The 112500-nt window shown below is 58.1% G+C and overlaps 1 protein-coding gene and 1 long non-coding RNA gene across 3 annotated transcripts in view; one reads left to right on the top strand and one right to left on the bottom strand.

Annotated features, from left to right (window-relative positions):
* Positions 1–7407, top strand: part of LOC307094567 — a 20180-nt gene extending 12773 nt beyond the window's left edge. Inside the window, exons 2-3 of the long non-coding RNA XR_013813098.1 lie at positions 5279–5417; positions 7221–7407. This is a non-coding gene — a long non-coding RNA (uncharacterized lncRNA). The remainder of the gene's footprint in view (positions 1–5278; positions 5418–7220) is intronic.
* Positions 7408–20397: 12990 nt separating this feature from the next.
* NR5A2 (nuclear receptor subfamily 5 group A member 2) lies at positions 20398–77194 on the bottom strand. 2 transcript variants are annotated; one of them, XM_079763583.1, is made up of 7 exons: positions 77077–77194; positions 73393–73511; positions 71606–71747; positions 67537–68210; positions 41924–42043; positions 37384–37531; positions 20398–20660 (listed from the first exon to the last, which is right to left on the bottom strand). In XM_079763583.1, the coding sequence occupies exons 1-7, from the start codon at positions 77156–77158 to the stop codon at positions 20413–20415; spliced, it is 1533 nt and encodes a 510-aa protein (XP_079619709.1). In that variant the 5' UTR covers positions 77159–77194; the 3' UTR covers positions 20398–20412. The 2 variants fall into 2 exon arrangements, with proteins under 2 accessions (XP_079619709.1, XP_079619710.1); XM_079763584.1 differs by lacking the exon at positions 77077–77194 and adding an exon at positions 74482–74597.
* Positions 77195–112500: the final 35306 nt, after the last annotated feature.

The raw sequence follows: 112500 nt of genomic DNA, 5'->3' as shown, positions 1-112500 counted from the left end.
AGGATGCAGGCGGCCGGGCCGGGCCGGCGCTGGCAGAAAGTTCCAGCACACACCGGAACGTTCCCGAGGTCCCCAGGGTGGGCCTGGGCACTTCGCTAGGAGGTAACACAGATCCACTGTCCCCCCCGCGGCTGGCAGCCGGGAGCCCAACACAATGGGGCGTCCGGATGGTCCAAACAGAGCGGTGGGCGTTCGCGGCTGTTCCCGTGTTTACGCCGACTTCCAGGATCTCACGGCGAAGTGTACACGGTGTCACCGCGGCTCTGTCCCGGCCAAAGACCTGCCTTTTTAAAAAAACACTTTATTGATTTCAGAGAGGGAGAGAGAGAGAGAGAGAGAGAGAGAGGGAGAATCATCGATGATGAGAGAGAATCATGGATCGGCTGCCTCCTGCACGCCCCCTACTGGAGATCGAGCCCACAACCCGGGCCTGTGCCCTGACCGGGAATCGAACCCTGACCTCCTGGTTCCTAGGTCGACGCTCAACCACGGAGCCACGCCGGCCGGGCAGGACCGGCCTCCGATAAGCTGCGGCCTCGCTCCCCGCCCCTCAGGACGGTGACCAGCTCGCCGCGCCCCTGTAAACCTTCTACGGGACTTGCCCCCAATCCCGTTTTGTTGGTTGTGCATTGCAGCCGGGGGCCCAGACCCCACACACCCGACACAGAGCCTCCTCTCTGGAGGGAGGCAGTCATGGATTTGGGGGCCGGGAGGGGGTGTTACGTGCCTCCTGGACAGGCACGCCCGCCTCCCCCAGCGCCCCCTGCTCCTCGCCGGGGACGCCGAGGCACCGACTGGCGACGTCTCTTCCTCCCAGAGGCTGTGGCGTCGGCCCCATCGTGTCGGGGATCCACACCCGCGCGTGATAAGCCCGCGGTTTCTGTCTCCTTCCTCTGACCTCGGCGGGCGGCTCCCGGTCGTGTTCCCGCCAACGAGGACGCGCTGCGAGGGACGAGCGCTCATTCCCCCTCCACGCAGACCCGTGAGCGGCCATGAACACAAAACAAGAAACGTATTTCTATGGCCCCGGCCGGTGTGGCTCAGTGGGTAGAGCACTGGCCTGGGGATTGAAGGGTCCCGGGTTCGATTCTGGTCAAGGGCTCATGGGCCCGGGTTACAGACTCGATCCCCACTAGAGGGCGTGCGGGAGGCAGCCGATCCGTGATGCTCCCTCCTCTTGGCTGTTTCTCTCTCTCTCTCTCTCTCTCTCTCCCTTCCTCTCTGAAATCAAGAAAAATGTATTAAAAGTATATTGCCCCCCAAAGTTCATGGAGGGCAGATACCTGTGTGTTCACAGCGGTCCGTCCGCCGCGGTGCCCGGCGGGCAGCGTGAGCGCCTCTCTGTGGGTCGGGCCGTTTGATCGGCCGCTGGGACGCGTGGCTTTGCTCCCAGGTGCCCCGGGGTGATCGGCTGGGATTTTGAAAAACCGGGGGGCGGAGGGGGGGGAGAGTGCGGATGTGAAAACAGAATCAGCAGCAAAACGGGGGCGTCAGCGCCCGCCCAGGGTCCTGCCGTGCCCACTGTCGAGGGGTCGTCCCGCCCGCCCGCCTGTCTGTCCATCTGTCCGTCCACAGGCCCGCGGCTGCCTTCCTGTTTATGCCTCTGCCGAGCCCCGCTTCCTGGAGCCCGCCTTCGGCCGCAGGTTTTCTGCAGCCCCGGGGGCGCCGTCCTCGCGGGCCTCCCTGCTCCTCGCTGCAGTAAGCCGCTGGAATCCCGCGCAGGGCGGAACCCTGTCATTAGCCGGGACGGTGATGCCAACACCGAGTCCCGTCACCCGGTGTCCGGTAGGTGACCTTTGTCAAACACACCTGGGCCTCCGGGGGTCACCCTGCGCCTCACCGCCCCCAGCACCTGCCCAGCTGTTTGGAGACGCGGCAGGGCCTCCCGGGCGGGGAAGGAGCTCACCGTGGAGACGCCTCTGGACCTGCCCGCCCGACGCCGGCGTCACCCTCGGGGGTCCGCGCCTCGCTGCCCCTTTGCCACCCAGACTCTCCCTCCTCCATCCCTTCTCCCCCCCCCCCCCCACCTCCACTCGTCCGAGATGACGGGAGAGACACAGGTTCACACTCAAATGTGCACGCCGCTCCGTTGCTTAAGAGTCAGCCTTCCCCAGGCCTGTTTGAATTTTATTTTTTATTATTATGTTATATATATATTTTTATTGATTTTTTTACAGAGAGGAAGGGAGAGGGAGAGAGGAGTTAGAAACATCGATGAGAGAGGAACATCGATCAGCTGCCTCCTGCACACCCCCCACCGGGGATGTGCCCGCAGCCAAGGTACATGCCCTTGACCGGAATCGAACCCGGGACCCTTGAGTCTGCAGGCCGACCGACGCTCTATTCACTGAGCCAAACCGGTCAGGGCCTATTTGAATTTTATAATAAAGTTAGAATCCGCCCGGCCGGCGTGGCTCAGGGGTGGAGCGTCGACCTAGGAACCAGGAGGTCAGGGTTCAATTCCCGGTCAGGGCACAGGCCCGGGTTGCGGGCTCCACCCCCAGTGGGGGGCGTTGCAGGAGGCAGCCGGTCCATGGCTCTCTCTCATCATGGATGTTTCTCTCTCTCTCTCACCCTCTCCCTTCGTCTTTCTCTAAAGATCAATAAAAGTATATTTAATAAAATAAAACAAGAACATTCCGAGCCGAGGAAATACAGTTCTGCGAGCCGGGCTTCCGTGACCTGGGGAGGGGCGGCGTTTATTTCTGGGGCCCCTGGGGGCCTGTGAAATGCGAAATCGTTTCTCCAAAGGCAGGTCTCCGAGGGGCCCTGTCTGTGTGCGACGGCGTGGCCTCGTGCTTTTTGGAACGATTCAACCTTAGCCCTCGCCGGTCTGGCTCAGGGGCTAGAGCGTCGGCCTGCGGACTGACAGGTCCCAAGTCGGATTCTGGTCAAATTCAAATTCAGACTCTGCTGTGGGGAAGTCCTCGCTGGAGGTGTCTGTCTCAGCCCCCAACCTCGGTTGACTTTCTCTCTCTCTCTTCTTTCTTTCTTTCTTTCTTTCTTTCTTTCTTTCTTTCTTTCTTTCTTTCTTTCTTTCTTTCTTTCTTTCTTTTAAAATAAATATATTTTTATTGATTTCAGAGAGGAAGGAAGAGGGAGAGAGAGAAACATCCATGACGAGAGAATCATGGATCGGCTGCCTCCTGCACGCCCCCTAGTGGGGATGGAGTCCAGTACCTGGGCCTGTGCCCTTGACCCGGAATTGACCCCGTGACCTCCTGGTTCATAGGTCGATGTGCACCCCCTGAGCCACGCCGGCCGGGCTCCAACATCCTTATGGTACCAAGGTGTCCCCGTTACCAACAGCCCTGAATTTACATTCAGAATACCGCACACGGCTGCCTCCCTAGGCCCCCCCGCTTCCCCCCATTTTTTAAAATTTCCTTAGAAAAAAATGTTCATGAACAGCCTCAGTCCTGTGTTTACGGCGCGTGGAAGAGAGAGCAGCGAGCATTGGGCACCCGGGCAGGCACCGGGCCATCCGCGTGTTTGTACACACCGCGTGTGAAACCGGGCCGGCCCTCTGGTGGCCACGGAAGGACTGGACGCTCTGTCCCGGCGGGCCGGGCGCGGGCGCTCGCGGGGTTTGACTTTCCCCGCTGCCGCCAAGACGCTGTTGGCTCTCGTCCTGGGGAAATCTTCGCTTCCAATAACTCCCGCCTGGACCCCAGAGCTCATGGCTTCCTGAGGGCTGTCCTTTGCTTCGTTCAATGGCTGGTTCTAAGCACGGTTACGAGAGTTATTTGGTTCGCCGCTCACAGTGTGGACAGATTATAAAAATTATATATTTTTTATTGATCTCAGAGAGGACTGGTGTGGGAGCCCCTTCGACGTCCCGTGCGGTTCAGGGTTCCGGTGCAGGGTTCGGGGTCTGGAGAAGGCCGCACACCAGTGAAAAAGAGACTTTAGAAAAGATTTAATTTGGGAAATGGGGGCCCGGCGGTAGGTAGTCCAGCTCCAGTGGGAGGACGACTCCTCGCTCTGGCTTTTCCATCCCTTTGATTAAGATTGAAATGATAGGACACACCCTTATCCCCCGGGCAGGAAGCGCCAATCAAAGCCAGTCCGTGAGTTTAGGACTAACAGGTGGGGGCGTCTTCAACTACCAATACCTAGTGATTATTAGCTCTGACCCGTTAGAGCAATTAAGGTTGACCAGCCCTCCGGATTCCCTGCCCACAGCTCTCTATTATTCAAACAATGACCGGCTTCCGGCAGACTGGAGAGAGAGAGAGAGAGAGAGGGAGAGAGAGAGAGAAACATCCATGAGGAGAGAGAACCATGGACCGGCTGCCTCCTGCACGCCCCCCACTGGGGATGGAGCCCACAACCCGGGCCTGTGCCCTGACCGGGAATCGAACCCTGACCTCCTGGCTCCTAGGTGGACGCTCAACCAACCACTGAGCCACACCAGCTGGGCCAGATTTTTTTTTTTTTTTAGTAATTTTTAATTATGTTCGAGGCTGTAAGTAATCATTAGTATTCACAGGTCAAATCTTAAGAGCGGTCAGTGGTCGGCAAACCGCGGCTCTTGAGCCACACGCGGCTCTTTGGCCCCTGGAGTGTGGCTCTTCCACAAAATACCACGGCCTGGGCGAGTCTATGTTGAAGAAGTGGCGTTAGAAGAAGTTTACGTTTAAAAAATGTGGCTCTCCAAAGAAATGTCAGTCGCTGTGCTGTTGATATTTGGCTCTGCGGACCAATGAGTTTGCCGACCTCGGCCCTAATCTACCTGACACTGCTCACCCTCTGACAGCCCCGAGTGTGATACCGCTGTTCAGTCCTCAAATGTTTGTTTAGACCTACTGTGTGCCACTCTCTGAGCGGGGCGGGGGGGGGGGGGCAGTGGAATACGTCACAGGCCAGGGAGCAGGCATTCACATTTAGGTGAAAAGCAAGGGCTGCTTTTTTTTTTTTTTAAAAAATGTTTTTATTAATTTTTTTAGGAAGGGAGAGATCAGGGTTCGATTCCCAGTCAGGGCACACGCCCGGGTTGCGGGCTCGATCCCCCGTGGGGGCGTGCAGGAGGCAGGTGATCCATGATTCTCTCTCATCATTGACGTTTCTCTCTCCCTCTCCCTTTCTCCCTCTCTCTCAAATCAATAAACACATATTCTTTTTTTTTCTAAATATTTTTTATTGATTTTTTTATAGGGAGGAAGGGAGAGGGATAGTTAGAAACATCGATCAGCTGCCTCCTGCACGCCCCCTACTGGGGATGTGCCCGCAACCAAGGTACGTGCCCTTGACCGGAATCGAACCCGGGACCCTTCAGTCTGCAGGCCGACGCTCTATCCACTGAGCCACACCGGTCAGGGCTGGACGTACACTTCCTTGCTCGACGGTGCCGTCACGACCGAAGCTACCCGGCTGCCAGCAATGTGACATCATGGAGCGTCGCCCACAAACTCACGGTATCTCTGACCCCCGTGTCCCCGCCCCCCCCAGGCGTGGATAGACGTGTCCGTGTTCAATCCACGGGCGTTCACATGCCTTGGGACTTTTCTCAGTTGCCACGTGAACTTGCTACAGGACATGGCTCCATGCCTGGTTGGTGACACTGGGAATCTAGTTAGATGGAAGGCAGCGGAGATGGGGGGGGGCGGGGGGGGTAGGGGGGTAGGAACGAGGCCGACACCTCCTCGGAGCACCGCGTGGTAATTGAGGGTGCCGGTAAATTACTAGGAAGCCGAGCAACCGCTAGTTAATGGACAGGGACTAATTATAGCTGAGCGTGGTGGGTCCCATCCTGCGGATATACAATGTAATTCCTCCCGGAGAAGCAATAACATGTTGTTAACACCCTCCCGTGCTCGCTCAGAGACCCACCATTCAAAGGGATTTCTTACCGAGGGGGCGCGGCGAGAGCCGGCGTGGAGCCAGCTGAGCTTTGGACTTTGCTCTGGTCTTTTGGCTGCTTTTTTTTTTTTTTTTTCTGTTCGTGGAGCCACATGGCTAACAGTTCCAAGTCCCAGTTCTCTACTGGGTGACATTTGCATTTTGTAACAGCCACCTTCATTTACTAAGGACAGTGATAATTACAAAAACCAACAATTACTGAACCTTTATTTTTTTAAAATATACTTTTTATTGGTTTCAGAGAGGACTGGAGAGCTAGAGCGAGAGCGAGAGCGAGAGCGAGAGAGAGAGAGAGAGAGAGAGAGAGAGAGAAACATCAGTGATGAGAGAGGATCATGAATCAGCTGCCTCCTGCACGCCCCACACTGGGAATCAAGCCTGCAGCCCGGGCCTGTGCCCTGACCAGGAATCGAACCCTGAGCTCCTGGTTTATAGGTCGATGCTCAACCCCTGAGCCACACCAGTTGGGCCAGATTTGTTTTTTTTTAAAAAAAGTAATTTTTAAATATGTTCAAGGCTGTAAGTCAAACATTTTTATTGTTTTCAAAGAGGAAGGGAGAGAGAGAGAGAGAGAGAGAGAGAGAGAGAGAGGGAGAGAGAGGTCAATGCTGAGAGAGAATCACGGACCGGCTGCCTCCTGCAGGCCCCACACTGGGGATGGAGCCCACAACCCGGGCGTGCGCCCTGACCGGGAATCGAACCCGTGACCTCCTGGTTCGTAAGTCAACGCTCAACCACCGAGTCACGCCGGCCGACCGGGCCACAGGTCCAGCTTTGAAACCGAGGTGGCTTGGGCGTGTAACATTGTATTCGCTTCAGGTATACAATGTATCGATTCAATGTATGTATACAATGTATCGATTCGATGTATGTATAAAATTTATCGATTCGATGTATGTATACAATGTATCGATTCGATATGCTTCAGGTATACAATGTATCGATCCGATGTATGCATACAATGTATCGATTCGATGCATGTATACAATGTATCGATTCGATGCATGTATACAATGTATCGATTCGATGTATGTATGCAATGTATCGATTCGATGTATGTATACAATGTGTCGATTCGATGTATGTATACAATGTGTCGATTCGATGTATGTATAAAATTTATCGATTCGATGTATGTATACAATGTATCAATTCGATATGCTTCAGGTATACAATGTATCGATCCGATGTATGCATACAATGTATCGATTCGATGCATGTATACAATGTATCGATTCAATGCATGTATACAATGTATCGATTCGATGTATGTATGCAATGTATCGATTCGATGTATGTATACAATGTGTCGATTCGATGTATGTATACGTACCCTGTGGAATCACCTTCGTGAACAGGCTGGTCACCTGCACTCAGGCACAGATGCGTCTCTGAAACTCAGAAACAACATGGCCTGGAGGCCACGTGGCACAGACAGAACGCAGCCTGAAGCGGCTCCGGGCTCAGCGTCTCAGCGTCTGAACGTCTTCCTCTGGGGCGGGGCGTGGCGGGGGGGCTCCTGTGTCCAAATGACCGTTTTCCAATTCCCAGTTCCCGCCCGGACGGAGCCCCGGGGTCAGTAAGGAGCGCTGCCTTCCGCGTCTGGTTTGCTCTCTCTCTCTCTCTTTTTTTTTTTTAAAAAACCACCTATTTCCATGGATTTCAGAGAGGAAGGGAGCGGGAGGGAGACAGGACCTCGGGGATGGGAGAGAACGCTGTGCTGGGCCCTGGCGTGGCTTCATTTGCCGCAACCGATCCCGGCGCTTTCATCAGCAGCTTATCTCGGTCTCCGAGGCGCGAGCAGCCTCCGGAAGGAAGGTGGGGCGGGGGTGGGGGTGGGTGGGGGGTTGGGGTGCGTGTGTGTGTGTGTGTGTGTGGGTATGGGGTGTGTGTGGGGTGTGGGGTATGGGGTGTGTCTGTGTGTGTATGGTGTGTGTGGTGTATTGTATGTGTGTGTGATGTGTGTGATGTGTGTGTGTGTGTGTATGGTGTATGTGTGGTGTGTGTGGTGTATTGTATGTGTGTGTGGTGTATGTGTGGTGTGTGTGGTGTATTGTATGTGTGTGTGGTGTATGTGTGGTGTGTGTGGTGTATTGTATGTGTGTGTGGTGTATGTGTGGTGTGTGTGGTGTATTGTATGTGTGTGTGTGATGTGTGTGATGTGTGTGTGCATGTGTGTGTGCACGCAGCCCGTTCCCAAGGGCAGGAACCTGTTAGACGGTGGGATTCTCCACGAGGGTCTGGACTAGAGGTTGTTATTGATTCAGTTATTGTTGCCATCGGTGCAATCATGCCATCCTCTCTCTCTCTTTCTTTCTCTCTCTCTCCCTCTCTTTTTGCTTTTTGTTTGGCCGATTCTCATTGTGCTTCAAATAGAGGCGTTGAGAGTTCGATTTAAATCCCTCTGATGTATTGGAGAACCTTCATCTTGCGCACACACATGCACATATATGCACACACGCACACACACATGTGCACACACTCATATGACCACATGGCAGAGCTGCAGGAGGCCCAGGTGTCAGGCACATGAAGCCGGCGCACCCGGGCGTCTCCTGAGGGCTTTTCTCCCCGATCCCGGCGGGCTCCCGGGAATTTGTCTGGAAAACGCCGGAACCCCCGCCGGGAGGCGGCTCTGTAAGGGCGCCGCGGCCTCCCCCGACCCGGGAAACTCACAGGGTCCTGGCTCAGCCGAGGCCGCGCCTCCTGCGATTTGGTGAGTCCCCTGGGGGCGCACCTCGGGGAGGGGGCACCCGGGAACCTCCTCGCTGTTTCTGGGACCCGCGGCCCCGCCTTCCCCGCAGACACACGCTTCCTGTGGGGACTCACCGTCGTACGGGCCCGGGTGCGTCTCACACACACAGAACGGCCCTTGATCCTGGGGCTGTGGCTGCGTTTCGGGGCAATCCGTCACGGAGCCCTGGCACCCCGACGATGGATGGGGCCGCCGATCCCCTCCGGCCGCGGCCCTGGTGATGTATGGCCGTCCCCCGTCGTCACGGCGCCGGCCGCCTCGTGATGGATTCCCCCCACACTGCCGATCGGGGGGACCCACACACAGGGACCTGTGTGTCCGCGCCGGGGCATGGCACGTGGTCTCGGCCCCCGAACACAGCTGAGCTTCTCCGAGGCGGGAACCCACAGAAGCGATCCTGTGTGCGTGGGGGGGGGGGTCCCCCAGCACCAGGCCGTTCCCCCACTGCAGGGACCCCCTGGGGCGAGGAGAAGACGAGACGCATTTGGCCGGCCCCCGAGTTCGGGGTTCACCGGGAACGGATGGCCCCACGGTGGCCCGGCCCCGTCCCTGGGCTGCGTGTTGGGGACGCCGCGGTCACCCGGGTTGGGAACCATCTCTGTTCTCGTGGAGCGAGACGTGTACGCTATCCCCCAAATGAAGGGCCGGAAGTGGGGGAGGCGGACTGAGGGGGGCTCGGCCGGCAGGCCCAGCCCACGCAGGGCTACAGGCTCTGCCCACTCGGCCGTCACGCCAAGCACAGAGGATAGTTTTCTGTTGATTTTCAGAGAGGGTGGGAGGGCCCGAGCCAGTGTGGCTCAGTGGGTAGAGCGCCAGCTCGTAGACTGAAGGGTCCCAGGTTCGATTCCGGCCAAGGGCACGTGCCTCGGTTGTAGGCTCGATCCCTGGCCCTGGTCTGGGGGCGGGGGGGGGGGGCGCGGGGCGGGCAGGAGGCAACCAATCGATGTGTCTCTCTCGCATTGATGTCTCTCTCTCTCTCTCTAGAAAATCAATGGAAGAAATCATCCAGGAGGATGAGAGAGAGGGGGAGGGAGGGGGAGAGACAGAGAGAAACCTCGATGTGAGGGAGACACATGGATCGGGGCCTCCCCCACGGGCCCCTCTGGGGATGGAGCCTGCACTGGAGTCGAACCCGGGACCCCTCAGTCCGTGGCTGACACTCTGTCCACGGGTCGGGCCCCGCGGCGTTTTTCTTTCGAGGTTCCGGTTCCCTCACCGGGCACCTGCCTCTCCGCTGAGTGAGACCAGAAGGCCCGATTCTGACACACGTCTGCGCCCCGAGTCCCCAGGGGCGCCCGGGCCCTGACAGGCAGACGCGGCCGGGAGCCGCTCCACGCCGCAGCCGCCGCGGGTCACAGCCGGCCTGTCACTCCGCGGGTGACGTGACGGGGCGTGTTCGGAGCTGACAGCTGCCTCTCGGCCGCTGCCGATGACCCCGGCCCGCCGCCCGCCGGGCGCCTCGCTGGGGCTGTCAGTCTCCGTGGCAGGCCGGGCCGGGCCGGGCTCTGTGGTGGGTGTGGCCGGGGACGGGGGCCTCTCCGCCCGCCTGGACTCTCCCCAGATGCGCGAGGGGCTGGAGGAGCCGGGCAGGCAGTGAGGGGGGGGGGGGCCCAGCTCCTGGCCACCAAGCCGGCCCGCGGTGTGGCCCCTGTCGGGAGAGAAGGGCGGGCATCTTCCCGGGGCCGGCCGTGTTCCCTTCCGCCGGCGTCTGGAAGGAGCGGTCACCTCCTCATCCCCTCCCCCCGAGTCCGGAGCCCGAAAGGGACCCGAATGACAGCGTTCGGGACGTCGCTCTCTACAGATGCTTCCCAACTTACAATGGTTCTATTTAGGGTTTTTTGGGACTCTATGAGCATCTGTATACAAATATCTATGTATTTATGTAAACACTTATGTATCTATGTATCCACCTATGTATCTACCTGTGTATCCATCTATGTATCCACCTATGTGTTCATCTATGAATCATCTATGTATCCATGTATCCATCCATGTATCTATGTATCTATGTATCCATTGATGTATCTATGTATCCATCTATGTATCATCTATGTATCCATCGATGTATCTATATATCCATCTATGTATCTATGTATCTATCTATGTACCCATCTATGTATCTATCTATGTATCTATATATCCATCTATGTATCTATGTATCCATCTATGTATCTATCTATGTAGCCATCTATGTATCCATCTATGTATCTATCTATATAGCCATCTATGTATCTATGTATCCATCTATGTATCTATGGATCCATCCATCACCTTTCTCTTTTTAAAATATGTTTTTATTGATTTCAGAGAGGAAGGGAGAGAGAAAGAGAAACATCAATGATGAGAATCATCCATCGGCTGTCTCCTGCACGCCCCCTACTGGGGATGGAGCCTGCAACCCGGGCATGTGTCCTGACTGGGAGTCGAACCGTGACCTCTTGGTTCATGGGGTCAATGCTCAGTCACGGAGCCACACCAGCCGGGCTCATCTTTCCTTTTTTTTAAATTTATTTTTTCACAAGTGGTATCGTATTTGCATATTGCTCTGGGTGCTGATCGATCACTTTGGAGTTTTTCTCACTAAAGGAATACGACTTCTTCATCCTTTTCACTTAGAGACGTATGGGTCCTCTTGTCTTTAACTCTGTGTTTAAAAAAAAAAAAGAAAGCCGTGATACCCTATCAGCTATAAAATTACCAATATAGTCCCTGCCCAGGTGGCTCCGTGGGTGAGAGCATCGTCCTGGTACGCCACAGTTGTGGGTTCGATCCCTGGTCAGGGTGCATACAAGAAGCAACCAACGAATGCATGAATGAGTGGAACAACAAAGCGATGTTTCTCCTCTTTCTCAAATCGGTCAATAAAAATTTTTTAAAATTATTGATATAATTTTCTGATTGATGAAAAAGACACAAGGCTTTGAAGAAAACGATTGAACAAAACAAGAATCAATGGCAATTTCATGTTTAAGCTACACGCTTTCACGTCATCCACATTAGGGAGCAAAAAACAATAATAATAAAGGAAGCTTCAAATATAGAAGAGAGAGATGGGGGGGGGGGCGTGTGTTTTAAATACCGTAATTAATAGAAAAGCCTGCCGTCCGCGGCCTCAAATTGCTCCTTTTTCAGCCAAATGTTCAGTTCAGCTGGGGACCCGGGGGCGGGCCCGGAGCCGCTGGTTTTGTTTTCCGAGAGTCGTTTTATTTTATTTTATTTTATTTCCCCTCCCTTTCGATTCCAGGCTTTGTTTCGGGGACGCTGAACACTGTGTCCTGATACTTGGAAGTTCGTGACTGCTGAGTGGGCGGAGGGAAGTGGAGCCGATCGGGGGAAATCCTCCCGTTTTACAGCCTTTTGTGTCCAAGTTCGGTGCTAAGGAACCGTGTCTCCGTCAGCGGATTGTACCTTTGGTTTCTGCGAAACGCCACTTGGAAGGAGCTGGTTTGATTAAATGCTAATAGAAATGCTCTTGCTTTCAGAAGTTGACTTTTTTTTTTTTGTGTGTGAAAAATAATGGCAAATTGGGACCTCTTATTTTACTTTAAAAAATAAATATTTTTATTGATTTCAGAGAGGAAGGGAGAGGGAGAGATAGAAACATCCGTGATGAGAGAGCATCATGGACCGGCTGCCTCCTGCACGCCCCACACGGGGGATTAAGCCTGCAACCCGGGCCTGTGCCCTTGACCGGGAATCGAACCCTGACCTCCTGGTTCAGAGGTCGATGCTCAACCCCTGAGCCACGCCGGCCGGGCTGATGCACATTTCTTGTCTCTGGGCCTCAGTTTCCTTCTCTGTAAAATGGGTAGAGACTAGCCCGGCTGGTGAGGCTCAGTAGTTGAGCGTTGACCTGTGAACCAGGAGGTCACTGGTTCAATTCCCAGTCAGGGCACATGGCCTGGTTGTGGGCTCGATCCCCAGGATGTGTGTGTGTGTGTGTGTGTGTGCAGGAGGCAGCCAATCAATGATTCTCATCACTGATTTCTCTCTCTCTCTCTTTCTCTCTCTCTCTCTCTCTCTCTCTCTCTCTCTCTCTTTCTTTCTCCCTTCCTCTAAAATAAAAATAAAAATAAAATGGTAGAGAATAGCTCTTCTCTGGCTCATTGCAGTGTCCTGGGCAGCAGGTCCAACGAACGGATACAATGTATCAGACGAACGGACACAATGTATCAGATGAACGGGATACAATGTATCAGACGAACGGACACAACGTATCAGAAGAACGGATACAACGCATCAGACGAACGGATCGGACGAAACGGATACAATGTATCAGATGAACAGACACAATGTATCAGATGAATGACACAATGTGTCAGACGGACGGATACAATGTATCAGACGAACGGATACAATGTATCAGACGAACGGATACAATGTATCGGATGAACTGATACAATGTATCCATCGGGAGGTTAAGAAACGGGCAAGTGTGGGCTCTGCTCCTGTAGCCGCTTTGCTGCTCCTCCTCCTCCTCCTCCTCCTCCTCCCCCTCCTCCTCCCCCTCCTCCTCCCCAAATCTCAGTGCCGTTGGGAAGAGGAAGGCGGCCCCGGCGCCGGGGAAGCGGCACGCTCGGGGCAGCGGGTCTTCCTGGTTCCAACGTGCTTGTGGCCCCCGCGCTCAGGTCTGATTACTCCATCAGCGAGACGCCTACATCGACTTCCCGCGTCCGACTCTCGCCTGGCGGAGGAGAGCCAGGGGGGCCAGGCCTCTTGTCTGACGGACGCCCTCCCTCCGCCCCCCGCCCGGCCTGTGGTCCCCAGGCCGCTCCGGCTTCCCAGGCGGATCCCACGGCCTCGGGGCGAGGACGCCTTGCTGGTGCATTTTCCTTCCCTCCTTTCTCTCCTCCGCGTGTGCGGTCGGAGGGCTCAGGCTCGCCTCCCACGGAAGGTCTGAGGGACGCCATGGACAGCACAGGGGGGGCAGGGTTTCCTCGGAGCAGCGGGACCCGAGTCGGCGGTGGTCTGCGGCTGATGCTCTCGTGCTCCGTGGGGACACGGGCGCGCACACCTGTGGCCTCGCCGCGGGCAAGGCAGGCAAGGGCATCGTCCCCGGCGCCCTGAGCGCCCTGGTCCGCCTGCAGGTGGGGACCCCCCGGGGCAGAGGCCTTTGGGAACGGCGCCCTCACAGTTCCGCTGTGCAGCCCGCGGACGGGGTCGGGGTACACACACTCACCTCCTCAGAGGGGAGGCCTTATTCCCAGCACCGGGGAGACGGCCGTCTTGCGGACCGCGGGCGCGTTCATTTATTCCACGTCGTCTACCGGGCAAGCATCCGCGCTCTGGAGCTCAGAGCAGCTGGCCGGGCGGACGGTGCAGGGCTCAGGCCCCGAATCAGCGAGAGGGCACCCCGTCCCTCCGTCCTTCCCCTCACCCCGCGGCCCCGGGCAGGCGTGAGCTCCACCACAGCCCAGCCGGACCCACACCCCCGCCCCCCCCTCACCTCGGTGCCCGCTGCGCCCACCTCCCGCCCACCCTCCCCGCAGGCACTCGATTCCAGTCACCCCGAACCGTCGGCCGTTACGGGGGATTTATGGGCGATCGGGGCTGTCGGTGCCCCTGACGGCTCTCCGCTGGGACGGCTCTCCCTCCGTGACCTCCTCCTTGAGTGGATTTTAAGAGGGACCTCCCATGTCACCCAGCACGCCCCCCCCCCGCCCCCCGGGTCCCCAAAGAGCCAGTATGAGCCGTTGTATCAGATGTAGATGATACATTGTATTCTTCAGTGTAAATGGCTCCTTAACCGTGCAGACTAGAGTGTCAGTGAAAGCTTTTTTTTTTTTCCTGCAAAAAGCTTCATTGTTTCATTCGGTCCAATGCATTTGCAAGGGATTCAGGGCAGTTAAAAGAGTGCCTAGTGGCCCTAGCCGGTGTGGCTCAGTGGATAGAGCGTCAGCCTGCGGGCTGAAAGGTCCCGGGTTCGATTCCGGTCAAGGGCACGTGCCTGGGTTTCGGGCTTGATTCCCCAGTAGGGGGCGTGCAGGAGGCAGCCGATCCATGATTCTCTCTCCTCATTGATGTTTCTGTCTCTCCCTGTCCCTTCCTCTCTGAAATCTATAAAACTATGATTTTTTTAAAATTTATTTTTTATTGATTTCAGAGAGGAAGGGAGAGGGGGAGAGAGATGGAAAATCAATGACAAGAGAGAATCATGGATTGGCTGCCTCCTGCACGCCCCCCACTGGGGAGGATCGATCCCGCAACCCGGGCCTGTGCCCTTGGCTGGAATCGAACCCGGGACCCTTCAGTCCACAGACGGACTCTCTATCCACTGAGCCACACCGGCGACGGCTGTTTTTTTTTTTTTTTTTTTTTTTTAAAGATTGGCTAGTAGTTTTGGGGAGAGGCTCGGGTAAACGCCAGACACCAGGGGGTGCAGAAGGGCCCCCCAAAGACCTCTGGGCCCCACAGGCTCCTGGTTGTGCTTGAGGGGGCGCCTTGGAGGAGATACTGGCCCAGCCCAGCCTGGGGGCCGCCTGGGGGGAGGGGAGGCAGGTGTGGCCCATCTTCCTCATGAGTCTCACCGGCAGGAAGCCACGGGGGTGAGGGTCTGCGTGGGCAGAACCTGGGCCTGCAGCGACCAAGGGCCTGGGTCAGGCTCCTCGCCAAGGCCAAGGCCAAGGCCAAGGCCAAGGCCAAGGCCAGGGCCAGGGCCAGGTCCGGGGCTGCTTCCGTGGCCCTGAGTTTTGCCCACTCACCCCGGCAGGCCTCGGCACGTCCTGGGAGAGCCGGCCGCCACCGCGCTGGCTTCGCATCTCTCAGACGCCGGGCCCTCACGCTGCTTCTCCGCCAGCTCGCGGGAGAGGTGGCCCCCGCCCTCCCGAGCCACACGGTCAAGGTCGGAACAGAAGCCCAGCGAGAGGTAGGCGGGGGGCCGGGGCCGCCACCTCGGCGGTGGGGTGATTCTGACGGACTTGGGAGTCGTGGCTGTTCGGCAGAACGGAAGCCGGCGTGTTGGGGGGTCTAGGAGGGGGGTGTGAAGGTGGAGATGGAAGAGACGCGGGGGCGGGGGGGGGGCGGAGGCTGGGGCAGGGGCGTCCCTGGGTCTGTCCTGTCCAAACGCTGTTGGAGCAGGAGACTCCCCGGACCGCCCAGGGCCGTGGTCGGCAAACGGCGGCTCGCGAGCCACGTGCGGCTCTTGGGCCCCTGGAGTGTGGCTCTCCCACAAAACACCACGGCCTGGGCGAGTCTATGTGGAAGACGTGGCGTTAGAAGAAGTTTAAGTTTAAAAAATGTGGCTCTCCAAAGAAATGTCAATCGTTGTGCTGTTGATGTTTGGCTCTGCGGACGAATGAGTTTGCCGACCACTGGCCTAGGGCCCTGCCCTAAACACTTAAAAAATTTTTTTTACAAACGAGGTAGCAACTGTAGAACATTCTTTCAGAAAAAGGGTTACCATCGGAGTCACGGAGTTTATTCCAAAAGGAACGGAATTGTGTGGCTCTCTGTGATCCCCGGCGGGGCTTTGCCAACCCGGGGGCGTGTGATCCCCTGGGGATCTGGTGAAAACGCTCGTCCTGCCCGGCCGGCGTGGCTCAGGGGATAGAGCGGCGGCCCGAGGAATGAAGGGTCCCGGGTTCGATTCCGGTCAAGGGCACGTACCTGGGTTGTGGGCTGGATCCCCGGCTCCACTAGGGGTGCACGCGCGAGGCCACCAGTCGATGTGTCTCTCTCACGTCGATGTTTCTCTCTCTCTCTTCCCCTCCCTCCCACTCTCTCTCTCTCAAAAAAAAAAATAAAATAAAAAGGGCGCCTGGCCGGTGTGGCTCAGTGGTTGAGCATCAGCCCATGAATCAGGAGGTCAGGGTTCGATTCCCGGTCAGGGCACAGGCCCTGGTTTGGGGCTCGATCCCCAGTAGGGGGCGTGCAGGAGGCGGCCGATCCACGATTCTCTCATCGTGGATGTTTCTCTCTCTATCTCCCTTCCTCTCTGAAATCCATAAAAATATATTTTAAAAAAAAGTCCGTGGGGAAAATCCCTCCGGTGAGGGTTAACCACCACCACCACCAAGCGGGCTTTCGGTTGGCCTATCTCCCCGCAATGATGCTGGATTGTGTGCACACACGGACCCACACGCGTGTCCCAGGTCCGCGCGGGGCCCTCCCCGGACCCTCGCGGCTGCCGGAGGCGCTGCTGAGCGGCGGGCTGTATCGGCCGCTTCCTGCCGCCGGGAAAACAGGACGCGGGCACCCCCGCGGGCCGTAAATCAGGGCTGGTGGAAAGCCCCTGATTCCGACACCCCCCCCCCCCCCCCCCCCCCGCCATCAGAGCGGTCCCCGCGCCGCGAGAGAAAGGCAGGAAGTTCCGAGGTTGCTTCCTTCGGGAGCTGAAACCGTGTGTGCACAGATAAACCCGCCATCACCCCCCACCCCCAACACACCCACACCCATCCCCAGGCCTTATTTGGCCACAGTTTTGCACAGAATGAGGGGGTACGGTGCCGCTTAGGGGGGGTGGGGAGGACCCTTCTGATGGTGCCTGGTCTCACAGACCTTTTCTGTTTTCTGGGTAACATCGCCCCCCTCCCCCCGCCCCTTTTTAAAAATCCTTCCAGGCCTGCTGCCCAGGCCTTGTCGTCTGTGTCTCCCCTTCCCTGTGCGCCTGCCCCCCGGGGGGCCGCTGTTCAGCCTTCGAGGCCTTCGTAAGCAGCACCCCCATCTGTGTATTAATTTCTGTTTTGGGAGAGTTTTATTTTTAGAGGCGATTCCCTGTAAACTTCAGAAGAGGATCGCTAGCTCACCATCTAAATTGGCTAACGCCCACCCAGGCGGCCGGCGTGGATCCGTGGTGGAGCGTCGACCTGTGAACCAGGAGGTCAGGGTTCGATTCCCGGTCAGGGCACATGCCCGGGTTGCAGGCTCCATCCCCAGTGTGGGGCGTGCAGGAGGCAGCCGGTCCATGATTCTCTCTCATCATGGATGTTTCTCTCTCTCTCCCCCTTCCTCTCTAAAATCAATAAAAACATACTCTAAGGAAAAAAAAAAACACAACACATGTATCTTTTTTGCAATGTTCAAGACCCTCCAAATAACAACCCCCCCCCATCTCCTAACCTCCCCCATTGGTCTCCCGGTTCTGAGATGGAAACTTCATTCACTGTGGACACCACGCCTCTGCACGGGGCTTCTCGCCGACTTGGTTTTTATTTTTTTAAATTGACTTCAGGGCCCTCACCGGTGTGGCTCAGTGGATAGAGCGTCGTCGGCCTGCGGACTGAAGGGTCCCGGGTTCGATTCCGGTCAAGGGCATGTACCTTGGCTGCGGGCACATCCCCAGTAGGGGGCGTGCAGGAGGCAGCTGATCGATGTTTCTCTCTCATCGATGTTTCTAACTCTCTCTCCCTCTCCCTTCCTCCCTGTAAAAAATCAATAAGTATATATATATTTTTAAAAATTGACTTCAGGAAGGGAGAGGGAGAGAGGGAAACATCCACGATGAGAGAGAATCACGGATCGGCTGCCTCCTGCACGCCCCCCACTGGGGATGGAGCCCACAACCCGGGCCTGTGCCCTGACCAGGAATCGAACCGGGACCCTTCAGGGCGCAGGCCGACGCTCTACCCACTGAGCTACCCACCTTGGGTTTGACCCGAGAGCCGTGCTGCCTCCAGCGAAGCTCACGCTCCGGATGGGGGCTCGGGCCGGCTCCTGTCAGGGCCGAGACCCTGCTCGGAGCCGCGGGCACCCCTTCACGTGGCCGAGCACGCGAGGGACTCGGGACAGTGATAAGGGAACCCGCTTCGCGCCCACGCACGCCGCCACGCGTGTCCCCGGTCTGCGGCCCGCCACGGCGGGAGGGCACACGCAGGCGGGGACCCCCGCCCTGTCCCGCCCGCCCGCAAACGCAGGGGAGGCCCGGGCCGCGGCGCGTGCCAGGCCGTCGCCGCGGAAAGAAACGGACAGAAACCGCGGTGGAGATTCGCAGACGTTTAATCAGGGGAATGGTTCTCAGTTCGTCACGACCCTTCTCTGTCCCTGACGTCCGTGCCACTGACGTGAAGACATGCGAGGACAGGTACATGGGCTGTAGCGTGTGCACAGAGGGGGAACGGAGGGGCAATAAATTAGCATCATCATCATCGTCGACCGTCGAGACACCAGGATATACAATATAAATAAGCCTTTTCCAAAGCCAGACACATTCATGGGGGCGGGCGGGGTGGGGAGAAGGAAGGACTAGGAGATACTTTCATTTTTATTATTATTTTCTCTTTACACTTTCTACACGTGATTGTGCCGCCGATCTTCTCAAAAAAAAATAAAAAAATAAAATGAAAACACGTTCCCGCGAGGCCCCCGTTCTCTGATTTTAGCGTCTCACGACACGAGGTGATGAATATTGACCGATCGAGGGAAGTACTGCCCGCCCCGCCCCCGCCCCCAACACAGGACCTGAAGAATGTAAACACTGTACGTTCCGGGACGTGCACGTGGTCACACTTTATTCTCACGGGGACCCGCAGCCGCACGGCTAACCTCTCAGCGTCGGGAGATAAGGCAAGGCGTTCAGACGGACCCGTGGCATTGCGTGTGGGGAACACGGATGGCGAGGTCGGGGCGCGCTCGCCCGGCACGTCTCCGGTCCCCCCCCCGCCCCGCCCCCCGCCAATATCGGTTCTGCAAACTTTGGTCTGTGACTCCGAGGGTCAGCAACCCCCCCCTCTTCCTCTCCTTTTCGGGGAGATCGAAATCCCTCCAACAGCGTTCCAGCCACAGGTAAAAAAAAAAAATAAAAAATCCCGTCTCCGTTCGGGGCTCGGTCCCTTTGTCGGCTCGTCCTGCCTCCCCCGCGTGCCCAGCTGTCCACGCTCCCGTCCGTCTGACATGCCGGCAACGAGGAGGCACCCCACCCCGGGCGGGACGGGCGGCGAGTTTAATTTCCGGGTGGACCGCGAGCGTGGACGCGCCGACAGACGGAGGTAGGCGGACGACGAGCCTTTGGGCCAGAATTTTTTTTTTTTTTTACACGAAACCCGACGGCTGCCGAAGCCGCGTCGCAGTAACAGTAGCCGCCGCGTTGAAACGTTGTAGCCACTCCCCGCCCTGGTCCCTCACGCGCCCACCGGGGCAGGAGAGAGACACGGAGGCCGCCTGCTTTTTCTTCCTTCTCTCCTTGGTTGGGAACGTGGTGAGCACAGGACCGAACACGCCAGAACACGGGGGACACGGCAAGCCGGCACGTGCGTAGCCGGTTCTCACGGGCCGTGGGCAGGTCTCAGACAGGGACGTCCGGAATGAGCGCTGCCAGGGTTTGGGGCAGCGGCCGGCGGGTGTGGCCGAGTCCTTGGCACAGATTCCTCCATGGATGGACGGACGGGCGGGCGGACGGACGGACGGACCGCAGGACAGGAGGTGCTGGGTCCCGGCCGGGAAGAGGGGGGGACCGTCCCAGGTGCGGCCGGTAGGTTTTGGGGAGTCGGCTCAGGTGCGCTGGGCCGGGCGGGCGGTCCCTCCATCGCGTCATCGCGGCGATCCGTGTGACTGTCCAAGCATCGTTCGGCCCGCGCTCGCTCTGCCGCGGGGCCGGCGTCCGTCGGGGAGTCCCCGCCGCGGCCGCGGAACTCCGGGTTCACAGTTTACAACGCGGGGACCCGGACCCAGCACCCAGCCTGGGACCAGGATGCCTTCGAGATGCGGTCGCCCCCGGCCCAGGCGTTCTCTGTGGCTCGGGGCAGCTCCGAGCGTCTCTCTCTCTCTCTCTCCCTGCGTTCTCGTCCGCCCTCCCCGCCCCACGCCCGTCTCGCTCTGTCGGGAAGCGGGGCCCCCGGGCCGCCCCCCCCCCCCGCCGCGGCTCAGGCCCGCTTGGCGTGCAGCATCTCGATGAGCAGGTTGTTGTAGGGCACGTCGCCGCCCAGGTGCTTGTAGTACAGGTACTCCTCGGCCTGCAGGCTGAGCGCCCGCAGCTCCGGCAGCCGCAGCAGCAGCTGGCCGAACTTGTCCGCCTGCTGCGGGTAGTTGCACACCGTGTAGTCCAGCAGCGCGGCGTGCACCTGCTCCTGCACGCCTTCCACCAGCTGCAGGTTCTCCAGGCTTTTGACGTCTGGAGGCGGAGGGGGGGGGAGGGAGAGAGAGAGACAGAGAACACGGTCAGAGGCGATTCCTTTCTGGTTGTGGGGTGTTCATCCTCCCCCGGGATCATTTTCTTTTCATTTTTTAAAAAAAATATATTGTATTGATTTTTTACAGAGAGGAAGGGAGAGGGACAGAGAGTTAGAAACATCGATGAGAGAGAGACATCGATCAGCTGCCTCCTGCACACCCCCCACTGGGGATGTGCCCGCAGCCAAGGTACATGCCCCTGACCGGAATCGAACCTGGGACCCTTCAGTCCGCAGGCCGATGCTCTATCCACTGAGCAAAACCGGTGAGGGCTTCTTTTCATTTTTGTAGAGAGTGGAAGGGAGGGAGGGAGAGAAGGAGAAAGAGAGAGGATTTAAAAAAAAAAAATAAGAATAACCCTTGCCCAGAATCGAACCTGGGACCCTTCGGTCCGCAGGCCGACGCTCTATCCACTGAGCCAAACTGGTCAGGGCAAGAGAGAGGAATATTGATGAGATGGAAAGACATGGATTGGCTGCCTCCTGCACGCGCCCTGACCGGCGTGGGGGATCCAACCTGCAACCTGGTACGTACCCTCGACTGGGACTCGAACCCGTGACCCTTCGGTGCATGGGCCAATGCTCTAACCACTGAGCACACCAGCCAGGGCTCAATGGTGTTTCATTTCTGTGGTTATTTATTTATCTATTTATTTTTTGTGTGTTAATCCTCACCCAAGGATTTTTTTTTTTCATTTTTATAGAGAGTGGAAGTGAGGGAGGGACAGAGGGTGTGGGAGGGAGAGAGAGAGAGAGAAACATGGATTGGTTGCCTCCCTCACCCGCCCTGACTGGGGCGGGAGGATCCAACCTGCAACCCAGGTACGGGCCCTTGACTGGGACTCGGACCCGTGACCCTTCGGTGCACAGGCCAGCGCTCTAACCACTGAGCTCACCGGCCGGGGCTCAGTGCGGGGCCGTGTCTCCCTCCTCACGGTGAGCCCCCGCTCTCCGCGGCCGCCGCGTCCCCAACGCCCTGCGCACCCAGCCTGCCGGGCAGGCGATGGGCGAAGGGCCGGGAAGCCTGTCTGGTGGAAATCCTGCCCCCGCGGCCGATCCGTCAGACGGCGCCGGCCCCCGAGCAAGGTCACCTCCGTCCCCGTCTGACACCAGGACGGGCTGGGGGTTCCGCAAGGCGAGGGAGGGGTCGTCACAAATGAGTCCCCGGGGGGAGCCCGCCGCGAACCCCGCGTCCCGCCCGCGCCCGCGCCCGCGCCGCGGTGTTAATTCCCGGACCCGCGGTGATCGGCGGCCCGGGCTGATGTGGTTCATTCTAATCAGAAGCGACAGGGCCCTGTTCCTGGCTGACATTCCCTAAGTGGCTCTGAAGGCCCGCCCGCCCGCCGCCCGCGCTAATGGGCCATCAGGCACACTCCAGCGGCCGAGGAGCCCGCCGGCCGGGGACGCCGCAGACCCGGGGCTCCGTGGCTAACGATCGCCATCAGCCAGAGGCCGGCCGGGGCTTTGCCGGGTCCCAGCCAGGCTGGCCGGGGCCCTTCTGCCCGACGGGGGGGGGGGGGTCTGAGGTCCAAGGCGGGGCTTGGCGGTTCGTCCTGGGTCGCTCCGGGGGAGACGGGACGCTGGCCGCCTGCTCGGCCTCGCTCCTGGGGACCCTCCTGGTCTCTTTCTTTCTTTCTTGTTTGTGATGAATGATTTTAAATCTTCATTGTTGAAAAGCGTGACCTAGACCCTCCGTTTGCCCCCATTGACCTCTCCCAGCCTGTTCCCGCCCCCCTCACCCCCCAGACCATGGGGCTCAAGCCCATAACCCGAGCCCATAACCCGGGCACGTGCCCTTGGCCGGAATCGAACCTGGGACCCCTCAGTCCGCAGGCTGATGCTCTATCCACTGAGCCACACCGGTCAGGGCACGTCCAGATCTTTTAAAGGGCCAGATGAGATTTTATCCCCCCCCCCCCCGCCCCTTTCCCCCTCACCCCTCACCTCCGCACGGGTAGAAAATTAACAAAGATAACCATCTTCTCGGCAGAAGCCGGGCACCCCACGGGGGCCGCCCCCCCCACATATGTATCACCCCCCATTGTCTGTGTCCACGGGTGATACATATGTGCACACAAGTTCATTGGCTGATCTCTGCCCCCCTCCTCCCTCCCTCCCTCCCTCCCTCCCTCCCTCCCTCCCTCCCTCCCCTGCCTCCCTCTGACCTGCCAGTCTGTCCATGCGCCCCTGTCTCTCATCCCGCTGTTTTAAGTCAGGGGTGCGGAACCTTTGTGTCTTTCCGCCGGGCCCATTGGGGTCTCGGTAACATCATTCGCCGGCCACCCCCCATCCCCCACGTAAACAGGGGCCTGTCCCGTGTGGTCAGACATTTCCTGAACTCGCCCCGATGCCGCGGCAGGGCCAGGCCAGGTGATTGCGTGGGCCTCACACGGCCCGCGGGCCAGAGGTTCCCCACCCCCACCCCCCCAGGCACCTGCTGCCCGAGGGCGTCTTTATAAAGATCGATCGATCGACAGGGAGACCGAGGCGAAAAAAAGACAGACTGGCCCTCGCCGGTGTGGCTCCGTGGACAGAGCGCCGGCCTGCGGGCAGAGGGGTCCTGGGTTCGGTTCCCGTCAAGGGCACCTGCCCGGGTTGTGGGCACATCCCCAGGAGGAGGCGTGTTCCTCCTGAAATGCAGGTGAAGCTCGAACGTGGTGACACGCCTTACACACGCACACGCCAACAAGCCCGCCGCTGCCCGTGCCGGCTGCGGCCTCACCCAGGGCCCCCGCGCCCTCCCGCCGCCTTCCCACTCTGATGCCGGGCCAACCTCCGCCGCGGCCCCCCAAGGAGCCGTCGCTCACCTCCTCCCCGGATGCACTCGGGGACTAATTACCAACGCTTCCCCGGAAGCCGCCTGGCGCTGAGCTCGCAGGGGGTGCGCCGGGGGCGGAGGGTGGCTCCCCGCCCTCCTCGCAAAGCACCCCTCCGGTCCCCTCGCATACATTACACCCCGCTCTGCGGGCGAGGGGCGCCGGGCTGGGTCTGAGGACGCGGGCAGACGCTGGTCTCCGCCGCCCTGGCACCCGCCACGTGGCACGGCCCGCCAACCCTCCCGGGCAGCACGCTTTTCGGGGGCGGGGGCGGACCCGTGGGGTGCCCTGCTTCTGCCGAGAAGATGGTTATCTTTGTTAATTTTCTGCATGTGCGGGGGTGAGAGGGCTGGGGGTGGGGAATAAAATCTCATCTGGCCCTTTAAAAGATCTGAATGTGCCCTAGCCAGTGTGGCTCAGTGGATAGAGCGTCGGCCTGCGGACTGAAGGGTCCCAGGTTCGATTCCGGCCCAGGGCACATGCCCGGGTTGTGGGCTCGGTCCCCAGTAGGGGGAATGCAGGAGGCAGCCGATCCGTGATTCTCTCTCATCATGGATGTTTCTCTCTCTCCCTCTCCCTTCCTCTTTAAAAAATCAGTAAAATATATTTTAAAAAAAGATGCTATGGGGATTGTATAAAAAGAGAATAAAAGGATAACTCTAAAAAAAATAAAATAAATAAAAGATCTGAACGTGCCCTGGCTGGTGTGGCCCAGTGGATAGAGCCAGTCCTGCAGACAGAAGGGTTCCGGGTTCGATTCCCAGTCCAGGGCCCATGCCCGGGTTGTGGGCTCGATCCCCAGTAGGAGGCGTGCAGGAGGCAGCTGATGCGATTCTCTCTCATCATGGATGTTTCTATCTCCCTCTCCCTCCCTCTCTGAGATCAATACAAACATATTAAAAAATAAAAAGTAAAAGACCCGAACGCGGGGAACCCCTCTCCTGGAGGCCTCTGGAGGGGCGGCCACCCGCGTGTGGGCACAGCGTGTCCTGAGGAAGCGCTGGGCTGTGATCAGCCGGAAACGGAGGCAGGAAATGAACGTTCGGTGAGGAATCCGTCTTCACGGTCATTTTGAAAGGGCTCCATTGAGACCGTTGGTGAACGTAACTCCGCGCAACGCGAGGTTTTCAAATGCGTCGCCGTTAAGTCCTTCGCGCGCGTGGACCTGCTTACTAACCCGAGAGCCGTGTTTAGCAACGGGGACGTACCCTTCGGTGGCCTCACAGGCACGTTGCCAACCAGGAAACAGCGCAGGCCGGGAGCTGTGTGGGAGCGTGTGCATGGAGCACGTGTGTTACTTGTGGACACGGAAACAATGAAGATCAGAAATGCGTGTCAGGGCGCTTCGTAAGCGTGGGCCTGTTACTGCTGTGCACGCAAATAACACGTACGCTCTAGGTCCACCTTTTCCACACAGCTCCTGCCAAAGTTACCTTTTCATGATTTCATGTCTTCACGTGGAGATAACAACTATACCAACCCACTCATTCACTCACGCATGCACACATCCCATCCATTCATTCGCTCATCCATTCATGCGTTTGTACATTCACTCACACATTCATGCGTTCATTTCATTCGCGCATTCATTCATTCATGCGTTCATTCACTCACACATTCATTCATTCACTCACTCATCCATTCATGTGTTCATTCATTCATACTCATTCGTTCATTCATTCACTCATTCATGCATTCATTCACTCACACATTCATGTGTTCATTCATTCATGCACTCATTCGTTCATTCATTCGTCCATTCATGCGCTCATTCACTCATCCATTCATGTGTTCTTTCATTCACTCATCCATTCATGCACTCACGCATCCATTCATGAATTCATTCCTTCACTCACTCACCCATTCATGTGTTCACTTCACTCATTCATCACTCATTCACTCACGCATTCATTCAAACAGTCCTGGGCCGGGCCCTGGCCGGGTGTTGAAGGTACAAGAGCAGAAGGAGGGGCACCGTCCAGCGGGTCCCGGTGGAGTCCAGGTTGGGTTTAAGGAGCACACGGTGCATCCGAGCGATGCAAGGAAATGGCTGGGAACCCAGGTCCAGACAGCAGCAGCCGGCCCAGCCGGCGCGGCCGCTTAGTCCAGGGACTGGCCACACGCAGATGGTGGTGGGGGCTCCGTGGAGTGGCGGGAACCCCAGGGAGTGGCGGGACGGCGGGTCACGTGCGGGGAGAAGAGGAGGTACAGCTACCCAGCTCGGAGACGGGTCCGAGCCAGCTCCCGTGCGCTGGCGCTCGGCGGGCACGCGTGCTTTACCAACCTCTCCCCGCCAGAGGCCAGAGAAACCGCTGGAAACGCACGGAGAAGCAAAGGCAGAAAGAAGGTTTCGGGCTGGGGAGGGGGGGAGAGCCCTCTGAGCCAGAAAACAGACAGCAAAGGGGCACGGTCCCCCCTAAACGTCCGATGACGCAGCGGGTGGAGAAGGCCTCACGCACAGTGTCCGAGGCAGGCGGCATTCGCGTGCCCGGGAGACGCCGAATCGCAGCCGCCCGGCCGGCTGGACGTGGGGTCCCAGCCCCGATTTTACGATAAAAACCACCCGTCCCCAGAACACAGACATCCCCCCCCCCCCAGCCGGCACAAGGCGGCCTCCCTCGGAGGACAGGGTGCCTGCCGTCCGGTGGTCACATCCGACACGGTGCCGAGTCCTGCGTTCGCATCGACCGCCACGTGGACCCGCGCGTGGTTTCTGCCACGTTTGCTTCATCCGCGCTGAGGTCAGTGCCCGAGCGGCGTTAGCATATGAAAGAGAATTAAACAGGCAGGTCCAAGTGGGGATACATTAAGCCAAATTTTCAGCCCGGTTGCCGGCCGGCCGGCGCTGGATGCCTGCGTTGCCTCGGGACACATCCGGCTGCCCCGCCGATCGAAAGGAGAAAACCGCCTCAGGTGTGATGAAATTTACAGGAGGCCGCCGCGCTCTTGTTAAAAATATTGGCTCAAAGGCATTCTTAGCGTCTTTGGCAGGAGCCTGCATTTGCATTTAATTATTGGGTCTTCCAACTTGGATGAACCTGGATCAGATGTTAGTCCGGCCAATTATAATATTGCTTTGTATGTATGTGTGTGAGAGTGTGAGTGTGTGTGTGTGTGTGTGTGTGTGTGAGTGTGTGAGTGTGTGTGAGTGAATGAGTGTGTGTGAGTGTGAGTGAGTGTGTGAGTGTGTGTGTGAGTGTGTATGAGTGTGTGTGAGCGTGTGAGTGAGTGTGTGTGAGTGAGTGTGTGTGTATGTGTGTGTGAGTGTGTGTATGAGTGTGTGTATGTGTGAGTGTGTGTAAGTGTGAGAGTGTGTGAGTGTGTGTGTGAGTGTGTGAGTGTGTGTGAGTGTGTGTGAGTGAGTGTGTGTATGAGTGTGAGTGAGTGTGAGCGTGTGTGTGTGAGTGTGTGTATGAGTGTGTATGTGTGTGTGTGAGTGTGTATGTGTGTGTGTGAGTGTGTGTGTATGTGTGATGTGAGTGTGTGTATGAGTGAGTGTGTGTGAGTGTGTGTGTGAGTGTGTGTGAGTGTGTGTGTATGTGTGATGTGAGTGTGTGTATGAGTGAGTGTGTGTGTGTGAGTGTGTGTGTATGAGTATGAGTGTGTGTAAGTGTGAGTGTGTGTGTGTATGTATGTGTGTGTGTGAGTGTGTGTGTGTGAGTGTGTGTGTATGTATGTGTGTGTATGAGTATGAGTGTGTGTGAGTGAGTGTGTGTGTATGTGTGTGTGTGGCGGAGCGCCCGGGACTGCGTGCATGACGCCACGGCACGGGCCTGCAACTTTCTTACCGACTTTTCCTAAGAACAAAGGTGACGTCTGAGAACATCGCGGTGCGTGTAGCAGACGAGGCACGAGATTCCCACGGCTGAGTGGAAGCAGGTCTCCGCGTTGTCGTGTTTGTCCGGAGACGGGCGCCCACACGGTCGATGCGGCCTCGTCCTTCCGCGTCTGGGAGAAATCCGTCCTTCCAGCTGCTCACGGTCGTCCGGGGCCTCCGCGCCCGGGGCAGCTGCCTGTCGGCTTCGCCCCCCACGGCCGGCCGGCTTCCTCTCGTCTTGCTTTGCTCCTGTAGGTCTCCGCGGTGGCGAGGGACGTGGGCTCGTGGGCAAGAGGGACAGGGAGGGGCGGACACGCTTTAGAAACCTCCTCGGCGTGGAATCGTTGAGAACAGACCGGGGCGGAGCCTGCAGCCGAGGTACATGCCCTTGACCGGGAATCCATCCGTGACCTCCTGGTTCATAGGTCGACGTGCAACCACGGAGCCCGGCCGGCCGGGCTCCCGGCCCCTTTTCATTGAACCTCATTGCGCCCACCACACGCCTTCAGACAAAGCGCTGGGTTGAGGTCACCGAAAGGGCATTGAAGCCGCGTGGATGCGGCTTCGGGTTGTCCCGGCGGGCGGGCTGGTTCCGAGTGAGCGAGGTGTATCGTACGTTGCATGTTCCGTTCCCACTAACACGTAACATCACAGCCAGTAAGATTCTTACAACTTGTTGCCACACGTTGCCACTGTCTCTTACACACTAGCTTCCACGGAGCCAAGGTGCGTCTTCAGTTTGTGGAGTTAGAATAAAACGGCCCTTTCAGAGCTACCTAGGGCCCGGCCAGTGTGGCTCAATGGTTGAGCGTTGACCTAGGAACCAGGAGGTCAGGGTTCGATTCCCGGTCAGGGCACAGGCCCGGGTCACGGGCTCCATCCCCAGTGGGGGGCGTGCAGGAGGCAGCCGATCCGTGATTCTGTCTCATCACGGATGTTTCTCTCTCCCTCCCTCTCCCTTCTTCTCTCTCCAAAAATCAATATATATATAGATATGTAAAGATTACAAATCACGTATTTTTTAGGAAAGAGTTACATTTACCTGTACTTCGTATTCCACCGTTTCCCTTAGCTCATTACGATTCTGCTCAGTAAGACCAGAGGTGGAAATACAGGGGGAACCACCGAGCTGACTAATGCTGGTTCCGAGCCGTTTGGATCGTGAAGAGAAAAAGGTTTTTGGAGTCAGAAACGCGGGGAGAGGAAACCGATTCCCCGACAGGATCATTACAGACAGCCCTGACCGGCCTTTGCATAACTGAGATTAATAATTCATCCCACGGCCCAGGGATATGCTTTTTTATGCGAAAGACAGAAAATCCATAGTCCCAGTTTGTTGTGTGTGTGTGTGTGTTTAACCCCGTGGCAGAGACAAATCACAGGACAGTTTTGTGGACAAGAGCTTGGCTGCCGTTCGCAAAGGGAACTGTCCCTTTATGTACATCGAGTGGCCAGAGGATGATGGTCTCTGAAAGCATCATCATCTGGCCACTCAGTGTCTATCCTATAGAATAAAAGGCTAATATGCAAATGGTCCCCTCGACCAGGAGTTCGACCAGCAGGCAGGCCGGCCAACCGCCCATGTCCCCTCCCCCTAGCCAGGCTGGCTGGACCCCACCCATGCACGAACTCATGCACCGGGCCTCTAATACACACACACACACACACACACACACACACACACACACACACTGAGTGGCCAGATTATTATGCGTTCAGAGATCACAATAACCTGGCCACTCCGTGTATACTGCTCAGCGTGTCCTCATGGATGCCGCTGAGCCAGGGATCACCTTACGTCGAGCCATATCTGCTTCACAAAATGTGACGCTTTATTCTGAGCCCCGTGCGGGACGGGGCCTGAGGTTGGGGGACCCCGTGCCGTCCACACCCATGTGGCAGACTGCACCGTAGCCAACGCCCGGTTATCCGGGGACGTGGGGGTCCGAGCGTGCGCACCACTGGGGAGGGGGAGCAGGCGATTTTAAACCTGTGGGCCCAGCGTGGCCTGTCGACGCGGACGCTGGTCTCACTCCCAATTCATACATTTTTATGGATTTTGGAGAGGAAGGGAGAGGGAGAGAGAGAGAGATAGAAACATCAATGATGAGAGAGAACCATGGATCAGATGCCGCCTGCACGCCCCCCTACCCGGGCACGGGCCCTGACCGGGGATCGAACCGTGACCTCCTGGTTCATAGGTCAGGGCTCAACCACTGAGCCACACCGGCCGGGCTGTGTTGGATTTTCTACGATCTCTCTCTCTCTCGAGTGTGACTCGACACGGTTAGCACTAGAATAAAGGAATCGAGAAAAGAGCAAGCGAGTGCAAAGGGTTAAAGCACACGGAACCCCTCCCACAGGTGTGTGTGCCTGACCGGCGGCCCCCCTGGCGGGGAGCCAGGCGGCTCCGGTGGCAAATTCGCTGTCATCCTGGATTTCCCCGTTCACGGGACCGTGCGGGGCTCAGGGGGGCGGCGTGGAAAGCCCCTCCCGGGTGTAATATCCTGCTCCGGGCTGGGCGGCGGGGACACGGGGACATTCGGATCCAACGCGCTCTCGGCGGCCGGGCCAGGGGGCACCGCGTGCTGGGGGGGGGAGGGTTCCCTCTCTCGCGGGAAGGCTTCTTTTTAACCAGCGCGGGGACGTGGGTGGGAAGGCTGCACACTGGCTGCCAGATGACAGATTGATTAAAAAGAGCAGAGCGGGGCGAGGGAAGAGATCAACCAAAGGACTCGTGTGCATGTATATAAGCACACCCAATGGATACAAGACTCTGGGGGGCGGGGGTGAGGGCACGTGCCGGGGGTAGGGGAGGCCGGGGGAAGGTCAATGGGGAAAAGAAGGAGACGTATCTACTACTATGTGTAATATTTTAAACAATAAAATTAAAAAAAAAGAAAAAGGGCAGAGCGTGACCTGGCGGGCAGGGGCGGTGTAGGTCACAGAGGTCCTGTTACCTGCCTGGCCCCAAACCACCCCAATGCCATCCCGTGACCCTCAGACCTCCACTTCTAGCGGGACACCCCCCTCTGAGGGAGGTTAAAAAGGTAAAAAAAAAAAAATAATAAAAAGCCCCGGCCGCTGTGGCTCAGTGGATAGAGCGTCGGCCTGCAGACGGAAGGGTCCCGGGTTCGATTCCGGTCAAGGGCACGTACCTCGGTTGCAGGCTCCTCCCCGGCCCGGGCCCGGGTCGGGGCGCGTGCAGGAGGCGACCCACGGATGTGTCTCTCTCACATCGATGTTTCTCTCTGTCTCTCCCTGTCTCTTGCACGCTCTCTAAAACTCAATGGAAAAATATCCTCGGGGGAGGATTGAAACAAACTAAACTAAGCTAAATAAATAAATCAAACAAAAAATAAAAAAGAAAATAAATACTGTGCGTAAATAATCAGCAGAATGGCAACCAGGAATCTAGCACAAAAATAAAAAATCAGTGGAAGTTAAGATCACAATTAGCGTTTGGATTACATGAATTATTATTATTTTTAAATATATTTTTGTTGACTTCAGAGAGGAAGGGAGAGGGAGAGAGAGATAAGAGACATCAGTGACGAGAGAGAATCATGGATCGGTTGCCTCCTGCACGCCCCCATGCCACCTACTGGGGATCGAGCCCGTAACCCGGGCATGGGCCTTGACTGGGAATCGAACCTGGGATCCTTCCGTCCGCAGGCCGGCGCTCTATCCACGGAGCCACGCCGGCGAGGGCTGCAGGAATTATTCTCACAGCTGTCCTTGATCTTGGCAAGCACACCGGAGCCTGTTGCTCCTGCCGGCTTCTCTCGCGTTCCCCACGTGGGGGAACGCATTTCCACGCAAGCCTGCCCTCCATGGAGCAGCCGGGGCTGAATGGCACCTCGTTTTGCCGTCAGAATGTCAAAGGGAAATTAAAAAAAAAAATCCCCTTTAAAATTTCTGGTTGCACAGAAACGTGGAAGAACACACACACACACACACACACACACACCCATAAGTTGGGGAAAACAGAAGATAGAATATTTGAAAAATTCATCATTGAAAACAAAACCCTCCCTCTGCAGGCAAATCGAACCCCTCGCTCGGACTCATCGGTATTTTTGTTGTTGTTGTTACTCCTCACCTGAGGATGTGTTTCCCCTTGATTTTTAGAGAGTGGAAGGGACGAGGAGAAGCCGAGAGAGAGAGAGAGAGAGAGAGAGAGAGAGAGAGATTGATGGGCTGCCTCCCTCACGGGCTCCCACCGAAGTACGTGCCCTGACCAGGAATCGAACCCGGGACCCTTCAGTCCGAGGGCCGAGGCGCTAACCACTGAGCGACCCGGCCAGGGCCCCCTCAGCATTTCTAAACGGTGTTTGGGGAGGTGGATCTGCTGCAGGTCTTTGTGGGTTTGCTGTTGGTTGACTGTCGCTCCAAAAACAGTTAATTTTGCTCGTTCCTTAAGGCTCTCCTGCGAATGCCGACGAGTTAGCCCGGGGTCGGGGTTCCACGTCTCGCCTCGCGCGTCGTCTCGGGGCGATTCGCGTCGCCGGGGCTTGGAGTTGGATCCTAATGGCGCGACGGGACAGTCCTTCACGCAGGTCATGCCTGTGGGCGAGGGGCGCGCGCTCGGACAGGGACTTGGACTTCGCGCCTCCGCACGTCCAGGCGCCGAACCCCAAGGCTGAGACGTTGGCCCCCGGAGACCCTTCTCGGGGTTCCGGGGGGCCTTTGCCCACGGCTCTGGCACCGTTCGCTTCAGGGGAGGATTCCTGAGCATCGTCACCCCGAGGAATAGGAACCGGGCACCTCGCCCCCTGCCCGGGGGGGGGGGGGGGGACCTTGAGGGCACAGTGCCGCCCGGCCCAGGCTGCACGCCCCCGGCTCTCCCTTCCTCCGTTCCCAATAACGCCGCGTGTGCTACGTCCCCCGCAGCTGATGGGTTTGACGCCACCGTTTCTGGTCTGGTCCCGTGCGCGTGGGCTCCCCACCGGGCGGGCGGGCGAGCGCTCTTCTAAAGAAAGCGCGCTATTGATTTTCCTGTAGCTGCTTGTAACCATTAGAGTTGCTACATCAATGGACAAGGAAAGCACCATGTTTCACGGGAGGCAGAAAATCAGAGGGCTCCTGACGCCGGCGGTAAATCACGGCGCCCTCGGAGGAACAGGGGGGGGTGGCCCCGCTCCCTCCAACCCCCCGGCTTCCCTTCCAGACGGTCCTGGGCCTCGCCCGCTGCGCCCTAACGGAACGGGCCAGGGACACGAGAAAATGTGTCATTTCTCTGAAGTGGGGGTGTCGGGGTGTGGGGGGGACCTCGCAGCCCTGTGGTTTGCCATCAGCAGTTCCCGCCCCCCTCCTCTTTTTTCTTTTCCTTTTTTAAAAAAGTATTATTTTGTATTGATTTCAGAGAGGAAGGGAGAGGGGGAGAGAGAGATAGAAACATCCACGATGAGAGAGAAGCATGGATCGGCTGCCTCCTGCACCCCCCTCATCCCCCCCCCCCCACACACACACTGGGGATCGAGCCCACAACCCGGGCATGTGCCCTTGACCGGGAATCGAACCCAGGACCCTTCAGGCCTGAGCCAAACCAGCGAGGGCTCATCATTGATGTTTCCATCTCTCTCTGCCTCTCCCTTCCTCTCTGGGATCAATAGAAATATACTTTTTTAAAAAAAGGAGAATGTTGCCTTCGCATTGTTGATCATAACCGGTCAATGGCGGGGCCCGTGAAATAACCAAATACGATGGGGTCAGCGGCCACGGACACCCGGCCGCTGGCCCCGGAGCCCGCGGGGTGCGTGGAGACGCCGTGCAGCCTTGTTTCGGGGAGATAAGGACCTGCGTTCGCAGCGACCCCGAGGGAAGGGGAAGTGCCTTGAAGTTATAATTAGAGGCCGCACTGTTACAGTGTGCGTGCCCCGCCCGGGGGGGGGGGGGGGGCGGGCTGGACGGGAGCCAGCGGTGTGGTTATCCCATTTGTCCGATGGCTCCCGGGGGCCAGCACGGGCAACAATACCCTTTGGTAAGAAAGAAAGGTGTTTTCTTTTTTCTTAAAAGAGGCCGCGAATCGCTTGAACTCTATCCTGACTTGGGAGTATCGGGGTTACACTGGCGACGTTACGATGAAACTTTGTGTATCTGGGTGTCCGGAAAAGCCGTTAAAAAACTCACAGGAATTCGTCGGGTAAACTCCGTTTCCTGCTCTCGCGGCTCGACTCCGTCCAGTCCCCGTGGTTTCTAGCCATGTGGGGAGGGGAGAATCTGCTAATATTATTATTATATACGGGGTGTCCCCCCGCCCCCCCCAAAATGTGTACACACGGTAATAGCAGATACAGAGAGGAAGGGAGGAGAGAGAGAGAGAGACACACACACAGAGAGAGAGAGAAACATCCAGGATGAGAGAGAATCACGGATCGGCTGCCTCCTGCACGCCCCACACTGGGGATGGAGCCCACCACCCGGGCCTGTGCCCCGACCGGGAATCGAACCCTGACCTCCTGGTTCATCCGTTGAGGCTCAACCCCTGAGCCACGCGGGCCGGGTGGGTTACAGCAGTTTTAAAGGCCTGCAATGTGATGCTGATGGGAAAAAACCTGGGTCTTTCCAGAAAGTCTCCCACCCACGGGAGTGACACGCACAGAATGACTGTGTTCTCTTAGGACCAATAAGCGGAGAGAAAGGCCTACCTCAGAGAGGCTACGGGCGCTGAGCGCGCTGCCCGAGACCGCGCGGACGGCACGCACGCAGGACGCCGTCCCCCGCCCCCCCCCCTTCCCGCCCCAGACGAGGCCGAGCCGGCCGATGGGAGGTCAGCTTGTCACTCAGGTCACCCCGACCTGCACGGCCGGCACAGAGCTCGCCGTGCCCCCGGGGATGCCGGCGAGCCCAGGGGGGTCTCACTGTGAACGTAACGCAGCCGGCGGCTTCCCTCTGGGGGGACCCCAAACGCCTCAGCTCGGACCCCGACTCTGCAGCCCCGCGGACACCCCCCCTCGCGGTGAGCCCCGGAGTCCTCGTGCAGACACGGCAGGGGGCTGGGCTTGGCTGTTTTCAAGCCTGGGATTCGCTGTTTCCAGGGCTGAGGCCAGAGTGTCTGGGGAACCCCAGGGACGCTCAGGGGTTGGGGGGCTGGGGACAGGGCCCCCCACGGAGGCTCCCACAGGTGACTCCACGCCCAGCTCCCCAACTCCTGTCCCCTCCTTCCCCCCCCCGCCCAAATGCAGTCTTTAGCGAAACGACAGCGTGGATAGCAACGTCTAACCAACAACAACGGCTGTTTCTTAGGCAGGAGCTGGGAAGCGAGACCCGGCGCCGAGTCTCAGCCGGCGGCGAACGGAGGGCCGCGCCCGCTCCCGCGGCCGTAAAACACGTATTGATTGAGTCCGGGCTCGGACCCCGCGTGAGTGATCGCTGGTCCTCGCTAAACTGCTTCGCTCGCGGAAAGCAGCCGCCGAGAAAAACCCCGCACAACACCCATTACCGCGTTTAATTAAGACGGGCATCAGCTTTATGTGCCGGCCCCCACGGCCGCGCTCCCCGCCCCGCACACATCGAGCGGCCGCCGCGTGGCCCGCATGCTAATCGGCTCCCGCCCGGGCCTCGCCGCCCTTGGAGGGGAGGCGCCTGCCGGCCGCGCGTCCGTCCGTCCGCCCGTCCGTCAGCGGGCGCCCTGTGAGGGCGGGCGAGCTCTCTGACCATGTCCGGCGAGGGGCTTCCCTAAGGTAGAACGTCACGCGTGTGGAGGTGAAGACAGAGGCGGGAGGCGAATTGTAAGAACAGGGGTGTGGGGGGGGTCCCTGTTGCTTGTGTGACTTCATGGGGGGCTGGGGACCAACACGCCTGGGGATAGGGGCGGGTGGACACCTGCCCCAGGAGACTTCACGGGCTAGTGGTGTCTGTGCGTGTGCGTGTGCACGTGCATGTGGTGTACGCGTGTGCATGTGATGTGTGTATGTGCATGTGATGTGTGTATGTTGTGATGTGTGTGCGTGTGTGTGCATGTGGTGTGATGTGTGTGCATATGCATGTGATGTGTGTGTGCATGTGGTGTGCATGTGATGTATGTTGTGATGTGTGTCCGTGTGTGTGCATGTGCATGTGCATGTGATGTGTGTGTATGTGTGAGCCCACAACCCGGGCATGTGCCCTTGATTAGAATCGAACCCGGGACCCTTCAGTCTGCAGGCCGAAGCTCTATCCACTGAGCCACACCAGCCAGGGCTCTCCCTACTTCTCCCAACGTCACGCCGTGAGCCAACCCGTCCTTCTCGCCACCCGAGCGAGTGAGCTCTACCCCCCAGATGCCCGAAGGCCCCTCGCCCACCCATCCCCGCGTTTTGCGTCTCGTCACCCGTCCGACGCCCGAGTCCCCAGCCCGGGAGGGGACAGCCAGCGGTCTCCTTCGCTCGCTACGGTCCCCGCGCCTGCCTGCGGCTGTTCCGGGGTGAGAGGCGGAGGCGTGCGTGGCTGGGACGTTCCTGTGGATGGTGGTGGGTCGGCCCGACGGCACCGGGGACCGGGCCCCGGCTCGGCCCGGCCGTGGGCCGAGGCCTCTCTGGAATCCCGCCGTCGCCTCTCGTTTTCGGCAACGTTCCTCTCCGCGATCCTGACCCCATTTTTCCGCAGGAGGAAAAAAAAGCCACACACACACACACACGCACACACACGCTGTCTCCCCGGGACACGCCGCCTCCACGTGAAAAGGGCACCCTGCCTCTATTACTGCAGACGCCCCCTTGATGAGCAACAGTTGTGCGGGGACGTCAAGAGGAATTTCCACACCCAGGTTGCGCTGTGTTATTTCATTTCTTAGGAACCGGGCGGGCGGCTCGCGTGGAGCGGAGACCAAAGGCAAAACACATGTGGGTCCCTCCGATTCCTGCACTTTCCCCGCTCCCTCCTCGTTGGAGGGACGTGGCCTCGCCCCGCCGCCTGCCAATACGCAATCCGGGGACGTGGCGAGAAGTTTATTTAAGTTTGTTTTATGGGGCCGACCCATCGCAGAAATCAAGGGCGGGACGGGCAGGAGGAAAAAAATCCGCTTTGAAGTCGATAGAAATCCATCTCCTTAATCCCCTTTTTATTGCAAACCCTGCGGACTGTGCTCGGCGGGCTCTCGGGGAACCTTGGTTTCGCTCATCTGTCTTGTTCGTTATCCTTCTTCTCCCGCTGAGCTCCCCGGACGCGGCATCTCTCCCCCTGACAACCAGCATCCTCTCCCCGCGCGCGGGGCGCGGCCTGGGTCCCGGCGCCTCCTGGTGAGCCCCCGGGGAGACGGAAGGCACACCTTGCTGGGCCCTGGGCTCCGTCCCCAGGAGGGGGCGTGCGGGAGGCCGCCGATCCACGATTCCCTCGCATCATGGATGTTTCTTTTCTTTTTAAAAAAATATTTATTGGTTGTTTTTTTTTTTACAGGGAGGAAGGGAGAGGGATAGAGAGTTAGAAACATCAATGAGAGAGACATCGACCAGCTGCCTCCTGCACGCCCCCTACTGGGGATGTGCCCGCAACCAAGGTACATGCCCTTGACCGGCATCGAACCCGGGACCCTTCAGTCCGCAGGCCGACGCTCTATCCACTGAGCCAAACTGGTTAGGACCATTGATGTTTCTATCTCTCTCTCCCTCTCCCTTCCTCTCTGAAATCAATACAAATATATATATATATACATATATATATATATTTTAAAGAGAAACAGGTTCTTAATTATTGCGATTCATATTTTGCAAGAATAAACACAGCCCAGGTAGCAAGCGGAAACCAAAGACTCGCAGAGACCATCCCGGGCGGAAAGACGGCTCCACGCTGATACCCTCCCCAGCCAGCCTACATGATCTCCGTGAAACGTCACGTCACGCTACCGCCTCGTCATGGGCGCGAAGGAAGAAGATTCAGGATTTCAGACTGACGACGGCTCTCCCGCACCCAACCCGTCCCAGAGAGGGCTGCACGCCAGACCTCGGCGAACGGAAACCACGCGTGGACCGGAGGCCCCCCCCCCCCCCCGCCCCGGAGCCGGGCCCCGCGCGGTGGGCCTGGGCGGAGCGCCGGAGGGGAGCGAGTCCTTACCTAAACTGAAGAGCACCAGGAACTTCAGGCACACGAACTCCCGCTGGTCCAGCTGCAGGGCGCGCAGCTTGGCCACGAGGTTCTGGGCGTGGCTCAGGAGGCTGCTCAGCGTGGCTCCCGCCTGCGCTGCGATGATGGAGTAATCCACCTGCAACACGGAGAGGCCCGGGCACCCGTCACGACACGCGGCCACGTGCCCGCCGCCCGAGACCGCCACGCCGGGTTTGTAACAGCGGCGACTGGCCCACGGCGGCGGCGGCCGGAGACACACGCCTGCCGTTACTGCAAAACGGACCGTGAGGATTCTGATAGATCGAGGCATGTCTGTGGCTTTGTAGGGAACAGGTTTTGAGTGAATTTTTACTGCACCCTTTGTACACCGAGTGGCCAGATGATGATGATCTCTGAACGCATAATAATCTGGCCACTCAGTGTGTGTGTGTATGTGTGATATATATATTAGAGGCCCGGTGCATGAATTCGTGCATGGGTGGGGTCCGGCCAGCCTGGCCAGGGGGAGGGGACATGGGCGGTTGGCCGGCCTGCCTGCTGGTCGAACTCCTGGTCGAGGGGACCATTTGCATATTAGCCTTTTATTCTATAGGATAGACACTGAGTGAGCAGATTATTATGCGTTCATAGATCATCATCATCTGGCCACTCCGTGTATATAAGGTGTCCCCAAAAATGTAGACACACTTTAACAGCTGATAACACACTTAATTTTGGAAATGAACTGCATGTTAATCAACACTGATTTTATAATCATTCAGTGTGTGTGTGTGTGTATATGTATGTGTATACACACACACACACACACACACACACACACACACACACACACATATATACACCTTTTTTCTATTGTGAAATTGCATTGTCACCTAAGATTAAGATTTAAAAAAAAATACATTTTTTTTTATTGATTTCAGAGAGAGAGAGATAGAAACATCCATGATGAGAATCACTGGTCGGCTGCCTCCTGCACACCCCCCACACTGGGGATGGAGCCCACAAGCCAGGCACGTGCCCTGGACTAGAATCGAACCCGGGACCCTTCTGTCCGCAGGCCGACGCTCTAACCACTGAGTCAAACCAGCTAGGGCTCTGATCTTATTGACAAGAATAATAATTTCTCAGTTGAGGAAACAAAACAGAAAAAGGCCAATTTCCTTTTCCATAAAAAACAAATAAAATAAAATAAATGGTGCGGCGAAGCCCCGATCTTAGATTTTTCACGGGGACGTGGGAAGTTCCCGTATACTAATGAGACGTCGGGTGGCTGAGGGGACCCACTGCGGCCCGATGGGGCGGCCCGGCGGGGTCTTGGCGCCCGTCCTGTTTGACGGGCGGCTCTAGGCACACGGGTTCCCGCAGGTGCGTTAATATTGCAGCAGCAGCGGCCGTGCCTGGGAGGCCGCGGGCCCCGCCCGTCGCCGGGCTGCGTGCATGAAATTTTTATGTTTATCGACATTTCATTACCATAATTGACTGCACTGGCTTCTTCGGGAGAGCGGCACGGGGCTGCCTCCCGGGCAGGAGCACGGGTCCCCGGAGTGGAATTTGCAATTAAAAACGAGGCAGAATGGATTTCGTTTTTCATTGTGTGAATGTGATGAGTCGAGGTTTCAGCTTCCGCTGGAGAACGCCCGGCGTCCGGGCACCTCCTTCGAGAGCGAGAAAAAGGGCGCGTCCGTGGGACCACGACCCGCCCCGCCCCCCCAAAGGTGTCAATCAGTTTGTGGGGAGTCGACTGCACGTGAAAAAGCCCCGGGGAGCGGGGAGCGTGTCCCCCAGGACGGCTGTGCTGCCCGCGTGGCCACGTGCTGGCCTCTGTCCCCTACGTCTGAGCATCAGGGGTCCTACAAGCGGCTTTGGTTTCTGCCTCCGATGAACCAACCATGACACGGGCAACCTGGGCCGGGGGCAGACACACACCGTGGGCCTGTCCAGCTCACGGCCGGGCCGCGTGGCTCCGTGGCTGAGCGTCGACCTGTGAACCAGGAGGTCAGGGTTCGACTCCCGGTCAGGGCACGTGCCCGGGTTGTGGGCTCCATCCCCAGTGTGGGGCGTGCAGGAGGCAGCCGATCCGTGATTCTCTCTCATCAGTGATGTTTCTATCTCTCTCTCCCTCTCCCTTCCTCTCTTTAAAGATCAACGTAAAAAAGAATATGTTTAAGATAGGGCTCACTCCATTCTGACCTGTGTGTAGTTCTAACAGGTGTGCAGTGAGTTCCAAAATGAGAATGTCACCCCGGCTGGTTTGGCTCAGTGGATAGAGCGTCGGCCTGCGGACTGAAGGGTCCCAGGTTCGATTCCGGTCAAGGGCACACGCCCGGGTTGCAGGTTTGATTCCCAGTGTGGGGTGTGCAGGAGGCAGCCGATCCATGATTCTATCTCATCATGGATGTTTCGGTCTCTCTCTCCCTCTCCCTTCCTCTTTGAAATCAATAATTTAAAAAATATACACGGAGTGGCCAGATGATGATGATCTCTGAGCGCATAATAATCTGCCCACTCAGTGTCTATCCTATAGAATAAAAGGCTAATATGCAAATTGTCCCCTCGACCAGGAGTTCGACCAGCAGGCAGGCCGGCCAACCGCCCATGTCCCCTCCCCCTGGCCAGGCTGGCCGGACCCCACCCATGCACGAATTCATGCACCGGGCCTCTAATATATATACACTGAGTGGGCAGGTTATTATGCGCTCAGAGATCATCATACTCTGGCCACTCAGTGTATTTTTTTTTTTAAGAAGTGGGGGGAAGAAAGAGCTAGAAGAATCCGGCTGGGGGTCAGGTGCGGGGCAGCGACCCGACCCCCCTCCCACAGGGGGCCCCCTCCTCCCGCTGGTGATGCCAAAACCCCGGGCAGCCGGGCCCGATACCATCGCCCAGAGCTACCATCTGCCCCTCGATCCCTCCGTGCGACGAGCAGTACCTTCCTCTCTCTTTAACGGGTAATTGCGTCTGCCCGGCCAGCACTTAAGGGGAAATGAAATGTGAGGGAAGGGCCGTTTCTAAGGGGCCTGGGCGCGCTCGGAGGAGGCCTGGCACAAGCCGCTTCATCTCCGAGCCTCCGAGGAAATGAAATCACATTAATTTGTGGGCCGAGCCTTGTTCTTCTAATGCAGCTGCCGTCTGGGCCGGGAGGCAGGGAGGGAGGCAGGGAGGGAGGCAGGGAGGGAGGCAGGGATGGGAGGGAGGGACGGGAGGGAGGGAGGGACGGGAGGGACGGGAGGGACGGGAGGGACGGGAGGCCCAGCCAGGGACCAGACTCTGGAAATGGGTCCATTCGCTCCCAAGGCGGGGGTGGTCCCGGGGTGAACACGCTAAAGGAAAAATGTGAGCGCCCCGAAAGTCAGACCCACGGAGACGTGGTTTTCTCAGGAGAGGGAGGCCTGGCACGCAGGGATCAGGGGAGCTGCTCGACATGGATCCAATTTGCAAAAACTCGGAAAGGGTGCCGGCTCTCGCTCGATGGGGGGAAATGCGGTTTATGTAATGACACAGGCAGGGGGTGTGTGGGGGTGGGGGGTGGGGGGAGGAAGGGCGGGGTGGAGGCGGCCTCTCACTGCAGATCTGTGCTGCTGCGGTGGCTCCCCATCAACACTGATGCCCTGGCCGGTGTGGCTCAGTGGATGGAGCGTCGGCCTGAGGACTAAAAAGGTTCCGGGTTCGATTCCGGTCAAGGGCATGGACCTGGGTTGCAAGGTCAAGTCCCAGGCCCTGGTTTGGGGCACACGCAGGAGGCAGCCAGTCGATGTGTCTCTCTCACATCGATGTTTCTCTCTCCGTGTCTCTCCCCCACTCTCTCCCGCTCTCTCTAAAAATCAATGGAAAAAAATATCCTCGGGTGAGGATTAGCAAAAACAAACAAACAAACACCACCGATGGCCGGACGCTGAGGGTCGTGGGTGCCTGGCGCGGCCTGGCTGACGCCGAGCTGCCGGCGGCCTGGGGTGATGGCCGAGTAGGAACAGCGCCGTCCACTCACCAGAACACGGAGTCCCACGTCTTTATTTATTTTTATTTATTTTTAAATATATTTTTTATTGATTTCTGAGAGGCAGGGAGAGAGAGGTAGAAACATCCACGATGAGAGAGAACCATGGATCGGCTGCCCCCTGCACGCCCCCCTTCTGGGGATGGAGCCCGCAACCCCGGCATGTGCCCTGACCGGGAATCGAACCCTGACCTCCCGGTTCCTAGGTCGACGCTCCGCCCCGGAGCCACGCCGGCCGGGCTGATGGCAAATTCTGCCTCCATGGCTGTGGGGACCCCTCGGAGCCCAGCAGACCGGCCTGGGCCGGGCGTGTGCGACTCTGCCCGCTCGGACGGACAGGTCCCCGGTAGCCATCCCGCGGGGACACGGTGCTCCTGGGAGATTTCCTCCCTCCCCCGCCGCCGTCTCGCCCTCTGCAAGCACAAGAGGGCTCCTGGCCCCGAGACAGCCCTGCCGTTCGGAACGTGCTTCGTACACAGACGCTGGCTGTCCCCGCTCCCCCGCTCCCCCCTCCCCCCCCGCCCCCGCGCTCACCTGTTGCCCGGTAACCAGGGCGATGCAGCCGTCCTTCCCGTGCACCACCTGCCGGAAGAGGTGGTCCAGGATGAGCAGCTCGCTCCAGCAATTCTGCAGCAGCTTCATCTGGTCGTCCACCTGCGGAGACAGGACGCAGCCCCGTGAGTCCCCGCGTGCCGGCGCCCGCATCGTCGCCACAAAAAAAATTTTTTTGTTCCCCTCTAAATGACTGATTTCAGAGAGGGAGCGAGGCCCTTCGCCGTCGGTCTGGCTCAGCGGCGAGAGCCTCGGACCGCGGAGGGAAGGGTCCCCCGGGTTCGACTCGGGTCAAGGGCGTGCACCTCGGTTGCAGGATTGATCCCCTGGGCCTGGCCGGGGCTCAGGGGGGGGGGGCAACTACTCGGTGTGTCTCTCTCACCTCGATGTTTCTCTCTCTCTCCCCCTCTCCCTTCCACTCTGTCTTAAAAAAAAAAATCAATGGAAAAATATCCTTGTGTGAGACCGGTGTGGCTCGCTGGATAGCGCGTCGGCCTGTGGACAGAAGGGTCCCGGGTTCGATTCCAGACAAGGGCACGTGCCCGGGTTGTGGGCTCGGTCCAACGGCAGGAATCAAAGCTGGGACCTCCCGGTTCGGGCTGGTTCGGGCTGGCTTTGCGTCCTTTTTGCACGTGAGAGCGCTCACTACCGGCAGGCGGTCTGGGCCCACGGCCGCCAGCGCGGGGTGCGCGCTCCCGAGAGGCAATCTTCTCACCCGGACACAGGCTCCTGCGTCCACAGAGACGCCCTCGAGCTCCGGGCTTACGACCATGAGCTGCTGGGAGGAGGCCCTCCGTTAGCCCCGTCTCCCCGGCGCCGATCGAGCTCGGAGCGTTGGCCCGTGGGGGCGCCGGGCGCCTGGGCCTGTGCTCCGTGGACCCCGTCGGAATGACCCCAAATAGCTCGCGCGTCTTATGCATCTAGACGCCAACTCATCGAACTGAGCCAGAGCGAGCTGTCTGCCTGGCCGGTTTATAGGAAAGACGGTTAACGTGACGGACCAGCGACGAGGGCGATGGGGACGCCGCCATGGTTTGCCGTCGCTTTAAAAATATGTTTCCGGGTGTTGGTGCTGTTGGTGATTTAGGGGGGCACGCGGGAAGGGGGGTGCCCATGGGGAGGAACTGCTTCGTCTCCCCAAACCTCTCCCCACAACTAGCCATCCCGCCGCCTGCAGCCCCGTGCTATCAGCCGCGGTAAAAGCGAGGGCTTGTCTCAGCAGCCGCATTGTCCCGGGGAAACCATTTATCCCGACGGGGTGGGCGGCGGACGCACCGGCACGGAACACAGCCCGGCCCTGTGTGTGGGGCGCAGCCCGCCAGCCGGGGGCTCATCATTAGGAACGGTGCCTTCTCGGCAGGACGGGGGACGGCAAGGCGGAGACGAATGTGTGGGTCTGTCTGGAGCCCACAGTCGCCCCCTCCCTGTCCCTTTCCACCATCCAGCCGCCGATCTGGGGTCCAGCCGCCGATCTGGGGTTTGCTCGTGCTGGGGGCATTGAAAGTGGCCATGGAGCCCGGCCGGCGTGGCTCCGCGGTTGAGCGCCGACCTGTGAACCAGGAGGTCAGGGTTCGATTCACGGTCAGGGCACAGGCCCGGGTTGCAGGCTCCATCCCCAGTGTAGGGCGTGCAGGAGGCAGCCGAACCGTGATTCTCTCTCATCATTGCTGTTTCTATCTCTCCCTCTCCCTTCCTCTCTGAAATCAATAAAAATACATATTTTTAAAAAAAATCAGTGGCTTTGAGGTTGGTGGTGGAATATTTCCGGCAGGGTGGGAAAAACGTAGGTGAACAGCCGTTCGCATGGGAAATAATACAATAACGAATAAATAATACGACAGGAATACTCACAACTGTAACCCCCACCCCCCATTCTATTAGCTAAATCAGGGCCGCTCACGTATTTACATGTTTAATGACGGGAAACGTGGAGGAAACGTCCGATGGGAATCGCTGTGAGGACCCTTCGCATGACAAATGAGAGCACGCGTCACCTCAGCGGGGGCAGCCTCGGCATGAACGCGTGGGGACGGAACCCGCCGCGCGAAGAGTTTCAGAAATGCGGTAAACCGCGCTGCCGCCAACCCCTTCTCACTCCGCCCGACCCTCCCCGCAGGCAAACCCGGGAACGTCGCTAACGTGGCCACGAAAACACCACTCGATGCTGTCGATGGCCTGATACCGAGGGACGACTAGAAACCTGAGTTCTAAAAAAAAAAACCAAAAGGTGGTAGAAAATGGTGACTTTCCCCCCTTTAAATGAAAAAAACAAACAAACAAAATCAATGTTATTCTTTAAAAAAAAAAAAACCCACAGAATTTCCCAATCCCAAACCTTCCCGACGGAAAAGCTCAGAGGCACAGGTACGGTCTGAGCTTCATTTCTTGGGTCAGAGCGGCCCTCCTCATTTCAGGAAGAAAAAACAAAAACAGAATGCGGTTCAGGTGGCCCGCATACCTTTTAACGCCGGACGAGTAAATAGAAAGGCTTTGTAGACGCACAGCCTGTTTGGGGGGCTCCTGTCCGAAGGCTGACAATGAATTACGGAAGCTTCGCCCACAGGAACCCATCCCTCAGATCGGCACCGGGTGCCGCCGGACGCACCAGCGTGGGAATGCTCTCTCCCCCGAGGCAACGCGCTCCCATCACGCGTCTGGGAGATTCTAACGTGAAACCAGCTGATCTTAACACGTTATTAAAACTCCCTCCAAAGAGTGAGTGGACTTTACTGTGTGTGCTAGACACAAAATAGACCTGTGTGGGTTTTTTGTTTGTTTGTTTTTTTCAGTTGAATTTCTATTTTCGTAGGTCATGGCTATTTTTTATTTTATTATTATTTTTAAATTATATATATATATATATATATATATATATATATATATGTATTGATTTCAGAGAGGAAGAGATAGAAACATCAATGGTGAGAGAGAATCATGGATCGGCTGCCTCCTGCACGCACCCCCCTCCCCCCCCGCCCCGCAATGGGGATGGAGCCCACAACCTGGGCATGTGCCCTTGACCGGAATCAAACCTGGGACCCTTCAGTCCGCAGGCCGACGCTCTATCCGCTGAGCCACACCGGCTAGGGTGTCATTGGCTATTTTTTTACAATGACGAATGGGAAACAATCACTAACTGATACCAAGTATCCTGGTGCGAAACATCTCAGAAGGACAAGAGAAAAAAAAAACTGTCTTGTTCTCGGGGGGCGGAGGGCGGGGGGCGGGGGGGGGGCTTGTCTGCAAACATAAACACGGTCGTGACGTCTCGAACGGCAACACGTCCGTCCTTTACAAAGTGCGTCTCTCGCACACACGCTGGCTTTCCGCCGTGTCCCCGTAGCCAGAGGTTTTCCAAGACCAAGGATGACAAATGTCCTCCCCCCACACACTGGCTCGGGGGGAGCAGGGGGGGGGGAGCCGTCGCCTGCCACCCGCCTGCTGTTCCTCCCCCCAGGGCGACCGCGCGGGCTCTCTCTGGCATTCAGGCCGAGAAAGAAAGCTCCGTCCACCAGAAATAAATGCCACCCGCCTCCTGCTGCGAACCGGGGGGCCACTCCCCCGGCCACCCCCCCTCCCCTCACCCCCACCCCCGTGACCTCCAGCTCGTCAAGATTTAATTAAGGGCATCATTAAGTCGGCGGCACGGAACGCTAATGAGTGTGTTTTCTTCAACGCGGGTAATTACACGCTCACACACAGAGCGCGGCCGGGACCTCCACGGGCCCGCGAGACGGCGCGGTCCAGGATGACAGCACGGGGAGCGGGCCCGCCGGACGGAGGCCCGGCAGGAAGCACAGCCGGCCCGGGCGGAATGAGCTCAGGCCTCGCGCTTTAGGGGGGGGGGGGGCCTCACGCTGGCAGCATTTGTTATTCTGATTTTGCAACAATAAGCGGACCCGGCGGGATGGGGACCCTGTGGCCGCGGCTCGGAGACCCTGATGGCGCCCCCGGGGCTTTGAAGCGTCCCTGCCTCGAGCAGCCAGCCTTCTGTCCGGCTGCAAAGGAGCCGTCCCGGGGCCTGGACAGATGTGCAGGCCGGGGTCCTCTGAGCTCACAATGGGCTTCCCCGCTGCCTCGGACGGGAGCCGGCTGGGCGAGGCCGTGTCACAGGCCCCCGCGCCCCGGGGGGGTCGGGACGCCTGGCGTGTGACGTGGGTACCGTCTGCAACAGGAGAGCGAGGCGTCGGGGTCCCGAGCAGCAGAAGGACGCAGACAACCACAGGGGTTCGTTCCGTGCTCGGGGACACAGCTGTGGGGGTGGGGCCCACCCTGTGCTGGGCGGGGGGCTCTGGTCCCCACCCCCCCCCGTCGGGGAGCTGGATGGGTGGGCAGCCTTTGTATCATCCATCTGTCCTCTTCACACGCGGGAAAACGGATGCGTCGCTGCCGTCCCCTCAACGCGCCGAACGCTGAGCGAGCCTGAGGCTTTAAGAGAGGCGTGAGCCTGGCCGGTGTGGCTCAGTGGTGAGCGTCGACCAACCTCTGAACCAGGAGGTCACGGGTCAATTCCCGGTCAAGGGCACAGGCCTGGGTTGCGGGCTCGATCCCCAGTGCGGGGGGAGTGCAGGAGGCGGCCGATCCGTGATGCTCTCTCATCGTGGATGTTTCTCTCTCTCTCCCTCTTCAATGCAAATATATATTTTTTAAAGTTTAAGACAAACAAAAATTCGGTGCCTGTTTGGTGGTCACGCAGGGTCAGGTTGGACCTCTTGGGAACGCCAGCGAAGAGCCGGGGACGTGTGTCCGTGGGAAGCAGCCGCTGCGGACCGCGCCCCCGGAATGAAAGTGCCCGCGGACGGAACGCTGATGTTCCACGCGGTGGCCCGGGCGGCCGCCAGAGCCCAGGGCGTCGGGACGCGGGGGAACCGGAGAGAAACGCCGCCTTTTCTTCCGACGGGGCGTGGAGAGACCGTCTTCTCCCTCACGGTCTTGCCGTCACGTTTCAAAGTCAGCACCGCCTCTCAGACGAGTCAGGGTTCCAGAGCCGCCCGCCCCACGCTAACGTCGGGCACTTCGAGGGCCATCCGGGCCCTCCCGGGGTGGGAGCGGGTTCGAGCAGCTCCGTGGGCCTCGCAGGCGGGGCCCGGGGACCCCGCGGCCTCGGTGGCACGCGGCGCGGTGGAGGCCGCACGGGGCTCATTCAAGCGGCCGACGCCGTGCGTCCAGCGGCCGTCGGATTCGCTTGTGACATCGGAGCCGCCGGGCGTCGCTTGCTGGTGGCCTCGCCCAGGGATGCCTGAAAATCCATCTTCGGTTTTTCTGCAAAAGCATCTTTTCCCAACGGTCTCTCCTCTCGCCTCACCCCTCTCCGTCCCAGCCCACCTCAGCCATTCGAGAAACACGCGGGGGAGCGTGAAGGGGGCCGTCAACCCCACCCGGCCGCGCCTCCTCCCACGCCAGCAACGTGCGCGCGTGTGTTTAGTAGTTTAAACTACATTTTTATTGATCTCAGAGAGGGAGGGAGAGGGAGAGAGAGAGAGAGAGAGAGAGAGAGGAACATCCATGATGGGAGAGAATCATGGACCGGCTGCCTCCTGCATGCCCCCCACTGGGGATCGAGCCCACAACCCGGGCCTGTGCCCTGAGTGGGAACTGAACCCTGACCTCCTGGTTCCTAGGTCGACGCTCAACCGCTGAGCCACACCGGCCGCGTAAGCAGTGTTTGAAAACCAAGGCCACGCTGCGCCCTGAGCCCCCCCTCACCACCCCTGTCACCCCCTCTCTGGGGTGAGACCGTCCTTCCCTAGCTCTGTGGGAATGAAGGGAAGTGCCTCTCACGCCCCTTGGCGCCGGGTTCAAGAGGAACGGCTGAAATAGCAGCGGGCCGCCCTGGCCGGTGTAGCTCAGTGGGTAGCGCGTCGGCCTGCGGACCAAACTGTCCCGGGTTCGATCCCGGTCAAGGGCACGCCCCTCGGGGGATGGCTCCTCCCCGGCCCGGGCCCTGGACGAGTCTCGGGCAGCAGGCGACCCATCGACGTGCTTCTCTCCCATCGATACTTCTCTCGGTCTCCCCCTCTCTCTAAAGATCACTGGGAAAATATCCCCGGGGGAGGATAAAAATAATAATAATAATCAAACAGCCGCCGCCCGAACCCCACCCACCCACCTCCCCACAGGCAGCCGGGCCTGTCCATTCCTCGCGGCCGGCCGGCCGGCGGGAAAAGCCCGGAGCTCAGCACAATTTTTATGTCCGGGAGCCGGGCCCGCGGCGCCGCCGCCCGCCAGAAGCCATTGTGGACGGAGGAGGGTCATCGATCAGCGGGCGGACGCGGGAGCCGGGGAGCGCCGCTCCTCAAATGAAATAATATATCTTTGAAAGCCAATGCCCGTTTCGGGGCCGCGGCCCATACATCACGCCCGCGCGGCTGGCGGAATGGCTGCAGGGCCATTAACCTTCCACCTGTTCGCCTCGTCCTTCAGGAGGGGACCCTGCCCTTGGCGCCCGGCCCCGTCCCCTGTTCATCTCCCGCCGTGCCGAGATGTAAAGCAGGCGGCCCCGGACATAACTCAGAGGCAATGGACCGGGGGCCGCTGTCAGATGCCTGCCCCCCGGCACGGTGACTTATGCCGGCCGTCTGTCACCGGCAGCCAGGTGACCTCTGTGACATAACGGAGAAAAATGCCGCCGGGGAGCCGGGGCGGGTTCGGGGGGCTGCGGGCAGGGCGGGGGGTCGGGCCCCCCTGGATGGACAGCGCCGGGGACCAGGCCGGGCCGGGGCTTCCTCGCGGAAATGCCCTCTGACCAGCTCCGAGGGCCGCCCCGGGGCTCGGGGTCCGCGGGCTGCCCCCCCGAGGGGCTGGCTCCTCGGTGCTGCCGCATCCGGGCTGGGGATGCCGGGATCGGCGACCCCGTCGGGTCTAACCCCGGGACGGAGGCAGGGGCAGGATGGGAACAACGCGAAAGGGAGCCCGGGACGTGCCGGTCCGAGGGCCGAGGCGTGACAGTGAGGAGGGGGAAGAGGACGCTGTACGCCACGTGTTTATCCACGTGCCGGGGGGTGGGGGGTGGGGGGGGAGCGGGTGGTTGGGGTTTTCGGAGACTTGACCCTATTCAGGAAGACGCATCGCCGTGGCGAGTTACGTGTTATGTGCAAAAAAAAAAAAAAACAACCCACAAAAAAGTGCCCTCACCGTGTGGCTCAGTGGATAGAGCGTCGGCCTGCGGACTGAAGGGTCCCGGGTTCGATTCCGGTCAAGGGCATGTACCTTGGTTGCAGGCACATCCCCAGTGGGGGGCGTGCAGGAGGCAGCTGATTGATGTTTCTCTCTCATCCATATTTCTTTTTTTTTTTTTTTAAATATATTTTATTGATTTTTTACAGAGAGGAAGAGAGAGGGATAGAGAGTTAGAAACATCGATGAGAGAGAATCATTGATTGGCTGCCTCCTGCACGCCCCCCACTGGGGATCGAGCCCACAACCCAGGCATGTGCCCTTGACCGGAATTGAACCTGGGACCCTTGAGTCCGCAGGCCGACGCTCTATCCATTGAGCCAAACCGGTTTCGGCTCATCCATATTTCTAACTCTCTCTCCCTCTCCCTTCCTCTCTGTAAAAAAACATCAATAAACATATTTTTTTAAAAAGCGACGGTCACGCAAAGGATCGAACTGAGGCTGTGCGTGTGGGAGGGCCAAGCCCAGGGCTTCCTTCCGGAGGAGGTCAGAGTTCAGGAGGACGGAGGCTTACCTATGCGTGCCTTCAACACCCCCCCCCCACACACACCCCAAACACACAGGTGTGTGTGTGGACAGACATGACCAGCTTGTGTGCCCTGGCATGGGGACCGGAGTGCGTGGCTGGTCTGTATGTGTAGGTGCCGGCTTTGCCCGGGCAGCCGGTGCCGTCCAGGATGCTGCGCTGGGTCCCGGGAAGCAGCAAGGAAGGCCGGGACCGTGGTCCTGGGCCCGTTCGCTCTCGGGTGAGGGGCGTTTAGTGTTGGGGTTCTCCCCGAATGAGACGCGGCCCCCGCCACCCGGTGTGGTTCACGGAGGGCCAGGTGCAAGCGCACCTGAGCTGACTCACCTCCTGTTCCCAAGCCGGGCGGGGGAGGGGGGGGAGGACACCAGGGGACCCCCTGTCTGGCCGGGACGCCGGCCTCCCTGTCCCCCGTTGTGTACACACAGTGTCTCTTCCGAGTGTGCACTGGTCTTTAGTTGGCCAACTCGTGTGTTTTCCTCCTCCCAGTAAAGTCTACTTTCTTTTCTTTTAAATATATATATTTGATTGATTCTTTACAGAGAGGAAGGGAGAGGGATAGAGAGTCAGAAACATCGATGAGAGAGAAACATCGATCAGCTGCCTCCTGCACACCTCCTACTGGGGATGTGCCCGCAACCAAGGTACGTGCCCTTGACCGGAATCGAACCCGGGACCCTTCCGTCCGCAGGCCGACGCCCTATCCACTGAGCCACACCGGTTAGGGCTAAAGTCTACTTTCTAACACGTGAAAATGTTAGGAAACTTGAAAAGATACCATGAGCCCGGCCAGCGTGGCTCCGTGGTTGAGCGTCGACCTAGGAACCAGGAGGTCAGGGTTCGATTCCTGGTCAGAGCACAGGCCCGGGTGGTGGGCTCCATCCCCAGTGTGGGGTGTGCAGGAGGCAGCCGATCCATGATTCTCTCTCATCGTGGGTGTTTCTCTCTCTCTCGCTCCCTCTCCCTTCCTCTCTGAAACCAATAAAATATATTAAAAAACAAACACCAAGTAACCTCAAAAAAACCCAAAACGCCCGCGTGTTTACAAGAACGTGTGTCCACGTGGTGGCCTCGGGCACCTGTGGTTATGAATCGACACTCTAACCGGTTCCCCTGGGGACCAACATGGGTTTTTATAAAAAGGGCGTGAGGGCGAGGGCCAGGGCGCCTGGAACCCGTGTCAGCTGTTCTTCCTGAAAAGACGGTGTCCACGTGGGCGTCCTGGGACGCGGCGGCGAGTGGGTGGCGCGGGCAGGTCTGCGTCCCTGGCCCGTGGCGAGCGCATCCCCGGCTCCCCCAGAAGGGAGTGTATCCTTGACCCCGGAGGACCCCGTGGCCTCGGACAGGAGGTGTCCGAGCGGCCGCCCCTTTGCCGGGGCCGGGAGAACGTCAAAGCCAGACCGCACCGCGCCGCCATTGGCTACCTCGCGGCTGACGACCTGGAACATCCTACTCATACGCCCCACAAGATAAAACAAGAAGACAGCCCTGGCCGGTGTGGCTCAGTGGATAGAGCATCGGCCTGCGGACTGAAGGGTCCCGGGTTCGATTCCGGTCAAGGGCATGTACCTTGGTTGCTGGCACATCCCCAGTGGGGGGTGTGCAGGAGGCAGCTGATGCATGTTTCTCTTTCATCACTGATGTTTCTAACTCTCTCTCCCTTCCTCTCTGTAAAACATCAATAAAATATATTTTAAAAAAAACACCAAAACCAAGAAGATGGCGGGGTCATTAACAGAACCGCCACGCGGGGCGCCTCCCGCATCGCCGTGGCTTCTCCGCTACAACGAAGACGCCTCGTGTGGTTCCCGTCGACCACGGACAAAGCTCCCTCCATTTAGGGCCCCGTCCCCCCCAAATGGAAAAGACGCTCCCCTCCAAGTAGTCATCCTCACGCCTGTGATGGAGAACAGATACAAGGTGGGCAGCCCGCAGCCAAAAAAACAACAAAAAACCCACAAGAAAAAGCAGCAGCGGCAGCAGCATTCCGGGGCATGAATCACCCGCATTCCTCTCCATCCGCAAACAATCTCGTCCGTCCGGGGAAGCGGCCACACGGGTATCGACAGTGACAACAAATGGCCTTGTCCGGGGACATCTGTTTCCGACGCCCTCCCTGATAGCGGCCCCGCGGCCGGCCGGCGCTCACGCCGCCCGCAGCCCCGCCGGCCGGCCGCCGGGAAGTCCGCGGGCCGGGGGTTTATTATGGGAACGCGGGGAAACCTCAGCACCCTGCTGGGAAGTCCGTCCCGGGTCTCGGGAGGTGTGGGGACCGGGGCTGGGTGAGCGCATGCAGCCACAGGGAAGGTTATTTCTGAAGAAAAGGCAGCGGCAAAAAAAAAAAAAAAAAAAAAAAAAAAAAAAATAAAGAAAGGAAAAAAAGAAAAAGAAAAAAAAAAGGTGTCCTGTCTACTCTGCCCCGGGGTGGAGGCCACGTGCCCACCCTCCGCGGAAAGCGACTCTGTGTTTTCAAGCTGGGATGGCGTGGAGTATTTGTTCCGACGGACAGGACCGCGTGCCCAAGGCATTCGAAACCCGGCGAGCGTTTCCATCCACGCGTGTTCCTTCCGAAATTCACCCTCCCGGCCGCCCCGGCCGCTCACAGCCTCCCGGCCTCCCCTCGGGTGAAGAGATGCTGGCCGAACAGCTGGTGACAGGGGACCGGGACCGGAACCGGGACCGGAGGGGAGGGGAGGGGAGGGGAGGTGACCCAGGACTCGGCCCCAGACTCTCACCTCGGCCCTTGACCCTGGGCTGTCAATCAGGAGATGTTCAAGGTCACGGGGCACCTTTCCTGAGTGGGTGCCTCCTCCCCACACGGGTGACATTGGGAGCGGGAGGCGCCCACCACGCGCATTCTAGGCCGATGCCCCAGCCCGTCACCGGCCCGCGCTCCGCGGATCTGCGTGTTGCTGACGCCAAGAGGCGTCTTCTCTTATTTTGTGGTTAAAAAGGCCGTCGCTGATACGAATGGAAACGCCGGGGGTGGGGGGGGTGATGTAGGTGGGAAAAAGCAAGACAGGCAGTGGATTACAGGGGTGTTGAGATTATGTATTTTCTTGTTTTAAAAAAATATATTTTGTTGATTTCAGAGAGGAGGGGAGAAGGAGAGAGAGAGAGAGAAACATCCACAATGAGAGAGAATCATGGATCGGCTGCCTCCCGCACGCCCCCTACTGGGGATCCAGCCTGCAACCCGGGCACGTGCCCCAACAGGGAATCAAACCCGGGACCTTTCAGTCCGCAAGTCGATGCTCTTTCCACTGAGCCACACGGGCCAGGGCTGTTTTGTTTTGTTAACCCCCACCCTCCCCAACCAGGCACGCACCCCAACCAGGGCCGGGGAGGAGCCTGCCACCGAGGTCCATGCCCTTGCCCGGAATCGAACCCGGGACCCTTTGGTCCGTTGGCTGACGCTTTATCCACTGAGCCAGACCGGCGAGGGCTGTAATTTTTAAAAAATGTTTCTAAAGGACACGGGGACCCGGCGTCTAACGTATTGTTTACCTTGTCTGACATTGCGCGCAGGAGACACTCGGAAATACCGTGAATAAATCACGGGATGAGATAATCACGGAGCTGTCTGCCCACACGGGGGAAAGGATAAAATTTCACCGGGGAGAGATCCTTTTAGTCCGCGTGCGGCCTGGGACGCGACCTCGTTTACCAGAATTCACAGGTGGTGGGTGAACGGACGTCCTTGATGTTTTCAAAAAGGCGGTCTTTCTACTCAACGTCACATCTCCCTAATTTCCTATCCTGAAAAATCACCCCCAAACGTGACTATTTTTTAAAAATAACGACTACCGTGACTACTCATGGGAAAATACACCGAGTGGCCAGATGAGGATGATCTCTGAACGCATCATCACCTGGCCACTCCGTGTCTATCCTATAGAATAAAAGGCTAATATGCAAATTGTCCCCTTGACCAGGAGTTCGACCAGCAGCAGGCAGGCCGGCCAACCGCCCCTGTCCCCTCCCCCTGGCCAGGCTGGCCGGACCCGACCCACCCATGCACGAATTCATGCACTTGGCCTCTAATCCAGGGGTCCTCAACCTTTTTAAACAGGGGGCCAGTTCACTGTCCCTCAGACCGATGGAGGGCCGGACTATAGTTTAAAAAAAAAACTATGAACAAATTCCTATGCACACTGCACATATCTCATTTTGAAGTAAAAAAACAAAACGGCAAAAACACCCGCATGTGGCCTGCGGGCCATAGTCTGAGGACGCCTGCTCTAATATGTGTGTGTGTGTGTGTGTGTGTGTGTGTGTGTGTATATGTATATATATGTACACACACACACACACACACACAGACACACACTGAATACACACACACACACACACACACTGAGTGGCCAGATTATTACGCGTTCAGAGATCACCATCATCTGGCCACTCGGTGTAGATCCGAGTAATTTGGGGGAGCTGTTATTTCCCCCCCTCCGTTAGATTCTGCTCTCGGCTGATTAAACCCACACCCAAACAGAAGCACTCGAGATCGCGCCTCTCTGACGTCATAACCACCGGCTTGCAACCCGTTCTCAAACGACCACCCTCTTCGTCGATATTAAAAAAAGAAAGAGCCGAAACCGGTGTGGCTCCGTGGATAGCGCGTCGGCCTGTGGACTGAAGGGTCCCGGGTTCGATACTGGTCAAGGGCATGTACCTTGGTTGCGGGCACATCCCCTGTGGGAGGTGTGCAGGAGGCAGCTGATCGATGTTTCTCTCTCATCGATGTTTCTAACTCTCTCTCCCTCTCCCTTCCTCTCTGTAAAAAATCAATAAAATGTATTTAAGAAAAAAAAGAAAGAAAGACACGAGCACCCGGGCCCTCGGGAATGGGGAGCCGTGTGGTGCGCCCGCCGCGGAGCCCTTTTTGCTGCAACAACGGGAGAGGCTAGAAGCGCGTCCCGTGTTCTGTAGCACGACGGCGCCGCCAGGGTCCCCCACGGGTGGACGCACACGTTGCGTGGCGATGACACCGGTGTGGACCAACACGCAGTTCCCCTTCAAGGTCAAGCGGCGCATCAGCTGCGCAGGTGTGTCTACATTTTTTTGGGGGGGGGGCTCCCTCCATGGCCCATCGGCGGCGCTGTCGCCTCCCCTTGACGAGGTCATCGGCGCCTCGCCGGGGCCTCCTGCGATGGGCGAGCACGGGCGTTGACTCCAGCCCTGGCCGGTGTGGCTCAGTGGGTAGAGCGCCGGCCTGGGGACGGAAGGGTCCGGAGTTCGATTCCCGGTCAAGGGCACCTGATGGGGTGGCGGGCTCCATCCCCAGGGTGGGGCGTGCAGGAGCCCGCCGACCCATCCTTCTCCCGCATCATGGATGTCTCTCTCTCTCCCTCTCTCTTCCTCTCTGAGATCAATACAAATATATTTAAAAACAAAAGGCTGGGTTGATCCAAAATGGCATGGTTTTCCCTGGTCCCCCCCCACCCTCCATGGACCGAGCAAGCAGCTCTGCGCTGGGTCCTTACGTGGGAGTCATCGCCCCGTCGCTGCGATGCATTCTTTGTAAATTGTAACAATGTGTTCCGTCCACCACAGGAATTTAGTGTTACTTTCTATCGCTTCTGCTTAGCAGTGTGCGGGGGGGGGGGGGGGGGGGGGGCAGGGGGGGTAATGGGGGCGCCCCGTTCCTGGCCCGCCGCATTCCTCCACCAGGAAAGCGGGTGCGGGGATCTCTCCGAAGCTCTGCCCCGCCTCCCAGAGCTCCCTGGCGGCCCAGGAGAAAAGGGAGCCCGGCCCGCGGTCCTGGCCGTGTCCCCGGCACCACACCCCCCTCACCACACCCCCTTCTGCCTCCGGCAGCCTCGGCGGATCCTCCCGCCCGTGCAACCTGCTCACCACCAAATAAGCCCACAGCAGGGCCGGCCATCAGCGCTGCCTGACGGGAGGAAGTGCAGATAAAATTCCTCCTCACACCTCCTGCCCCCGCCCGCCCGCCCGCCGCCCGCCCGGAGGCCGGAGGAAGCCTGGGCCGGCCAGCGAAACAAACACACCAGGAAAAGCATTTCCTCGGCAAAGACACGGCCCATGGAACTGTCCTCCCCGCGGCCCGTTAACCCCCGAGGCCCCGCGCGGGCAGGCCGGAGGCTTTTCCTAGGCAGCGGCCTGGGCGCTCGCCGCGGGGCCGGGGGGCGAAGCTTCCCCCCCCCTCTATTTCTGGATCCTTCTTTTGTTCCCGCGGGCTAATAATAGCGCCGGGCCTGGGGGGTTATTTATAGCGCCCCCCCCCGCCCCCCCAGGACTGGGCGAGCGAACGCGTTAGTCATTTATGGTTCCGGTGTTGTTTTTTTTCGGTCGCCTTACCTCTTTGGTGATGAGGAGCGTTCCCCTCAGAATGTATTTAGTAACAAATGACCCGTAAATAGCGTTTCTTTTAATACACGAAAAGCCTATATTTAGACCCCATCACATATCGGACTCCCATTTCCCGTGAACTAAAAACAGATTTCAATGGGGGGGGGATGGGGGGGTATATAACTACGTGTTGTTTTTTTTCTAAATTTTTAAAAATAATTTATTTTTTTATTTTTATTTTTTATTGATTTTTTTTTTTTTTTACAGAGAGGAAGGGAGAGGGATAGAGAGTTAGAAACATCGATGAGAAAGAAACATCCATCAGATGCCTCCTGCACACACCATCCTGGGGATGTGCCTGCAAGCAAGGTACATGCTCTTGACCAGAATCGAACCCGGGACCCTTCAGTCCACAGGCCGATGCTCTATCCACTGAGCCAAACGGGTCAGGGTTTTTTTTCCCCCTAAATTTTACATGAAACACTATTTGACCTGTGGCTGTTTTGATGAAGAGAACCTCACACTCTGGGGTGTGTAGGTCGTGGTGTTCTCAAACTGCGCAGATTTTTGTCTTTCGATCCGGAAGCCAAATCGCCAGGACACTAGCAGCCAATCCACGGGGAATGAATCAACAGACGCTCAGTGGAAAAGACACCAGCTGCTCTGTGATCTGGTTAGAAAATGGAACATTGAAAAACGACTCCTCCTCGCCCTGGCCGGTGTGGCTCAGTGGATAGAGCGTCGGCCTGCGGACGGAAGGGTCCCCGGTTCGATGCCGGTCAAGGGCACAGGCCCGGGTTGCGGGCTCCATCCCCAGCTGGGAGGCGTGCAGGAGGCAGCCCATCCATGCTTCTCTCTCATCATGGATGTTTCTGTCTTTCTTTCCCTCTCCCTTCCTCTCTGAAATCAATAAAAAAACAAAAACACAAAAAAACGACTCCTCCCCCCCCCCTCCAACCCCCGCCAAATTACTGGCTGGCACACACATGGACCCACCTGGGAATTCCCTTTGAAACCAGTGAGTTTCCTGATATCAGAGGCATCCAAAGTCCCAAAGACCAATTTGGCTACACGCACGTCTGCTATTCCTGGACCTCGGTTTCCCGGTCGGGAGGTGGGCCCCATCCCTCTCTGAGTATTTCCCCGGGAGGATAGTCCTACCCGACGCAAACCCACTTCTCCCCGTCGCTAGGTCTCACACACACACCTGTGCACCAGCATCCGACCCCCATGCTGCCCTTCATCACCCGCCCGAGACTGTTGTAACCACCGAGCCAATGTAGACGTATCCATCCCACCCCCACCCCAGCCGGTGAGGCTCAGCGATGGAGCATCAACCTATGAACCAGGAGGTCAGGGTTCGATTCCAGGTCAGGGCGCATGCCTGGGTAGTGGGCTCCATCCCCAGTGTGGGGCGTGCAGGAGGCAGCCGATCCATGATTCTCTCTCATCATGAATGTTTCTATCTCCCTCTTTCCCCTCTGAAGTCAATAAAAAACCATATATATATATATATATATATATATATATATATACATACACACACACACACTCACTGAGTGGCCAGATGATGATGATCTCTGATCGCATAATCATCTGGCCACTCAGTGTCTATCCTATAGAATAAAAGGCTAATATGCAAATTGTCCCCTCGACCAGGAGTTCGACCAGCAGGCAGGCCGGCCAACCGCCCATGTCCCCTCCCCCTGGCCAGGCTGGCCGGACCCCACCCATGCACGAATTCATGCACCAGGCCTCTAACATATATATATATATATAGATATAGATATAGATATAGATATAGATATAGATATAGATATAGATGTAGATATACTGAGTGGCCAGATTATTATACGTTCAGAGATCATCACTATCTGGCCACTCGGTGTATTCACAAAGTATCCATGTGTAGCCCTTTAGGACGAAGGGCTACATAGGAGCATTGCTGGGCCTGGGGACTGAGGTGCTGAGCGACGGCGCGGGGGGCCCTGGCTCCCGGCCCGACCGCCTGTCAGTCCTGCTCTTCCTCACCCGCCACCTCCGCCGGAACGGAGATAATTGGGTTTTATTCATCTAAACGTCTATGGAGATAAATCGCCGTTCATCAGAGCGTTCCATCTCAGACGCCCTCTTGTAATAGACGTGCGTCTGCCTCCTCGGCCCTGAAACCGATCAAACGGGGGGGGGGGGGGGGGAGTCGGGAAAAGTGGGAGCAATGATGGAAGCGTTACTCTCCGGCCCTCGGACCCGGGACGCTGCCACGGCTCCCGGGCCCCGCGCTTGCTCCGAGGCCGTGGGGCAACGTGTTCTGGGTCCCCTCGGTTTTTTGTTTTTGTTTTTGTTTTAAATATAGTTTCATTGATTTCAGAGAGGAAGGGAGAGGGAGAGAGAGCTTGAAACATCCATGATGAGAGAGAATCATGGACCGGCTGCCTCCTGCACGCCCCACACTGGGGATCGAGCCCACAACCCAAGCACGTGCCCTTGGCCAAAATCGAACCCGGGACCCTTCAGTCCGCGGGCCGACGCTCTATCCACTGAGCCACACCAGCCAGGGCTCCCCTCGGTTTTCCTGTCACACTGTCCGAGCCAGACACGCGCTCCTTTGCCTCAGAACCGATCGTAACATACACTACACCCGGGCTGCCGACTGCTCTCAGCTGTGGGCTGCCTGTTGGGATGTTGGGGTTCCCTCCCCCCCCCCCCCGCCCCGCCTCCTGCAGGGCCGTCGGGTAGGGCTCTGGGCCGTGGAAAAGCTGCAGCTGCAAACGCGGGGGGACGCGCTGGTTTCTGGGTGTTGCTTCCTCTCTGAGCAAATGGGCAAACGAAAGACCCCCGTCTTTGCACCCCCTCTGGCCCGGCGCGGCCTGCAGGGGAGGGGGTCCGATTCGAGGCCCAGGGGAATGGGGTCGGCTTCTGCCGTCAGGGCCCGCAGGGGGGCTTTGTCCAGGCCCGGGCCGAGGCGGCCGCCACCGCGGTGTCTGGGTGGGTTCTGTGCTGCTGCCGCGCCCGGAGCCCGGAGGCCGGCGCGGGGCCGTGGGCGGCGAGGCCCCCGGGGGGAGGGGGAGGTTTAAGCATCATCACAGATAAAACACTCATTATTAGCAGAATTATCGATCCGGGTCCGCAGGACAGCTCCGTGCTCATCTATGGTTTTGTAGATAAATCCCCGGATTTGTCCTCTAATCCGCACGCCGCCCCCAGCTCTGCGCCGCGGGGCGAGAGGCGCGGGAGAGACCGCAGCGCGGATTTCCTGCGTGACCCCCGGAGACGGAGTGGGGGGCGTTCTTAAAGGGGCAACGGGATGACGGAGGGGTCACGGGTGAAGGGGAGAGAAAGTGTTTAAAACAGGTGGCAATGTTTTAAACGTGTTTGTTTTGAGAGAGAGGAAGGGAGAGGGGGAGAGAAACATCCATGATGAGAGAGAATCATGGACCGGCTGCCTCCTGCACGCCCCACACTGGGGATGGAGCCCGCAACCCGGGCCTGTGCCCTTGACCGGGAATAGAACCCGGGACCCTTCAGTCCGCAGGCCAAGGCTCTATCCATTGAGCCACACTGGCTCGGGAGGGCTTGAATTTCTCCTGGCATAGGGCTGTTTAGCTGTGTTCTCTTTATACACACACACACACACACACACACACACACACACATATAATTGATTTCCGAGAGGAAGGGAGAGGGAGAGATAGAAACACCAATGATGAGAGAGAATCATGGATCGGCTGCCTCCTGCACGGCCCACACTGGGGATGGAGCCCACAACCCTGGGCATGTGCCCTTCACCGGGAATCGAACCCGGGACCCTTCGGTCCACAGGCCGACGCTCTAACCACTGAGCAACACTGGCCAGGGCAGGAAACCCTTTTTTAAAAAAAATGTATTTTTATTGATTTCAGAGAGGAAGGGAGAGGGAGCGAGAGAGAGAGAGAGAGAAACACCCATGATGAGAGAGAGTCATGGATCGGCTGCCTCTCTCACGCCCCCTACTGGGGAATTGAGCCCACAACCTGGGCATGTGCCCTTCACCGGGAATCGAACCCGGGACCCTTAGGTCCGCAGGCCGACGCTCTAACCACTGAGCAACACCGGCCAGGGCTGGCTGTGTTGTTGTGAATAAAACCAGGCGTCAGGATGAATCCGAGGTTCCCTCAGGGGGCATCCCAGGACGCCCGTCTGTCCAGGGGGCTCTGTGGGTCTTGCAGGCCTGACCCACGGAGATTCGGGGTCCCCTGCCCAACACAGGGCTCTCGGGGGCTCACGCCAAAACCCGCGTCCTGCCTGTCCCAGCTTTTTATGTCACCGCCATTTCTTTTTAAAGCAAATTCCGTTGGGTTTCTATGCACATCTATCCCGAGTGCGTCCACCCTGCCCCCTCCACGGCCACGCCCTGGTCGCAGCCACCGGGCTCTCTCTCCTGGCCGGGGTCCCCCCAACCAGGACCGGGATGACGGGGGGGTGGGGTGTATGGGTGTATTCCCGGCATCAGCGAGTCATCGACCAAACTGCAGTGCCCCCCCTCCCAGTGGGGGGCGTGCAGGAGGCAGCCGGTCAACGGTCCTCTCTCATCATGGAGGTTTCTCTCTCTCCCCCTCTCCCTTCCTCTCTGGAATCAATATAAACATATATATAAATATATTTTAAAAAGCAAGCCACTCCCCCCACAGGGAGGGCTGCTGTCTTCAGGGGACACCTCCTTGTGCCCAGCATCTCCCCTCGTTCATTTACTTGCCGGACAGATTGGAACTTTTTTCTCCCAAAGCGAGAGCAAGCACCGATTAAAACCTCTAATAATGTGTTCACTAGCTAATACACATGACGGGAGGGTGTGTGCGTGTGTGCGCGAGCGTGTGTGTGTGTGAGTGTGTGTGCGAGCATGTGTGTGTGTGAGTGTGTGTGCAAGCATGTGTGAGTGCGTGTGTGTGCGTTTCAGAGCCCACGTTCCCCCGCGAAAGATGGGTAATGAAAGAATAAACCGCGAGAGGCGTCTTTCACCAGCCGCGTCCGCTCTGCTGTGTCTGCTCGGATGCTGCGGGCGGGAATCTAAGGCCCTTCAGGTGACCCTGTGACCCCTGATCAGCACGTCGTCAAAGCAACACCCCAGCTGTCATCACCCCCGGGACAACGTCTGAGGGCTCCTGTCGCCAGCCCCAGGCAAGCACCCACCTACTCTGAGTCCTTGTCTTAGGACCGTGGTCGGCAAACTGCGGCTCGCGAGCCACAGGCGGCTCTTTGGCCCCTTGAGTGTGGCTCTTCCACAAAACACCACGGCCTGGGTGAGTCTATGTTGAAGAAGTGGCGTTAGAAGAAGTTTTAAAAAATGTGGCTCTCCAAAGAAATGTCCATCGTCGTGCTGTTGGTATTTGGCTCTGCGGACGAAGGAGTTTGCCGACCAGGGTCTTAGGAGGGCGAGTGTCTTGCTGATCAGGTGACAAGCGGTTTCCCATCCACCACAACGTCAGATGGAGAAGCGCAGCGGGAGCCCGGGATGTGTGGGGGGGTGGGGGAGCGTGTCTGAGGGGGCTGCAGGCAGGAGGCGGTGGTTAAAACGTTAAAACAAAACGGGGCCCGGCCGGCGTGGCTCAGGGGTGGAGCGTCGACCTGTGAACCAGGAGGTCATGGTTCGATTCCCGGTCAGGGCACGGGCCCCGGTTGCGGGCTCGATCCCCAGTGCGGGGCGTGCGGGAGGCAGCTGGTCGGAATTTCTCTCTTATCGTCTCTCCCTCTCCCTTCCTCTCTGCAATCAACAAAAATAGATTAAAAAATAAAAAATATGCTTAGAAAGGAGAACGAGAGTCTGTGCAGAGGGAGCCGGAGAGGCGGACGAGGCGGGGAACGGAGAAAGCGAAGAAAAGGAGACAGAGGGTCAGAGCGGCTCCCGGCCCGGGCGGCTGCAGAGCAGCTGCGGTTCCGAGAACACAGAGGAGGAGCCCAGGGAATTGGGTTTGGACCACCAGGTGGGGCAGACGGCCCGGCGGCCACAGAGCCCATGGGATGGGGGTGCTCGCTCGGATGCGGGTGGCGGCCTCGGCTGAGAGATGAGGGTCCTTATGGGGAGCGTGGCTGAGCCGCCCGGTGGTCACATCCTGCCAATGGAGGTGAGCCCCCCGAGACCCGTGAGATCGACTTCCCGAGAGGCAGGAGCGAGAGCCAGGCCCGCACCATCCCTCACTCCCCCCGGGACAGAAAAGCCGCTGGACAGGTCCCGGGTCGGAGGGCAAAGTCCTTCACCAACGTGTTCAGAGAGGGGGTCACCCATGAGTCATGTTTTGGGGTGTTTTATTTACCCATGACGTGACTTGGTCTGACAGGGGCAGACTTTCCACAGGATCTGGGGGCAATCTGCGGGCCCTGCTTGTTCTCAGCACCCAGGCAGCCCCGGCTTCGAGTGACAGCTGAGGGGCCCATTCTACTGCTGGGCAGCAGGAGACGGGGGCGGGGTCTGGGGAGACGGGGCCAGGGAGAGGGCGGGGCCCAGGGAGATGGGGCGGGGCCTGGGGAGATAGGGCAGGGAGAGGGCGGAGCCTGGGGAGAGGGGGCGGGGCCTGGGGAGACGGGGCAGGAAGAGGGCGGGGCCTGGGGAGAGGGGGCGGGGCCTGGGGTGAGGGGGCGGGGCCTGGGGAGACAGGGCGGGGCCTAGCCAGTGTTCCTCATTCTGTGCCCCTCCAATTACAGCCCATTTCTTTCCTTCTTTCTTTCTTTAAAACATATTTTATTGACTTTTCAGAGAGGAAGGGAGAGGGATAGAGAGTCAGAAACATCGATGAGAGAGAAACATCCATCAGCTGCCTCCTGCACACCCCCCACTGGGGATGTGCCCGCAACCAATGTACATGCCCTTGACCAGAATCGAACCCGGGACCCTTCAGTCCGCAGGCCGTCGCTCTATCCACTGAGCCACACCGGTCAGGGCTACAGCCCACTTCACAGACGGAGGCTGAGAGGCCCTGGGGCAGCCCCCCTTCACGTGGGGACTGAGCCGTTCTGTACGGTCCCCGCCGTGTCCTCCTCTGATTAAAACAGTCACTCACATTTCCTTGGGCCAATTTAACATAAACTGCTCTCACCCTTCCCGGGAGGCTCAGGGGTTGAGCGTCGACCTCTGAACCAGGAGGTCAGGGTTCGATTCCCGGTCCGGGCACAGGCCCGGGTTGCGGGCTCGATCCCCAATAGGGGGCGTGCAGGAGGCAGCCGATCGGTGATTCTCTCTCCTCATGGATGTTTCTCTCTCTCTCCCTCTCCCTCCCTCTCTGAAATCAATACACATATTTTTTTTTTAAAAAAAAAAAAACACAGTGGAACCTCGTTTCTCGAACAATTCGTTTCTTAGCCTGATGGACCCGTCACACACACGTCCCTCAGGTGACAAAGGAGAGAAGGCGCGAATCTGAGTCAGTTACCGCCGTTAAAGACGCAGTGATTGGGCTGTGAATATTTCCCTGTTGTTTTGTTTTATATTTTTTTGCGGCTGCTTATCATTATTGTAAAATTCTCATCTTTTTAACTGTCCATCGCCTTTCCGTCTGTTACGTTTCCGTCGGCATTTCGTCCCTTTGTTTCTAGCGTGTTTATGGGCAGATTAAACAGCAGGATAGGCAGGCACTGTGCAGAAGAAAGGTTATATCGGGGGGTCCTATGGGGGTCTGGCACGGAGCCATTCCATTGACATGATTTCTGATGGCGGGGGGGGGGGGGGAATGATTCGCTTTTCGAACAGCCTTCCAGGACGAATCAAGGCCGAGAAACGCGGTCCCACTGTGTAGGAAACTACTCGGAAAGCGTCTATAAAGGACCAGAAAAAAGGAGGTTTTCTTGCCCCCCCCCCCCCCCCCCGCACACACACATACACCCCCCTCCTGACGGAGAGACGGGGCTGGGAACCCGGCTGAATTCCTTGGGCACCATCTCCGCGTCTCAGACCCGCTTTCTACCGAAACGCGGGCCCGGCGTCTCAGACAGGATTAATCTCCTTGTGTTTGTTTTTATTCCTCCACGTATCAGCACCGTGCATCCAGGGGAAGTTCTCCTCGCCCGGTTCCCAGAATCCTCTGAGGACGCCCGGTCTCATTAGGAGATCAAATGGATGCGGCGGGTTCATTAGTTAGGGGGCGGGGGGCGGGGGGTGGGGGAGCTTGGAGGCCTGGCCAGGAGGAGGAGGAGGAGGAGGCCTCTTACAGGACCTGTCCTGGGGGGGGGGGGGGTGGGGCGGGGGGATGAGGGTCGTCAAATCAATTTAGTGGATCAGAACCAGACATGTTTTTAAAAAATGTGAAATAAATCGGACTCCAGCAGAATATAATAGAAAGTGTCCAAGTGCATAACATGTACCGGGAAACTGGTTCAGAGAGAGAGAGAGAGAGAGAGAGAGAGAGAGAGAGAGAGAGAGAGAGAGAGAGAGAGAGAGAGCCGTACTTGGTTCCCCAAGTTCTGCTGCAAAATCCTATTCCCACCGCAGGTCACAGTCAAAGGGACTGTAAAGGCCCGGCCGTGGAGAGGGACCCCAGCCGCGATCGCCCCGCGCTGCGTTCTGACAGCGTCTCTGCATAAACAAAAGGAAAAGGAATTCCTCTGCACGGGAAGGCCGCCCCCTCGCCCTATATTTAACTCTGAGTTATTCCGAATTCTCCATTTCCTCCCCCGAGACAGACTTCCACGGAGTCCCTTCTTTCAAGGTGAGCCAAAGGTGGACAAGGTCAAGGTCACCTTTCCTGCCCGGGGCGGGGGGGGGGGGCGGGCACCACCCGCCCCCACCCTGGAGAGGAGCCCCCAGGGGCTCGGCTTCTCCTCGGCCTTTTATTTATTTCTTATTTATTCTAATGTTATGTTTTTATCGAGGTCAGAGAGGAAGGGAGAGGGAGGGAGATAGAAACATCACCCGTGATGAGAGAGAATCATGGGTCGGCTGCCCCCTCCCCCCTGCACACCCCCGTACTGGGGATCGAGCTCGTGACCCGGGCGTGTGCCCTTGACCGGGAATCGAACCCGGGACCCTTCAGTCTGCAGGCCGGCGCTCTATCCACCGAGCCACACCAGCCAGGGCCACCCTCGCCTTTTCAAATCCCCACGGAAGACAGACCCAGGCCTCACACGAGGGCACCGAAGACGAATGGCACTTTAACATGTCCTTCCCCAGAGGCGTTTCTGTTTTAGCCAAAGATTAACCCGCAAGCCCCATAAAAGAGCCTCAGAGCATTCAGCGACGGGGAAGCCGAGGGAGCCATCTGCAGAGCAAGAGTGTTTTCCCAGCATTCCCGTGGCCCCCACCCGTGGCTCCGCGTACCTATCCTTTCTCACTTCCCCCCTTTTTTTTAAAACAGAAAATCAAGAGGCACCGTTTCTTTCCCCGTGGGCGTGTGAAATACAGTTTCAGCAACTTTATCTTTTTTTTTTTTTAATAGTAATTTATGAAACTGTCTCCTCAGAACAATCGGTGCGAGGAAATGCTTGTCTTACTCGGCTCTGTGCTCGATCGTACGCCCCCCGCCCTGCCTGGCGGCCGGAGGTGCTCAGCGAGCAGGAGCAGCGAGTGTTGGTGACATAGTTACCCCCCTCGAAGCACGGGCAACCTTGTTTCTCCGCGGCCAGCCGGGGACAGAGCCCGCGGGCACGGCTTTTCCTGCCGCCAGTGTGTTTTGGTGGCTCGGCTGAGGCGTGGCTCAGGGGCTGAGCGTCGACCTATGAACCGAGAGGTCAGGGTTTGATTCTGGGTCTACATCCCCGATTCTACAGACGGGGGGGGGGGGGGGGGGGAACCAGAATCTTCCAGAGAGACCGACGCCCCGCCCAGGCCCACAGGTATCCAGCCGAGGAGATGCCGTTGGAATCCAGGCCGGCGGGGCGCCGAGCTGGGCCTGCCCTCCGACCCCTCCCCTCGCCTTTCCTCGCATCTGAGCAGGTCATTCCCCCTTTTCACCATCAACGGCCTCACCTGTCCTCTGGAGGACACGGGCGTGTGCTGTGGGCAATGAAAAGGCCCCGTTGAGCTCCGATGGGCGGACACTCGGGTCGGGTCGCCGCCTCTGGCCTGAGGGTGCTAACCCATGCCCCCTGCCGCTCCACGTCCCCCCTCCAGCCGCTGCCTCCGAATTAGCAAGAGAGGCCGGGAGGGTCCAGAGACAACTCCTGTTTCTCTTCTTGTTTTGTTCTGTTAATCCTCCCCCGAGGATATGTCCCAGTGATTTTTAGAGGGCGTGGAAGGGAGGGGGAGAGACAGAGAGAGAGAAAGACTTCGATGTGAGAGAGTCGCATCCATGGGTTGCCTCCCGCACGCACCCCAACCAGGCCCAGGCATCGAGCCCGCAACCCAGGTACGTGCCCTTGACCGGGGAATCGAACCCGGGACCCTTCAGTCCGTGGGCCAACGCTCTACGCACTGAGCCGCACCGGCCAGGACCCTCAGGGCCCCTCGCCCTTCGACCCGGACCGTTTCCACAGTCGCCTCGTGGGCGTACAAATCGCCCCCGCTCCCAGCTGCGTCCCAGGTGCCCCCGCCCTCCGGCGCTCAGCAGGCGCGCCCCGCCCAGGCCGGGGAAAGGAAGGCAAGGAAGGCGTTGTTTGTGTAACAGACACACTCGGCCGTCACGGCCCCGGGACGCGCTTTTGTGTTTGAAAACCCGAGAAGGAAGCCGCGTGGGGCTGGGGGGCCGGGCGCGGGCTCCCCGGCGCCCACAGAGCCCTCCCCGGCGAGCCCGGGCTTCAGCCTCAGGAAATAGAATAATTACGTCGTTACACACGGATCCTTAGGCAAACAGGCCCGTGTTTACAGTGTAGCGATCCATTAGCCTCAGCCTCAGACAGAGCTCGTGAGGCCCGAAGCCCGAGCCAAGTAGACGGGCCCTCACGGCTGCCCGGCCCCTGACCCCCCAACCCAACCCCCCCAACCCCCCCAAACACAGCAACCCTCCCAGCGGGGTTTGCTCCTCGCCAGCCCCAAGTCAAGGTAAACAGGCAGTAAATACCGACGGGGTACTTCATTCTTTAGGGTCTCAACACAACGCAATGTTGGCTCCCCCCCCCGTCCCCCCAAACTCCACCCCCCCCCCGATTTGGAACGGGTCCTACTATAAGAAAGCACTCGACTTGTTAATTCTTCCTTAAAAAGCTGACCAGGCGCTGTTTGACGTCGACCAAACGCGTCCCCCCACAAACCACCTGAATGAGAGGGAATCCTGAGCAAAGACGAAACCCCGTCTCCCGTGCGTGGCCTCGAACGCCTTCCCGCCGACGAGGAGCCGCGGCGAAGACGAGCCCCATCAAGTCAGGTCGGCAAACTCATCAGCCCACAGAGCCGAATATCAACAGCACAACGACTGACATTTCTCTGGAGAGCCACATTTTTTAAAACTTCAACGTCTCCGAACGCCACTTCTTCCACACAGACTCGCCCAGGCCGTGGTGTTTTGTGGAAGAGCCACCCTCCAGGGGCCCAAGAGCCGCCTGTGGCTCGCGAGCCGCGGTTTGCCGACCCCGGGGCTGGGCCCCCGGATCCTCCCGCTCCCGCCCCACGCACCGCAGACGGGCGACCAGACGGACCAGACCAGGGCAGAACCACCACGCGTGCCGGGCGGGCGGCAGGGACGTACCTTGAGCTCCCGGAAGAACACGCTGCTCCGGGCCCACTCCACGATGGAGAAGAGCGTCTGGTCGGCCATCTTGCACATCAGCCCGAAGGTGCTCAGCCGCTCGTGCTTGCCGCGGCCGGCCTGCTCCTGCTGCAGGTAGGCCATGATCTTGGCCTGGACCTGGGGCTCGTCCGGCTCGCACTTGAGCAGTTCCAGGATCAGGTGCGGGATGCTGGCGGGCGAGCCGGCGGCCTGGTAGCCGTCCAGGTAGGGGTAGCCCAGGAGGGACTCGGGCGAGCTGGTGTAGGGGTCGGGGTACTCGGACTTGATGGCCCGGCTGGGGAAGGGGCCGAAGGGCGGGTAGCCTTGCAGGCCGCCGCCGCCGCTGCCGCCGCCGCCGCCGTGGGGGGGCATGGCCATGCTGACGGGGGAGGTGACGAAGGGGCTGCGGTCGTAGTCCGTGGGCGGCAGGGCGGCGTGGCTCAGGGGCAGCCCCTTGGAGGCCGAGTGGATGCTCTGGATGGCGGAGGAGAGGCCCAGCTCGGGGGGCATGGCCTGGATCACCTGCGACATGGCCTCCAGCTTCAGCCCGTTGGCGCGGATGAGGGCCTTCTTCTGCTGCTTCAGGGCGCGGTCCCGCTTGTACATGGGCCCGAACTTATTCCGCCCGCCTCGCATGCGGTCCGCCCTCACGGCTGAAGGAGAGGGAATCGGGGTGTAAGGACAGGGGTACGTGGTGGGGGCCCCTGGCTGGGGGAGCTGTTAGCCAGAGCGTCGCCCCAGCAGGCCACGGTCGTGAGCTCGTAACCTTGCGGGCTGCTGCCTGGAAGGGCAGATGCAAGAATCGACCACGGAGCCCTGGCCGGTGCTGCCCAGTGGGTAGCGCTCCGGCCTGCAGACTGAAGGGTCCCGGGTTCGATTCCGGTCAAGGGGCACGTGCCCGGAGTTGCAGGCTTGATCCCTGGTGTGGGGCCTGCAGGAGGCAGCCGATCAATGATTCTCGTTCATCATTGATGCTTCTCTCTCTCTCTCTCTCTCTCTCTCTCTCTCTCTTTCTCTCTCACCCCCTCCTCTCTGAAATCAATGAACATATATTTACAAAAGAGAAAGAATCCACCCGTCAATGCATAAATAAGTGCAACGACAAATCAATGTTTCTCTCTCTCCCTCTTCCTCTCTCTCTCTCTCTCTCTCTCTCTCTCTCTCTCTCTCTCTTTCTCTGTCTCTCGAAACCAATCCATAAATAAAAGAATTTTTAAAAAGATGTAAGTTATCAGCACTCCCCAGATTGACAGCTACCTAGAAATATGGACAGTGGACCGGAAGCCGTATGTGCGTGTCTGTTTTTACATTAGTCCTCAGCTATTCCCCAGAAAGCCCTGTCCTCATTCTTCATGAGTTGTTTCCTCCACGTGTGCTTTTCATAAAGAAAAAAAAAAAAAAGAAAAGAAAAAATCTCGCCCTTTGGTGGACGGGGGAGATTTCCTAATAACTGTGGCCACACCTCAGGACACTATCACTCAGCGTGCCTGCGGTTCTCCGGAGAGCATCGGCTTCTCTCATGCCGGATACACTGTTGCCCTCTTGACAGAAATCCAAGCTGCCGAGAGCAACGAAGTATCGCACGACCCCCTTTTCTAGAGTAAACTCTGACTGTTTGCGCTTAGAGAGCATCGTCCCCCTTCTAAGCCACGTTGGCCCAGTGGCTGCAAAAATGGATTGGGGACATCCTTTCCTTTAGGAAAAAAAAAAGATTTTCACCCGGACTCGACGAACGCACAGCAGATCCCCACGGGCCACCGTTTTTTTTTCGTTTTAGCAGAGCTGTGCGGCATTAAAGCCAATCCGTTTCAGACGCTGTCCAGACAGCCTCGCTCCCCTCCCCGCCCCGGTGCTGGGTGGGGGGGGTCTGGGGCCACGTCGCCGAATAAGGGGACAGTTCCCCCCCCAGGCCCGCAGTGGCCCGTGGCGATGAGGCAGGAGCCAGCCGGCCGCCCTGACAGCCTGGGACGTGCGGGCATGGCCGGGGGTCACGTGTTTTGAGCTTTTTATCTTAGGATTAGACCGGCATTAAAAATGTATGGCGAACGCGGGCCGTCCAGACCACAACACGGGATAATAGAGGCTTTCATGGGGATGAGGATGCGTTGAATATTCGGTCGTGTCGTCGCGCCGGTGGGAAAGTACGGTGGGCACCCAGTGACTTACGGGGGTGAAAGCTCACGCTCCCAGGGAAAGGAACACGACCTTTTTCTTTTGTTTAGAAAAACACATCGGCCCGGCCGGCGGCGTGGCTCAGGGGCTGAGCGTTGACCTCTGCACCAGGAGGTCACGGTTCGATTCCCGGTCAGGGCACACGCCTGGGGGGTGTGTGGCTTGATCCCCAGTAGGGGGCGTGCAGGAGGCCGCCGATGGATGGATGTTTCATTCTCACGTGGACGCTTCTCTCTCTCTCTCCCTCTCCTTCTCCAAATCTATAAAATCTATTTTTTAAAAATGTTTTTATTGATTGCAGAGAGAAAGGGAGAGGGGTAGAGAGACAGAAACATTCATGGTGAGAGAGAATCATGGATCGGCTGCCTCCTGCATGACCCCCGCACTGGGGGGTTGAGACTGCAACCCAGGTCTGTGCCCTTGGCCGGAATCGAACCCAGGACCCTTCAGTCCACAGGCCAACGCTCTGTCCACTGAGCCAAACCAGGTAGGGCAAAATCTATTTTTTAAAAAGCACACACACACAAAACAACCCACTAGTGCTTGGCACATGCCAGTGATCCGTACGGCTCACTACTCCTTTATCTGTCACGCCCTTCCTCTGTGGGAAGTCAGTAGGCGAGGGTCTGAGGACCGGCGACACGCCACCACATACGTGAACTGCACATCATGTGTAGCGGCCACATGTTCACTTTGCCCATGTGCACCGTCAGCCGGGCTCCGCTCTCTCGACGTAAAGTGTCATGAGGCCTTTAAGAAAGAAGGCTCGAGCCTCCTGTCTAGGAGTTCAGTGTTTTTCATGCTTCTTGCTTCTCAACTTTTTTTTTTTTTAAATTTCATTTTGCAGGCTCCGTCATTATCCTAAAAAGCGCTTTCCCACAATATCCAAAATGACACCTTGCCTGAGAAAGTCCTTTTGACAAGTAGAAGGGGTTAATCCCTGCTCGGGAATCACGTAATTGGTTGTTACACTTACGACAAGCACGCCTATTTAAAAAAAAAAAAATTCCCATTCTGGCCGGCGTGGCTCCGTGGTGGAGGGTTGACCTATGAACCAGGAGGTCGCGGTTCGATTCCCGGTCAGGGCACAGGCCCAGGTTGCGGGCTCGATTCCCAGTGGGGGGCGTGCAGGAGGCAGCCGATCGTGATTCTCTTGCATCATGGATGTTTCTCTCTCTCTCTTTTCCCCTCTCCCTTCCTCTCTGCAATCAATAAAAATATATTTAGAAAAAAAGATTCCAATCAAACTTTTACAAGGACATTCTGATTTGAAAACTTAAGAAAAGGAGTTTTTCCCACATTATTTTTATTTGCTCTCAGTTGAGTGGCTTGAGTCTTGCTTTCATCTACCCTGCTTTTATTTTTAGGGTCAAATGCAGCTACTCCCCAAACTAACAAAAACAAAATGGGGGGGCCCTGACCGGTGTGGCTCAGTGGATAGAGCGTCGGCCTGCGGACTGAAGGGTCCTGGGTTCGATTCCGGTCAAGGGCATGTACCTTGGCTGCGGGCACATCCCCAGTAGGGAGTGTGCAGGAGGCAGCTGATCGATGTTTCTCTCTCATCGATGTTTCTAGCTCTCTATCCCTCTCCCTTCCTCTCTGTAAAAAATAAATATGAATAAAAATAAAATGGGGGGGGGGGCGAGGCCCACAACTCTTGATATTAACTTTTCTTTTTTTTCCTGGGTGGATTTGACAGGGGCCATAATGAAACACAGACTATGCCCAAAGCGGACGTCACGTGAAGTCTGACATCCCTGTCCGCCGTGTTCGGAGACCAGGAGAACTACGTCCCTCGGCTGGGCGCGCCGCGCGGCGTCCCACGCTAGGCCCCGGGAGCGCGGACGGGCAGCCGCGTGGACGGAGGGGGTCTTACCTTCCAGCTTCATGCCCACGCTCAGGCATTTCTGGAACCGGCAGTACGGACAGCGCTTCCTCTGGGTTTTGTCGATCTGGCAGCTCTGGTTCTCGATACACGTGTACCTCTTATTGTTCTGGACCGTACGCTTGAAGAACCCCTGGGAGACAGAGGACACGGGGACTCGCGTCATCGATCCATCGCCCGCCTGTCCCCCCGCCCCCGTCCTCCCCACGGGCAGGGACTCCGCAGCACACGTTCCCCTTGTACCACGGGAGCCCTTCTGAGGGGCTAAGGTTTTGTTTTCCAATTTCATGAGGCCCGCCATCCCCCACAAGCCCAGGAGGTTCCCGCTGGCCTCGAGGGTCTATTCCCGAAGCCTGACAGCCCATCGTGGGGGGGTGGGGGTTGGCTACATACATACCATTTCATCTCAAGGGTCAGAGGAAAACACCTTCACTATGGGCCAGGGCTTCTCACCTCCCCCAACCCCACACCCCACACCCCTGAACGTCCAAGTCCAGAGAGACGTTCTTAGGGTGCCTGGTACAATTTCAGGGACAAACGGCTGCAAAAAAAAAAAAAAAAAAGGAAGAAAAAAAAAGGCCAGTGGAAAACCTGACTCTCAGAACAGCTCAGATCTCTCCCCAATGTCAACACGAGGTCGTTAAAAGCAAAAGGATTTGAGGAGTAAAAAAAAAAAAAAAAATGGGGAAAATGTTCCTAATTCCACTGGAATGCGTTCCAGTATGAGAAACTCTGTTTTAAAAAAAAAGAAAGAAAGGAAGGAAAAAAATATTGAAACGCATGGGAAGGCGCAGAGAGCAGAGACCTGAGGTTGCACACAAGACCGTGTGTGTGTCCCTGGGGTTTTCGCTCCAAAAATTAATCCGGCTGCAGAGAGCGTGGCTTTATCGTAGAGCACCGTGTTACGGGCGGCTTTGGTCTGTCTGTCTGTCCTCCTGGCCATAAAAGTGAAACAATCCTACTTTGGGAAGGAGAAGCAAAGGTGTTTTTTTTTTTCCTGGCAGGGGTTTAAGTCATTGTGCCCAGCTCCCTGCTTTAAAAAAAAAAAAAAAAAGTTGGAAAACAGCGAGTATCACGTCGACTGGGAAGATACAGACGAGATCGGAGACAAGCCCTTCACGTCTCGTTCGTGTTAGCAACAGCGTGATACCTGGGACCTGCGCCTTCCTCCCGCTCCAACGGGTCCCGTGTTCACGAAAACGACTCTATCTGGACGCGGGGAAGACCCGGCCTGTGGCTCCTCGCGATATAAATTCCCAGGAATCCCCCCCCCCCACAATTATTTGGGGAGTAAATCAGGGTGGCCGCGTGGCGCTCGGGAATGTAGACGTTTATGTCTGTGGGTAATGAATGCCCGGCCCGGCGGCGGGCGGGCGGGCGAAGAAGGCTCGTGCAGCTACAAGGTATTTGGGAGCCACTTTGTCACGGCGGCTGCCCCGGAGAACAGCGGCGCTTTAAATACAGATAAGTCACGAGAATCAATATCTGGGGGCTGCTCGCCGCCCGCCGTAGGAGGCTCCGGGCAGCGACACCATAAACTATCGTAAAGCCATGAGACTGGCCAAGTTTTCCAAACACCATCCATTTCTCTGCCCTTTGAATTAAAGGGGACACGTATTTCTAAGAATCATCTCCCTAGGACGGTCTCTCTCTCTTTCTCTCTCTCTTTCTCTTGTTTTTTAAAATTGAGTCTTAAAATAAAAATAACAGACAGCCTGGCACCAGGTCGCCGGAAGAAGTCGCCCCAGGGGGTTTTGCTGGGGCTCGGAGGGTCGCACCTTGCAGCTCTCACAGGTGAGGAGACCGTAGTGGTAGCCGGACACTTTGTCTCCGCACACGGGACACAGCTCCTCCAGGTCCTCGTCGTAGGAGTAATTCACCATCTTAAACTGAGACACTGGAAGGGAAGAGAAGAGAAAGGGACACGCAGGGCCCCCGGTGAGTGTCCCAGGTCGCTTTCCAATGTCCCCCCCGCAGGGAAAGGCGGGCAAAGTCCACCGGGAAAGAGACAAAGTAAAAATAGGTTGTGCCCAGGACTTCCTCCGAGAACTACCGGACAGCGAGAAAGCCCAACATCTTTAAAAAGAAAAAAAAGTATATATATATTTAAAATTTTAAAAAGAACTCCCCAAGTCTCCTGTGAAACGTTTCTGCCCTGAGTCCCCCGCGCACCCAAAAAGCCTGCAAAGCCACCACCACTCCGACTGGGAGCGGGAGCCGCCGCCGCCGGAAGAAACCGCTCCGGATTTCTTTGAAACGCCTTTCAAAGTCCCCAACAGGTCACCTTTGCCCGAGGGACAGAGGCACGCACCCCCTGCACCCCCACTCTCTCTCGGAGGAAGTTTGCCGCCGGCACCTCGCGGGAGGGGCGGCCCCGGGACCAGGCCCGCGGCGGAGACGCTCTCCAGCCTGGACCCCGGTTCCGAGCAGCCAGCCCCCTTCCCCAAGGCTCCCCCAGGCTCCCCGGGCTCCCCAGGCTCAGGGCCCGGCGAGGAAGAAGCCGAAGGGCTCCCTCTCGATCCGGATACTTGGTTTCCACTCCGCACTTTTGCAAACCCGCCTGCGCAAGTGGGAAGGGGAAAGAAGGGAAGCCAGCCCGAAGGAAACAAAGTAAACAGAAAAGGGGGAAAAGAGACACAGCTGAGGGGCTCCTGAACGCCATAACTTCACAGGTTTTCCGCCATCCCCCCCCCCCCGCCCCCCGAGATCGCCCCGGGGTTGAAGTTCAACCGAAACCGGGCCGCCGCGGGGCCGCCCGGGCGCGGATCGGGGCCCGCCTCCCGGGGACGCAGCCCCGCCGAGCGTGTCCGCGTGGAGCGAGGTCCGTGTGCCCAAGGGCAGCGGCCCGAGGGGGTCCCAGATGGTACCTGGTCCGGTCCCTTCCCGAGACTCCACGTCCACGCGGCGGGGACGGACGGGTCGCGCAGCCCGGCCACCGCCGCCGCCGCCGCCGCCGCGCGCGCTCGGGGCAGCGCCCTGTGAACGCCCGGGGCGCACTCGCCCCTTCGCCGGTTGCTCAACCTCCGCTCCCACCGCCACGCAAACACCCACTCCGTTTGTTTTAAGTTAATCAGTGGCGTTTTGCGGGGGGCGGGGTGGAGGGGGGATGGGGAGCCGGGGAGCCGGCAATAGTTTCCTGATTTGTTTACCGAAAAGGAAGGAGCAGCAGCCGGCCCCCGTCCCGGAGCGCGGGCCACTGTCACCCGGGGCTTCCCGCCCGGGACTTGCTCTTGGGGTGTTTTTTTTTCTCTCCCTTCTAAGTAAAGTTCTTTTTAAAAATCCCTGTAAGGAGTTTGCGGGCCCAGTATAGGGCCTTGGGGAGGGGGTGTCCCTGCGGCGCTGGTGGCGGGCGCCCCGTCCCCGCGGACTCGGAGCCCGGCACCGGGGCTGAAGCCGGAGGCAGGCAGAGTTTGGGAGGCGACTTGGGGGGAAGGGGTTCCCGCAGAACCAGACGCCGGGCTCCCTCAGGGGCCGCGCCTCGGTGTTGAGGACCTGGGGGGTTGGGGAGGTTGTGGGATTGTGGCCCCGTCTCTCCTGCAGCTCGTGCCCAATGTTTTGGGGACGGGAGGAAAGGGCGCCGTCCCCCAGTCTGTCCTTCCAGCTCCCCGACCGCCAACAAAGTTTACTCTGACTTCGCGGCGCCTACGGGGCGCGGGGAGGCCGCGGGGTCCAGGGGACTCGGGGATCCTGCACCCAGAGGGCCGGCGCTGGGGCGGGGACCCCCTTAGAACAGAAAAGGCAAACGTGGAGGCCGCGCGGAGAGAGGCGCCGCTGTGCCCGCCACGCGGGGCCGGCCCGTGGGTGTCTCGGGTGCGGCCCCCGCCGGGCACTCGGGGAAGGGAGTCCCCATCTGGAAAGAGCGGAGGGGCCGGCGGAGCCTCGGGAGCCCGTGGAGGAGGTCTCCCCAAACTGGAGCGCGCGGCGCGGACTGGGGACCCAGCAGCCGGCTCTCCCCGCGGCGCGGGCTGTGGCGCATTCCCGGCTGAGACCAGAGGTCAAACCTGGGCATGGGGCTCCCCGTCCCCAAAGCTCCTCCCGAACGGAGCGGCGCTCCCAGGCGGCTTCGGGGGAGCCCGGGGCGCCGGGGGAGCCAACTTTCTCCCGAGGACGCCCCTCTCCAACTTCAAGGAGGAAACGTGACCGCGGGGTTTCCCTCCCGTCTCTCCGCGGGTCCCTCGGGAACGCACCCGGCCGAGACCAGGAGCAGAAACTTCCCTCCGCGCCCCGAGAATGGCGCGGGCCCCGCGGGCGCCCCAAGGCTCCTCTCTCGCGGCAGCGGGCGGCGGAGGGTCCCCGATCGCCTTCGCCGCGCCCCCACTTCCCCACCGAGCGGGGACCCCAGAAACCAGCAGGAAAGGCCTGTTTGGGCCAACCGTGTTCCCCTGCAGCCCCCCCACAGCCGGGCTCAGAGGCCTCGGCCCCGGGGACGGCCGCAGCGCTCCCTGGAGGGTCGCGGAGCGGTCACCACCCGCAGGCCTGCCGCGCGCCTCTCCGCCACCCCGGTCCCCTCCCCGCGCGGCCGGGCACCGTCAGGCCCCGGAGGCCGAGCGCGGCGCCAACCGGCGCTGAACTCTGCTCCCGTCCCGCCCGGCCCGCCCGGCCCTCCCCAGGCCGCTCACGCCCGGGGCGGCAGGAAACGCGCTGGGGTCGCCGGCCCGCACATCCGCGCGCGGGAAGAAGGGGCGCGGAGGATGGAGGGGCGCCGGCGACTCTTCCTCGCATTGTTCCCTCCGGGCCCAGGGCCGCCGCGGCCAACTTCTCCGGGGCTTGGCGCGGCCGGAGGCGGCCTGGCGACTTGGGAAAACGGCGAAGACACGGCCCGCGAGAGGCAGTGTTTGTTAGAGACCGGGAGCCGGGGACCCACGCAGGACCCCCCACCCCCCCGTGCCCCGCTCCGGGCTGCGGCGAAGATACGCGATCTCTTCCCCCCCCCGCCCCCACCGCAACTCCCCAGGAGGACCCGCGCGGAGCCCGGGGCTGCGTTTGCTTCCGCAGCTTTGCCCGCTCTTCTCAACGTGCCCGGTTTCCGGGGGGCGCACCTGGGCCTGGGGGTGCCCCTCTGCATTCTAACCCCTAAGACAAGCCTTGCGGGGTCCCCTGCTCCTCCTGCGGGTGACTTTCCCGAGCACAGTGTTCCCCACCTGAGCGCGCCGGTCCCTCCCCACGGGTCCCGGGGACGGGGCACCGGCTTGGCTTTCGATGGGACCCTCCTTCCCACCCCCACCCCCCACCTCCGTCAGCCCGAAGCCGCCGCTCGGGTGGTCGGAGAGCTCGAAGCTTCTCTCTTCCCGGTTAGAATCGAGCGGCCCGGGAGGCAACGCTGGGAAAGCGTCCGCCTCGCCCGGTTCCAGAGCCATAAACTTTGGTGGCCGGGGAGGCGGCCTGCCGCCCGCGCGCGCCCGGGACCGGTCACCCCCAAGGCGCGGGGAGTCCGGGCGCCGCGGCCGCGGGAGCCCGCTTACCTTGCATGTTTTCCGGCATCTGCCCCTGGTCCCCATGCGCCCGCGCCAGTCCCAGCGCTTCCGTCTCCACTTTGGGCAGCATGTCCAGGCGGCCGCGCGCGGGGCTCGGCGCTCGGCGTGCGCGTCGGGAAGCCCCGCACCTGGGCGCTGCTGCCGCGCAGATCCGGGTCCGGCGGGGAGAAGGCAGGAGCGTCCGGAGGGGTCCGCTCGCAGGCGCGAGCCTCCGCCGCCTCCGGGGCTGCGAGTCCCGACCCCTGCGCCCCGGCCAGCCCCGCCGCCTCCGAGCCGCAAGGGGGAGGAGGCCGAGGGCCGGAGAGGCGGTGGAGACGGCGCCCGGGCGCGCGCGGGCTCGGCTCCGCGAGGGCGGAGGAGGCGGCGGCGGCGGCGGCGGCGAGGGCGCAGCTGCCCGGGGAGCGGATCCGGACCAGCCGAGCTCGGGGCGCGGGGCGCAGGCGGCCGGGGAGAGGGGGCTCGGCGGCGGCGGGGCCGCTGTCGCAGCTGCGGGACGGCTCGCTCTCGGCGGCTCCCACCTCCGTGCGCCGCGGGCTCGGGATCGGCAGCGACTCTGGCTGCTCGCGGCTCGTCTCCCCGCCCCTGCCCCTCCTGCTCCCCGGCGCGAGCAGTGGCGAGTGAGGAGCGCCAAGTTGCAGCCTCGCTCTCCGGCCTCCCGCCCGCCTCCCGCGGGTCCCAGGGCCGCCCGGGGCAGCCCTGAGGCGGACCGTGCCGGCGGGGAGAGCGAGGACCAGCGGAGAAGGGAGGTGAGCGGGGCCCGGGCCGGGGAGGCTGGGGTGAGGGCTGGTGACAGCGACTAGGGACGCGGGTTCCGGACTCGGGTCGGACCCCAGGCGCCAGCCAATGGGGAGGCGGCGCACACGCCCCGGTCCCCGCGCCCGCCCCAACCTCGGCACCGCGCCTCGCCCCCTCCCCCTCCCCCCGCGCCCTGGCCTGGGGCGGGGGACCGGAGGCTTCCGGGTCTTACGCGGGCGAGCGGCGACCTCTGCCTGAGCGCGGCAGCGGCGGGAGCTGGGGCGGCGGCGGCAGGAGCTGGAGCCGAGGGGCTGGCAGCCGAGGAGAGGAGGGGGGTGGGGTGGGGTGGGGGTGCGCCCCGGCGTGCGCGGAGGGTGCGGGGCTGAGCAGGGAGGAGGCTACACGCCCGTTGCGAGCACCTGGGGGAAAGAGGTGGGAGTCAGCGGACTGCCCTTTGCCAAGCTGGGTCTGCCGGCTCCACGGGGCACGCAGCCCGCGTGGGCCCCGGGCGCCGTGGCGTGGCCGAGCCCTCGGGACAGCCGCCTCGCCGAGGGTTCACTCACTTGCGGGGAATTAGAGGGGCAGCCGCCCATCTCTCCTCTCTCTCCCGGTCCCTCCGTCACTTCGAGACGCCCCTCTCTCCCCTCCCCAACCCGGGACGATCTTGGCGACGCGCGCCCTAAGTTTCGGGGAACTGCGTTCCAGGCCGTCGGTCTGGACTTTCCTTTTTCTTTAATGTTCTAAAAATATATTTTTTTAAAAAATGATTTCAGAGAGGATGGGAGAGGGAGAGAGAGAGAGCGAGAGAGAGCTAAGCATCCGTGATGAGAGAGAAGCGTGGATCGGCTGCCTCCTGCACGCGCCCCCCATTGAGGATGGAGCCTGCAACCCGGGCCAGGGCCCTGACCCGTGACCTCCTGGTTCCGAGGCCTACGCTTGACGCTCAACCACTGAGCCTCGCTGGCCAGGCGGGACTTTCCTGGTTGGTCCTGGTCTCTCTGGTGGGACCCGCGCAGGAGGCCAGGAGGCCGGCACTTGCTACAAAGTTGCAAAGCCCCATCCCTTAGGCCGCCTCCCGGGCCACCCGCCCAGCCACGTGTTACAAGTTTTCAGATCTCATCCCAAGGAGAGAAAAGGCATTTCCCTCCGCTGAGATGCCTGGAGGGTGTCTGCAGGGAGGCGAGGCGGGTCTTCACCGGAGTCCCTGCCACAGGGGGTGCATTTGAATTTCAAAAGACCTGAATGGATTGTAAGTGAATGGCTTGGAGACCACCTGCCTGGAGGTGTGTGTGTGTGGGGGGGGGGGGGTGGGGTGGGGGGGTGGAGGGGTGGGGCTGAGGTCTACCCCACTCCCTGTTCTGCACCATCTACTTTGATAGGAATGGGGTGCTCACCCGGACCCCCCCACCCCCGGATGCGTGGCCCTCTGCACTGACTTGTCACGGTGCCCTTCCGTCTATAACTCAGGACTCTCCGTCACTGAAATCTCAGGTTTCCTAGGAACATGTAAACTGGGTGGTGGTGGTGGGAGGGGGCGGGGGGGAGGCTGGCCGCTAGTTCGAAAGGGGAACGGGCTGGAGCTGCCAAAATTCAGGACGTTGAAGAGGCTCCGATGTTCCCGAGTCTCAGCTGAGCCCGCCAACCCGCTCTCAGCAGCAGCAGACCGGTGGCTTGAAGGTCGCAGTGAATGAAGAACGTGCCTCCCCCGCCAGGTGTGGCTCAGGGGTTGCACTTTGACCTATGAACCCGAAGGTCGCAGGGTTGTGGGCTGGATGCCCAGTAGGGGGCGGTGCAGGAGGCAGCCGATCAAGGATTCTCTCTCATCCTGGATGTTTCCAGCTCTCTCTCCCTCTCCCTCCCTCTCTGAAATGGGTAGAAAGGTGGCAAAAAGGAAAAGACGCAGGGGCAAGAAGGGACAGGAGGAGGGTCCCCGGGAGGAACTTGCTGTTCTGGGAACCACAGCCAGCCCCTCTCAGCACCCCGAAGCGGCGCGTCTCCCACTGGGCTGCCTCTCAGAGAGGCGAGGGCGCACTCACCTTCTCCCAGCCCCGGGGCGCAAGCGGAGGAGGGCGCGGCGCCCCACGAGCCCCGCTGTCCACCCTCGTCCCCACTGCTCACTCCTGTCCCTCGACCCTGCAATTTGGCTGCGTCCCCACCCTTCCTCCCCCGCTGGGCCCGGGAGGAGTCCGGCGTCTCCAGGAGCCCCCTCCTCCCCAGGAGAGTCGGGGAAGGGAGCCCGCGTGGCCTGGGACGCCTGTCACCGGAGGGGCCGGGGGTCCAGGTGGGGAGGCCACCGTGGGGGCGGGGAGGCCGCTGAACCGGGGACCGGGCCCGTGTGGTCTGCGTGCCGTGGCTGGCGGCGTTCCGGACCGACCCACAGACGCACCGACTGGTTTGGAATGACAAACGCCAGAGTGGGGGTGCGGGGACGGGGGGCAGAACCCCATCCCCCGCCGGGTCACCGCCCACCGGATGCGGGAACTGTCCCTGGTTCTGAGTCTCCTCCCTGCGCCCCCCCCCCCTCGGCCCCGGCTTGGGGCGACCTCCCCTCCCTGCCCTCCGCGCCCCCCGCATCCTTCCCGACGTGACGGGCCTCCGGGGCGCATCCTGGCGGGCCTCGCGGCGTGCGAGCGCTGATTGACGGTTGCAATTACGGAGGCTGATGGCTCGGGGAGGCCCCGCAGCCTTGATGAGCGGGGAAGCGCGGTCCTGGCAGATTTCACCCCGCGCAGCGCAGCGCCGCGGGCCGCGTGCCCGGTGCCACCACGCCCGCGGGCTGCAGCCCAGGGGTCAGGCGCCCCCTCCTGCCCCTCCGCGGGGACCCCACCCCGATCTCCTCCCGCCCCGCAGCGCCCTGAGCAACCTGCCCTTCACCCCAGCTCCACGCGCCGGCTGCAAAGGGGACCCCCACGCCAGGGTCCTCGGAATTAGCTCACGGTTCCTGGGCCTGACAAGCGCAGGTCCCGGAGGCCGGAGTGGGGGACCCACTGCCCCCGCAGTGCCTGGGGGCGGGGAGGGGGGAGTGGGGGAAGCCTGGCACGGAGCCCCCTCCCCCCTACACACTTGCAAATCTGCACCCTTGGAATCAATGCCTCAGGCCTCCTCCAGCCTGCGTTTGGGTGGTTTGAAGAAACCGGAGAATGAATTCCTTTCCTCCCAGCAAGTGTCTGCTTCTGAGCCCCAGAAGGAACTTTCTTCTTCTTCAGAAAATCTCTACCAGAAACTCCAGAGGAGGCGGCTTATCAGGCCCGTGACCCCGGGCCACCGTGACCCCGCCCCTCCCCCTGGAAAAGCCCATCCGAGGCGCTGGGCCTGCCTCGGAAAGCAAGTTCAGCCCGAACCCGAGCCCGAGCCGCGCGCCCTGGCTCCCCGCCCGCCCCGAATCCCGGATCCCGGGCCCTGGGTTCTAAGGAAAGACGGTTACATGTCAGCTCGCACCTGGAAACATTGTATCGGCCGAGGCTGTGAAGGCAGGAACGTGGGTGGTGGGAACTGCCTGCTTAGAAACAATGTATCGCTTTCTGCTCCGAGGACCGCGTCCCAGGGCCGCTGTGGTGGTACCTCCACGGGCCACGGCCCCACTTTCCTGGGGCGGAACGCGAGGGGACCCCACCATCCAGGCTCCCTGAACCCCTCCCCCAGGCCACCTCCCACTCCTGCCCAGAGAGAAGGGTGAGGTTTGGGAGTTTGGCCCCAGTTGTGGCCTTCTGCAGCGCTCTCTCTCTCTCTCTCTCTCTCTCTCTCTCTCTCTCTCTCTGGGTTCGCTGCAGCCCTCGCCGGTGTGGCTCAGTGGATAGAGCTTCGGCCTGCGGATGGAAGGGTCCCGGGTTCCATTCAGGTCAAGGGCACAAGCCTGGCTTGCTGGCTCAATCCCTAGTGAGGGGTGTGCAGGAGCGGCAGCTGATGCATGATTTTCCCTCAAGGATGTTTCCCTCTCTCCCCGCCCGCCCCTCCCTCCTTCTCTCTGAAATCAATAAAAACATGTCAAAGATAACCTCCTCCAGACTCCATCCCCCCTCCAGGCTGTCCCACCCTGCTGGCCCCACCCTGGGGCCCGCCTGAGGTCTACCCAGACCTAAGCCGCACTTCCCCTGTGGGATGAAAAGAGGGAGGCCGAGAATCCCTTACCAGCACCGCCCTTAATCCCCAAATGCCTTTCTGAAGCCACCCCCTGGGTGTACATCCTCATTCCTTCCCATCAGGCGGGGCAAGCAGGTCCTCCCTCGGGGATAGAGCGAGGGTTTGGAACCACACTCCTCGATTCTGTTCCCAGTTCACGCCCCCGACAAGCCGAGGGGCCCCGGGGAAGCCGCTGGGCCTCGCGGGTGCTGTCTTCGCCAGAAAAAGGGGGTTGACAAGTCAGGTGTAGAGCTGGGCCAGACAGAGCCAGGAAGGCCGCTGTGGGTCCAGGCCAGCTCTCCTTTGCTTCTCTCTCCCCCCCAACCCCCCTTTAGCGTCCCCCAAACTCATCTCTCTGTAAGGAAACTGACCCGAAGGAAATCAGTCACCAAAGATGCCAAGGTCCTTGCTGAGGTGACTGTTCCCATGCAGGCCTCACGGGCCAATGACGTCAGCCGCAGCTGAAACTGTGGGCCAATGACGTCAGCCGCAGCGGGAACTGTGGGCCAATGACGTCACCCGCAGCGGGAACTGTGGGCCAATGACGTCACCCGCAGCGGGGAAACTGTGGGCCAATGACGTCACCCGCAGCGGGAACTGTGGGCCAATGACGTCACCCGCAGCTGAAACTGTGGGCCAATGACGTCACCTGCAGCGGGGAAACTGTGGGCCAATGACGTCACCCGCAGCTGAAACTGTGGGCCAATGACTTCACCCGCAGCTGAAACTGTGGGCCAATGACGTCACCCGCAGCTGAAACTGTGGGCCAATGACGTCAGCCGCAGCTGAAACTGTGGGCCAATCACATCGGCCGCAGCTGAAACCGCTCCTCAAACTGCTCGGTATCCAGATTCTCTGAAGATGAAAAGTTCAGTGTTTCTTCTCCTCGATCACACAGAAACACACCCAACAGCGTCCCGGAAGTCTAAGAAAGACGCAGCCTCCAGGAACGTGTCCCGTCACCTTCAATCCGAAGGTCCTCCCAGCCTTACCCAAGCTCCCCCGCGGCATCTCACCTCCTCTAGGGAGGAGGGGGGGGGTTCCCCACCCAAACTGCCCGCCCCCCAACTCCTGAAGTTCCCTGCCGCTAACTGGATTTCTCGGAGAAGTTTTCTGTTGTCGTTAATCCTCACCTGAGGGTATTTTTTCCATTGATTTTTAGAGAGTGTGGAAGGGAGGGGGAGAGACCGAGAGAAACATGGATGTGAGAGAGACACATCCATCGGTTGCCTTCTCCTCCCCCCCCCCCCACCTCCCCGGCACACGCCCCGACCAGGACCAGGGATGGAGCCTGCAACCTGGGCATGTGCTCTTGACCGGATTTGAACCCAGGTCCCTGCAGTCCGCAGGCCCAGGCTCTATCCGCTGAGCCAAACTAGCCAGGCCTCAGAGAGGTGTTTGTTCCAAGAAGGCGAAGAGCGAGGACGTGCCACCCAAACAAGTAGCTTCATCCTTTCTGCTTGGCTCTGGATTGGGGGCGCATCCCTGGCCAGAGGGCTCGGCCTCCAGGTCGGAGCCATCCCAGCACCCTTCTCTGACTCAGCTCAAGTTCAACGCGGAACCCAAGGTAACCCTAGCCTTGGTGTCAGGGCGGAGGGGGCAAGAGAGAAAGCATCGCCAAGCCTCTGTCCCCCCCCTTCCTGCCCAAACCCCTCTGGGTTTCTTAGGAGAGGCGACAAAGAAGTCCTTTAACCCCCCCCCCCCCCCCACGGGTCCCAACTGTGGTGGAGGCCCTGGGGATGGGGGTCAGCCCCTGGGACCCTGCTGTCCAGTCTGATGGCCCCACACGGTTCCATCTTCCCCTCAGCCCGCCCCTGGGATCCGGGATCCCGCGCAGGGGAGCGCCTGGGCGGGTTGAAGGTGCTGGGGCGGCTGGCTGAGCGCCTCCCCCGGTGCTTTCTACCGAGGCTCAGTCCCTAGCCGTCTCTCCGGGTAGGCGGACGTCCCGCGGGTTCCCGGCCTCTGCAGCCAGCCGACCGCCCTCCCGACGGGCAGGGGTTCCAGGCGCTCAGGACCGACCCCCCACCGCACCGCGCGGCCCGCGGGAGCAGAGGGCAGTGCATGCGCGCCTGCTCCCACGCCTGGCCCCGTTGAACCCACGCGAGCTCTGAGCGCCGCGCGGGGGGCGATTGGCGAGTGTGCGGTCTCCGGCCCCTTCCCGCCCCCCCACCCCACGCGCGTCCCCGTGCGCCCTGGCCCGTGCGCGCGCCGCCCGCGTCCCCGGCTGAGCGCGCCCTCGCCGCGCGCCCCCGACGCCCAGTCCGCGCTGCGCCCCTGGCGGCTGCCGCCTGGAGGGACGCGTCGCCGGCAAACACACACACACACACACACACACACACACACACACACACACCGACACACACAAAACCGATTCGGAATCCTTTCGTGCCTCCCTGCCCGCCCGGTCCCGCGCCCCTAGCTTCCTTTATCTGCAGAGCCATCCACCCCCCGGTGCGCCCTGCGTGCCATGCCCGGGTGTTCTTGTCTGTAAGGGCAGGACGCTTTTTTCCCTCGGTAACCATTTCCTCAATTGATGCACTTTAGGGTGTAGTGAGCCCATAAAAACCGCAATCACTGCAGGCAGCGGGTCAGCTGGTTACCTCGCCAGCCAGCGGCAGAGCCCAGCCCTGGGGTTCCTCCTGGTCCCCGGGGATCTGGGACTCCGCGCTCAGGGCAGGCCCTGGGGTCCGCAGGGAACCCCCCTGAGAAAGCCCAGCAGAGGGCCGCAGGAAAGGCTCCATCCGGGCCTCACAAACTCCGGACGGGAAGAGAGACAGCCGTCCAAGAACTCCGTCATGACAGACCTCTGGACCCACTTCCCCCGGGGCCTTTTTTCCCACCTTTTCTTTCAGGATTAAATTGGACACATTCTTGCTGGGACATCAGCACGTTTGTGACTCTTTCTCTTTAAATGAACATTAGCTTTCTGCCCTTCTACTTACAAAAACAAGACATGGCCATTGTCTTGGAAAAAAAAATGAAGACAGCATCCTTTCCCTTCTCATCCGTAACGAACGATAATAGGGTTGTTTTGCATGAATTTTATTTGCCAGAAAAACACTTTTTATATAGTGTGGGCAGTGAACGAGATGCCCTACTGTGTGTGGCTTGAAGCCTCACGAACGTTTGAAAGCTCTCCCGTAAAGTGTGATGGACCACGGAGCGCTCCATATGGGTACTTTGTTTCGAGTTGTTCCGATTTCAGCTTGTTATTTCGGATGAAAAACAAAGTATCAGAAAATATTAGGGGTGAAATGGATATACATTTCCCCCGGGGTTGGTTTCAGGCGAATAGATGGCTACCCCAAAAACAGTGGGTATAAAACACAATATTTGAAATATCCACTTGCTTTTTTTTTTTTTTTTGAACTTCAGGGAAGATAAATGGGTGATCTACACGGAGTGGCCAGATGATGATGATCTCTGAACACATAATCATCTGGCCACGCAGTGTATATCCTATAGAATAAAAGGCTAATATGCAAATTGTCCCCTCGACCAGGAGTTCGACCAGCAGGCAGGCCGGCCAACTGCCCATGTCCCCTCCCCCTGGCCAGGCTGGCCGGACCCCACCATGCACGAATTCATGCACCTGGCCTCTAAGATATACACACACACACACTGAGTGGCCAGATTACTATGATCTCTGAACGCATAATCATCTGGCCACTCAGTGTCTATCCTATATAATAAAAGGCTAATATGCAAATTGTCCCCTCGACCAGGAGTTCGACCAGCAGGCAGGCCAGCCAACCGCCCATGTCCCCTCCCCCTGGCCAGGCTGGCCGGACCCCACCCATGCACGAATTCATGCACCGGGCCTCTAATATATATATATATATATATATATATGTATATGTATATACACACTGAGTGGCCAGATGATTACACGTTCAGAGATCATCATCATCTGGCCACACTCCGCGTACACATGGGCTTCTGTGCTTTTGATGAACACGGCAGGAAAAGCAGCGACTTACAACACCAACGACATCCACGGGATTAAGTCACGTGTGTGGCTGTGAGAGCAGAATCCTGCACCGACGGCCCCGTAGCGTGATGCCCACTTACCCGCAGGCGCACGTCCGTGCCTCAGGGGTTCCTGCAAGTCCCCAGGGTCCGGGTGAGAGCACATTCTCTGCGAAACGACAGGCGGTCCGTCGGCTCCGAGCAGGAACCATTGAGCAGCGGCAGAGGCACCGCTTGTCAAACGGCGTAGCCTTGGGGGAGAACACGGCGACCCGCAGTGAAAGTTATAAAAAAAAATAAATAAATAAAAAGCAAAAAAAAAAAAAAGAGTCCAGGAATTCAGAAAGTTCCAAGCCAGCCCTCCCCTGGACTCTGTACTTTTTCCATCCTTCGTGACCCGCTGTAAACCGTGGAGCCAGCTTTAGGACGGTGTCTAATCAGAAGGAGGGCAACTTCTCGTTGGCCCGCGGAGGTCACATGACCCCGTGCGGGCTGATAAGAGGACCCTGTTATAAAGTGACAGCCAGAGAGATAAGAAGGCTTGGCCGATAATGGCCGGGGAATGATTAACCCGGGAACGGAGCGGTGCTATGCGGGACCCAGAGGGGAAGGCTGCACGACGGGGCGGGGGGGGGGGGGTCAGGGGGGTCCCAGTGGGTAAGACACCCCGGCCGGCTTCAACCCACGCGCTTAGGGAGGCTCTGGCGTTCGCCCTGGATGGCATCGCCTCTGTGCCGTGGGGGTTTGGGGGTGGGGCGGCGGGGGGGGGGTAGCTCTTCTGACCCCGGCAGGTACGTTTCGGGCGATAACACGGGCAGATAGGCATGCCTCCCGTGATACCGAGAGATAGGGTTGACACTTGGGCACCGGGAGGCGTTCCAGGTGTCAGTTCGGAGCGTCCCTGCGTTCTCTAACCCGGGTGTTATCGGGCCCGCTCAGCGCAGGAGTGAACCTGAACTTGTTCCTCTCCTGCTCAGGGGAGTGAAGGGCCACCTATCTCTCTGCCCCCCCCCCCCCCCCCATAGAGGGAAACGTCTCCTCTGAGGTTCATGCCGGCGCCATGCTGGATGCTGACACAGGTTCCATAATGCCCAGGGGATGCTGGGCTTCCCCCCACACGGGCTCCTGCTCCGAGGTGAGCCGGATGGGAGCCGCGACTTGGCTGCTCTTACGGCTTTTCATCCTGTGACACGAATGTCAGGATAGTTTCAAAATGGGCCTCCCTGGCCCGGCCGGCGGGGCTCAGGGGTTGAGCGTCGACCTGTGAACCAGGAGGTCACGGTTCCATTCCCGGTCAAGGGCACAGGCCCGGGGTGCGGGCTCGATCCCCAGTAGGGGGCGTGCAGGAGGCAGCCGGTCCATGGTTCTCTCTCTCCATTGATGTTTCCATCTCTCTCTCCCTCTCCCTTCCTCTCTGAGGTCAATAATATATACACAGAGTGGCCAGATGATGATCTCTGAACGCATAATAATCTGGCCACTCAGTGTGTGTGTGTGTGTGTGTGTGTGTGTGTGTGTGTGTGTCTGTATAAGGCTAATATGCAAATTGTCCCTTCGACCTGGTCAAAATAATATATATTTTAGAGGCCCGGTGCATGAATCCGTGCATGGGTGGGGTCCGGCCAGCCTGGCCAGGGGGAGGGGACATGGGCAGTTGGCCGGCCTGCCTGCTGGTCGAACTCCTAGTCGAGGGGACCATTTGCATTCTAGCCTTTTCTTCTATAGGATAGACACGGAGTGGACAGATGATGATGATCTCTGAACGCGTAATCATCTGGCCACTCAGTGTCTATATTCAGACAAAGCATGGAATCCGAAATCAGAAAGTTATCGGCTCCGGTCCAGGCTCGGCCTCCACGCCGGGGCGAAGTCATGCTCGGCCTCTTTACGCCTTGACTTTTTTTGTAATAAAAAATGACAACGATGATGGATTCCAATGGTGTGTGTGTTTTTAAAAAATTTTTTAGAAATAAACGAGGAAATAGAGAGACAATGGGAGTGTTTAATACATACAGAGACGCCACCAAAAGCCCGCGTGAGCGGGCGGCGTGGGCGTGAGGGCCGTGCCTCCCCCGGCGGAGGTTTGGAAGACACACACGAGCTTCCTTTTTTGTATCTCGTCTCAGTCGCCGGTCCTGCCCGGCCACCCTGCGGCCGTCCCGGCTGAGACAGTGGTGTGCACCGCCCCGCTCCCTCTTCGCAGGGGAATAGGGAAAGGGTCGCATTTCACGCGTTGTTCCGTGCTTCCGACGACACGGAGTTACTGCGCAGAACGTACCACAGCCACCCAGGCCCGTGGTCGGCAAACCGCGGCGCGCCAGCCACCGGCGGCTCGTTGGCCCCTGGAGTGTGGCTCTTCCACAAAACACCACGGCCTGGGTGAGTCTATGTGGAAGACGTGGCGTTCGGAGAAGTTTACGTGTAAAAAATGTGGCTCTCCAGAGAAATGTCAATCGTCGTGCTGTTGATGTTTGGCTCTGTGGACGGATGAGTTTGCCGGCCACTGATGGGGCCGACAGGGAGCATCACTGGGTGCTTGATCACCCCCCACCCCCCGTCCCCCCCTCCCCAGAACCTGTGAGGAGCGTGAGCGGCTGCGGGTCCCTCGCTCGCTGGCCCGCCGCGGAAACGGCCCATTAATGAGTGACTCTGGCCTTTTGAAGCTTATCTGGCGGCTCCTGGAAGCAGATGCCGGTGCCGGTGAGAAACGAACATGTTTTTGTGAAAGAGGCGGAGGGAGCTTCCCACGCGACCGACGCCGGGAACAGGTGCTCGGGACCCAGCGGGAGGGCGGCCGGCGGGGAGGAATGTGCGCCGCCTCTGAGCGGGGGGAGGGACACAGAACACGGCAGCCCAGCCTCCTCCCCTTTTTTTAAAAATAGTTTTTAAAAAAATATTTTATTGATTTTTTTACAGAGAGGAAGGGAGAGGGATAGAGAGTTAGAAACATCGATGAGAGAGAAACATCCATCAGCTGCCTCCTGCACACCCCCCACTGGGGATGTGCCCGCAACCAAGGTACATGCCTTTGACCGGAATCGAACCCGGGACCCTTCAGTCCGCAGGCCGACGCTCTATCCACTGAGCCACACCGGTCAGGGCCCAGCCTCTCCTTTGAGTCATTGTTCTCCTCCATCAAGGCGCGTCGGACCGCTGCCCGGGGGCAAAGGTGGGCTGCTTCCACGCCCGCCTTCTGTTTTAAACACCGCCACGAAACACAGGACACACACAGGCGCGCACACACACGCACACGCACACGCACACGCACACGCACACGCAGAACAACTCTACTGAAGAGACCAGAAGTTATCAACCCTGGGGACAAACTAGAATCTGCTGGGGAAAATTTGAAACTACAGGCACATGGCATCCTCCTGCACTTGGCTTTATTGTGAGAAATAAGTAAAATAAACAAATAGGTAAACAGGGCCACGGTCCCCCTAGGCCCGTGGTCGGCAAACCGCGGCTCGCGAGCCACAGGCGGCTCTCTGGCCCCTTGAGTGTGGCTCTTCCACAAAAACACCACGGCCTGGGCGAGTCTATGTGGAAGACGTGGCGTTAGAAGAAGTTTAAGTTTAAAAAATGTGGCTCTCCAAAGAAATGTCAATCGTGGTGCCGCTGATATTTGGCTCTGTGGACGAATGAGTTTGCCGACCACGGCCCTAGGCGCAGCCGCTGCCGCCGCAGAGCGCGTCGATGGCGACCTACGCCGACAGGGACCCGTGTGGATGGGCCGCGGCCGGCTCTGCTAGCTGGCTTCAGAAAGGACTTGTAAATGATTGACAGGTAGCCAGAGACTCCAAGACATCCCTGCCAACATCCAAAAGGCCTTTGACAGCGTCACCGGAGCCCGTGGGGCCGCGAGGATGTTAAAGTTCAGTTAATGAGTTACCGTCGCGGCCGACTTCCCGAGGACGCAGCGCGCCCAAGCCATGGTGATGGCCTGGTGACCCGGGCTTTTGGGGTGGGCACGGCGCAGGAGCGGACGCCAGGGCGGCCCCTGCGTAGGCTGGGCATTGGGGTGGATGAAGAGCAGGCGCCCAAAGGACTCACCGTGCCAATGGGCTGATGGCAGAGAACGTATAAAGACCCCGTGCTCCACGGTCCGTTATTGCTTGGACCCTCACCTGCCGGGCAGTGGTCAGTGAGTTTGTGCAGGACCTGGGCTCGTTGGCCCTTTAAAAAAAACAAAATCATCCCTGGCTGGTGTGGCTCAGTGGATAGAGCGTCAGCCTGCGGACTGAAGGGTCCTGAGTTTGATTCTAGTCAAGGGCACATGCCCGGGTTGCGGGCTCGATCCCCAGGGTGGGGCGTGCAGGAGGCAGCCAATCAGTGATTCTCTCTGGTCATAGATGTTTCTTTCTCTCTCTCTCCCTCTCCCTTCCCCTCTGAAATCAATAAAAAATATATTTAAGCCCTCACCGGTGTGGCTCAGTGGATAGAGCGTCGGCCTGTGGACTGAAGGGTCCCAGGTTCGATTCCCGGTCAAGGGCATGGACCTTGGTTGCGGGCACATCCCCAGTAGGGGGTGTGCGGGAGGCAGCTGATCGATGTTTCTCTCTCATCGATGTTTCTGACTCTCGATCCCTCGCCCTTCCCCTCTGTAAAAAAATCAATAAAATATATTTTAAAAAAATATACGTATTTAAAAACAAAATAAAATCAGTTTCCTTAACCAGCCCCTGCACCCCCAAAGTATGTGAGGTGTCGGGATGGCATGTTGGGGCGAGCCGAGCTTTCTTTTCTTTCTCTGGAATCCCTGTGAGAACGGGGGCACCTGGCCGGGGAGATAAGTCGCTCCGACAGGGGACGGCCAGGTGACTGTGACTCACCGGCCACCGCTCTAATCATTAAACCGCCCGGTCGATGTTTTGGCGATGCTGATGGCCCCGTCCCAGCTCCTCTGCCTTCCCCCTGCGTGGGGTCATTTATTCTCATCGAAGACCTTATATTTTGCTTGTTTGTTTTGTACATCCTCACCCAAGGACATTTTTTCCATTGATTTTTTTTAGAGAGAGTGGAAGGGAGGGGGCGAGACAGAAAGAGAGAGAGAGAGAGAGAGAGAGAGAGAGAGAGAGAGAGAGAGAGACATCGATGTGAGAGAGACACACCGCTCGGTTGCCCTCCGCAGCTGAACCCGCGAGAGGAGAGATGAGACTCCCGGATGTGACCACACTTATTGCCCCAGAGGCAGCCGGTCCTGGGGCGTTGAGTCTGGGAATCTGTGCTGCCGTGCCTCCACCTTTATTTTATTTATTTTTAAAATAGATCTTTGTTGATTTCAGAGAGGAAGAGAGAGGGGGAGAGAGAGAGAGAAACAACAATGATGAGAGAGAGTCATGCATCTGCTGCCTCCTGCACGCCCCCTGCTGGGGATGGAACCCGCAACCCGGGCCTGTGCCCTGACCGGGAATCGAACTCGGGGACCCTTCCATCCGCAGGCCGATGCTCTCTACCCCCTGAGCCACACCGGCCAGGGCTCGACGTCTCCAGTTTTAATTTGGGGCAAGGTTTGGGGCTCCTGGCCTCATGAGCGCCGTCTGCCAGCTTTCTTTTTTTTCTTTCTTTCTTCTTCTTCCTTTTTTTTTTTTTTTTTAAATCAATCAGACACATTGTTTGTTCCTCCAGGTCTGACAGACGTGTTGTAATAAGGCCCCGAGCGGCTCCCGCTTCTTTATGTACCTTCTGTCTAACGGCCCCTTGGTGCCGTGACCTGCATTCATGGGACCACAAACACCGGGTTTAACCATTAACTCTCGCACCACCTTGGAACGGATTCTTTCATACGGCGAGGATGACGTGGGCTCCCCCTGGGTGCTGGGGGGGGGGGGGGCAGAGGGAGAAGTCTTTGGGTGGACGTCGCTTATGAAGGGGCTGAGAGTCAGTGGACGTCGCTTATGAAGGGGCTGAGAGTCGGTGGACCCAGCGGAGAATGAGCCTTGACCCGACCACGTCAGAGAACAATTTCGCTGACATTCCACTGTCCCTGCAAGACATGGGGCTCTGTACAGCGGTCTGGCTGCGAATCACTTTAAATTGTGGCAACGTCTTGTGTCCATTGAGTCACAATTGGATACAATGTCTTGTGTCCATTGAATCACAATTGGATACAACGTCTTGTGTCCGTTGGATCACAATTGGATACAATGTCTTGTGTCCGTTGGATCACAATTGGATACAATGTCTTGTGTCCGTTGGATCACAATTGGATACAACGTCTTGTGTCCATTGGATCACAATTGGATACAATGTCTTGTGTCCGTTGGATCACAATTGGATACAATGTCTTGCGTCCATTGAATCACAATTGGATACAATGTCTTGTGTCCGTTGGATCACAATTGGATACAATGTCTTGTGTCCGTTGGATCACAATTGGATACAACGTCTTGTGTCCGTTGGATAACAATTGGATACAATGTCTTGTGTCCGTTGGATCACAATTGGATACAATGTCTTGCGTCCATTGAATCACAATTGGATACAATGTCTTGTGTCCGTTGGATCACAATTGGATACAACGTCTTGTGTCCATTGGATCACAATTGGATACAATGTCTTGTGTCCGTTGGATCACAATTGGATACAATGTCTTGCGTCCGTTGAATCACAATTGGATACAACGTCTTGCGTCCGTTGGATCACAATTGGATACAACGTCTTGTGTCCGTTGGATCACAATTGGATACAATGTCTTGTGTCCGTTGGATCACAATTGGATACAATGTCTTGTGTCCATTGGATCACAATTGGATACAATGTCTTGTGTCCGTTGGATCACAATTGGATACAATGTCTTGTGTCCATTGAATCACAATTGGATACAATGTCTTGTGTCCGTTGGATGACAATTGGATACAATGTCTTGTGTATGTTGGATCACAATTGGATACAATGTCTTGTGTCCATTGAATCACAATTGGATACAATGTCTTGTGTCCATTGGATCACAATTGGATACAATGTCTTGTGTCCGTTGGATCACAATTGGATACAATGTCTTGTGTCCGTTGGATCACAATTGGATACAATGTCTTGTATCATTGAATCACAATTGGATACAATGTCTTGTATCATTGAATCACAATTGGATACAATGTCTTGTGTCCGTTGGATCACAATTGCATACAATGTCTTGTGTCCGTTGGATCACAATTGGATACAATGTTTTGTATCCATTGAATCGCAATTGGATACAATGTCTTGTATCCAATCTATGCTAATACCGAGAGTCCATTAAGGCGTCATTTGATGTTAGGTAGCTGTTTTCATGGCCTTCCTGGTGGGCCTTGGGGAAGTTACAGACTGAAACAAGACACATTGTGCTTTTTATTTTTTATTTTATTTTTTAAAAATATATTTCATTAATTTTTTACAGAGAGGAAGGGAGAGGGATAGAGAGTTAGAAACATCGATGAGAGAGAAACATCGATCAGCTGCCTCCTGCACACCCCCTACTGGGGATGTGCCCGCAACCAAGGTACATGCCCTTGACCGGAATCGAACCTGGGACCTTTCAGTCCACAGGCCGACACTCTATCCACGGAGCCACACTGGTGAGGGCACATTGTGCTTTTTAAAAAATAGATATTTTTATTCATTTCAGAGAGGAAGAGAGAGAGAGAAACATCCATGATGAGAGAGAATCATGGATCGGCTGCTTCGTGTACGCCCCCCACTGGGGATGGAGCCCTCAACCTGGACATGTGCCCTGACTAAGAATCGAACCCTGATCTCCTGGTTCATAGGTCGACGCTCCACCCCTGAGCCACGCCGGCCGGGTAGCCCCTGATGTTCTATGAAGGGTCTTACCTCCCTTTCCCGTCTGGTTATCTGGTTTTCCCAAAAGTGTTTAAAAAACAGATTTCCCGCCCTGGCCGGTTTGGCTCAGTGGCTAGAGCGTTGGCCTAGGGACTGAAGGGTCCCGGGTTCGATTCCAGTCAAGGGCGTGTACCTTGGTTGCGGGCACATCCCCAGTGGGGGGCGTGCAGGAGGCAGCTGATTGATGTTTCTCTCTCATCCATGTTTCTAACTCTCTATCCCTCTCTTCTCCTCTCTGTAAAAAGTCAATAAAATATATTAAAAAACAACAACCAGATTTCCCTTTTCACCGCCTCGGGTGAAGCTATTTCTCTCACACCACCTCCCGAGATTGTTCTAATCAGCAACGAGCTGTGATGGGGCCGTTTCGTGAGGTCACGGGGGGCGAGTGGCGGCCAGGAATGTGCCCCATCTCCGGGGAGCCCGGCGTTTACAAGGAAACCTGGCCCCCACGCTCAGTGTCGCGGGTAAGGGAGGGGGGCCGCCCAGAGCCGGCCCTTCCTTGGAGGCTGTAAATCTTATCTCAGTAAATAACATAAACCTGGCTAATGACCACCGGCCATATTTTCTTTGCTTCTAAGGGATGGGCTTAAACAGAGAAAGAGAAAAAGGGGGCGTGTGTGTGTGGGGGGGTGGCGGCGATTGCTTATAACAGCATAAAACAGCTTTTAGGCAGAAATTGGTCTTAGGTTCACCAGGGCGGGCTATGCCAGGACACGCACACGCCATTCCCGGGGCAGGCCTTCCGTGTTATCCTTGTTTCCACACGCAGAGAACTCCGTGAGGATCTTCCTGAGAACATATTTGTTTGTGCAGAAATATCTCTTTTTTTAAAAAAAAAATATATATATTTTTGTTGATTTCAGAGAGGAAGGGAGAGAGAGAGAGAAACATCCATGATGAGAGAGAATCACGGATCGGCTGCCTCCTGCACGCCCCACACTGGGGATCGAGCCCGCAACCCGGGCCTGTGCCCTGACCGGGAATCGAACCCTGACCTCCTGGTTCATGGGTCGATGCTCAGCCGCTGAGCCTCGACGACCGGGCCACTTTTTTTTTTTTGCATCTGAATTCTCCGGATAATTGTCACAACCCTTGCTTTGGACTTGCTTACGGGGGGTTTAACCCATGGACACGGAGAAATGGTACCAACGGCTCAGACCGGAGGCGCTGGGACCCCTCCCTCCCTCCCTCCCTCCCTCCCTCCCGCCCTCCCTCCCAGGTCAAACGTTGGCCGGGCAGAGAGTCCACGTTCCTGAGCCCTGTCCTGGGCCCCCGCCCTGCTGTGCGGAACCGGACAGGCCGGGAGCTGGTGCAAGTGGGAGAGAAACACACACACAGTGAGGATGTGTCAGAGCGGCAGGGTGCCTACCTCAGGGTGGAGGGTGGGGGAGGGGGGAGGGTGTGGAGAGGGAGGTAGTGGAGGGTGGAGGGGGTGGAGGGTGGAGGGGGTGGAGGGTGGAGGGTGGAGGGGTGTGGGAGGGTGGAGGGTGTGGAGGGTGTGGAGGGTGGAGGGGCTGGAACCGCGTCACCAGTGGAGGTGAGAGCTTGCCGGCCCCGGTGAGAAGCAGGCAGCTAAGTAAACACGGGGTTGGGGTGGGGGCCGGGGTGCCGGCCGCGGGAACACCGGGTCCTGAGCCCGGAGGGGTTGGCTGTGGAACCTGCCGGTTCCTCCCACTCCCTAACCTCCTGCGTGTGCTCACCCTGTGAGCTCTCTGCGGTGACATGTCCCGTGAGCTCCCCGTGCCGGAGGAGGCTCTGAGGAACGTGAAGAGAGCTACGGGCTGGCCCGACCGGGTGGCTCAGTGGTTGGTTTTCATTGATTTCAGAGAGGAAGGAAGGAGGAGAGAGAGAGAGAGAAGCATCCATGGTGGGAGAGACTCGGATTGGCTGCCTCCTGCACGCCCCCTACTGGGGATGGAGCCCTTCACCACGGAGCCACGCCGGCCGAGCTAGTGTGTGTGTGAGTGTGTGTGTGTGTGTGGTGTGTGTGTGGTGTGTGTGTGAGTGTGTGTGTGAGTGTGTGTGTGGTGTGTTTGTGAGTGTGTGTGTGTGTGTGGTGTGTGGTGTGTGTGTGGTGTGTGGTGTGTGTGTGTGTCTGTGTGTGTGTGTGTCTGTGTGTGTGTCTGTGTGTGTGTGTGTCTGTGTGTGTGTCTGTGTGTCTGTGTGTGTGTCTGTGTGTGTGTGTGTGGTGTGTGTGGTGTGTGTGTGAGTGTGTGTGTGTGTGTGTGGGGGGGGGTCACTTGGAAGTCCTGGCACAGACGGGCCTCCGAGGGGCTTCCAGGGAGGAGCGGGAGGAGGAACCAGCCTGTGTGGGGACCCCCTTCATTGTTCCCTTTTAAAGTACATCTTTATTGATGTCAGAGAGGACGGAGAGGGAGAGAGAGAAAGAGAGGGAGAGGGAGAGAGGAACATCCACAATGAGAGAGACTCATGCACCGGCTGCCTCCTGCACGCCCCCACACTGGGGATGGAGCCTGCAACCCGGGCCTGTGCCCCCGACCGGGAGTCGAACCCTGACCTCCTGGTTCCTAGGTCGACACTCAGCCACAGAGCCACGCCGGCCGGGCCCCTTAGTGGACTGTTTTTAAAACATCTCCCCAGGAAGACGCAGGGCCGTGCTCCCCGGATCTGCGGGCCCCCCATTCCTCTAGCCGCGGGCTGGCCTTCTCCGGGGACGCCAGGCGGGCAGAGTGCATTCAGGGACTCGGCCCGTGCGCTCTGCGCTCTGCTCGGCTGAGTAGCCAGGCCAAGCATCCTCGCGGGCCCCCTTTCCTGATCGCTGTCATTAGCTCTGATTCACACCGTCCCCGAGATCTGCTCCCCCCAGCGGAAAGTGGTCAGAGGAGGAGGCGGGTCGCTGTGGGCACGGGACGCGGCCAGCAGAGACGCGGCTGGAGGCCTCCATTGGTAGCGTTTCCGACGTCTCTCTGGACACCCAGGCGGCCCCGCGGAAGGGCCATTTGCCCTGAGAGAGGATAATGCGTGCAGCAGACCGCAGCGGGGGGCGGGGACAGCGCAGGGCAGGACGGGTGTCCTGTCGTCCGGGGCTCGCCCGTCGGGAGGCAGCGAGCACAGGGTGCCGGGAGAGTCCCAGGGAAAAGGATGGGCCCCTTCCCGGGGGACGAAGATCGCAGAGCCGAGATCTGGAAGCCGCCCAAGGGGTGGCCACGCGCGGCTTGGATTGCAAGTGTGACCGTTTTCATTCGCGCGTCAGCAGAACGGGGACCAGGAGCCAGGTATGAGGCTGGGCGTGCAGAGTGATGACAGATTATACGCGGACCCACTTCCCCCAAGGAGTTCACGGTGCACGGAGGAGACACCATCGAGCACTTTAAAAAATATGTTCTGCCCTCACTGGTGTGGCTCAGTGGATGGAGCGTCGGCCTGCGGACTGAAGGGTCCCGGGTTCGATTCCGGTCAAGGGCATGTACCTTGGTTGCAGGCTCCATCCCCAGTGTGGGGCGTTCAGGAGGCAGCCGATCCATGATTCTCTCTCCTCATGGATGTTTCCCTCTCTCTCTCTCTCTCTCTCTCTCTCTCTCCCCCTCTCCCTTCCTCTCTGACATCCATAAAAATATATTTTAAAAAAGAAACGACAGGACTGTCTACCCACGAGGCTGTGCACCTGAAAGGAACACAAGGTAATATTGAACGTGGACTCCAATTGATTAAAATTAAAAAAGAAACTCCGATTTGGGCGAAACAAGGACGGGAAATGGGGTTTGACCGATGATGAAAAAACACCCGAGAAGCTGGGCTAAGGAATCCGAGGCGAGGACGCACCAGCCAGAACGTTTAAAAATAGCACCTCATTGACGGGCGTCTAAAAACCAGCGACGGAGCGATGGATTCCGCGAGAGATGGATATGACACATATGAGCTTGGAACACTCAATAGACCCATTTTTAAATTTATTTTTATTTTTTGGCTTTTACTGAAGGTCAAGGTCACAGCAAGACGTTGACATCGGTGCCAGGAACTCCCTGCGGGCACCCTGCCCGCCTCCCACGTTACTACCCAGCAGCCACTTGCATCCCACACCTTGAACGTGTCTAAGGGGAAGCGGGAAACATTCTAAACCACGAATGCCTTGCCTTTTTTTTTTTAAAAAAAAAACCCACACACATATATTTTTATTGATTTCAGAGAGGAAGGGAAAGGAAGAGAGAATCATGGATCGGGCTGGGGGATCGAGCCCGCAACCCTGGGCACGTGCCCTTGACCGGAATCCAACCCAGGACCCTTCAGTCTGCAGGCCGACGCTCTATCCACTGAGCCACACCAGCCAGGACGGCACTCACTTAAAAAAATTTATTTTTATTGATTTCAGAGAGGAAGGGAGAGGGGAGAGAGACACATCCATGATGAGAGAGAATCATGGATCGGCTGCCTCCTGCACGCCCCCTACTGGGGATGGAGCCCACACCCCGGGCCTGTGCCCTTGACTGGAATCGAACCCAGGACCCTTCAGTCTGCAGGCCGACGCTCTATCCACTGAGCCACACCGGCCAGGGCCGGCCGGGCACTTTTAAAATCTTTTCATCCTTCCTGGGACCTCACCCTTTTGCGCTGGTTTGATGATCTCTGTCTATCCCCTGCGAGTCCCAGCAGGCACAGGGCAACTTCAAAGCGTTGAAAACGGAGAGAATTAGAGCAGGAAAGCTGGCATTTTATTGTCACCCCGAGGGAGTCCCATCTCTCCCCCGCCCGCCCGGCGTTTACATTCCCGAGAGCCGCCGAGGTCCCAGGGGCGCCGCCTCCGTTCTACCCGGTGACGTAGGCGAGATACCCCGAACCCCAAATATTGTGAGTTTCTCCCCCCTGAGGCTGGTCTCATCGCCAATACACGACCTGCCCCTCGGCCGTGCGTGCTGGTCAGTCCGGAGCCCCGTGTCCACCCCAGATGCAAACAACGATGGAAACGCTGCTCCCAACAGCCCAGTTTTTTGTTGTTTTTTTTGGAAAAAACAACCCAGCGCCGTGATAAACGGCAAACTAGACCCACGGCCTTCGGGCCCTGCTGTTTGGAGGACACACCAGGCGGGCGGGGGGGGGGGGGGGGGGCGGGGAGGGCGGCCCAGGCCCAAGGATGGGTGCGGGGAGCATGGTCGCCCCGATCTTCCTCTCAACCCCGAGCAGGTCTAAGGGGAAGGGGACCTCCGTCCGGCCGCCTCCAACTCGGTTTGTGCCTCTGGGGTTCTAGAATCATCCGTGCCAGCCGAGGCGGGGTTTCATCGGGATCCGAGACCCTGCCCATCCCGGGGCTTCACGCCACCTGGATAGCGATGGGGGAGGTGGGGGTGGTGATGGGTGGCGGGGGAGCGGGGAGCAGGGCTATTTTATTTTTATTTTTTAAATGATTTTTTATTGCTGGAAGTCTTACATATGGCCCTGGCCAGTGTGGCTCAGTGGATAGAGCGTCAGCCTGCGGACAGAAGTGTCCCGGGTTCGATTCCGGTCAAGGGCCCGTGCCCGGGGTTGCGGGCTCCATCCCCAGTAGGGGGCGTGCAGGGGGCAGCCGGTCCATGATTCTCTCTCATCATGGAGGTTTCTCTCTCTCTCTCCCTCTGCCTTCCTCTCTGGAATCAATAAAAATATATATAAAAAATAAAGTATTACATATGTTCTCCCCTCCCTCTTCCCATTGACCCCCTCCCCCTGCCCCCCACCCCCCATCCCAGGCCTTTACCGCCCTATTATCTGTGCCCACGGGTTACGCATATCTGCACACAAGGTCCTTGGTTGATTACCTCCCATCGCCTCACCCCCTCACCCCCCACCCCCGCTCTCTGTTCCATGCCTCCACGTCTCTAGATCCACTCTGTTCATCAGTTTATGTTGCTACTTAGATTCCACCTATGAGTGAGATCATGGGATACTTGTCTTTCTCTGACTATATTTTTATTGATCTCAGAGAGGAAGGGAGAGGGAGGGAGAGAGAGAAATATCCGTGATGAGAGAGAATCACGGATCGGCTGCCTCCTGCACGCCCCCCACTGGGGATCGAGCCCACAACCGGGGCCCAGGAGCCCTTGACCGGAATCGAACCCGGGACCCTTCTGTCCGCAGGCCGACGCTCTACCCGCTGAGCCACACCGGCCGGGGCTGAATGTCTTTGTACGCGCTGCCCCGTCAGGGTCGTCTGCCCCGAAGTGTAGGGAGCGTTAGGGTTCCGGAATCTTCTCGCCCCTGCAAACTCTAAGCTTATCTAATGAAAACAGGACGCCTTCTGCCAAGAACAGACTGAGCTGCTATCTCCTCGCTGGAGGACGGACTGCAGCGGGTGCGGTGGGGCGGTTGGGGGGGGGGGGGATTCGCCCTCGGGCTGATGACGATGGCGTCTGTGGCTTCTCCTCCGAGGCGCTTTCCCAGAACCAAAGTCCCCCTCCTTTGCTGCCCGCTCCTCTTCAGGAGGATGTGTCTGTGTTGTTGGCGTCTGAAACAGATGAAGCAAGAATGGTTTCTTTCTCGCCTGGCCGGCGTGGCTCCGTGGTTGAGCATCGACCTATGAACCAGGAGGTCAGGGTTCGATTCCTAGTCAAGGGCACATGCCCGGGTGGCGGGCTGGATCCCCAGTAGGGGGCGTGCAGGAGGCAGCCGGTCCATGATTTTCTCTCATCATGGATGCTTCTCTCTCTCTCTCTCTTCCTTCCTCTCCCTTCTTCTCTGAAAGCAATAAAAACATACACTGAGTGGCCAGATGATGATGATCTCTGAACCCATAATCATCTGGCCACTCAGTGTCTATCCTATAGAATAAAAGGCTAATATGCAAATTGTCCCCTCGACCAGGCGTTCGACCAGCAGGCAGGCCGGCCAACCGCCCATGTCCCCTCCCCCTGGCCAGGATTGTGAGAGGGATGTCCGACTGCCTGTTTAGGCCTGATCCCTAAATCGGCAGTCAGACATCCCCCGAGGGGTCCTGGATTGGAGAGGGTGCAGGCTGGGCTGAGGGATCCCCCCCTTCTCCCCCTGCATGAATTTCGTGCAACGGGCCTCTAGTATGTTTATATCCGAATGCCAGGGAACCGTGAATATGTGGTGAGGACAAGGGCCCATTGAGGGAACGGGTGGAATGAAAGTGCTTGAAGCTGGGTAGGGAGATAAGGAGACCCACCTGGGTCGACCAGATGGCCCCAATGCATCCTGCAGACTTCCGAGTGTGGAGGGCCGACGCCGAGGCTCAGGGCGATCGGGACGTGTTGTGAGGAACCCATGGGGCAGGGCCTAGCGACTGGACAAAAAAGCAAGAAAACAGATTTTTCCTAGAACCTGCAGGACAGAAGGAAGCGGGCCTGCTGTGTGCTGGAAGCTTCCCGGAATCTCCACAAAGGAACGCGGACCTCCTGCCCGCCGGAAAAGGCAGGAAACCAGGATTTCCCCGGACCCCAGCGAGACCCCCCCCACCCCCTTGGGACGCTTCGGAACCGTGAGTTACCCGGTTTATCTTTATTTCAACGGCTCCGCGTGTTACGTTACAGATGTTGGTTACATTTGAATGCAGTGGTTAGAATTTTTTGTGTGTGGGGGGCGGGGGTTCGTTCATACTTTTCGCCGGTACACCGTTTAACGCCTTGGACGTACGCTCATGTTCCCCGTAGTCCTTGGTGCGGCTCTTGTTGGCTTTGCTTTGGAAAGGCAAGTGGCTTCCGGGAAAGGGGTACATGGGAAGGACTGTCCTGACCCTGGGCGTGCGTGGAATGTCTTGTCTCGCCGCTGCCCTCAGATTCGACGGGTATTTGGCTGGGTATAGAGCTCCATATTGGAAAAAGTTTATGGCGTGTGTGTGTTTTTTTGTTTTTAAATATAATTTTGAGTGCATTGCTTGATCTTGCTCCGGTCTGAGGCGTGTGTCGTCCGCGGTCTATCTCCTTTTAAAGGAAGACGCCGCACACACCTACGGAAAGGAACACGGAGTATTCAAGTGTCGCCTAATGAACGCTTTTAAAGTGATCGCGGCGTAACCACCGGGCAGGTCAGTCCCCCTGCGTGGCTGGCTCTTGGTGACATTACGACCTGCTCCTTTAAGGGCGACCGCTCTCCTGCTATTTTTACTCGTCACGGCCTCGCTTCTTATCTGTGGTTTTGCTGCCCACGGACGCCTCTCTGAGCAACAGGTGTTCGTGTTGCTCCCTTTTTGAGTTTGACATCAGCGGGAATAACTGTCCACTCACCGTCGGGTCCGACTCCGCCGAGTAGGACGCTCGTTGGCTGGGTTTATCCGCGTTACGGGTAACTTTACGGGTAACGGCGGTCCATCCCGTCCATTTCTGCAGCCGCGGCGGGATCACAGTCCGCAGCGGGTCTCTCTGCTGTGATGGGTGGGCGTTTTGGGTGTTTTTCCATGTTTTTCTGCCGCTCAGCTTCCAACTTCGGTTCCTTTCTCTTTCTACTGTTGACCATTCTTAATTCTCCTTCATTGTCTATCTTGAATGAAATCTATTGTGCCGTCCCCCCCCCCCGCCTTTTTCCTTTTTAATGTTTTTTTTTAAACTTTATTTTCACGGGTGGGGCTCAGGGAGGGGTTGGGAGGGACCCTCGATGTGTCAGCGAAGCCAGAATCGTTCTATGAGGACGTTACCTGGTCCGGTCACGGCAGAGATGCCCTCCAACCCAACACGCGTTATTCACCCCGGCTCCTGTGGCTCCCACGAAGCCAGCGGACTCACCTGACGACCTTGCCATGTGTTGGAGGTAAGTGGTGTCAAACCTAGAATGATGACTTGGTTTTGAGGGAGATCTGTGTGTGTGGTGGTGGTGGTGGGGGTCGGGGGAATCTCGCTGGACAGCAGATGCAAGCATCCGTGTCTGCGAGAGGGAGACCACCACAATCTAACACGCAGAAACGCAAAACCGCGTTCTCACGATCCGGCAGCCCGGCCTCCTTGACCCCCGGCATCGCCTGCTCCCACTTCCACTTTCTCTCTTGGGCAAACCCAGGATCATCCAGAAGTCCCCTCCCACCACCTTTTTTATTTAAAAAATATTTTTTTTATTAAGGTATTACATGTGTACATATCTTACCATTGCCCCCCCCCACCCCACTCCCATACATGCCCTCACCCCCCAGAGTTTTGCGTCCATTGGTTATGCTTATATGCATGCATACAAGTCCTTTGGTTGATCTCTTATCTCCCCACCTCCCCCCAACCTTCCCGCTGTCATCTGACAGTCTGTTCGGTGCTTTACTGCCTCTGTATCTATCTTTTTGTTCATCAGTTTGTAATGTTCTTTATTATCCATAAATGAGTGAGGTCCTGTGGTATTTTTCTTTCATGGACTGGCTTATTTCACTTAGCATAATGTTCTCCAGTTCCATCCAGGTTGCTGCAAATGGTAGGAATTCCTTCTTTTTTATGGCAACATAGTATTCCATTGTGTAGATGTACCATAGTTTTCTGATCCACTCATCTGCTGACGGGCACCTAGGCTGTTTCCAAATCTTAGCTATGGTGAATTGTGCTGCTATGAACATAGGGGAGCATATATCCTTTCTGATTGGTGTTTCTAGTTTCTTAGGGTATATTCCCAGGAGTGGGATGACTGGGTCAAATGGGAGTTCCATTTTCAGTTTTTTGAGGAAACTCCATACTGTTCTCCACAGTGGCTGCACCAGTCTGCATTCCCACCAGCCGTGCACGAGGGTTCCTTTTTCTCCGCATCCTCGCCAGCATTTATCGTTGGTTGATTTGTTGATGACGGCCATTCTGACCGGTGTGAGATGGTACCGCATTGTCGTTTTGACTTGCATCTCTCGGATAACTAGTAAAAAAATATTTTTTATTGATTTCAGAGAGAGAGAGAGAGATGGAAACATCAGTGATGAGAGAGAATCATGGATCGGCTGCCTCCTGCACACCCCACACTGGGGACCGAGCCCACCACCCGGGCACGTGCCCTTGACCGGGAATCCAACCGTGACCTGCTGGTTCCTAGGTCGACGCTCAATCCCTGAGCCACGCCGACCGGGCCCTCCTGGCCCCAGTTTGGAGTCAGGAGCTGGAACCGGAGGGAGGGGTGGAGGGCGGGGCCGGGGCCGGGGTACGAGCATCCCGTGTCCCGTGTGAACATCACCTCCTCACAGGAGCGTTTCCGTGGCAATGGACACACGGTTACCGAGCGGCCACGTGCGGTTTTCAAGGGGCCACGGAGCCTCCGTGTGGGGCGCAAACTTATCTGGTTCGCCCGCCGCTCCTCCTCCTCCTCCTCCTTGTCGTCAGCGGACCCTTCCCCGGGGCCTCGCTCAGCCAGATGGTGGCTTCGGTCTCTGTTGCTAAGCAACCGAAAGCATCCTCTCCGCGCGCATCCTTTCTCCCTTCTATCCCGGCTTCTGCAGGCCGCCCGGCAACTGGAAATCACAGGGCCGCCTGCTTCCTCCTCGCCGCCGCGCTGAATATCCATCAAGTGCTCTCCGGGCCCCGATCTCTTCCTGTTACAAATGGGCTTTCCTCCTGGCTCACCCACTCACAGGAGCCACTCAGGGCAGAAGGCAGCGAGGCCGGGCGCAGCCGGTGTGCAGCTGTGGGCCCCGAGGAGGGGACAAGCCGGGGGGTGGGGGGGGGACGGGCATTGTGTGGGGTTGGAAGCCTGGATTTCTGGAGGGTGGTCGGGTGTGGGGCCCGCGGCGCCCAGCAGACACCAGCGTGGGCGAAAGCACACACCCAGACCCCCGCCACGCACACGCCTCCTCTCCTCGCCGCGCCGAAGAAAGGGGGCAGCGCGCGTGATGCAGGGGACGATTCTTACCCCACAAGCAGCGAGCGGAGGCCACGGACACGTTCATGTGCGTTTTAACCGGTACCGGTTAATGCAGACACCGGTTAGTAATGCATATTGACCCTTTACCGGTTAATAATGCGGATTTTGTCCCCAAGGAAAACACAATGATTTCAAGAGAAACATGGAAAGTGCTTTGTTCAAAGGGATGTCCATCGCTAGCTAAACATTTCCCCCATCTTTCAGGGGATTTGTGGGTACCGCCCCATTAGAACTTTTCTTGTTTTGGGGGCAGACCATTCAGAGACCCCATTGTCCACTTCGTACGTGTTGAAGGGCTGCTCAGACAGTGCGTGTGCCGTCGATTGGAACACGTGGTCGTCTGAAGGAGCAAGGTCTGGTGAATATGGCGGGTGGGTTAATACTTCCCAGGCAAGATCTTTTCACGTGTCTTTAGTTGGTTTTGAAGTGTGTGATGGTGCGTCAACATGAAGCAAAATTACTTTGCCATGTCTGCTGGAACATTCTGGTGGTTTTACGATCAAAGCGTGGTTCAAATTGATTATTTGTTGTCGGTAGCGATCAGTACTCACGGTTTCACCCGGTTTGAGAAGCTCATAATACACCACACCTTCCTGAGCCCACCAAACACAGAGCAATGTCTTCTTTCCGAAGCGATTTGGCCTGGCAGTCGATGTTGATGGTTGACCTGGATCAACCCATGATTTTGTGCGTTTGGGATTCTCAATATAAATCCACTTTTCACCGCCAGTCACAATTCGGTGCAAATAGACTTTCTTTCAGTTGATGTGGCACCCATTTTCCTTTCTTTAAAATCTTTCCCGTTGCTTGTAAATGATCAGAAATTGTTTGCTGAGCAATGTTTAATCTTTCTGCAAGTTGTGTTTGAGTTTGACACGCATCTTCATCCAATAATACTTGTCACTGTTGGTCTTCAAACTTTTTCGGTTGACCTGGACGTTCTTTGTCTTTCACATCGAAATCCTCACTTTTAAAGCGTTTAAACCAGCGTTCACAAGTGTCTTGAGGTGGAGCATGTTCACCATAAGCTTCCCAAGGTATACGATCACTTTCAGCAGCACTTTTCTTCAAAATAATGAACTAAAACTTCCCGCAAATGCTATTTTTTGGGGGCACGGAATTCCACATTTTTAAGCGTAAAAATATCTATGATGTTAACACCTTCAGAAAATGTGACATATGAAGTTTTGAAGCTTGTTGTCAATACAACAAAATAGCATACATATCCAATCGCATACTAGTATCTATCAACATATGTGTGACTCCGTCGATGGAAAAAAAATCTGCATTATCAACCGGTACACCTGGTATATTTACGGGGGAAGTGGATATTAAAAATGATGGAAACCCCTCAAAACAGTGTTAGCTCATTCCCTCCACAGATGTGCCGAATGCCATCTTGCATTTCACGTTCGTTTTATGCGTGATGGTCGATCAAGTTAGGTAAAATAACTCTTTTTTGCGAGGTGTTTAGAGCAGGGGTCCTCAAACTTTTTAAACAGGGGGCCAGCTCACTGTCCCTCAGACCGTTGGAGGGCCGGACTGTAGTTTAAAAAAAACTATGAACAAATTCCTATGCACACTGCACATATCTTATTTTGAAGTAAAAAAACAAAACGGCAAAAACACCCGCACGTGGCCTGCGGGCCGTAGTGTGAGGACGCCTGGTTTCGAGGGATAAAGGGTTGTCACACTATCAATACCATCAGATCTTGGGATTTTTTAAAAAAAAATCTTGTAGCCGAGCGCGTCTCCTCTGATTCATACTCCCCTCAGGAAGCACAGATGATAGATTCAGGCGGCGAGGAACGGGTTCCGTGTTGAGGGCGCAGGGACATCCCGTGCCCCGGCGTCATCCCCCACAAAGGGTTTCATCACGGCGTTCAGACCGCGAGTCTGGGCAGGGTGCGAGCTCCCGGGAGACTGAGACCGGGAGGCGGGGGCGGGGGTGGGGGTGGCCAGGAGCCGGCACCATGGACTTGGGGGCAGCAGCTTCGGGGGCACGACATTCCTATCAGAGAGAACCCCCCTACCCCGACCCCCATGTAAATACTAAGTTTGGTTACTTCCCTTCGTCCCAGGAGAGCGGGGAGAGCGGCTCGTGTAGACATTAGAGAGACCCCCCGAGGGTCACCCCCAGGAGTGTTGGGGTGTTTCCCCCCCCCCCTTCCCCCTTTTCTGGATTCGGACCGTCCTGCCCACGGTTCCACTTAGGGGTGATTTCCACGCGCTCAGTATTTTAAATTCGTTTTTTTAAAAAACAAAATATATTTTTATTGATTTCAGAGAGGAAGGGAGAGGGAAAGAGAGAGAGAAACATCAATGATGACAGAGAATCATGGATCGGCTGCCGCCCTGCACGCCCCCCTACTGGGGACCGAGCCTGCAACCTGGGCCTGTGCCCTTGACCGGAATGGAACCTGGGGCCCTTCAGTCCCCAGGCCGGCCGACGCTCTACCCACTGAGCCACACCGGCCAGGGCTGGGGTCAGGACATTCTGAGAACACTCCGTCGCTGTGGAGATACGGTATCTCGGAGCCCTCGTGCTGTCAGCGTTTCTAATTCGCACGGCCTTCTCCTCAGCAGAACCACATCCAGCCACACAGATAAGCCTGCTGACCAGGGACCCCGCCTCCGGGGTGTGGGGGTGGGTGAGGCTCTCTGTCAGCAACGGGCACAGGCGCCGGCCCTGTGGTCCCCACCGTCCCTCTCTGAGAGGTATTCTTCGCCTCCTTTTCCTCACCGAACTCCTATTCATCCTGCAAGACCCCATTCAGACATCCCTCCCCACACGTCCTGCTGCCCCGAGCCGACGTCCCACCCCTCTCACTGAGCAGGCCCCTGACCCAGACGCCTGCTCTCTTCTTTGCAAAGACCCTGCCTGTGTGTCGGCCCCTGGGAGGGTCACGCCTCCAACACCCCCTCCCCCCGTGGCTGTCTGAGGGAAGACCACAAAGGAGACACTGCTGTCCCCGCCGTGAGGCGCCGGACCTGTTGGCTGGGCCGGGAGAGAGGCGGGTGCCACGTGCAGCGTCCCGGCGGCCACTTGCCGGCCTGGGGGCGTCGGAGGAGGAGCCCCCCAGTCCACATCCCCCAGCGGGAAGGCAGGAAGGAAGGAGGCAGGCACCCCATTGTTAGGACTCTCCTTATCTCGGCCACAGGAGCTCTCCCGGCCTCACACACCGGTGCCGAGTCCTGACTCGGCGTTTCTGGGATTTACACTCAGCGCCGCGGAACGTCTTCCTCGGGGACACGCGTGTGCGTGTGTGAGAGAGAGAGAGTGTGTGTGTGAGTGTGTGTGTGTGTGTGTGAGTGTGTGTGTGTGAGTGAGTGTGTGTGTGAGTGTGTGTGAGTGTGTGTGTGTGAGAGTGTGTGTGTGTGAGTGTGTGTGTGTGAGTGAGTGTGTGTGTGAGTGTGTGTGAGTGTGTGTGTGTGAGAGTGTGTGTGTGTGTGAGAAAGTGTGTGTGAGTGTGTGTGCGTGTGCGTGAGTGTGTGAGAGTGTGTGAGTGTGTGTGTGAGTGTGTGTGCGTGTGCGTGAGTGTGTGAGAGTGTGTGTGTGAGTGTGTGTGAGTGTGTGTGAGTGTGTGTGAGTGTGTGTGAGTGTGTGTGAGTGTGTGTGAGTGTGTGTGAGTGTGAGTGTGTGTGAGTGAGCGTGTGAGTGTGTGTGTGTGAGTGTGTGTGAGTGTGTGTGTGAGTGTGTGAGTGTGTGTGTGTGAGTGTGTGTGAGTGTGTGTGTGTGTGAGTGAGCGTGTGAGTGTGTGTGTGCGTGTGTGTGAGTGTGTGAGTGTGTGTGTGTGAGTGTGTGTGAGTGTGAGTGTGTGTGAGTGAGCGTGTGAGTGTGTGTGTGCGTGTGTGTGAGTGTGTGTGAGTGTGTGAGTGTGAGTGTGTGTGAGTGTGTGTATGAGTGTGTGTGAGTGTGAGTGTGTGTGAGTGTGTGTGTGAGCGTGTGAGTGTGTGTGTGAGTGTGTGTGTATGAGTGTGTGTGAGTGTGAGTGTGTGTGAGTGTGTATGTGAGTGTGTGAGTGTGTGTGAGTGTGTGAGTGTGTGTGAGTGTGTGTGACGGGGACCATCACCGGCTCCTGTGGGCCTTCACTGTGGGCGAGCGCCCGTCCTCAGCTAGAAACCCGGGCGTCTCATCGGGGCAGGAAGTCAAACCCAGAGCCCGCTGCTCATTCCTGGACAATCTGGGACAGGCAGGAAGTTGCTTGAGGGTTTTAAAAAATATATATATTTTTTATTGATTTCAGAGAGGAAGGGAGAGGGAGAGACAGAAACATCCAAGACGAGAGAGAATCATGGATCAGCTGCCTCCTGCGCGCCCCACACTGGGGATGGAGCCCGCAACCCGGGCCTGTGCCCTGACCGGGAATTGAACCCTGACCTCCTGGTTCACAGGCCGACGCCAACCTCTGAGCCACACGGGCCGTCACAGCGGCAGCACCCCCGTGGCCGCCCTGATGGGACCCTTCAGGAGAACGGATTCTGTTTTAGCGCCGGGGAGAAGGGACTTCCTGCCCGCTCCTGTGGACGTGTGTGCGCGCCGAAAATAATCAGGAAGGAATAAAAAAACAAACCATCTGGCCGTGACAATGCCCGGGCCGGGGAGTCCCCCCGGACACGCCCCGCGCGGGGGGCGAGGCGGGTGATGACGGGCGGGACGATCGGTTTCCGTGTGGATGAAAGGGCCTGAGGCGCCCGTGCCTCTCGCGCCGAGTGCGCCGTTGACAGACACGCCTGACGGGTGCTGGTGGCCGCGGCGAATGAAGGGGCCCAGCGTGTGTGCGTGTGTGTGTGCGTGTGTGTGTGTGTGTGTGTGCGTGTGTGTGTGCGTGTGTGCGTGTGTGTGTGTGTGTGCACGTGGAGGTGGAGGGGGACACGGAGGTGGTGGGGGGTGCGGGCAGCGGCCCGGGGACTGAGCGGGACCCGCTCTCTGCACCCTGGTTCCCGTGCCCCTCGCTGTTGGGAAGGCAGAGACCAGAAGGCGGTGCCTGGACTGTTCTCTTGGCCCCAAACACTCAGCGTTCAGGAGACGAGGGCGTCGGAGGGTCTGAGGACGGGAGAAGGCTTAGACACCAACGTCGTAGCCCGGCCGGGGGGCTCCGTGGTGGAGCGTCGACCTAGGAACCAGGAGGTCAGGGTTCGATTCCCGGACAGGGCACAGGCCCGGGTTGTGGGCTCCATCCCCAGTAGGGGGCGTGCAGGAGGCAGCCGATCCATGATTCTCTCTCATCGTGGATGTTTCTCTCTCTCTCTCTCCCTCTCCCTTCCTCTCTGAAATCAATAAAAAGATACATTTTTTTTAAAAGTTAAGCAAAAACAGCCCTAGCTGGTTTGGCTCAGTGGATAGAGCATCGGCCTGTGGATGGAAGGGTCCCGGGTTCGACTCTGGTCAAGATTGTGGGCTCCCTCCCCAGTGGGAGGCGTGCAGGAGGCAGCCGATCAGGGCTTCTCTCATGATGGATGTTTCTATCCCTCTCTCTCCCTGTCCCTTCCTCTCTGAAATCAAGAAAAATATATTTTTAAAAAAAGTTAAGCAAAAACAGCCCCTTTTTCCAGCCTAGTGCTCCAAATTTATTTAATTTAATTTTTTTCCATCACCATGTACCTCCTCTATGCCCTCTCCCCCTCCCTCCCCCCTCCCCCAGCCATCGCCACTCGGCTGCCCATGCCCACGAGTTCTCTCTCTCTCTCTCTCTCTCTCTCTCTCTCTCTCTCTCTCTCTCTTACTCAATCCCTCCAGGTCCCCCCCACCCTCCACCCCCCGCCAAACCTGCCCGCCCGCTCTCCCTCGATGTCGTCTCTATTTTGCTGGGCCGTTCCGTGCGTTCCTTCAACAAGAATAGCCCTTTGTAAACGTACCGCCCGCGATACAATGTGCCCGGCAAACCGCGCTGCAGAGACGCGGCCACGTGTGTGCGAATGGCCTTGCACGTCCCGCGTTTGTTGAATGAATAAATACCCACGCGGGGAAGGGGGGGGGGGCTGGGAGGACCTCAATGCCACCCGATGATAATGACGAACCTTCAGCGACGCGCACGGTACGCGGAGAACATTGTCGTCTCCGTCCGGGGAAAGCAGAATACATCTCGCCGCAATGAGCCGCTCGCGTGAAATGGGAAGGCGGTCGGCAAAACTATTGTGCAATTTCTTTGCTCTCGGAGGCCTGGGCCGTGTGAACAGGGCTGAAGGATGTGTTGTTTGTTTTGTGTTTTTTTTTTAATTGAAATCTTAATAGCAGGGAGAGTCGGACGCATCTCATCTTTTCCCTTTTTCTCTCCGAGAACAGAATTCTGTGGCTCATTCTTATTCAAGAATAATGAACCGCGGCGCGTCAATACTCGGTTCAGGTCTCCGATCGATGGCCCGGATGTGTTTTTTTGGGGAGAAAAAAAATCTAATTAGTCTCACGGAAGGGTCCCCTGGGGATGCAGGGGGGAGCCCCAAGTGGCCCAGATATCGACGGGGAGGGAGCCCTTTGGGGGGGGGGGTGGAGAAGGGGGCCTCCTCTGAGCTGGCGGGAGTGCGCGGGCCGATCGTGGGAACCAGAGGGGCTGCTGAGACAGCGTCCCCCGTGAACCCCGTTTCGATTCCATCTGGGGAGCGACACATTTCACGTGGGGAGCTGGTTTCCTGTCCGTGGGACGCGGGGGCCCAAATAGACAAGGATGACAGAGGAGCGCCCTGGCCGGTGTGGCTCAGCGGATAGCGCGCCGGCCTGCGGACCGAAGGGTCCCGGGTTTGATTCCAGTCAAGGGCGCAGACCTCGGTTGCGGGCTCCTCCCCGGCCCGGGCCCTGGTCAGGGGCGTGAGCAGGAGGCAGCCCATCAATGTGTCTCTTGCATCGATGTTTCTCTCTGTCTCTCCCTCTCTCTCCTCCGCTCTCCCTAAGAACACCAAGGGGAAAATGTCCCCGGGGGAGGATGAACATAAGTAAATAAATAAATAGATACGAAGGGACATCGGCTGCTGCGTTGTGTGGTGGCTCTGGGTTGTCCCAGCAGCCCCGGCACACCCCCCCCCCCCCCCCCGCCCCTTATCCATGGGAGCCGCGCTGGTCCTGCCGTTCGGGGTCCTGCCCCTGGGTGCTGTGGGGTGACCCACGTCCAGCCGCCAAGCCAAGTCCTGTGGCAAGGCCGTGATGGGGGGGCCCCCCCCCAGGCCTCACACACCCGGCTCAGGGCCCCACCTGGCTTGGCCCCTTATTTTTATTTTTATTTTTATTTATTTTTATTTATTTTATTTTATTTTATTTTTTCCCATTTTTTATTAAGGTATTATATGTGTACGTATCTTACCATTGCCCCCCACCCCACTCCCATATGGCCCCTTATTTTTATGAAGTCAACTTGAGTTGAATTTTGCTTTGTTTAAAAAACAAACAAACACCCAATCTAAAAAATTATACTTGATTTTAAAAAATATATATATATTTTTATTGATCTCAGAGAGGAAGGGAGAGAGGGAGAGAGAGAGAAACATCCACGAGGAGAGAGAATCACGGATCGGCTGCCTCCTGCACACCCCACACTGGGGATCGAGCCCACAACCCGGGCATGTGCCCTTGACCGGGAATCGAACCCTGACCTCCTGGTTCCTAGGTCGACGCTCAGCCACTGAGCCACGCCGGTCGGGCTGGATAGAGATTTATTAACTAGAATAACCTAGACCCGTGGTCGGCAAACCGCGGCTCGCGAGCCACAGGCGGCTCTTTGGCCCCTTGAGTGTGGCTCTTCCACAAAACACCACGGCCTGGGTGAGTCTATGTTGAAGACGTGGCGTTAGAAGAAGTTTACGTTTAAAAAAATGCGGCTCTCCAAAGGAATTTCAATCGTTGTACTGTTGGTATTTGGCTCTGCTGACTGATGAGTTTGCCGACCGCTGGGATGGTGAGCAATACCAGGAGGCTTGGGTGACTCTGAGGAGGGTCCCACGCTCGGCCGGCTCCTGAGTTGGGGCGAAGGGGTGACTCTGGGGTGTCTCTGGGAGCTCCGTGAGGCCATGCTGTGG

The sequence above is a fragment of the Cnephaeus nilssonii genome, assembly GCF_951640355.1.
Source record: "Cnephaeus nilssonii genome assembly, chromosome: 23".
In the NCBI taxonomy this organism is placed as follows: Eukaryota; Metazoa; Chordata; class Mammalia; order Chiroptera; family Vespertilionidae; genus Cnephaeus; species Cnephaeus nilssonii.
This window is presented reverse-complemented; position numbering and strand designations above follow the sequence as displayed.

Excerpts from the sequence above, each read along its gene's own strand:
- NR5A2 (XM_079763583.1), bottom strand. The coding sequence starts at position 77,158 with ATGCTGCCCAAAGTGGAGACGGAAGCGCTGGGACTGGCGCGGGCGCAT. Across the intron at positions 73,512-77,076 it reads GATGCCGGAAAACATGCAAG|TGTCTCAGTTTAAGATGGTG; the intron begins GTAAGCGGGCTC and ends CTTCCCTTCCAG. Across the intron at positions 68,211-71,605 it reads CGTGGGCATGAAGCTGGAAG|CCGTGAGGGCGGACCGCATG; the intron begins GTAAGACCCCCT and ends CCTCTCCTTCAG.